Genomic DNA, 144,179 nt, shown 5'->3' on the forward strand with positions numbered 1-144,179 from the left:
CTTCCAAGGCCAGCTTGCGATTCCTCTGGCTCCATGTACTTAACAATAAATTGAGTTGCTGTTGGGTGAGAAGCAGAGGCAAGCAGGATTATTGAGAGTTATGCAATTAATTAGAAAAGGGGCAATAAAAACTGTTTGGTCTTTTTCAGTCATTAGTCCTTTAGTGTCTAAGATTATACATTATTAGTAAAGGTAAAGATAAAGGGACCCCTGACCATTAGGTCCAGTCGTGACTAACTCTGGGGTTGTGGCGCTCATCTCGCATTATTGGCCAAGGGAGCCGGCGTATAGCTTCCAGGTCATGAGCCGGCGTATAGCTTCCAGGTCATGTGGCCAGCATGACAAAGCCACTTCTGGCGAACCAGAGCAGCACACGGAAACGCCGTTTACCTTCCCGCTGTAGCGGTTCCTATTTATCTACTCGCATTTTGACGTGCTTTCGAACTGCTAGGTTGGCAGGAGCTGGGACCGAGCAACGGGAGCTCACCCCGTCACAGGGATTCGAACCGCTGACCTTCTGATCAGCAAGCCCTAGGCTCAGTGGTTTAACACACAGCACCACTGTGTGGTGTATTAGTAGGACTACTTAAATATCCTGTACCTAAATGGAATATGTATCTAAACATCACACTCTAATATTTAGGTGCATGTCTCCACATTGATCTGCATGCTGTTTTTTTTTAAAAAAAACTGGCACCCCCTCTTAATCTGCCCAGTTTTCTCTTATTTGTGGATCACATGTGAAGCGAGCTCCACAAAAGAGACACCACAACTGAACAAGGCCTTTTCCTTCAGAGTCAGCTGGAGAAAGGTCTTACTTTTTGGTCCAAGGGTGTTGTTCAGAGGCAGAGGAGGATGCCATCTTTAAGTTTAACAATTTAAGGTGTTAAACTTTTGAATTTTGCTCAGAGGTGGGCCAGAAGCCAGTGGAGCTCCTTTCGGCACTGCTGAGAAGTGATATCAGCGACTGGTCCCAGTCTGCAGTGTAATGGCTAGCTGCAATTTCTGGGCAGCAGTCTTCAAAGGCAGCCACATGTGAGATGCATGGCTGTAGTCCTTTTCTGTCTCCTTCACTATCAGATGACTTTCTTTTTTTATAATTATTTTTATTAGTTTTCCAGAAAGAAATACAAAATAAAAAAACAAGAAAAAAATAAAAAATACAACAGACACAAATAACATAGAATAAAAAACAAAAATTTCATACATCATTTACTATTATAATTCTTATATCAGTGACTTCCTCCTTTCCCCATCCACGTTTCCACTAGTAACCATTTCAGCGCTCATGTTTTCAATATTCTTTACGTTTTCTAATGCCAAACCTGTTATCAACCCAATTCTTATTTTGGATCTATACATTTATACATTAACTCTTATACTCTAAAAATCCCAAATCTTACTCCTTATTTCTTTAAACTATTGCTTCTATAGCTTCTTTGTACTTCCACAACCTTTATTGTCCATTTTTTAACTTATAATTCTTTTCCAAATAAATCTTAAATTTCGTCCAAACTTCTTCCACCATCTTCTTTCCCTTTTCGTGGATTCTCCCAGTCAGTTCAGACAGTTCCATATAGTCCATCAACTTCAACTGCCATTCATCGATCGTCGGTAGATCTTCTGTTTTCCAAGTCCTTGCTAATACAATTCTAGCAGCTGTTGTGGCATACAGAAAAAAAGTAATGTCTTTCTTTGGCAACTCTTTCCCTATAATTCCGAGTATGACTTACTCAGATGACTTTCTTAATTTAAAATAAATTGTTTCCCTGCTGGGTTAGGGCTAACAGCATAGGTGCCAAGTTCTCCCCCTTTTTAAGGGAAATTCCATTATGCTGAATAGGCTTCCACGCGAGAAAAGGGAAAACTTGGCAGCTATGGCCAACAGCATGCTAGTGATGATGTTGGGGAGGCGGGGCGGAATTACTCCAAAGAAATTGGCCTCTGCATACAAATGTGTGAATAGCTTATACTGGCGAATGACTTCCCGCTCTGTCCAGTCATGCAATATTTTTTATGGAGCCGCCATTACAATGTGAGCAAAGCACACACCTGGAAAGGCCATTTAATTTGTGTTACTATGTTCTTCCTTTCATATATATATATATATATATATATATATATATATATATATATATGCTCTGTTCAAGAACAGATTGACTCCAGTAGTAATTTGTCATGTCACCTTCAATAAAATTTCAAACGGAAACATGGAAGATTAATGGGGAAGCAAGAGCGCCACATCTTTTATGCATTTTAGATGGCAAAATATAAATCAAAATCGTGACCTGTTTGTAGGGTGATGCCAAAAAAAGAGAAGTAATACACAACTGCTGTAATAAAGTTGGATGTGCCCCTGTCAGTTCCGCTGGCAGTACTTGTAGAGTTTAACTCTCTCTCTCTCATTTTAATTGTGCAGTGATTTATCTCATTTATATCTACAGTAACTGCAGTAGATTGAAAAATGAAGAAGAAGAAGAAGACAAAGACAACAACTTTTTCTGATAGAAAGGAAGCAGCAGCCTGCTGATCAGAAGTATCTATTTCCCACAGTAATTGGTTTAAGCCAGCAAGGACATTCTTGTGTTGTCACTCATTCGCTGTGCTAAAGCTGGTTTTTCTAAGCAGATGCAATAGGTTCTTTTAAAACTCATGACGAAGCAGCGTAAATTGTCTGGCGATGCTTCAGTAAAGCCCCACGGAAATCAGTGTCAGTATTTTTTACCCACCCTCTCCTTAAATGGCCTGGAATAAGAGTTAGCGGGAACTAATTTGAGTAGCCTAGCCTCATTGGCCACAACCTCCCAGCAATCTTTGAAAAATGTTCCCAAAACGGATTCATACAGTAAGGACGAGATAGCATAAATGTACTGGACATGTTGTCTGTTGAAAGACGGGGTACTTGTTACATGTTTTCTATGCACAGGGTCAATCTAACTGAAAGAAAATATTTGTTTCCAGGGTCATTAAACAGTCATGTAGAAACCATCTTGTGTGTGGGAATGCCTTATTATTTTCTAGGTGGGCTATTCTTGTGGGAAATCTGCCCACATTTTCTCATGCTGGGCTTGAAGGTCAGCCATTGTTCTACACTCCTTTAAATCAAGAAGTGTTTGATGAGATCGTGCAGTCACAGGAGAACTCATTTGTCCAACAAATCCAGCCATGACCTCCTTTCTAATGTTTTCCTGTCTTCCTCTCTCTCTCTCTCTCTCTTTCTCTCTTTCTTTCTTTCTCTCTCTCTTTCTTTCTTTCTTTCTTTCTCTCTTTCTTTCTCTCTTTCTCTTTCTCTCTCTCTCTCTCTCTCTCTCTCTCTCTCTCTCTCTCTCTCTCTCTGTGTGTGTGTGTGTATCTCCGAACCACTGAACTTGTAACTCCTTATAAGATTTCAAAACATTTGCTATTGGACTATGTCTTGTGGTTTGCGTCTCTGGGCAAGACGTTGCATTTTTGCAAATGTTGGCACAGAATACAGACCCAAGTGACTAAATTCTGATCCTAATCCAAAACTAAGTGTGAAATAATCTCAACTTCTTTCTGCTATGCATTCAATTTGAATATGTGTGTGATCTTTTTTTCTTAATTTGCTCTGTTTGTCATATAATGACCGCTCCACACATCAATGGGGGGCGACTTTTGCGTGGTCGCGCCCAGCCCCCTGATTCCAGAGGCGACTCCCTGGTAGTTTGGGGCTGGCACCGCCTTCCCAGGTAGGATGCTAGGGGTCTCTGCCTACCTAAGTCTAGCGTCCAATCCTGCCTGGGGAGGTGTTGCCAGAGGATGGCCAGGTAAGGGGAGGAACTGTTCGGCTCACAAAATAGAATTTGAATCTTACCTCCAAGCACCAGTTGGTTCCAGAGCTTCTCTCACCCTCCACACCCTCATTCAAGTTCTTTTGCAGGTTGAAGGGTCGGAAAGGAATTTTCCTGCATTGGCAGGTTTCGCCTTTCCTGTAGCAATACGTCACAACTTTGGCAGTGTCAGGCCTTGGACGGAATTCTTTGGCGATTTTCCTAGAGGGAGGGGCGTGAGGCGGCGTGAGGAGTGAGGTTGCCTTTGCGGCAACAAGATTGGGGTATTGGGGGAAGCCTTGACCATGCCAATAGGCGCCATCACTTCCCCCTTCCAGCGGCGGTGAACAGGGGGCGGGCTCTCTCTGCTTGAACATATGTTCTCTAGAGCCAGCCCTAACCCCGACGCCTCCCAGAACCCCGACTGGGGACTGGGAAGGATAACGCCCAGTGCCTGAGCCAAGGTCTCCCTACATCTGAATCTTAATAAAGTTGTGGCCAATTTGAATCCCATAGCACGTTGTTCTGCATCTTTATTCCGCTCAGTGGGTCGCCTGGGGGTTTGGGGGACTCCGCCTGTCCACGCAATATTTGCTCTCTGATTTGGAGTGATATTGTATTATTGTTGCTGTAGCTAAAACATACTTCTTTGGCATTAAACACTGCACATTTAAAAGCTGTGGTTTTTAAAGTTCTCATTTTAAATGCTTAGGTTCGAGGAGCCTCATGGCTGCCAACAAGAGGAAGTTGAGGGGCAAGGAAGACCTTACTTCTGAGTCATAAGAACATGAGACTAATGGCCTATCTAATCCAGTGGCCTGTTCTCACAGTGGGAAGCCTGTAAACTGAAACTGAGTGCAGCAGCACTTCCGACTCCTGTGGTTTCATGCACCCAAGCCCAGTGCTAAGCAGGGTCACTCCCCCTCAAATCAGCATTGTGCAGTGCTTCAAAGGCTCCTAACATCCAGCTGGTAGCTGAACGTTCTGTGAGGTTCACACAGAGAGCTTTGGGTAAACATCACCCTTTCAGTCAAGCCCTTGTTGGCATCTCTCTGCCCTGGGAGACAATGGCAGAGTGTACCTTTGGAGGTAACCACTGGAGAGTTACAGTGCCTGCTATGGCCGTAGAGACTGATAGTGAGACATGTTTTGTTGCAGCTGGAGCAGATGAAGGAATCCAGTTGTGCTGCTGCAGATGCATCATGGCATTCCTTCTCTCTGTGCTCCTCCCAGTGGTCATTCCTCCTCTGGTCAGTGCTGTGGGTACACAACCTGACTGTCAACAGATGCTGCAGTCTGCAAGTGATTCCCACATGGCAGAGTTGAGGTCACCAGCCTTCATGTCACATTTGCAGACATCTTTGTAACACAGAGTTGGTCTGCCAACAGGCCTGGTGCCTGAAGCCAGCTCCCCATAGAGCATGTCCTTGGGGATCCTGCCCTCTTTCATTCTGTGGACATGAGCAAGCCAGCATAGGCATAGATGTAGTCAAGCCCTACCCTTACCTATGTGATGTCAGGTGAAACATGGTTGTGTGTGGCTTGCAGGCCAAATGGGGAAGCCATTGTAAGTAGGTGATCCTGAAGTCTCTCCCTCCCCCCCCCCCATCTCAGGTGTACAACTAGGGTGGAGGGAACCAACATCTGAAGGAGAAAACCAGTCTTGCATGCATCGTAGTAAACAGTAGGGACGTGGGTGGCGCTGTGGTCTAAACCACTGAGCCTCTTGGGCTTGCCAATCAGAAGGTTGGCGGTTCGAATCACCGCGACAGGGTGAGCTCCCGTTGCTCAGTCCCAGCTCCTGCCAACCTAGCAGTTCGAAAGAATGTCAAACAGCAAGTAGATACCGTAAATAGGGACCTGCTCCGGTGGGAAGGTAAATGGCGTTTCTGTGTGCTGCTCTGGTTTCGCCAGAAGTGGCTTAGTCATGTTGGCGACATGACCTGGAAGCTGTCTGCAGACAAACGTCGGCTCCCTTGGCCTGTAAAGTGAGATGAGCGCCGCAACCCCAGAGTCGCCTGTGACTGGACTTAACTGTCAGGGGTCCTTTAGTTTTACCTTTTTACTTTAAACTGTGGATGTGGAGTGAGTAGCCAGCCCTCCCTGACTTGTCAATTTATTGTACGCAGTGATGATTTCATGATTATTAGTTTTAGGAAGCTGATTTTATTATTGTGATTTTTTTATTTTTATGCTGAGTCTTTAATTAATTAATTTTAATTAAGAGGAGGCTATAATAATACTAAATAAATATCACACAATTGGTCAGTGCAACTGGCTGTTAGCTAGGTACAGTTGTGGGCAATATTCTGACATTGCAGGGGGTTGGTCTAGATGACTACCGGGATCCCTTCCAACTCTAGAATTCTAAGGTTCCCTATCCTGTCAACGAAACTCAGGAGGGTGCACATGGCCTCTCCGTCTTTGATGACCATGCCAACCCTATGAGCACAAGGAAAGCCTGTGAACACCATGGCTGAGTGTCAAAATGAACCATGCCTTCATTCCATGCACACACTTTGGAACTCCCTGCCTATTGAGATCAAGCAGGTATCTTCACTGTGCTCTTTTCGGTGCCTGCTAAGAGCATTCCTGCTTAGACAAGCCTACCCAGATTCTTAGAAAATTGAGGTAATTTTAATCTGTTTAAGTAGTTTAACTTTCATGTGTTTTAAGTAGGGTTGTGTTTTTTCCTTGATTTTACTGTTTTATCTTCTGTAAACTGCTTTAAGGGTGTGCTTTTTAGCACTCAAGCAATGGATAAATTGAATGAAATAAATACATACACAAAACAGCACTAGTCCTACTCTAGCACCTATGGCACCTTCTCTGGCTTGAAAAGGAGAAGAGAGAACTGACCTAGCTGGCCATTTCTCTGCTTGATATGCAGCCTTGCTGCTAATTCACCCAAACATTTATTTAGCACTCCATGTCAGTTAGTAGTGGCCTGCTGAAGTGGCTTCCCAACACCAACAAACTGAACCACACATGGATCCATACTGTACTCACAAGCTTGTCTAAGGTGTAATAAGAAAAACTGCTCCTCTTTCCATTATGGGGTATCCAGGAGCCCGTATAGAGTCCTTCTAAGGTTCTCTATCAGTAGAAGAAAGTACAGTAACAGAGGCCAACCAGAGTAAATTGAGAAGCAAAGCAGCTAGTAAGCCTGATCTTTATTCAAGGAACGGTTGCAACATGGTCCTCACGCACCACACACAGGAGGGAGGAGAACCCTGAACAATGGTGCACAAGCCCTTACATAGACCTTTGAAACTGTCCACCCTGTAGCCCAAGACCACCCCCCTAAAACATCATACATACATCACAGAAGGAGGCGGTCTACAGCAGAAATCCTGTCTGCCAGGATAACTAATAATGGTCACTGATTGCATTACCTGGACAGTCTGGCCATTCTTTGGTGATGGTTAATACTTTAGTTCCTGAATCCATGTCACGGGCTCACCCTATTCATACACAAATACACCCTTTAAGACAGGACTTGCAAGCAAAAAGACAATGGGAAGGCTTTCCCCATTTGCCTCCCTTACTGCAGAGGAATATCTGAGGTCATTGGAAGAGTCAAAACAACAACAATTTATGATTTTTAACCCACCCATCTGGCTAGCTTCCAACAGAAGTATTAAAATACAATAATTTATTAAGCTTTCCTAAACAGGGCTGCCTTCAGGATTGCTTTCCCATACAATTTCAGACACATGGTTCATATATTTAGATATGTGTGCATTTATGAATATTAATTCTATATTTGAGACCATAAAATTATTATAACAAAGGGGTGCCTCTTTCTTCATTCCAACATTTTAAGCTACTTAGGACAGCTCCGTGAGCACAATATAAAATAATTTCTCTTTAAATGCTCCTTGGAAGGGGGTTAAACGTCATGACCTGTACATCTTCCTTTCCTTGGTTGTTTCTCCCATTGTCAAATTTCAGATTGTAAGCTCCTGGGGGCATCTCCTTGTCTTTTCTGCTGTGGTTGTTTGCTTTGTAAAGCAGCAAACAGATTGATACTGCTACATCATTATCAATTGTTGCTGTTGTTGCTATTTTTATTGGGAAGAGGGAGATCTTTTGTTAGGAAAAGGACTAATTACAATGAGGTAATTAAAAAAATAATCCTCCCTCCTGCATTCACTGCCTGAATTTGATTAGTTCCTTTTCAAAAGAACTTATTTTTTGGTGGGGGGGGTATTTAATCTTTGATCATAAAAAGATCAATCCACAAATGTACAAACACCCTTAAAAGAAGCATTTGCCAACTGTTACAAACAACATGATGCGCTGTGTTCTTTAAAGGCTTCCAGAAGAAGGCAGAAATGGTGCTGTGAAAAGATAGATGGGTCTAGCTAGGAAATTTTAAGGAGAGATTTGAAAAGAGCAGCTGCTGCTTTTTCCTGATTAGTTCTGTAGCTCACCATCAAACTGGTTTCAAAAGAAGATAAGAACTAGGATATTATTTTTTTGGAAAAAAATAGAGGTGTCTAATGAGAAACAGACAAACAGCTGCTGCTAGTAACATCATTGCTTTCACTTGTGCCCTGATTATGCAGAGAGAATGATAGGGACTTGTGCCTTCCTCCCTGCTCCACAAGACTTTTCTGAGCTCCTTCTAATTTTGCAGGTTTGGGAATAGATGTTTTCCCTGTACTAGCTAATGCTTCCAAAGCTGATAAGTAGGAGATGCTTGCTGCTTGATATATTTAGCACCATCCTGCTCATCCTTTTACGGTGTACTGCAAATATTTAGCAGAGAGAGAAAATAAAGCAAAAACTAAGTTGCAGAAACTTTTGTAAAACTCCATGGACATTGAAGGTGGCTTAGATCATTTGATTCTTGCAATGTTATGGCTGAGCAAGCGGCATCTTAAAAAGCAATAATAAATTACAGTGGTACCTCGGTTTAAGTACACAATTGGTTCTGGAAGTCTGTACTTAACTTGAAGTGAACTTTCTCATTGAAAATAATGGAAAGTGGATTAATCTGTTCCAGACTGTCCGTGGAGTACTTAAACTGAAGCATACTTAACCTGAAGCAAACTTTCCCATTGAAAGTAATGGAAAGTGAATTAATCCGTTCCAGACAGGTCCGCGAAGTACTCAACCTGAAGCGTACTTAACCCGAAGCATGAGTGTAATTGGTTCTGGAAGTCCGTACTTAACCTGAAGCGAACTTTCCCATGGAAAGTAATGGAAAGTTGATTAATCCGTTCCAGATGGGTACGCGGAGTACTTAAACTGAAAGTACTCAAACTGAAGCGTACTTAAACCGAGGTATGACTGTACTGTGCATCAAATATTCAGGGACATTCAAAGTATGGTAGGGCTGCTATTAAATGTCTGATAGCACACAACACCACTTTCATAATCTCTTTCTGTTTTCAAATAGGCTTATACTATGTAGAATGAACCAATTTGGCCCCATAAGCAAGTGGAACCCCTTGGTTGACAAAAAGGACTCATTGTACAACTCAAGTGAAGAAAATAGCCAGACACGTCTGTGTCTGTCTGGAGTGGGGATGTGTTTCAGCAGAAACATCCAGCTCGTCTTGGACCCCACATATGACATAATTACAGTCTATCCTGGTCCAATGCAATTGCAAGGGAAGAGATTGTTAGGAATCTCAGGTGAGATACCCATGCAGTGGAAGTTTTCCCCAGTACCAGTCACCACACAGAAGCAGAGAAAGGTTCACATAGTTTACTGTTGCAGAAGATCAGGCTCAGAAAATAGTTTGGGGCATAGAGATATATCGCTTGTAGGCGTTTGCAGATACAGATTTATATAGATACTTACAAGTACAAAGTATCTCCGTTGCTCTAAATACCGGTAAGTTCAGCAATCTAAGACGTAACACTGGACAAGTAACACTGGCCAACAGACTGGCATTACTGAGCCGACATGCATTAATTACAGATATAGTGTGGGCACTGGACCATTACCATAGCAACTGGCTTGGCTTACCCTACACCTGTGATTAGCTCATCCTTGAGGTGATTTAAACTCATGAAGGAAATTAACTCCTTCTCGTGTCCATTTACTCTAACAGAAATCCAGAGAAATGGGGGTGGGGTGGGTGTTTGAGCACCAAAAATACATTACATACAGTATTTTGAACATATGTATAGTACTTTTAAAAAATCAACCTGAGTTCTGAACTTGCAGATATGATGACATCAGTCAAGAACTACCCAAATAATTATTGGTCCCTGCTTCATCCTGCCTCTGGCATTCTAAAATCTGGATGAGATGGGTTAAGGATCCTATTCACTTACCCAGGCTTAACCATGATAGAAGCTAATGAAGCTTGCTTCTGATATGTTTGATAGGACTGCACTTCAAGTCACTCAAATACATGTGGTGGTAGAGGATCCTGGCTCAAAATAGGGAGTTGGATGCACTGACATTCAGATCTCCTTGAACTGTACTGTTCTATGATTCTGTGACAATGGCCATTTTGCATCCTCTGCAGATAATGAGCAAAGTTTGTCACTGATGTTAATGGTGGGACATTTCATCCTGCCATCTGCTACAGCTGCTATGCATGTGTTTGTGGTCATGATATCATTAACTATTCCATCACACATTGGCACCGTGTCCTGGCATGCGTCACTGGAGGCTGGCTGGATGCTGCTGTAGATCAGCACTGCTGGTCCCACCCTTATTCACAACAGCCCAGCAGCCTAGTGTCAAATGAAATTGTGGATGAGAAAGTAGGGAGCTCTGCTTATACACACAGTATCTTTGAAACACCTGCCTATGACCTGTGTTATTGGGAGAAATTCAGAATGTATTTAGTGATGGAGGAAAAATGTATTCAGACTGCATATTGATATGAACCAACCTAATTCACCAGTTCCAGATTTATATGTGGATTGGAACAGTTAGATTATGCACTTCTCCAAGTCTTGTGATGCAGATATAGTGGGTTTACCTGGGGAATCTGATGTGCTGACTGGCTGCTGCAGTGCGTGTTGCTACAGATGCCATGTACTGTGTCCATCTCCCATTTGCTGGCTTTCTTGTGCTGTCAGTTGTGTGCTACTCCCCATGGACCCTTTCCGGTGTAATGTTGCAGTTCATATACACCTGATAAGGGCCCTGGGAACTCTCCCCTGCATCTCAGCTGGTGGGCTCAGTTCCCAGAGTGATGCTGATTGAGCTGGCTCTATGTGTTTCAATGACTTATTTCCACTAAGACCAGTTCTGCCAGTGTTTTCCTCTCCCAGAGTGTCCTGAACCAGCTCTGGATCTAAACTATCACAATTTAATCTTGCTTCTTGTTCTTAGCGTGACAGACAGATTCAGTCCCTTGGTTACAAGGCTTTGGGTGGTTTTACTCACTTTTTTCCCCTGGAGAGCACATTTTAATTTGCAGCTCTGTTGCTTACCAGATTAGGTGTGTCAGCCATGACTGTATGATGCTGTTCCTGTTCATTGGATGGGGGCACATATGCCTCACTCTACCCACTTGGGGCACATGGGACGTGGGTGGCGCTGTGGGTTAAACCACAGAGCCTAGGGCTTGCCGATCAGAAGGTTGGCGGTTTGAATCCCCATGATGGCACGGGCTCCCATTGCTCTGTCCCAGCTCCTGTCAACCTAGCAGTTCGAAAGCACGTCAAAGTGCAAGTAGATAAATAGGTACCACTCCGGCGGGAAGGTAAACAGCGTTTCCGTGCGCTGCTCTGGTTCACCAGAAGTGACTTAGTCATGCTGGCCACATGACCCGGAAGCTGTACGCCAGCTCCCTCGGCCAGTAAAGTGAGATGAGTGCCGCAACCCCAGAGTCATCCGCGACTGGACCTAATGGTCAGGGGTCCCTTTACCTTTACCCGCTTGGGGCAGATGTCTCAAGGGGCATCCTCTGGGGGGAGATGGGAGAAGATCAAGATTTCCATTGTCCCAAGGGGCCAATCAGATAGGGAAGTTTTGTTCCTGACCTCTTCCTCCTTCCTGCTAGTTTTAATCGGCCATGATGGTGAGGGGTCAAGAGCACAGGTGGTCACCCGGAATGAATCAAGTACCTTGTCCACATCCTTGAGCCTCACTAACTGAAATTCATCCAACCTATTAGGACTAGATAGTGTTCTAGACTCCTCTTGTGATGCACCTTGATCCAAGTGATTGGCTTTGCCAAGTCACAACAAGCCACTGTTGGTTCTACCACTTCCTTTGGGCCAGAGTGTGAAAGCCCCTGTCATGCCTAGAAAAAGCTCTGCTGGACAGCCAGTGAGGATGCAATGGAGGCAGGAAAGTATGGCTTCTTTGTCACCTTCAATGCCACTGAGTAGGCTCAATAATGAGCACTCACCAGTATTTGATTGCGTTTGTCTGGTCTTTCCCTCCACTTGTGTTCAAGCCACGTCTCAACTTGTTTTATTGCCTAGGGCTCTGGCATACATCAAAGAGTCAAACAGGCTGTAGGGAGAGGGTGAAGCAGTCAATTAATCACTCTATGTATCCATCATAGACTCACAAAATTGTAGAGTTGGAAGGGACCCCTAGTGTCATCTACTCCAACCCACTGCAATGCAGGTATAATGAGTCAATATTGTTTTGTTTTGTTTTTTAAAAATTAAGTAGTCCTTGGTTTTTCCTTTCACAGAGGAAGGATGGGATGTGGTGCTACATAAATAAAATCATGAGTTATTTAGTATTTTTGAGACGCAAACCGAACATTCACATATGCTGATGCTTTAAGCTGATAACTTTTCATCTCCCTTTGCTTGGATATAAATCAAGAACAATGCCAGTAAAGTTGCAGTCATGTCAAATTGGTGCTTGCCATGTTTTATCTACAGACTGTACAGGAGCATCTGCTGGCAGATGTTCACTTGCATCCTTGTTTCGGTGTTATTGCCTTTTTCCTCCCACCTCTTTCTTTATTTCCCTGGCACTCGAACAACATTTCCTGTGATTCTGAAGATTTGGTAGGCTGCCTAGGTGATGACCTACTGCAAGAAAAAAGTTGGGCATCTTATCAGTGAAAAGTGCCTCGTTTCCTATGTAAGGAGCAGCACGATATTTATGTATAAAGTAAAAACAATGGGAAACACAGGCAAGCCAATTCTGGCAGTGGTTTTACAGCTGAGATGGTGGCAGTGGTAGGGAGCAGAGGTAACAGTTGGCTGTTCTATTATTTATTCCATATAACACTCTCTGTGGAATATCCTAACAGTATACCCAGGATTGGAGAAAGATATTATCGCTTGGAGAGACAGCGGAAATGGCCATATCATTTTGAGAACACTTTCTTTCCCCTCTCCCTCTTCACCACCTTATTATTGCTAAGTAATAATATCTCTATTGCACTGCTGCTTCTGTGGCATTATGTTCTTCCGCAAAATGGGATATTCTGTGAAGAGCAAGAGCGGCTTTAAAAAAATAATAATAATCTCATTTGGGGGGTTAAAAATAAGTTGGTGCTATGTACATCAGTGGGGGGACAAAGGGGAGTATGCATGAAAACTTGCCGGCTTCTTATCTTCATGTGTGTTCTTGGCAGAAGTGATGTTCCACATAATCAGGACAAGTAGGGGGGCCTGGAAACAATATAAACACCACAAAGCCACAAAGGAGCAGTGTCAAGGCTAGACAAAAGCCTTTTTGCTAGCAGGATCCATCTACGTTTATAGCACTCATGTAGCACGGGAGCCAAGGGACAGGATGTCGAAGGAGGAAGTAGTTGGTTCCAATTGAGTCTCTGCAAAGAACTTTAGGCATAATGACATGTTGCAAGCAAGGGCTTGAATTGAATTATCTATACGTGTGTGTGTAAGTAAAGATGAAAAATAGCTTTCCGGCAATTCCTGCAGCCCAACTGGTGCCAAGTGTATCGTTCTGCTTTCCTTTGGACCACATCTGTGAGGCTGGGTTGTAAGGTGTCTTTGTTGTCTGGGCAGCCCAGGACCTCCATACACACTGCCCAGGCTTGCGATCCAGGGCGTTCAGTTCGGTGCTGCTAATTTCTTCTTCTTTGGCGATCACTCGTAGCTGAGTAAGATTGTCTTCCATAAACACGGTTTTAACAATGAGTCTGTAAGTGACTGTGGAGGCCAATTCTGGATCCACACGTCCTTCCACAGTGGTTTCCGGGTGGGAGTTGATCACGGTGTGGATTTGCCAAGTGTGCCTTCCTCCTAGCACGTTTCTCCCTTGCATCCTGAGTTCGAGTGTAACACGGGAGGAAGCAGATCCGGGTTACCAATTTCTGCAGCCACAGCAGGCCCTGCAATTCTCCAGCAGTTTGACTTCACCCCCGGAGATGCACTCCATTTTCTCTCGAGACAGGCGGATGCCAAGAACAATTTATAATGATGACAATGTTTATAAACCATGTTTATAAAATTGTAGTTTAAATTGTTGTAACCTACCCTGGGCTCTGAGGGTGAAGGGCAGGTAATAAATAATAATAATAATAATAATAATAATAATAATAATAATAATAACAACAACAACAACAACAACAACAACAACAACAACAACAACAACAACAACAACATAGACTGCTCCAACCCATGGCAGCCAACAATGTGGAGCAGAAGAGGGGGGGTGCGGAATGCAATGTTGTCATGATGACAAAACTGAGTGTTGCTTCATACTACAGGAAATAAGGAAAAACTCAGTCAAGGTTTGCAGCTCTCAGCAACCTCCTAAGAAGCAGCAGATGGAGAAGTAGAACAGGGATTGGAAGGTAGAAAGTTTTTGTAGATAAGCTAGTGATACAATCTAAACTGAGGCCAGCTTTACTAAATCCCTTTGTAGAGGACCGTAAGAATCTACTCTTCGAGCACCTAGTATTCGTTTTTATGTCTGCAACTAGAAATCTTTTAGCACAATATTGCAAAACAGCTACTAATGTAACTCTGGAGGCATGGTGGGACAAACTAAGGAGTGAAGCCTTATGGAGGAAAGGAATCCTTATGGAGAAACAAATCAAACATGTTAGAGCACTAAGGGACACAAAGGCCAAAGATGATTTTGAAACTATGGTACATGTTTATCCAATACATTATAAAGGACAACATTGTCTCCTCATCACCCATGGCTCACTTCAGGACAATCTATTACAATGGAGATTGGAAGACATTTAACTGATATAATAAGCTGTAAACCAGGCATCCCCAAACTGCGGCCCTCCAGATGTTTTGGCCTACAACTCCAATGATTCCTAGCTAACAGGAGCAGTGGTCGGGGAAGATGGGAATTGTAGTCCAAAACATCTGGAGGGCCGAAGTTTGGGGATGCCTGCTCTAAACTATGTTGTTGCTGTTGCTGTTGTGGTTGTGGTTGTCCCATTCCCCCCCCCCCCACTGCAGACCAGGACTAAAGGCGGCTTACATGGATCAAAACAACACAGATAAAATACAGAAGGCTAAAACATAAAAGATAATAGTTTAAATGCAATTAAACATTATACAAACCTGCTTAATATTTGACTGCATCATTTGCATTGCGAATACACAGAATGTTTCTCAGGGGAGGAGAATTGGTTATTATAACTATTTTTAGAAACTGAAAAAAATAATATTTTAAAAAACAGGGAAGTGTGACAATCAGGGGCAGGTGAAACAACCAAGCTGTGTGCATTGCCTTACTAGTTCCTCTTCTATCAAGGGCACCCACCTGCTTTGTTAATAAGCAGGGGCTCCAGTTTCTCAAAGTGGAGAAAGGAGCACCGTTAGGTTTTGTTTGTTTCAGGTAAATGGGAGTGTGGGCCATTCGGATTGCTTGGGTGTCACAAGTATTCTGTAGACTTGGAGCTATTCTTCAGCGAATGCCAAACAAGATGCAGGCGATAACTTGTGAGGGCACCTGCAGAATTTGCCTCCCCTAATCTGCACACAGGGAGACACAGTAGACAAGGGCTGCCATGATCCAGGGCAAATGTCCCTGTCAGACTTCAGGTATTTTGAGCAGAGGAGAGATTCGTGTTTTACTTCGTATACATTTGTCATCCCGGTTGTCATATGGAGAATATAGAAAAGAAATCATATCCTTTGGGATGCAGAAAGCAAGGTGGTCCGCTGTCTGTCATTGATAATGGAGGCGCCTTCTCCGGTCCAGACGTGTTTCTGAATATTTCTCACATAGAAATGATGCCTTTTACTCTGTTTCTTGCACTGCTTGATTGATGGGACCCATTTCCTGCATTCTCAGCCTCCCTCTTCCAGATATGAATGACATGGGTAAACGGAGCAGAAATAATGTTGCACATATTGCTATATTAACAGGACCTCAGAGCCAGTGTCTGCACACAGTGGCATTTGGATCCCCGCAATGTGTTTATCCTTATGAGTTCATGCTCTTCAATTATATGCCCATCCTTAAGGTATCTGTCCATTGCCACCTGCTTTTCTGTTTTTTCCCTGTTGCAGGGACTGCCATTTGCCTGCACTCTCATCACCCAGAGTTGCCACATTTCCCTATTTCCAGCTCACACTGTGATTTGAGCTCCATTACTGAACCTACTGATAGAGAACTATTGGTATGGCTGCAAAAGTTCATAATTTGGTCAACGGGGGACAATGAAACTGTGGAAAATAAGGCCTAGTTCTCAGAGACATGGCTCAGAGAGGTACCTGGCATGCAGAAGGGGGCCGAATGAACATTGTACATTCTTGTATATATGCTTGTAAATAAATCTTTAGATTGCTTTTTGAATATATTATTTACATGTTAATTAATGAGGGTCTGGCGAATATATATTCAACTTATTCCAGCTGAAGAAGAATTTTTGAAACAGGGCCCTGTCCTGGTGTATAAATCTGGCGTGTAGACGTCACCTGGTGTATAAACCTCAAGAAATAAATCTACCCAAAGAGACTTTTTGAAAAATTTGAGTCATTTGAACCATTAATCCAGCACCATTTTACCTTTGCAGCCAGAGTTCTTGTCCTCCTACAAATTTTCATGGCTTCAAAGAAGCCACTCTAAGCTACAGGACCATTTAAATAGTGCAATCTGGAATTTTGGGGATGTTCCACTGCTGCAGCTGAACACCCAGAATGTTACAGGTGTACCAAATCTCACCAGAAAATCGCTGAGTAAATTGGAGCAGGTGACACTGTGTGAATAATAATAATAATAATAATAATAATAATAATAATAATAATAATATATTATTTATACCCCGCCCATCTGGCTGGGTTTCCCCAGCCACTCTGGGCGGCTTCCAACCGAATAGTAAAAACAGTACAGCATCAAACATTAAAAACTTCCCTAAAGAGGGTCGCCTTCAGTTGTCTTCTAAAAGTAAAATAGTTGCTTGTTGCCTTGACATCTGCTGGGAGAGCATTCCACAGGGCAGGTGCCACTATCGAGAAGGCCCTCTGTCTGGTTCCCTGTAACCTCACTTCTTGCAATGAGGGAACCGCTAGAAGGCCCTCGGTGCTGGATCTCAGTGTCCGGGCTGAATGGTGGGGTATAGGGAAGTGAAGCCTTGAGAAGCCAGATGTGGCTTGAAAAGGGGTAAACTGGCACCGAATGGTATAGTTGCAATACTAAGAGTAATTCTATCCATTCTGCTAAGAATAGGAGCCCACCTTCTCCCAACCACAATGTTAAATGGAAACTATTTTTTATTTTTTATGAATTATTTTTTATTTTATAAGCTTAAAAATACAAAAAGGAAAAAAAACACACACCAAAAACACAAACCTGAAGAGTATAGAAAACCAAAACAACAACAATAAAAAAGAGGGGGGGGGAGAAAAGAAAAGAAGAAGAAAAGAAAAAGACTCTAATTATCTATCATATGTTCTTACATTGTTGACTTCCTCCAGTACTTCCCAACTGTGTTACAATGTATATCATCTTTAGTACTTTCTACATCTTGTTTCCAATCTTATTTATAGGTTATATAAACATATTCTTCTCTGCTTAACTTCACTGTCAAATAATATCTCTTATTACTTCCTTAACATACCAATCAATTTTACCTTGACATTTATATCTAATGCTAACTCAACAAAATAATTATAACACATATTAGAATTTTAATATCTGTAAATTCTCGACCAATCCTCCTCTACAACCTCCATATACTTCCAGATCTTATAATAATTATTTCCAATCTTACATTTATTTTTTAAATAAACTTTAAATTTCTTCCAGTCTTCTTCCACCGACTCTTCCCTCTGGTCACGAAGTCTCCCGGCCAGCTCGGCCAGCTCCATGAATTCTATCATCTTCAACTGCCAATCGTCCACAGTAGGCAAATCTTCAGTCTTCCAATTTTTTGCTAATAAAATTATCGCTGCTGTTGTGGCATACAGAAAAATAATCATATCTTTTTTGGATATTTCATCTCTAACTATCCCCAGTCAAAAAAGCCTCTGGTTTCTTCATAAATGTGTTTTTCAACACTTTTTTTCATTTCATTATAAATCTTATCCCAGAAGCTCTTCACTTGGGGACAGGTCCACCACATATGGTAAAAGGTTCCTTCAGCATTCTTACATTTCCAACACTTATTATCTTGTTTATGATCAATCTTGGCTAGTTTTACCGGTGTAAGATACCATCTATACATCATTCTCATAATGTTTTCTCTTAGAGCATTACACACAGTAAACTTCACATTTTTCTTCCATAACCTTATGGTTAAAGGTTAGGTAAAGGTAAAGGGACCCCTGACCATTAGGTCCAGTCATGACCGACTCTGGGGTTGCACACTCATCTCGCATTATTGGCCGAGGGAGCCGGTGTATAGCTTCCAGGTCATGTGGCCAGCATGACAAAGCCGCTTCTGGCAAACCAGAGCAGCACATGGAAAGGCCGTTTACCTTCCCGCTGTAGCGGTTCCTATTTATCTACTTGCATTTTGACGTGCTTTCGAACTGCTAGGTTGGCAGGAGCTGGGACCAAGCAACGGGAGCTCACCCCGTCACAGGGATTCGAACTGCTTTCTGGGTCCCTTTGGGGAACTCATTTTTGGAGTGGGATTGCCTTTACAGGGTGCTGTGAGCACAACCTAAGTTCAGAGTCATGGGGTGTGCAGTTCAAGAGATGGAGTGGTGCCCAACATAGTATTCAATCCAAATCAATGTCTACGGTAGCACCCATCAAACAAGCATTGGATTGGGCTGACCAGGGAGTGTTGGAGTAGATAAACCAGGCTTCCTCAAACTCGGCCCTCCAGATGTTTTGAGACTACAATTCCCATCATCCCTGACCACTGGTCCTGCTACCTAGGTTGTAGGCCAAAAACATCTGGAGGGCTGAGGTTGAGGGAGCCTGACGTAAACAGACCAGAAGCTAGTGGGGGCATTAAGTTGTCCCATGTTCAAGTTTTTTGGAGGGGAATACATCCATTATTTATATTTCATTCTGTAAATCAAATCCCACAAAAGTCTCAAAATGACATACAAGAATTTAAAAAATCTAATACAGAGAACAATGTTTTCTTAACCCCCCCCCCGATACAATACAGATGAAGACTGGTGTTCTACTTCAAGTCTGCGGTTTTGAGCTCATTCCCCTCCCTCATCAATCCTTCCCCATATCTCTTTTCATGGTTTTGCCCCTTTAAGCAACCCCATAACACAAATGGAAGAGAGAGGGTGGGATAGATAGTTTGTCATTTGGGGGGAGGGAGTTGTGTTTTTTTAAGGAGATGTGCAGGTTGCATCCTACAAACACTTTAAAAAAAGAAAGTGCTACAGTTCAGGTAGTAGAATACACACACACACACACACACACACACACACACACACACGTGCACCTGTTAGCTATCGAATGCCCATTTAGCAGGGGAGAGGACCATCTATTTTGTGCTTGCTCTATTGCTTCCGTTGCCACAGTAAATGATGCACTCAACAGCTGTTTCTAAATGGAGTGAAAGAGAGACCTTCCCAACTATTCAAAAGTTAAAGTGAATGAAATAATGTCTACCGGGGACAGGCTGAAAGAAGTACAATGGAACTTTTGAAGGAAGCTGGAGAAATGAATATTGAAACTGATGTCTCTCATTCTGATGTTTTCTCTTGTGGTATGTGTGGGTTGTTTTTTTTTTTTTTAAAAAAGGGTTGCTGTCACCTGGATTCAAATAGCTGAGAAACTTCTTATATTGTTCTACCCAATAGTAATTACAAATTTCCTCTCTGGGGAAACACAAAGAAGTGCTCTCGGCAGATGCTGAAAGATGCTTACTCTTAAAATCAAGGTTGTTTTTTTTAAAATTGTAGATGCTCTCTGAGTCAGGTGGTGGAGCCAATTGCTTGCTGATTTTGCGGGATCAAAATCAGCAGGATTTGGCTGCTGTAGGGGAAGAGCATGAAATGAAAGCTGTCTATTAATGGAAGATTTACAGCTTAAAAAGAGTTTTTACCATAGTTTTTCAATAAAGAGAGGGCAGCTGGGATGACGGCTCAAAATGGCCAGGGTAGCGTGTGTATGTTTTTGCCTTGTTTGATTGGCAATTATATGGAGGCTTATCAAGATTCTCTTGAAGATTTTCCCAATGCCTAAAACCCTTTCAGAAGTATGCAAGACCTTACTCTTTTTGAAAGGTATTTGGTTGTGCATTTTTTCCTGCTTACTCATAGTTGTTGTTTGTTTGTTTTTTAAAAAATTCATAGTGTACCTTTTAGATTCATCAAGTGTTTGAGCAATTATGAACAACAAACTCTGAGGGCTGCTTTTCTGTAGCCTAAAAGGCACTAGGGGGAAGTAACTGCAGCCTTGAGGATTGAGCATGCTCAGTAGTCAAGGAATGCTGAGGATGGGGTGGGGTGAAGGGTGATGGTGATGATGATGATGATGATGATGATGATAATAATAATAATTTATACTCTACCCATATGGCTGGGTTTCCCCATGCACTCTGGGCGGCTTCCAACAAAATATTAAAAATACAATAAAACATTAAAAATGTCCCTAAACAGGGCTGCCTTCAGATATCTTCTAAAAGTCAGATAGTTGTTTATTTCCTTGACATCTGATGGGAGGGTGTTCCACAGGGTGGGTGCCACTACCGAGAAGGCCCTCTGCCCGGTTCCCTGTAACCTCACTTCTCGCAGTGAGGAAACTGCCAGAAGGCCCTCGGAGCTGGACCTCAGTGTCTGGGCTGAACGATGGAGGTGGAGACACTCATTCAGGTATACTGGGTTGAGGCTGTTTAGGGCTTTAAATGTCAGCACAAACACTATGAATTGTGCTCAGAAACGTACTGGGAGCCAATGTAGGTCAATAGACAATATAATGTAGACCAGGCACGTCCAACAGGCGTCTGTGGTAGATCACTGGTAGATCACTGGCTCCCCCAAACAAGCTCAACAACATTGGCTCCCCTAAAAAAAGTTCAACAGTGAATTGGCCTGCACCCCCCCCCCAAAAAAGCAGGGCTTTCCTTCTTTAAAAAAGCACAACAACTTTGACCTGAACTCCCCAAACGGGGGTAGATCACTGCCAGTTTTTAACTCTATGAGGTAGATCACAGTGTCTAGGGATTTGGCCACCCCTGAAGTAGACAATAGAAAACCATCATGAAGGAGGAATGTGTATCTTGGAAGGGGCATGACTATCTTCCTCGAACCCTGAAGAGGAGCACTCCATGCTGCAACTTTTTGTTGCAGGCCCCACCTGATTATTATTATATTTTTTTAAAGTATTGAATTTATTTTTCTTGCTGGCAGCTCTGGCTCTTCTCATTAAGCTAAGGGACAGTGAGCATTTTCACTTCAAAACAAATGAACAAACCTGGCTTGCCTCTCTTCTTGCACATAGGCACCTACCATTTCTCACTTGTAGTGCCTTAATTGCTTTTAATCCATGCCTGGTTTGAAAAATACCTGGAAATTGTCAAGGCAAGACTGTGGGGCTTTGCAGATCTGTGAAGAAAATGTGACAATAGCCGCAATTGTTCTTTCTTCTCCCTCGCCACAGCTTTCTAAAAGCCCCTTGATGGTGTGGATGGAAAGAAATATTTTAAGCATGAGGCTGTCTTCCGACTCTTTATCAGATCTCAGATCATGCAAGGAAGAAGAAAGGCCCTCTTCCTTTCTCTGCGAACCCTCTGTAGCTAGATGGCTTCCAACCCAGGATTTTTGGCTCCACTCCAGAGGTCTCTGACCTTATTACTGCACTAGCTGCTATTGAAGTTGGCAATATCAGTCAATGTGGCAGCTCAGAGGGGGGTTCCCGCCAATGTCTTCTCAGAGTTTTGTGTGGAAAACTTTCTACAGGACTCCTGAGATCAATTCTGTTAGTAGAAAAGCTTTGCAGACTTCTAACAGTGATAAGAAGGTGGACCTTCAGGCGAAGAGTGGGCGAGTCGTTCCGTATCTCGAGGCCAAGTTTTGTAAAAACAATTTTATTTCTGCAAAGGGGCGAGGGGCAAAATCTATAGATTCCCCTTCCTTTGGCTTCATGCAGCTCTGTTTAAATTTTAGCTAGCTCAAGACGTTTTTTCCCCCTGTAGCTGCATTCCATGCACCTGAAGGATTCAAAGTTATTCAGTGAGGTGTTTTTCTGAAGTATCTCTGCTCCTATTGAGTTTGCATAATTTTGAAGGAGGCAGGGGGGAAGAGCAGAGTGTTCATGAGGTGTCCTTAAGTACTGCTTTTTAGCTGGTGATATTCTTCTTTTCTCCTTTGCTCTTGAGAACCAAGTAGCACAAAAAAGTCTGCATGTTGAGAGGAGAGAGGCTCTATGGTTATGTACTCATTCCCATTTGTTCTGCATTCAGGGCGCTCCACTGGTTTGCCACACGTACTGGAAAACCTGGGTGTATGGCAATCCATATCAGAAGTGGTGGTTTGTTTGCTTTGAGAATTTCATTAAAAAATCTCAAAAACTTCTTTTTGAGGGGAGATTTTGCAAATGATAGCTCAACCACTTTGCAAAAAAAAAAAGCACAACAACTTTTGTGCCCAGATTTTCAATGTTTGAAATATGGAAACCCTAGCCACACAGTACGTTGGCCACAAGCCACATCTATCCTGTATCTGCCTGGTTGTTGTTGTTTTTGTGAAATGTTGTGTTTAAATGTGCCCTTCCCCAATGCTTTTATTCTGGAAAAAAAGGTGCCAGTACTTGGTACCCCTTAGTGTTGGGATTTTCCATTCCACCTTTAGTTGCAGACATGGGATTATTATGTGTCACATGTCTGTTTACATTCCAGCACAGTTTGCTGGCGTGAGCGGAACTTCCGCTGTATTGCTTCTGCTTTAGACTCTCTCTCCGAGGAGACGGCATGGAGAGATGACATGTTTCTTTGTCTTGATTTATGTTTAATAAATCCGTAGTTAATAGTATGTCTTCGCAAGCCTCAGCCTCATCTGTTGTGCAGTTACACTGCTAAGTATAATGTGCCCAGGTCTGGGAGGCTTGGGTCACTTATTAATGTCGGAGCCAGGGGTTGATGGATCTAGCAGCACGGCTGGAAGGAGACGATCCAGCTGGGGGCTAACCAGCTGGCCTTTCGACCCCAGAAGCCGATAGGGGGGGAAAGCCATGGCCTTCCCTAAAGCAGCTTCAATCCAAATTGAGGAAAAAGAACAACTTAAGCTGACGATGTGTACATAGGGTTGCCACCTTTTTTCTGGAAAAATACAGAACAAGAATTGGAAGTGATCCCCCCCCCCTCCCGGCAGCCTGGTGCTGATATAACTTCAAAACAACCCATTGCAGTCTAACAGGATGGCCCCTCTGGAATCTCTCTCTCCCTCTCTCTCTCTCTCTCTCTCTCTCTCTCTCTCTCTCTCTCTCTCTCTCACACACACACACACACACACACACTTGTAAACCTACTGTGCTTTGCTTAAACCTTTCACGCAGATGCAGTCCTGTACAGCAATACATGCAGACCGGGGCAACAAAATAAATAAAAAGGGCAGGCATATTCTGATGAGGGGGGGGGGGAGTTTTGTTCCACATTTTAAATTTCTGAGAGAGAGAGAAAAATATTAGGGGGCAGTGGGGGAGGGCAATCCTTGTGGGGAGCTACTTTTTCGCCACCCTCCCCTTTCAAATATCATGCAGATAACTATTGTTCAGAACTGGGGCTTTGGGGCTACAATGACACAAAACCACTTCTTTCTAGAGCCCCAGAACCTGTTGCTCTGAAATAAGGAACTTGCTCCTGTGTAAGTGTGTGCAGGATTAAAGCCTAATTTATCCATCCCTAAGATGAATACAAGATAGGAGGACACAAGAGAAGACAAAAGGTTCTATTTGAAGTGGGGCATTTTAGAAAGGGAACTTTCAGGCAGTAAATTTGACTGTACTTTTCAAAGTAGAGTGCATTCTCTTATCTAGAAACTACTACCGGTACACTGGGGACAGTAAGAAACTGGGGGAAATGCCAGATAATTTGGTATGGAGATTATTTGGCCCAATCTCTAAGCAATTTGTGCCTTTTTACTTAGAGGATGAGAGAAAATGGATTATTACTATTATTATCAATTATAATAATAACTCCTAAGTTTTACTTTGGTATTCCTTTAAATCTTCTGAACTTGGAATTATGTCTCAGAAAAAAAAGGAATACAACAAAAAAATCATCTCTATGTAAATAGAGCTTTTTTATATATACAAAAGATCGGAGGATGGGGATTTTTAATAAGCAACCTTTTATCCTGCAAAAATATGCATTACTTCCTATTATGATAAACAGTTGGTATATTTGAGAAGAAAATGGCTATACATATACATTACAATTACATATTCATTTGACTTTATATTACATAAACACAACTCAATTTGGATAAATGTCTGAAGCCAGAAGAATAAATTAGGATGGGAGCCTCAGCGCTTTCTTTGCCCTTCCCTATTGTGCTGGCAAGATTTGCATTTTATAGTTGCACATTACAAATATGCATATTTCATTATGGTTTTGGATTAAAAGGTTATCATCTCCATTACCCTAGTAGTAAACAAACACAGGCTTTCAGGGTGAATTTTTCTAGGGCTCAGCTGCCTGCTTATTAGGCTCCCATCAGTGGGTTTCCTTGCTTTCTCCTTGTAGAGAGCATCCCCGGAAGTAGAGAAGTGAAGTGCTGGCGTCCTCTGAGAATGAGAACCAGAGTTAGGCGGCAGGCAAGTCGGAGCCAAAAATTCAGTACTGTGGTTAAAGGAGAAAGGAAAATCTGGCTTGGCATGTTCATTCTAAGTAGAAGGCCCCAATATGGGATCTGGAATGAAACAGCAGCTCAGCCTGAGTTGCCTGGGGTTAGGCTGCCTCTGGCCGCTACACTTACTCTGAGAGACAATATTATTGGCTATCCAAGACTCAGATCTGTATCCAGATTTAAAAGCTGTCATCTTTGGCCTGAGGCAGCAGCGAAAAAAGCCAATGCAATTCTGGGCTGCATCAATAGGAGTATAGCATCTAGATCTAGGGAAGTAATAGTACCACTGTATTCTGCTCTGGTCAGACCTCACCTGGAGTACTGTGTCCAGTTCTGGGCACCACAGTTCAAGAAGGATAATGACAAGCTGGAACGTGTCCAGAAGAGGGCAACCAAAATGGTCAAAGGCCTGGAAACAATGCCTTATGAGGAACGGCTTAGGGAGCTGGGTATGTTTAGCCTGGAGAAGAGAAGGTTAAGGGGTGATATGATATCCATGTTCAAATATATAAAAGGATGTCATATAGAGGAGGGAGGAAGGTTGTTTTCTGCTGCTCCAGAGAAGCGGACACGGAGCAATGGATTCAAACTACAAGAAAGAAGATTCCACCTAAACATTAGGAAGAACTTCCTGACAGTAAGAGCTGTTCGGCAGTGGAATTTGCTACCAAGGAGTGTGGTGGAGACCGTGGAGTCTCCTTCTTTGGAGGTCTTTAAGCAGAGGCTTGACAGGCATATGTCAAGAATGCTTTGATGGTGTTTCCTGCTTGGCAGGGGGTTGGACTGGATGGCCCTCGTGGTCTCTTCCAACTCTATGATTCTATGATTCTAGGTGGCACACCGAAGTGTTTGGGCTTCTGTACCAGTTTTAGACTGAAAGGGGTATGATGTAATGCTTCTCCATAGGGGGGGAAATCCATACAAATATACCCTCTGCACACAGAAAACTAGGACATTAGAGCCAATAACCTAGGGAATCTTCTCCCTGGATTGGCAGAGGGGAAAGAAAGGAGGAGAGAAAGAGGAGAGCCGTGGGTTTATGGAGTAATGAACGCATATCTAATTAAGAGAAAGGTAATGTTGAAGCAAAACTGACAGCAAATAAAGCACAATAAAGGTATGGTTTTATTCTTGCATGTTAGAATCTTGGGAGACTTGTCCCTGGATACTGCAGCAGACTAACAATTCATGTCTGTCCAGTTCATTTCTGAATATAAGGTACTACTTATACTGTCAGACCAAAGATAATGCCTACCCTATCTGGCAGCTACTCTCCAAAGTCTTGATAAGATGCGCTTTCCAGCTTTGCAACCTGACAATTTCTAACTAGAGACGCTGGGACTAGAACCACCAATCTTTTTCATTAGCGCTGCTGACTATGACACACACACACACACACACACACACACACACACACACACACACACGTTCCTGCTGGATATGTTGTAATGCTACTGTTAGCCATTTTACAAAACAAAACAAAAAACCTGTTCTTAACCTGAGGTACCACTTTAGCTAATGGGGCCTCCTGCTGCCGCCGTGCCGCCGCCGCCGCATAATTTCTGTTCTCATCCTGAAGCAAAGTTCTTAACCTGAGGTATTATTTCTGGGTTAGCAGAGTCTGTAACCTGAAGCGTCTGTAACCCGAGGTACCACAGTACTTTGATTTGTTTCAGTAGAGAGCATATTCTTATTTATTCATGGGGGAGTTTCAGCCAAAGTCGAAGCAGTTGGCTACTGATGAAAACTGTGTTTAAGCAGGAAACTGGTGTCTACCTCCAAGTTTCACCTGCTCCCTCCACTGTACCTAGTCTGGACTATTTTATTGAATGACTTGTAAAGGTGGTTTTACATGGGAGCATCTCTGTGTGTGTGTGTGTGTGCGCGCATTTATTTAAAACTTTTCTATGCCTCTTTATATTTTAAGAAATATCCAAAGCAATGTTCAAAAATAGTCAAACAAATAATAAAACTCTCTCTCTCTCTCTCTCTCTCTCTCTCTCTCTCTCTCTCTCTCTCTCTCTCTCTCTCCAGATGTTCAATACAAAACATTGTAGGCAGCATTACGTACTAAATCAGTATTAGTGGTTGGGTGATACCTGGATGAATAAATAGGTTTTTAACCAGAAACAGCTTGCTAGGTGGGGTGGAGCCATTATGATAGCTTCATGGCAGGTGCATCACTGCTACCTACCTACTAGGAGGGAGTGAGGCAACGGTTAGCTCAGTGGAATCGCACTGGCAGGAGTGCCAGGTCGGCTTTGCATTTTCACCAGCAAGCCGCTTCTGTTTTAACATATGCTGAAAACATAATGTAGTCGGCATATGCCTAATTTCTAAATAAAACTCCTACTCACTTAATTTGCTGGCTCACAAAGGAGGCTGTTTATTGCTTGGAGTAACAGTGGGCAGGGTGGAAATGATAAGAAACATCTAAGAGTGGATAATTTTCTACAGTAACATAATAGTAAGAGATTCACATGGAAGATGGAGCAAGCTTGTTTTTCCTGGTCTGGGGTACAGGACTCAAACAAATGGATTCAAGTTACAAGAAAGGAGCTTCCAATTAAACATCAGAAAGAACTTTCTGACAACAAGAGCTGCTCCACAGTGGAACGGGCGCATCCAGGAGGTCCAGAGGCTGGATGTCCATCTGCCATGGAAGCTTAAGTGGTACTAGATGAGCCTTGCAGTCTCTTCCAAATCTGCAATGCTATCGATTCTATGATTCCTATCCTAATCAAGGATTTGGCCTCCTAACTTCCTCTAGCCCATCTAGTTGTGAAACATAATTTTTAAGTTCCCTAGCTCATTAGCTTTTTTGGAATAACATTTAACATTACCAGGACTGTGAGCCATTCAACTTTACAGGTTGTTGTTTTTTTACATCAGCCTGATGGTTAGGCATCTAATGGTCAAAAATGTACGGTGATCTTGAATACTACATTAGATGCAGAGATCAGATTGGTGATTTAAGCAATTCTGTAGGAACGGAGGCACCAACCTGCTCCCCTGCGGCTGGAGGAGAATCTGTGGGTTTCAGGCTTAGCTTGCCAAGCCTTCACCCTTCCAGAGATTTGTGTACATTTCAGAAGCGCTTTAGATGATTGACTGTTCAAAGGACTGATATCCCAGAATGAACCAAGCACACCGATGGTCTGTCCATATGGCTGTTTGTTTAACACACTGGGTTATTTGCCTTTAATGTACTCCCAAGACCACCCATAGCTCAGCACAAAATGTCATTTTTATTTCTTTAACAAGGAAAAGAAATTGCATAACCTACGTTATCCAATCACCTTGGAAACAGGCATATTTCCCTGTAATACAATGAGATATGAAGCATAGGGCTAGAGGAAATAAAGCATATCTAAGCAGAGATGTTGGTGTGGAACATACCTACCAAAGTAAAATAAAAAAATTCCTTCAGTAGCACCTTAAAGACCAACTAAGTTTTTATTTTGGTATGAGCTTTCGTGTGCATGCACACTTCTTCAGATACAGTGAAATGGAAGTTTCCAGGCACTTATGTAGAGAAGGGGTGGGGAGGGGTGGGGATGGGGAGGGGGGATCACTCAGAAGGGTGGTGGAAATGGGTGATTGACTGACTGATAGCTGTTGATGACCGCAAACGACTGCAAATGGTTTTGCATGAAAAAGCAAGGGTTGAGATGGCTGAAGATCGCTTATCATGTATAATGAGATAAGAACCCGATATCTCTGTTCAAACCAGGTCCCTCCATGGTTTTGAGCTTGGTGATAAGTTGCAATTCAGCAACTTCTCTTTCCAGTCTATTTCTGAAATTCTTTTGTAGTAAGACAGCTACTTTGAGATCTTGTATAGATCAACAGTTTTGTATAGATCTTGTATAGATCAACATCAACAGCTATCAGTCAGTCAATCACCCATTTCCACCACCCTTCTGAGTGATCCCCCCTCCCCATCCCCACCCCTCCCCACCCCTTCTCTACATAAGTGCCTGGAAACTTCCATTTCACTGTATCTGAAGAAGTGTGCATGCACACGAAAGCTCATACCAAAATAAAAACTTAGTTGGTCTTTAAGGTGCTACTGAAGGAATTTTTTTATTTTACTTCGATCCAGACCAACACGGCTACCTACCTGTAACCATACCTACCAAAAAAAGCTGTTTTGTCACATTCAAATGAGATGTGCATGTATGCAAACTTCTCTGTCTGTTTTCCCAATCAGTGCTCACTGCATTTTTTACTTCCTCAGCAAGCATCCAAATAGATGTAAGTTTAAGGAAGGAGTGTTGGTAGCTCTTGAGTCCCCATAAATAACTGGTGTGAAAAGCTTTTGCAAGCTGCGTTTATCCTTTGCAAACTTCCAAATCTGAAGTTCTGAAACACTATGGAGATGGTTCATCATCAAGAGGGAATGTAAGAGATGTATCTACAGGTTTGAACCAGCCATTAGACGGGCAGCTGGTTGTAAAAATGATGGGTCTCTTTCTTAGTCCAGTGGGCCATTTTGGTGTCATTGTTGCAAAGCTCACATAGACCTTAGTCTTCTAAAATGAGAAGTGCCAAGGTTCAAGTCATCACAAATGTAACATGATCCCTTCCCCTTCCATTCTAATGCTTCCCGGAGGGTGAGTGGCTAGTGAGGTAAGTCTGTTGGTTTTCATTAACACCATTGATGGAGAACCTCCAGCCTTCTAGAAGTTGTTGGACTCAAACTCCCATCAGCCCCAGCCAGAACAATCATCCCTCAGTAATAATACTCCCTCCTCTCTAGCCTGATAATGGAAATGGGTGGGTGGGATCACACTGAAGATCTCACCTACTGTTGGGGGGGGGGTTAGTGGTTCATTGAACACATTTATTTTCCAACATTTTTGCACCACGGCCCCCAGAATTCCTTGGCTCTTTTGCAGATTTCCTCTACACTTTCATCTTATGAATAAGGAAAGGGAACATAATTATTTCCACTCTGCCCTATGAGTAATGGCTGCATGTGTTTTCTACCACAATGACCTTTTCAGTATGTTGCACTTTGATTTGCCGTCTGCTGTTTCTATTCAACAACACTTGCGTCCTCACCTAACTGGGAGGAGTGCAGTGACAAGCCAATCAAATGACAGAATACTGAAAAGGTCAAAGCACTAGTAAAGCATGCTAATGAAATTTGCCCAGTAAAACTAAGCAAGGACATTGTAATAACTGCAATGTTCAGACCAAAGCTTTTGAAGAGAGCATGAGATATCCGAGTATGAGCCTTAAAGCCTGGATGATGTTGTATTTGTTCATTTGAACATTCTACACCACCATTTCAAGGGTTAAGGTGTCCCACAAAATCAAAACAATAAAATATACAGTTTAACAATAACAACATCATTTTTAAAATAAAAAAGTGGCATACAATGTTTGTTTATTTATTATTATGGTTCTCGACCAGCATACACATATATACATAAAACAATCCAAAATACAATCTAAAATATAAGCAATAAATATAAACCACTTTAACCATTATAAAAATTATTAGATGAAAGAAGGTATCACTACTGGCATACAATGTGATAAAACCATAATGAAAATCACAGTTCTCTGCCTTCCAAAAACATTTATGACCAATAACCTTTATACTGGAAGGAAATTCCATGCCTTATTAAACGTAGGGCTGCCTCTGAACAAGGTTTGGAAAATTCAGCTGGAACAAAACACACTGGCCAGGTTGCTCACTGGGGCAAGATGGCTTGAGCATGTAATACCAATCCTGGCCCGACTGCACAGGCTGACAATTAGTTTCCGGGCCCAACTCAAATTGCAATACCTCAAGGACCACCTCTCCTTGCATGAACAGACCTAGACCCTGCAATCATTATCCGAGGCCCTTCTTAATGGGCCTCCTCTGCAAGAGGTCCAGAGGGTAGCAACATGAGAGCGGGCCTTTTCTGTGGTGGCTCCTCACTTGTGGAATGCCCTCCCCAGGGATGCTTACCTGGTGCCTTCAATATATATATATATATATATATATATATATATAGAGAGAGAGAGAGAGAGAGAGAGAGAGAGAGAGAGAGAGAGAGTAAACCACACTGTGATCCTCGGCAGTATGGAAATTTAATAAATAAATAAACAAATAATAAAATTTTACGAATGCTGGGGGAATTAATTCCTTGTGAATTCCAGTATAAATTGACTTGACACACCTCCTGAATTTTCTAGTGCAGTTCTTGACTCAAATAAGACAATATACTGTATTTTTAAAACAAACAAACAAACAAACAAAAAACCCCATACAATCAACTTTCAACTTGTGCACATTTAACTTGCCTGATTGCAGCTTTACGCGCTTGGCAGTTGGCCAGCACGCAATCGCACAAATTAAATGCATGCAAGGCAGATAGCATAAAAGCGCTTTCTGTGTTGGGTTTGCAGACTTGCTTACCAGGCTCTGGGAAGGACTTGCGTGGGCTCTGGAGGAAAGGAAGAAGAGCAGCATAGACAAGAAGCAAACATAAGAAGAGCCTGCTGGATCTGGCCAATAGCCCATCTAGTCATGTATCCTATTCTCACAGTGGCCAACCAGATGCTCATAAGAAGCCTGCAAGCATGACCTGAGCACAGCCACACTCTCCCCTCCTTCCAGCAACTGGTATTCAGAAACATGCATCTCACATTGGAGATAAGAGCATAGTCATCTGGTTTAGTAGCCACGGAGCAGAGCAGAGCAATTGTGTGGGTTATGTGCAAAGCTGCAATAATAAGCACATATCTAAACTATTCGAATAGTACACCAGAAAGTGCTGAAATAAAGAGAGGGTCGATGAAAGCCTCAGAAGCCCATAGTGCCCGACTAGCCGTAGCAGAGCTTGTTCATTGGGCAAAGGTTCTTGCTCCGCAAATAGTGAGCCCTTCTGTCTTGCAGACCTAAGCACAATGTGATCCAGTTGCTAGAAATTGAATTTAGATAAATTCATGCCTGAAATAAGACGCAATTTCCTAGCAATGGGGGCAATTAAGCAGTAGGATATATTGCCAACGAGATGGCTGACATACTTTATCTTTGAATCATTATAATTAGATTACGCAGCTTTATGAAAGATGCACTTCAGTCGAGCTGGGCTGGATTACACAGGCTATTCATGCAGGCAGCCAGACTAAGAAATCGCAGTATGGAATTGCTGTAGAGAGTCAGCAATAGGCTTATGAAACTGCGAAGATGAACAAACCTCCTGCTTTGAGATGCTAGGCACTGCTATTGAACAACAGCCATTCATTTCAGGGGTGTAAGGAACCATTGAAATGGAGGTCATCCAGTGAAGGGTTGGATGCCTGATGTTGTGGGCCAAATGTAGACCTCCAGACCCTGCCACCCAAGGGGTGCCTCTGTGTGTGTGTGCCACCCTGTCATCACCATCATGGCGGTGGGGAGACCATGTGTACAAATTCAACAGTAGTGTTGTTAAAAAGGGGAGGAAGTCTTTAAACCTGTCCTCCTCCTCCTCCTCCTCCTCCTCCTCCTCCTCCTCCTCCTCCTCCTCCTCCTCCTCCTCCTCCTCCTCCTCTTCTTCTTCTTCTTCTTCTTCTTCTTCTTCTTCTTCTTCTTCTTCTTCTTCTTCTTCTTCTTCTTCTTCTTCTTCTTCTTCTTCTTCTTCTTTATTATCTTTATTATCATCTTCTTCTTTTGTTGCTATTTTGTAAATGTTGTTAATATTGTTTTTATAGACATGAATGCTATAGTACTTTGTGAATCCTATAATATGATTTTTGGTGTACTTGTGATGTTTAGCTTATTTTTTAAAGTTGTTTTGTTAAGAGTGTTACATAGATGGCTATTGTTTTGTTTGTGATTTGTGATTGTTTTACTGATGATTTGTTAAGTACGCACTTCTGGGTCTGTGGAGTACTTAAACCGAAAGTACTCAAACCGGAGCGTTCTCAAACCGAGGTATGACTGTATTCTACAATTTATGCTGTAATTGTGATGTTTCATTAGGTTATTTTTATATTATATTATATTATATTATATTTTATAAATATGTTATATTTATATTATTTTAATATATTCCATTATGTTATTTTGTTTGTAAACTGCTTTGGGATTCATTTGAATAAAAAGCAGCATAGAACTAGAATCAATCAATCATCAGAGAAGCAGTAAGGAGTGGTTGCTATGGCTTCTGGGCTCTGGCAAGATCTTGGGGGAACCATGTGAAATCTTGCCAGTACTTGGAAGCTGCACGACCCTGATAAGTAAGGCATTGGTGGGAGCGGCAAGTGGGGAGCTGCATGCAGGGTGACAACTTCCTGTTTCCCCTCAGGCGGTGAAACAGGATGGGCCACCCTGCTTGTAACTCACCTTGGCTCACCTGGGCAAAAAGAACAGAGATTTTTAAGGAAATGTTGTTGCTCAGTAGTAGAGCACACAAGTTGCACACAAAAGATCTATAGATGAATACATCTGTCAAATTCAGTTTCTCTCTTTTTCCAAACTGAAGCTCAGTTCGCCACATTTCTGCATTCGGTTTTAAGTTCACCAAAAAAAAAAAAAAACCATACACAGTTTCAGAATGCTCCTAATATTTGCATTGTGTATGCAATGCTCCCTAATATAATAAAGTGCATTTTCGTATGATATTTTCACAAATATGTGCACTTGTGTGTTCAGCTTTTGCATGCATCTTTTGCTCAATGGACTACATTGCAAAATTCAGAGAAGTGCAACTTCCAAAAGACAGTTGTGTTTTATTTCTTACATTGGTTCCGGAATGGTGTATTAAGTTCACTTCAAAATGTGATTTCTCCTCCATCTCTAAAAGGGCCCCTGTTCAATCCCTGCCTTAAACCCCAGAAAGCAGCTGCCTCTTAGAATTGACAATGCTGAGCTGGATGGATCAATGGTTCGACTTTGTATAACACAGTTTCTTATGCTCATATCAGTCACATTCACATAACAGACTATGCCGGAGTTAGGCCATTATTCCTCACTTCTTCCCATTGTGGATAGTAAGGAGTTTTTGAAGACTGAAATACATTTCATGGCTGTTTGTGATCATAACCAGAAAATGTATGGTTTGAATTATTTGCCCCTCACTAGAACATTTTTTTCCTAGTTTTCCCCTGGGAACTATAGTATTTATTTTCCGTTTGTTTAATATTTAAAACCAAAGTACTAGTCCATTCATTTATTGATAGGCAAATAATAATTAAGGATGGATGAAATACAATACTAACTAAAGTGCATAAATAAAATTTGGATATGGGAGGGGGAAAATCATGAGGATACACTTCAAATAGCAGGATTCCTTACTAATTTTTCACAGAATTCATGGCTACCTTTCCCAACCTTGAAAATAACCTTTTTTTCCTGTCACAAACTAGCCGTCACAAATTGATTTGGTTCTATGTGGTGTATGCAACCTATAATATTTGCAAAATACTGGTGCCTTGAAAAGAAATGTCCTGCATTACCTTGTCATTATGCTACAAAGATTTTGTTGGGGGGTGGGGAAGAGATCTGCCATTTACCATAAATTGGATTGGGTATGGATGTACAAAACATGTGCAATGTTTTGTCACAGTCCAAACTCCTGTATAGAGGAAGCTTCATTCAATTCATGGACATTTCAATATTTGCATCTCAATGTTTTTATTTTTTGCAAAATATTGTTATCAACTGGTTCATAGATAAAATAACCATATAAACTTAAAAAGCATGTACAAATTAATGAGAACTATCAAATACTTTTATCTTAAATTTTATAGAACAGAACACTGTGCTTATTTGGGTAAAAATCCCATGCCACCATCTCTTCAGCCCTGGTTAGTTAGGATTTTGAAAAGTCCTACAGTATATGGTGAAACCAACTTCATTACAGTTAGAGAAGGCAAATTAAAAGACATGAAAATGGGAGTTTTTCATATTTCATTAGGATAATAAATTACAAGATCAAATTAATCCACACGTTTTTTGGTAGACAATAGTATAACATTATAAAATATAGTCAATCATCTTATTGTAACATGCTTCAATAAATTCTGAGTAAATGAAAAGTAAATAAAAAGCAAAATGTTGTAAAGTTGTGGCCTTCTACACCCATTAACCTTATGCAATGTGTCCTGCGTCTTTATTTATACCGGGGGGGGGGGGGGTTGGGGCCTCGCCACACAAAAAGCAAAATGTTGTCTGCTTTGCTTCATTACTTTTTTTTTAATCTAGGAGGGCTAGAGACTTACTTTGAAAAATAAATATTGCTCAGAGTCTGGGCCCCTTGTTGGTTATGGGCCCAGGACTTCAGTCTCTCCCCCACACATCGTGGCACCGAGTGTCCCCATATATCATTGCTGGAGAGGAGGCAGGTGGCCTTCTGAGAATCCTAACTCTTGAGAGGACTCTTTGATTGGCTCATAGAATAATTATGCTAGTGACTTTACCACCTCAGTATCACACATGTGTGTTAAACAGCCCCCAATGCAAAACAACAACAACAACCCCACAACCCACAAAAGCAGGCTTCCTCAACCTAGGCCCTCCAGATGTTTTGAGACTACAATTCCCATCATCCCTGACCATTGGTCCTGCTAGCTAGGGATCATGAGAGTTGTAGGCCAAAAACATCTGGAGGGCCAAGGTTGAGGAAGCCTACTCAAAAGTGGCAGAGAACAACACAAATTTTCAAGTGATTTCTCTGATGTTGTAGCTTCTGGGTCTTCAACCTGGATGCTGCTTCACAGCCATGCCTCCCCAGGTGAAAATGAGGTGATTATTGTCACTGTGTGCAGACTGTACAACCTGGAAAATAAATGTGACAAGAGGAAGTTGCTGAGACTCCAGAGCTTCTCTCCCTTAAGGTACTGCTGGGTTTGCCTCCCTGAGCCCTCTGCTTCCACCTGTTGATGGACACTGTGCACTTTTGCAACGATCATCATGATCCCTTGAACCTGATCAGCATTCCACCCAGATAGAGCTTAGCAATGCATCTCCAGCCCGTTCTGTTTCCTCATATTTTCTTTCTTCCTTTTTTTTTTTTTTTTTGCAGCGCTATCCACTTCAGGGTCTTGCTAATTTCCATTCTACATCAATCCCAACAAATCACTCCATTCCCTTTGGGCATCTTATATTATTACTGGTGTTCAATCTTTTCCTCCTTAAACTGCTTGCCAATGTATTCAGACAGTTCCCCGCATATCCAGCCGTTCTGGCTCAGCTCCACACTGCATTCTGGGCTTGGCAAAACATGTTGCAAAGTAGCTCTTTATCCACCCCCATGGATTCCAATTTACAGCCTCCCTCAGTCGATAGCAAATAAGAGAGATTTCTTTTGCTAAAGAAACTGTGGACAGAAATGAAGTGGTATTGCGGTCCCTGCTTTGTGTACATAGTACCATTGCAAGTTTGTTTTTCCTGTTAATGCTGTTCCTCTCACCTTGGTTATCTTTAACTTTCCAGACTTCAACCATCCTGCATCTTGGCTATTGAGTTCTTCTTTGCCAGAACAAGCTCCTTAAAGTAGAACCCCACCCCAGTTAAATTTATCTGAGGTCAAGGCATTCAAATATAACTGTTATTTTAGTGTTTTCTACCTTATTACTCCTCCCTTCAAGGTGCAATGTGTGTTTTTGTTTGGGGGAGTGTACCTTCTTGTAGTATGTGTTGTGTGTGGGTGCCTATTCATTGGGGTACCGATGGCCTAGTTATGCATAAGTGGGGGCTTTTTAGCCTCTCACCAGTATGTTAATCTTGTTCCTCACTTCCCCTGCTCGAAACCCATGATTGGAACCCATGATTCTTCCCTATCCTATAGTTATTGTTATCTCTCGTCTTCCAAGGTTGGGGCTGTATCCAATGAAGCCATTCCATCAGCACAAGGACATTGGCCTGCTAGGACTCCCTCTCCTCCTCACTCTGCCTCTCCTGTCATATCTGCTCCAGAGGGTTGGAGAGAAACCCAGAGCAGATTGGAGTCTGGAGAGAAGTCTCATTGTGCAGGAAGAAGACCTAGCACCAATTGGATGACTTTGTTGGCTACAGTCCATTCTTTCCACATGGAAGAGAGTCCCACCCCCCTGAATTTTAAGGGACTTCTATCATTTTCCTGTATAGCAAATTGGCCATCTGAATCCACCCTTATACCAATACTAACTTAGCATTAAGACTCGCTGGCTCTTCTGATTATTTGTACACTATTTATATTGTAAACTGGCCAGTAATCCTCTGATGAAGGGTGGCACAGAAATTTAATAATAATAATAATAATAATAATAATTGCAGGCAATATATCTGTGTGTCATTGTGTTGGAAATTTTTGACATCCACCTGTCCCAGGAGACAATGGAGGAGTGCACTTTTGAGGGTGAAGTCAAGCCCTTGTATTTCCATGAATTGGAAACACAAAGAATATATGTTGTCATTATGAAGAGTTCGGTGGAATTCAACAATTATCTCCTTGATGCCTTATTTATGCATTGGGGGTGGGGGCGGGGGACTTCACTCTGCTTAAAAGTATTGTGAGACATTTTAGGCTGTGTGCCATTTAAGGGGCTAATTGTATATGGGTGTATAAAATGATTATGTTGTATAATGGAATGTGAGCTTATTTTTCGACTATAGATATAAGGTGGTGGTATTGCCTTACTTTGGAACGAAGTACAGTCAGTTTTGGCTGACTGCCAAGCTTGATGGTTAACTCATGACCTTGCATGTTCAGAACCATGGGGATGTCAGGGACTAGTATTGGACATGGACTACCGTAGTGTATTTATTATCTCTGAATCCAAATGAACTACTGCACTTGGCAGAATAATCATCAATGTGTGGTTGAGGGTAGTGGAACCATGCATTGATCATTGTATATGGAGTCTGTACCCTGCAAACTATGGGATGCCAACAAACTGCTTAGAGAAAGGCTATGCGCATTTAGCTTATGTACACGAGTTTTCCGAAGAAGTTCAGATGCATAGAAGTCTGGGTACATCTCCAGACTTCAGCCTAAATTCCTGTCCACATGGTGGGTCTGAACAGATATCTTCTTCTTGTTCTTTGGCGATCACTCGTAGCCGAGTAAGATTGTCTTCCATAAACACGATTTTAACAATGGGTCCGTAAGTGACTGTGGAGGCCAATTCTGGATCCACACTTCTGTCTTCTGTTCAGTTTGCCTCTTCCATAAATGTCAGGAAGCATCCTTCTTTGCAGCTGACAAAGACTGATATCTATGTTCTGTCCCTCAGTCCTCTCTCAGCCTAAATCAATTTATGAAGTCAAAATTGTAATTGCGGCTAGGGCAGAGGAATAAAGGGATTTCTCCCGCTTTCATTTTTAATGGCACTCATATTCTTTATATAGAGCAGGGAGGGAGAAAGTCTGCAGGAGAAGAGCGTTGAAGCTTCAGTGCCCATCTTCTGCACTCTATGTAATGAAATGCTCATAGCCCATCATTAAGTGTATTTCCAATCTATCCACAGGCGTCTCATTCAGAAACACTTGCTGCATGGAGGGGAAGACTGAAGAGGCTATCCTGAAATTGGAGTTCTTCACTTTAGTGCAACAAAACAGTGGTTCCAGTGCAGCATTTCAGTGGAGGAGGGGTGGTGGTCCATTCAACTATCTCAGATACATGGCATCCCCCAAAGTAGCTCACAACTGGTATTCCTAGGGATGAGTCTCATGGTGATCTGTTGTAGAACCTAACCTTTCACTTCTTTGTCCCAGTTCAAATACTTATGAAAGCCAAAGTCTTGTTCCCATAGTGTCCAGTAAGATGAAGAAGGGCTTTTTCACTGGTGGCACCAGAGTTGTGGAATGCCCTCCCTGCTGAAATACAAGAGGCTCCAGCATTGACATTCTGCCAGGTCAATAGCGCTGTTTGGGCAAGCATTCATTCTGAGCTCAGACTTCCTGATCTAATCCTTTTAATTACTCAAAGCAATTGAGCTTTTAAACAGGCTTGTTTTATTGTAAATTGCAATCATGAATTGATCAAATTGCTTTATTTTGTATTTTAGAGTTCCCTGGGAGGAGGGATTGATCGTCAGACCACTCTAAGAATCATAGCTCTGTGAGGGGAATTCGTGTATCCTAACAACTCTCAGCTCCAAGAATTCTTTGGGGGAAGTCAGGCCTGTTTACAGTGGTATCATTGTGTGTTAAATGTGGTATAAGTGTAGCCTAAGGGTGCTGGCCTGGATGCCTGTCCCCACCCAATTCAGAACCCTACATTACCAGGATTTCTGATCACTCAGTGGCTTCTAAATGCATTCAGTTGAAAGCACTCAAAGACTCAAAATTTTAATGTGTTGTAAACCACTTTGAATTTTGTTATTAAAAATATAAAGCAGTCTAGAAATGAATTTAAGTTAATTTTAATTTTTGCTGTTTGTTGAGAACTAACTGCCAGTCTGTCCCAAAAGTTCCCACTGGTCACGAGTGGGTCTGCGACATGGCAGCGTTAAATATCCATATTGATTTTTAATTTGTATTTTTGTTGCTTCTCTTATTTCTTATATTTAATTTTATTGTTTTAGACCTGGAATTTGAAGAAATGCACATTGCAATACAATACAACATATTTAAGAAATAAAAGAAGTACGGTAATAAAGAATCCAATTTAAAATCATGTAGCATAGTGCTACAAAAAGCAGAAAAATCATTGAGTTGTCCACTAAGATCCACAGGATTTTCAAGTGGTCAGTGGGGGGAATGTTTGGGAACAATTGGTCTACAGTGGTACCTCAGTTTACAAACACAATTGGTTCCGGAAGTCTGTACTTAACCTGAAGCGTACTTAACCTGAAGTGAACTTTCCCATTGAAAGTAATGGAAAGTGGATTAATCCGTTCCAGACGGGTCCGCGGAGTACTCAACCTGAAGCGTACTTAACCCGAGGTAAGAGTGTAATTGGTTCCGGAAATCCGTACTTAACCTGAAGCGTACTTAACCTGAAGTGAACTTTCCCATTGAAAGTAATGGAAAGTGGATTAATCTGTTCCAGACAGGTCCGTGGAGTACTTAAACTGAAAATACTCAAACCGAGGCGTACTTAAACCGAGGTATGACGGTATTCTGTTTCCTTCTGCTTTCTACTTATGGTGTAGTCAACGAGAAAATATCCGTTGCTTCTAGTACATGGCCTAGGGATTCATATCTGAGGTGGCTAATTCATAGAAATTATTCTGATAGCATTCTGTTATTTTGGCTGACATGTACGGAACTTATGTCTAGATCTCCCTGCCTCTCTGCAGGAAGAAAGTTGGACAATATCAAGTCGTTGATACTGATCTTTACACTGAGGCAGCCCTATTGAAGCCTTATCAATAGGAGTACGCTGGTATATGTATTTACTGAACTGCTTTCAAATGTTGATGGGTTGTTCAGCCTTTTGTGCAAAAGGACTGTTGTTGCAGCCCACGTTCTGATGTTTCTGCTGCCCTCTCAGCCGATTTCCAACTGGGGAAAAACGGTTGGCAGCCAATGAAATCTCCAATAACACTGTGTCAGTTCTGAATCAAAGACTGCTGCAAACTAAGTTGATTGTGATTTAATTAGCAATGCCGCAATAATGCTGCCACCTGAACCCAGGGTTGCTAATTTATATAAATAGCTATGTTCATGTTTTTAAACACCAACTATAAATGTGCAAGAGTTAGATCCTAGATGAGGGGTGGGTGAGTTTTATAAAAAAAAGCCACAGTATTTTGGTCTGCAGTTTGTTTGTTTGTTTTGAAAAGCAGTTTCAAACTCCTGCCTGTTGTTTTTAAATAGGAAAGGAGAGGCAACCATGTAAAGACAGAAGAGATTTGAGTAATATAAGCCAGCTGTCTTTGAGATTCAGTGCCCCCGCCTGCAGAAAAACCTCTGGGTCTGTGGTTGGAGGCTTAGATTTTTGGGTTTTTGTTTTGTTTTGTTCAATTCCTTCCATTCTTCTAAATAAATAAATCTGAGCAGGTTTGCATCAGCAGTTCCAATTTGCCACAAAGGGAAGCTGCACACATGAGAGATCCCTATGCAGCCAGCCAGCTTTTTATTTTGAAATCTGGAATTGATGGAAGGGGTGGGCGGTGGTGGAGGGAGGGGGGGGGGATGAATAATACTAAAAGGTCCAGGGAAGCACAAGAGGGATTTGCATACATCAGACTTCTCTGTGCAAATCAAGGCAAAATGCTTTGACTCGAGGTTTTGGATGTGCGGCACAAGTAAAGAGCAATTACGCCGGGCCACACATGGCCACACGTACAAAATCCATCCTCCTTGCCCTGGTGGTGATTCTGATAAGGATGCAGAGGCAAGATAGTAAACTGTGCTCTGCCTGAACAAAGCCAAGCTTGCCATTCTTCAGGCACTTGGACATAGCAAAGCTACCTTGCACCTTCAGTCTGCTTAGCTCAAAATTGTCTGCTACTCTGAGGTCTCAGGTAGAGGCTTTTCTCAGCTCTGACACAAGCATACACTCTATCTCTGACTTAGAGGCCACCTCCCACTTAACTCAGGCATGTCACAGAATCATAGAATTGCAGGGTTGGAAAGGACCCCAAGGTTTTGGGTCTACCTATCTCCATTCATTCTAATAAGAGTTGTGCTAGAGCTGCCAACACAAAACTATATTAAATTGAATACAGGACGTGGGTGTGCCATATTTCCTGGATTTCATCCCCTGCCCCTGGTACCTTTCAAAACTGCTGGTATTTAGCTCCTGAAATATAGGAGGGTAATAAAGGCTCATTTATTCTGCCAGGTTTTTTTGGGGGGGGGTGATGAGAGTGGCTGAGCTGCTGTTTTATGACATTCACATTTGTTTGTTTTTATGTGCTGCTGTTTTATGACTTGCTGTTTTATGACTGATTGCAATTGTTCTTTTATTACAAATCTTATTTTGTATTTTGAACTGTTTTTACTGTTGGTTGTTTTTGATGGGTGCCTACCTATAGACATATTTAGTAGCTCAGCTGCCTTACCCCATTGTCCTTCCCCTACACTTCTCCCTCTACACCTCACCCACCCTCTCACCTATCCCACCCCAGCTCACCCCAAGCCCCACAGCCTCCTAAAGGAGGGGGGAGCCATCACACAACGGCTAGGTAAACAGCACAGTAAAGGTAAAGGGTAAAGGGACCCCTGACCATTAGGTCCAGTCGTGGACGACTCTGGGGTTGCGGCGCTCATCTCGCTTTATTGGCCGAGGGAGCCGGCATACAGCTTCCAGGTCATGTGGCCAGCATGACTAAGCCGCTTCTGGCGAACCAGAGCAGCGAACAGAAACGCCGCTTACCTTCCCGCACTTTGACGTGCTTTTGAACTCCTAGGTTGGCAGGAGCAGGGACCAAGCAACAGGAGCTCACCCCGTTGCGGGGGTTCAAACTGCCTCTTCTCCATTATGTTACAGGCGCATTTAATGCAGGGGGTGAGGTGCTCCAAAAAGCATCTTGATGAAGTGTTGCGCTGGTAAGAACGACGCGACGATGACAGGATGATGTACAGGAAGGCCACCACGAGACACGCCCAGGAGCCCCCTTTTATTGGCAATTTTACATACTGTCAATGATTAACCCTTCAAGCACAGTCCTCCAATCAAAGACGGACACATACAACCAAAGGTGGTGCTGTAATACCTTATATGGAACTGCTCATGAATACGACACCTCTGTTGACACCCCCAAATTCCCCACACGACTCCATTGTGTACATGACTGTTTTCCATGCTCCTGCCTCCACACCTCTATCACATGCTCCTCTTCAAACACCCCTCCTAAGCCCATCTTGTGACCCTCAGTATTTTTCCACCACCCCATTGTTCTTCCCTGCCGTGTCCTGTCTTGAGCAGTCTTATCCTCTCCTGCTACACGTGTCTGTTATTCTGACATTCAGCGCGGTGTGCCAGCACTATTCCTAACCTTGGCAGAATCGACGTGGTTTGCCAGCACCGATCCAAACCATCCCTACAATGAAGGACCTCCCCTTCTGTTAAAGAAGGCATGAGGCATGTTTAATGGAGGGCAGTGCCTCCCCTCATTTGATGAAACAGCTTGCTTGAGTCTTCCTGCTGTGGTGACACCTTGCATTTCTATGTGTATAGGAAGATATCAGTACATATACTAGGGATGGGAATACCCATCTGGAAAGCGCAGTCGGCAGCAGTGTCTGGGCGGAATTCGGGCAAGTATCTGTGAAAATCCGGCCGTATGGCAGCCCAAGTTGGAAGTGCTGTTTTTGCTGATCTTCCATAAAAATAGCCCAAAAAGCAAACTTAAAAAATCTATAGAACTTTTCTGTCTGGATTTCCACCGTTTGAAATATGGCAACCCTAGGGATTGGCAGTGATTACAAAATTCACCCTGTTCCTGTATCTGTAGAGCTTGGAAGCATGCTGGTAAGTTTCAGATGCACTCATCATCATCATCACCACCACCACCACCAAATAATTTATTATTTTTACCCCGCCCATCTGGCTGGGTTTCCCCAGCTACTCTGGGCAGCTCCCAACAGAATATTAAAAACATGATAAAACATCAAACATTAAAAACTTCCCTAAACAGGGCTGCTTTCAGATGTCTTCTAAAAGTCAGGTAGTTGTTTATTTCTAATTCAATTCATTATTTGGGACAGTTAAATTTGAAGCCCTGTTTCACCCTCATTGACTATAATGGGGAATCAAAACATGTCTGCAACTTTTTCCTTTTCCCACATAAATTGATGGTATTTGCCAGCAAAGGAGTCCTTCTATAGTGGATTGCATTTACAAAATGCCATCTAGGAGGTTTCATGTGTTCAGGGAATCTTTAAATTTATTTGTTTTTAAATAAAAAAGTATTTCAAAAAAAAAAATCCTGCCAGAACTGGATGCCAATTGCAGACACATTTAAGCATAGGTTGGATGGATATGCATCATGGATGCTTTAGTTGAGATTCCTGCACTGCAGGGAGTTGGACAAGATGACCCTTGGGGTCCCTTCCAACATCTATAATTCTATTATTCTTTATTTCAGACTGTGACAGTGAGAACTCTAGTTGCACTGTAATTTATATCTGACCACAGCCTGCCATAATCCAAAGGATAAGAACAAGTAACAATTGCAAGTGTCAAGAAAGCATATAGTTCCCTCTCCCGAAGGCTCACACCTTAAGAGGAGAAAAGGCAAATAGAACAGCAAGGAAATAGTAGATGAACATTATACTACCCTTTTCACTAACACTGTGGCATTCTTTGGGGAGGGGGCAACATGCAAGCTATGACAGGCCCTTTTATTGTGGTCTTCTATCTCCTTATAACTCTGCTCATTTCAGTTGTCACCAGTGCTTTTTTCCCCTAGGGGTACTCTCATTTTGACTCAAGAAAATCACCATGTTATAGTCCAAATCAGGAAAAATAAATACAGTAAATGGACAAGAGTACAAAGATTCACAAAATGTTTAGGGGTATGCGTACCCCTGCGTACACCCAGGAAAAAAAGCACTGGTTGTCACACAGATGGCTGGAGTAGAAGCAGCAGTTTACCCAGAACCACAGGTGTGTTGTTGGAGCCCATGGCTGTTTTGGGAGTGCACTGCTTCCCCTCTTCAGCCTCCAGGGTCCCCTATGGTTGAGAGCTATGGATGCCTTATTGCAGATATTGGTATTGTGCAGTTTGAAGCTTTGTTGTTGTTTAGTCGTTTAGTTGTGACCCCATGGACCAGAGCACGCCAGGCACTCCTGTCTTGCACTGCCTCCCATAGTTTGGTCAAACTCATGTTCGTAGCTTCCAGAACATTGTCCAACCATCTTGTCCTCTGTCTTCCCCTTCTCCTTGTGCCCTCAATCTTTCCCAGCATCAGGGTCTTTTCCAGGGAGTCTTCTCTTCTCATGAGGTGGCCAAAGTATTGGAGCCTCAGCTTCAGGATCTGTCCTTCCAGTGAGCACTCAGGGCTGATTTCCTTCACAATGGATAGATTTGATCTTCTTGCAGTCCATGGGACTCTCAAGTAGTTTGAAACTACAGGATGCATAAAAACTGACTTCTTTTGGAATTAAGCATTGTCCAGACCCATTAGATATTATTCAAAACTTTGATTGCAGAACTTTCTTCACAACTAAACAGACATCAAACGATTCATCCAAACAGTTCCATAAGACATAAGGCATTGGCTCAGCATCTTACATAATATGAAATAATTCCAACAGACCTAGAAGCAGAGGTCTCTCTCTCTCCCCACAGCCTGCATTCCAACCTGCATCCTGCCTTTGGCCATTTACCTGGAGAGCTTCATTTACATCCTTGCTCTCACAGTCTGAGAACAACAGCAGCAGCCACCCTTTCTAGTTGGCAAATTTGCAATTGAAAATCCCTTTAAGGTGATCTAAGGTTAAAATACCATGTCAGAGCTACCTGAGAACAAAAACAAGTTAATTATCAACCCATCAAGTGAGCCCTTTCTGCTCTTAATTTAGCTTCCATCGAATCTTCCAGTTAAACCCTTTTAACAATACACACAGGCATTCCCATTTCAGTGTGAATTAAATAATTATACTTAATATGCCTGCCTCCCATTGAATTCAGATTCAGAGTGAAAGGGAGTTCAGCTGTAACTCAAGTCCTGGTCCTTAGCTCTTCAGCTTTCTCCTCTCCTCAGGCACCGCTTCCTGAGTGACCTCAAATACAGTGTGGCATCCATCCATACCTGCTGCCAGATTGCTCTGGGCCATCCAACTTGACCTGTAATCATCTGTGGCTATATGAATCCGACTTGGCCAATGCCCACATACTTCTGAGTTGGCCCAGTTTGGCTCAGGACTTGTTCAAATCTGCTACATAACCCTAGTAAGATGGCATCATTTTGTGTTCTGCCCTGTAATTTGTTGCATCCAGCCCTGTTTCTGTTCTGCTGCAGTTTGTCTTCTGCCAAAATCTAAGTTATTTATCTAGCTGTACACCATGGCAAAATTATGTAATTTACATAAATAATTTCACAAATTACGATGTTGTTATCTTATTCCATCCCATCCATTTCAAAGCAAAGGAAATGCAATTCAAATAGGGGGAAATACAACCAGTTGCATATTGTTGCTGGACTGAAAGCAACAGCAATAGGGAATACTGATCATATTCACTGGATTGATCTCCAATCTGGACATGGCAAGAATAAGAGAATATTGGCAATTTCTGCTCCCATTTTTGTTGGAATTCTCCAACGTTCCTGCAATCTATGAACCCCCCCCCCCCAGTTTTTACCCTATTATATAAATTATTTAAAATAAAAAAAATTCCTTCAGTAGCACCTTAAAGACCAACTAAGTTTTTATTTTGGTATGAGCTTTCGTGTGCATGCACACTTCTTCAGAAGACTCATACCAAAATAAAAACTTAGTTGGTCTTTAAGGTGCTACTGAAGGAATTTTTTTTATTTTACTTCGACCCAGACCAACACGGCTACCTACCTGTAACCAGATAAATTATTTGTTCAGCAAGAGTGTTAACCTTGAATTTGAAAGAAGAACCCATTGCAAAAACATAATAAATGAAGAGGATAAAGTAACTGCCTGGTTGTTGCTCCTGCAGGCGGGGGGTGGGGGGGGTGGGCATCTGGAGAGATATAGACCTGAAAGGGAAGTCTCAAGCAACAATTTGTAAAAGTTACATTCATTTCTTCTGATCTCAGTCTGGGAGTGAAACTTATAAATTGCCGTCGTCTTCCAGGCAAAGCAAAATAAAATTGGTATAAGGGATACTGCATTGTTGATGAAGATGCACATGGTAGCATTAACATTGATGCAGCAGACTTAACACAAGATTAGAGGGATATATTAATAGGTATTCCAGCTCTTTTGGGTAGCCCTGGGGGGGGGGAACCGCTGCCCCCCCAAAGCTGCAGAAACATTAAAAGGAATAGAAAAAAATTCTCTTTCAGCCTGTGATAGTGGTGCATGAAGCTCTCCCTATGGTGAAGGAACAGATCAGAATATATGGTGGAACATAAACGGTCACACTGCAGTGAGTTGCTAGCAACTCTTGGAGCCCTTTTCTGCAGATGTATTTACAACCTCTAATCTTCTCCTGGCTGCAGTCCCTGTCCAAACTCTATTTCAATGCACTATGTATGCAGGGCTCATTTTAGTGCGTTTTCTTTTCTAGCAGCTTTGCCGAAGACCAGCAGTTATATATGTGTGTGTCATTTTGGGAATTCAGCCCTGGAGCTGAACTATTTCTCAAACAAGCACCAGGACCAAGATTTCTGGGAAGAAACTGGATTTGATGTGCTCTTTATACTATACATTTACTGAGCTGCCAGTTCCACTCAGCGGTTAAAATCGTGACTCCTCAGAATCCACCACAGGCATCAAAGATTGTCCACTCTTTTGTACAGCCTGAATTCAGACTGTCCCTCACTGCGTGTGAGGCCCTATAAACCCCGTACATTGAAAGGAAAGGCTGTTCAACAGCCACTTCATTATATTCTTGTGATAAATTGGAAAGGGGAGAGAAGACTTTCACAACGGACAGATTAGTAAGGGTTCCTCAGAAAAGAACTCTGATAGGGTGCTACCAATAAGATGAAGCTCCTGGGACACGAAAAACTGGAGTGGGTGGGTCCAAGACCTACAGGCAAAGTTCTCTTCCATCTAGCCCAACTCTAAGAAAAATAAATAAAAAGAAAAGAGCCTTGGTTTTACTTCCCCCCACCAAGCCCAAGTCTTGAAGAACCTTGTGAACTATTCTCGGAAAACAAGGGGGGGAGATATTGTCGGCAAATTCATTTAAAACCTAGGGATAGGACAAGAATCCAATGAACCTGTTTTGCCTAAATGAACTGATCCAGTCCCTCCAAACAAATATGTAGATCAGAGCAGGGGCTTAAGAATTCACATACAGTGGACCCCCTGGATATGAATTTAATTCATTCCAGGGGACTGTGTGCACCCCGAAAAATCCGTATCCAGAGGCACCGCTTCTGCGCTTGCACGAAGTGCGCTTCTGCGCATGCGCAAGCAGCGACATCCAGAAAAATACTTCCAGGTTTGCCGCTTTCGCAACCCAAAGTTTACGTTGCTTGAGAGCAATGTAACCCAAGGTTCTACTGTATTGTCGGATGACTAGCTACATTACAAATGTCCATTTCTGAGGTGGTCTGAGGACTGCTTCCTCAGTATTTTTACAAGAAGTAAATAAACTGACTAAGTGAGTGGATACCTGGTGTGGGGCTTCTGTCACTGATCACATTGAAAACCATGAACAAGTTCTCCCAGGAGTGATAGGACTTGATGGAACGCCATCCACACTCAAGGGGAGTTGCATGGAGCCATGGGGGCAGCCATGTTTCCCCCCCTACAATTGCCTCTCAGATTGGCAACATGTCATCGAGTCCCACTGCTCCTGGGGGGGCGGAGCTCACAGCATTCACACCTTTATTTATATAATATATATTTTAGCCCATCCTTTATTTGAAGATCTCAGGCTGGGTTAGACCTCCATTAAAACAACAGGAAAAAGAACAGGTAAAACATTTATTGTGGATGGGATATTGTGCTGTGGTTGTCACCGGGTTAGAGTTGACAAGAGTTTGGTACATAAGGGCAAGTTGCCACCGAGTTTGGGAGCACTTTGATGAAGCTGAAAGGTCCCAAGCAGCGTCATATGAGAGAAAGGCCTAGAGCGAACATTAGTTTGGAAGGAAGAGCTGCCACCCAGTGGAAACCTTGCAAAATAAACAACAAAACAACAACAACCCACAGTCGTGCAGAAGAGTTGCACACAACAATCTAATCTGTCTGAAAAGCTCAGGGATCAACAACCAATTACTGCACAGAATTCTTAGGCACACACATTTCTTCGAGTCAGTATCCATCCCAAGCCATTCCTAGCCTATCAGTTATGGAGAATGCATGTCTGAACTTTCAGCCTCGGGGATGTATGGAGTTCTTTGAGCCCTTTCTGCCTCCACTCTACCTCTGAATGCCAGTCGTTGGGAATCACCAGTGGGGATAGCTCTGTGGCACTCAGATCCTGCTTGCAGGCTTCCCATAGGCATCTGGTTGGCTACAGTGAGTAAAGGGTGCTGGACTACATGGGCCAGTGGCCTGATCCAGCAGCCTCTTCCTATATTTCTGTTTCCTTATGGGTAGGATCGCTGGTAGAAAAACTGAATGCTACCTGGACTTGCTATATTGGCATTCTGCCTCTACAGTGGTACCTCTAGTTACAAACTTAATTCGTTCCGGAGGTCCATTCTTAACCTGAAACTGTTCTTAACTAGAGGCGTGCTTTCACTAATGGGGCCTCTTGCTGCTGCGCCGCCAGCACACGATTTCTGTTCTCATCCTAGGGAAAAGTTCTCAACTCGAGGTAACTCTTCCAGGTTAGCGGAGTTTGTAACCTGAAGCATTTGTAACCTGAGGCGTTTGTAACTCGAGGTACCACTGTATTAAAACATAAGGTGTGTTTTTTGTTTTTTGTTTTTAAAAAGATCTACTACTTTGCTATGGATCGTGTGTTTGCCATTGAACATTGAAACAGCTGGGAGTGATAGCAGTTGAATAACGAATGCCTTCTTACTGTGGCCAATGTTGTCAGCACCATGCTCAAGGTCCTTTGACTTTCCCTTACAATGATCAGTTCTTCCCATTCATAGCTGGGCCTCGTTAGTTTTGCTCGTTATTACCAGCAAAAGATGAAGCAGACCGCATGTGTGTGGTTCACATGATGTGTGTGGTTCACATGATGCAATGTGAAAACGTTCCTTCGCACAGAAAATTAGCACGTCAAGGCAGAGGCTTGCATAGCTGCCAAGTTATCCCTTTTTTTAAGGGAAATTCCATTATGCTGAATAGGCTTCCTCGCGAGAAAAGGGAAAACTTGGCAGCTATGGGCTTGTACAGAGTCCTTCGCTCTGCTATTTAGTTATTTATCAGCGGGGATTTTTGGAGGAAGGAGATGGAGGAGCAACAACTCAAGTGAGGCTGCAATTAAAACAATATAGTACAGATACAAGGTTTGCTACCATATTAGCTGTTTGGGAGAACTAGAGCTAAGTATGGCCTGAATCCATGCTCTTCTGGGATGTAATCAAATGCTCTAGCAAATTTCTCTTAACCAATATACTTCCAAGGCATGCAGCTTTTCTGTAAAACATTTGCTTGTTAAAGATATCCATAAACTGCTCTCCGAGAGGCTCAAAGGGGGCAATGACAAAACAAAAATACATCATTCAGACTAGATAAAAAAGTGACCAATTAACCGAATAGAATTTAATGGAATCCATTAAATGCTAAGTGAAATTTTAAAAGCCTGCTGAACTTTAGTTAGTTAGTAAGTAAGTAAGTAAGTAAGTAAGTAAGTAAGTAAGTAAGTAAGTAAGTACTGTAAGTAAATAGCATTCGTTAAGGGGTGAAAATTTATTTACCTTTTCAGGCAGGACATTTCAGAGTCTTTGAGCAACAGAATTGTCAGAGCATTGCCAACTTAATTTGATGTAGCAGTAGAATAGTAAGCAGGTCCTACAAACTCAACTGCAGTTGGTTTTCAGGCTCTGAGTTGTCCCTTTAGGTATATCTGCATCTCAGGCAACCTTAACCCGTCAGGGGTGGGGAGTGTAACTGGAGCCCTGCTTCTTCATTACTCTTCCACACAGGGCACACATCTCGACACATTCCAGCACATGGTTTCCAAAATTGTTCAATAATGTTAACAATCTCACATCTTTTTAGATCTTTGCTGACTTCTTCGCTTTACTCGGCATCTAATTATGCTGATGGCACGGTATTTCCTTCTGATCTTACCACCATCCAAGATGCTTAGTAATAATAATAATAATAATATATTATTTATACCCCGCCCATCTGGCCGGGTTCCCCCAGCCACTCTGGGCGGCTTCCAACAAAACAGAAATTCTAAAATACAGAAATCCATCAAACATTAAAATACAGAAATCCATCAAACATTAAAATACAGAAATCCATCAAACATTAAAAGCTTCCCTAAACAGGGCTGCCTTGAGATGCCTTCTAAAGGTCTGGTAATTGTTGTTCTCTTTGACCTCTAGTGGGAGGGCATTCCACAGGGTCTTGCATAGCAGTCAGTGAAACCTAGTATAACGGTCCACACATTGTGGGTTTGTCCACACTTCACTTTAACCCCACTCTTTCCAGGCACAGACAGGTCCATGCTTAAAAGCTCTGTGTCTGAGCATTTGTGGCAACTTTCCTCCTCCCTAGGGGCACCCCACCTGTGTCACTGTTCCAGGACAGTGGGATCTTGCCTGATAACTCAATGTGTGGATAGGCGGGCCTCAAGTTGCTGTACTTTCTCTTCCAGCAAGGCAACCAGCTTGCACTTGCTTCAGGTGTAGTTTTGCACATTTTCAGGCAGGTAGACAAACATGGCACAGGTGTTGCCGGTCACTGCAGTAGCTCCCTCCTCACCACTGTCTCTTGGTCCTGCATGCACCGTGAGATAGCATTCCAGGCCTCCCCCTCAAATGTCCTTGCAAACACCCCTGTTTACAAGTCCTGCTCACCAGCTCCTAGAGGCTGCAGTCATCTAAAATAGAATTGCTGCTGGCTGCTTCCCCAACTCAGTAAGTTATGCTTGAGACTTCTGCCAATGCTACTATAATGCATGTTCTTTTCTAAAAGTACTATTTTGCTGCTTTAAGTTGCTTTATTTTCTTCACATTTCTTAATACCATCTTCACTATGAAGATGATAATATCCTTTAAATGAAGCATTCTAAGTAAATCATCTGATTGATTTTAGTTGCGATCTTGAGTCTGTGGTCTTTATCGCTGGTTATGTTTTACTCTCTGTCTCACTGGGGTTGCTAATGAGCAAATATGAACCCTGGTTGGAGGACCCAATTAATATTGGTGCATTAGCCAGGAACTGGCTGGGTATACATCCACTATAATTGGATCCCCAATTTAACAAACAAAAAGCCAATATACATCTGTTCTGATTAGGAGGCAAGCAAGAGCCATACAAGCATAAGCACACTTGCCAATATCATTCCATCTAAAAACAAAAACAAATATGAAGATTCTTCCAAAGGCAAAGCTTATAAGGTGTTCTGAGGAGTGCCATAGGTAGGGTTGCCAGACTCAATAGTGGACAGGACTTCTGTGCCTTTAATTGCCCTGCTCTCTTTTGAGTCTGGAAACCTTAAAGAGAAACCAGCAGACCTTTTGTTTAATTTCCAAGCAAAGGGTCTGCTGGTTTCTCTTTAAGGTTTCCAGACTCAAAAGAGAGCAGGGCAATTAAAGGCACAGAAGTCCTGTCCACTATTGAGTCTGGCAACCCTAGCCATTGGACTAGACTTCTGCGGGCAGGTTCAGCAAAGATCTAATTCGTCATCAGAGTATTCCAAAATGCAAAATTCAATGGAAATTTGAAGGTCTCTTGTCCAGTTGATCATCTGAAGAATCCTGAAGAAAGACAAAACAATGCCAGTAAGGCAAGGAGCATTTCATGGGTGAGGGAAGGGTCAGAGTCAGTTTATTATATTTCTATCAGATGTAGCATATGGTGGGGGGGGGGGCGGCGGTTGCTGCCTCTTACTGGAAGGGTGAGGTCAGAGTTGCATGCCTGCATCAAATTGACTCTGTGAGCAGCCTCAGGCTTGCTGCTGCCTCACTCCTCCCCCTCTGTGACATCACTTCCAGGAAGCTAACACAGCAGCTCTGCCCTGCTGGGTGAGCCGCTTTTGATTTCCAGCTGTAGAACACAGTGCAAAACTAGTTTATATAAAGCTAAAAGTGTTCCTCAATAGCCATTAATTCTAACTAAACCTGCCTCTATTGCCTGTAAGTCTCCCTTGCATGCAACATTTTTATGTTTCCTCCTGGCCAACAAATTTTAAGAGATGGCTAAAATAAATATCGGGGAAAACATCACTAACTGCTTTGATAACAGTCCTTACCAATATTGTGAAATCAAATGGTTGGGTTTCTGCCTGGAACTATGGCTTGTTTAAATGAGGACTAGGAGGGCCATAGTGACGGAAGCAGAATGAATAGAACCACACCTTGTTTCGTGTACTGGAAAAGTGCCTTGTGCATGTGAATGAGAGGGCCTTCTGTGTGGTGCTGCTCTTTCCTCCTGAAGGATGTGTGCTTGGCACTTTATATTCCTTTCAGTGCCAGGTAAACCACCACCTGATCACCCAGCCATGTTAAATTGTTGACTGGCTTTATTCCCACCAAATTCGTTATACTGTCATTTAACATGTTCCATTGATTAAACAGTGTACTGGAGGTTTTCAGTTTCTTCCGTTTCCTGCCTTGAAAGCCATTTTTGGTTGAAGGCGTGGCTTTATAATTTTTAATAAATAAATAAATGGTTTGAGTGGAGTGGGGAGAGAGATCACATAGGGCAAAAGAAGAAACACTTTAAAAAGCAGTAGCTTCATCTTCGTACAGGCACTGTACTGTTTGCAGCTTGGCTTAGCTTGCCTCATCCTGTTAAATAAATATTGTGACAGTTTTAATCCTAGCAAGCGGGGATGTAACCAGAACTTGGATTCTCACTGAGGGCAAACAGTAATGGGTGCACTTTGAGTATTTCAAATAAGCCTCTAATTTAGATCTACAAAGTCAGCACTGTTTGTTAAATAAATACCCAAGTCATCTGGTACAAGGCCCTGGTTAAGGAAGATGTAGCAAACTAACTGATATTTAATTCCACCGTTGGCTGAGCACACTCCTGCACGCCGGGAAGAGGTTTTAAAATTTCATTTAAAGCAACAGCTACAGCAGCTAACAAATAAAAACAACACACACGCACACACACACACAGATCCCTCTTTAACTAAGGCAATCCCTTCTCCGGGATTTTGAAGGCAATCAAAAGAGACAGCTCCAGCACGGCGAGGGAATTAGGTATCATTTAATTGCCAAAAGGAAAATGACAAATGCTGGTTCATAACTAACACGCTATAGCCACTTTGTAAAATGTTAATTGGAATACCTTGCACTTCTCCAAGGCCTTTAATGAATTAATGGCAATGCCACTCTCTATTTATGGGCCAGTTAAATTCCAAGGCAAATCCATTTACCTCTTGTATATTATTATTAAACTTCATATGTCTGTTACATAATCAATAAGCAGCCCTTTCATTAATCTAAATGAAGGCCTTCCAGGAGGCCATAAAGTAAAAGCTGGAGCCCCTCTCCAAAAGGGCTTGCTACACTTTGGGTTTTGTGGAGCTGCCGAGTTCCTCCTTTATCTAGGAACTTGCAGTGCACAATTACGGCATTTTTTTTTTAAAAAAGAACACACACACACACAAGTTTTATTGCAGGGAAATATTTGTCAGCATCTTTAAAAACCCATCTCCAGATGGCTGGGCTGCTGTAGAAACACACTGTTTTATTGTTTACTATGCTCCACATCTCTCTCAATTTGATCTGGTTGCATGCACCTTTCCCAATGCTGGCAGTCAAGAGGGTGATTTAGTTTCTCTGTAAGCTCTTTTCAGAACTTTGCCAGGGATTGGGGGGGGGGAGAGCTTACTGATGGTGAAATCAGTGCTTCGGCAGCCTTAGGTTAAGTTTAGATCCAAACAATTGTAAGTTGAAAATTTTTTGTGATGGGTCTGACTTTTGGAATTCTGAACGTTCAGCCCCAATGTTGGAGGATGTGGCAAAAGTAGGTTAGCAGGTGAGGGGGGTGGCTAAACTATCTTCCCTCTTTCAAATTTTTTTTGGGGGGGAGTTAATTTTGAGTGCGGGGGTGCAAAACTCACTGGTACTTTCCAATATTCTTGCTGTTGTTGACTACCAAGTTTAAATCTCCGTAAGTGACACAGGAGCCAATGCTACATGAATCTAGCTGTAGTTAAAATAATTTGTGTTTCTTAGTGTAAAGGGAGAGGGCTGGGAATTTAATTGGATTGGTTTAGAGTGATTGTTTGATGCATGGTGGTTGGGAAGTGAGTTTTCTTTTGACTAATTTGTCTTTTATGTTATTTAAAAATGTTGAATTTATGCTTTTCAGTTGATTTTCATTTGTAATATTTTACTTGTTTAGCTGTTTGCTATGTTTATTGCGGATTTTCCTTGCGGTTTTGAAGCCAGCTTTTAAGTGCAAGGTTTATTTTGAGACAAAAGAGGACACTCCGTTTAGTTGTTAATTATGCTTTTTAGAATTAAGGAATTCCCTGGTATTTTATTTTATGTTATCTGCTGTTTGTTTAAGATGTTTTAGCCAATGTTGCAAACTGCTTAGGGTTTTATTTAAATATAAGCAGTAACAAATTGTCCAAATAAATAAATGTAGCATTGTTCCGAGGGATTTATTTTAAGGGTCATGTTAGAAGGCAACCGGTGAAAGGGCCCCATTTCCTGCCACAATGACTCTTCCAATGATGCTGTGTTATGTTGTTATACGACTGCAGCATTATGGAGATTTAAATACAGTGGCCAGCAGCAGCAAGGGGCTTCAAGTAGTGGATTTTGCATTCCTGTCTTCAGAATTCATGCCTCCAAAACTATCCAACATTTTCCCCCTCATAGCGTCTCAATAGAGCCATGAAAGTTCAGGGGGAGGATTTTCTCTCAGCCCTATAAAATTGCTGCTAGAATAGTTTTGAAAATGACATATCCTCCAATATTCCTCTGGTGAAAATAGGGACATCCTGTTCTAGACATCAGTATCACTGCTTGAGCATCTCCTCCTGGAAAGTACAAATTATTATGTCCTCCATCACAGAGAGAATGTGTTGTGGTGAGGTCACCCAAACTGCCCTGCTGTTGCTGGGACGGGTACGGTTGGATGGCCTCAACTCCCGATTGGTCGACCCTCGGTTTCTGGGGAAGGAATTTGGCTCAGGGAGCTTGTGATTGGCAGCCGAGGGGCTATTTATATCCCTGCATGTGTTGTTGAGCATCCTGTTTTCGCTGCGTGCACAGGATCACCCTCCCTCCCTATATTTAGGGACTTATTATTGACCTTGCTATGCCTGTCATGGGGTCGTCTGCTTTGGAGCAGGGGCCTGGTAGGAATTTTGCCATAGGCTGATTGGCCGGTGTCTTTTGGTTTTTGCCTACTGCGTAGAGAAATTGTCACAACTTTGTAAGGTTGGCGGTTAGGCATTGGTTCAATTGGTTGGTGGAGGGGATGTGTTTGGCTGTGCCTGCCCCTTCAAGTTGCTGCTGCAAGGGTATTCTGTTAAAGGAATCCAGGGGCTCGCTTTGCTCTTGTCCGGACCCCTATCAAGGGGCTAGGGCCACACCAGAGCCCCTGGGAGCATTTGGGTTGAGGTTAGAGACTGGTGTCTAGCTCAGACTTCCCCCAGATTGTTTTCCCTTACTGACGTCTGCTGGAATCCAGGCCGCAGTGCTGCCCTGCCAAGGTCAGGTGCAGCTAGTTGGGAACCAATGGCTAAGCAACCACTCACATGCTGTAATCAATAAAGTTGTGGCCAAAATTATGTCGAGAACCTTAAACCATAATTCTGTGTCTATTGTGGATTACAGTGGTGCCTCGCTAGACGAATTTAATTCGTTCCACGGGTCTTTTCTTATAATAAAAAATTCGTCTAGCGAATCCCATAGGAATGCATTGAAATTTTTTTGAATTTTTTTTTGCCCATAGGAACGCATTAATTGAATTTCAATGCATTCCTATGGGAAACCGTGATTCGCTAGATGAATTTTTCGTAAAACGAATTCGTCTAGCGAGGCAACCTCCACTAGAAAAAACCTTTAGTTAAGCAGAGCATTCGTTAAGCGAGGCACCACTGTATTTCAAGGGCGGTTTGGGAACCTTAACACGCAAAAGGTATTTGAGGAAACACACATAACTTCAGTATCTTAATCACAGAAATCTCTGAATTACACACACACACACACACACACACACACACACACACACACACTTATATATTATAAAATCTATATACAGTGGTACCTCTACTTACGAATTTAACGCGTTCCGATCGCACATTCGTAAGTCGAAAAAAATTGTAAGTCGAATCCCAAAGGAATGCATTGGGAGAAAAAATTCGTAAGTCGAAGCAACCCTATCTAAAAATTCGTAAGTAGAAAAAATCCTATCTAAACTGCATCCAAGATGGCGGACGGAGCTCTGTTCGTAAGTAGAAACATTCGTAAGTAGAAGTACCACTGTATAAAAAAAAATGTAAACTGGCCATGTTTGCGTGTCTTCACTTTTCACCGAAACCACTTGACTGATTGCATTGAAATTTTGACACATCATGTGAATACGCGAATGATCTTATACAGTTTGCTTAGACAGATGTCACACCTGAGGCAGGTAAAAGCCAATTTTAAGGAACTCAACACAGCGCCATCTAGTGGCCAATGACTATAATACATGACTCAGACAGTTTCTTTTCCAAGGGTGGGGGCCAAGGAATGGAGATACAGGGGAGAGGGGCCAACACTCCCTGGGGTCAACATAGGGAGGGGTATCCTACTGTCCTCCACTGGGGTATGGGGGCCCTGACTGGGCCACAGCAATGCATGGCCAGGTCCTGCTAGTATATTATAAAAATAAACATTATTGTTTTTAAAAAACAAAACAAAAACAAAACCATGGGTGAAACGTCTTCATTACAAACAAACACTCTTGTTAACCAAACAAACAGTTGCTCTTCAATGTTATTGCTTCCACTTTCAACTGGAGCTTTTAAGCAACAAAACTTCCTACAGGACCCTCAGAGAACATTTATGCTACTACAGCACTGAAGGCCATAATGTGAGCACAGCTAATCCCCATTTTCAACCTAACCATTCCCTTCACATAAAAACAGGTGCTTAGTTGTTCATTCACATTTTTAGCATGACCGACTACAAATCTCAATGGGTAGCCAAACTTAATTCACAGTCGATTCAACTTGTAATTGGGTTTTCTAACAGAAAGAAAATACATGCAAATAAGCTCTGCACTACTTAGCTATCAAATATCGGACCAAATAATGAACACTTAGTATTTCTGAAAAATCCTCAGTTTAAGCTCCAATAAATTTCTAGGAAGGGCAGATTCCTAGTTATGAGTCAAGCAATGGAACACTTTATAAACACCCTGGTTCCGTGGAACAAAAGTGATCTAGTCAGCAAAATACTCTTGATAAATCTTGGCGTGCAAGACAGAACATGAGGAAGAAGGAAATTTCTTCAATACACTAGACACAAACCACTGTATGTCTTGATAAAGCCTCACAAATAAGCCCACAAAAATTGCAAGCCAACCAGCTTGCCTCTACATGGCAGCATAAGTAATCTGTGATGTATCAACAGCCTGAGAAAACATAGAACGACATTCTGATCCAAATTATGGAAACCTTCTTACCTGTTTGCACAAAGGGAAATTGTATTTGTCATATAGACTTTCTTCGAATCTGGGTCAATACTTAAAGAGGCTAAAACAAAAACACATTATAAATTCTACAAACTTGACAAAAATTAATATGTTTTGTATGAGTTTCATATGGATGTGGAAAGGATCAATGAGTGGCCTATAAATTGGTTAAATAAATAAGAAAAAAACAGTGTCTTAAAAAAAAACACAAGAAAAACCCGAACCAGGTCACATAGTTGTTTAGGGTTGCCATATGTCTGGAATTCCTGCCAACCTAGCTGTTCGAAAGCACGCCAAAGTGCAAGTAGATAAATAGGTACCGCTACAGCGGGAAGGTAAACGGTGTTTCTGTGTGCTGCTCTGGTTTTCCAGAAGCGGCTTTGTCATGCTGGCCACATGACCTGGAAGCTGTACGCTGGCTCCCTCGGCCAATAATGCGAGATGAGCGCCGCAACCCCAGAGTTGGTCACGACTGGACCAGGGGTCAGGGGTCCCTTTACCTTTACCTTTAATCTGCAAAATGATTCATTCTCTTGGGAGTCGATTCTTGGGGGAATATTTACATCTGGAATATTTTTGCAATTTCTGTCTGGATTTTCACTGTTTGGAATATTGCAACCCTATTGTTGTTGTTATTGTTACTTTAAAAAAGAGTGCCTCTGAGCACATTCTAAACCTTGGAATTTGTTTCTGTTCCAAAACAAAGCTGAGCTTCCAATTCTTCCATGCAAAAATACATTCCTGGTTACCTTTCTTTATTTCAGCAGTCTTAAGCTAATGAGAGATTTTACTTTCTTGGGCTCCTTGATCACCGCAGATGGTGACAGCAGTTACAAAATTAAAAGACGCCTGCTTCTTGGGAGAAAAGCAATGACAAACCTAGACAGCATCTTAAAAAGCAGAGACATCACCTTGCCGACAAAGGTCCACATAGTTAAAGCTATGGTTTTCCCAGTAGTGATGTATGGAAGTGAGAGCTGGACCATAAAGAAGGCTGATCGCCGAAGAATTGATGCTTTTGAATTATGGTGCTGGAGGAGACTCTTGAGAGTCCCATGGACTGTAAGAAGATCAAGCCTATCCATTCTGAAGGAAATCAACCCTGAGTGCTCACTGGAAGGACAGATCCTGAAGCTGAGGCTCCAATACTTTGGCCACCTCATGAGAAGAGAAGACTCCATGGAAAAGACCCTGATGTTGGGAAAGATTGAGGGCACTAGGAGAAGGGGACGACAGAGCACAAGATGGTTGGACAGTGTTCTCGAAGCTACGAACATGAGTTTGACCAAACTGCGGGAGGCAGTGGAAGACAGGAGTGCCTGGCGTGCTATGGTCCATGGGGTCACGAAGAGTCAGACACGACTAAACAACTAAACAACAACAACAAGAAGAAGCTAGTGAAGAAACTATTTTGGTACTGTTTTAATAATTCAAAGTACAAAACCATTCCTGACAATCAGCCAAAGATCTATAAGTGGCTCGAGTGGGGCTTTGGGAAAGAGGCTCTAGGCTCTGGCAGGGTCCTATAGCCATCCTCAGTTATTTCCAAAGCTGGGGAAAGGTTAAGTAGGCTTTGCTAAGGAGGCAGGATTTGGGTTGTTTAAGAGCAGATTCATGCTGTTACCAAAGTGGGAGAATATTACTGGGGTTAGTTTTGTTTTGCCTCGTGTCATATTCTAGAGTCATGCATAAAACAGCATGTGGGAGGGTATAATTCAATACAACATGATGCATTTTTTGTGCATTACTGTGAGAGACAAAAACCCTGTTCAAAGATGTGAAGGTATACAAGCCTATACTGTATCTGGGTGTCAGTCTCATTGAACTCAATGGGCTTTACTTCTAAGTAGATATACCCAGGAATGCACTGTATAGCACAAATCTAAAACAGGTTATTGGCAACAGTTTTCTGGGCAACACAACTAAACACTGAAATGCTAATATCCAACAGTAACAGATTTATAAATGAAAATGCGACTTCTTTGCTCTTGAAGGGAAGACTTCTGCCCAAGGGTCCCTATGCATGTGAAAGATTATATTCACAATTAACTGTGTATATTTTGAAATCTTGCCTATTGCTTATCTAACCACTATTCTTGTCATGCCCTGCAGTTTTGTTAAGCACTGTGCTTGGATTTTTTATTATTATTTTGTACTGGTATTTTATTTCGCTATAGATAAAGAGAGCACAAGTACATTCAAACTACTGTATATGCATGAAGGCTCTGCATTTGCTATCTCTATAGTACAGATTGTGCAGATAACTTAAGAAGAATCTGGTTCGATCAGGCCAAAGACTCATCTAGGGCAGCATTATCCCCTCACAGTAGCCAACCAAATGCTTCACTTATACATCATCACTTTGCACTTGCTCCCATTCAATGGGATTTGCCATTTTACTGCCAATTCACTCTGTCTGGAGAGATCCTTTTGGAGCTCCTCACAATCCCTAATTTGTTTTAACCATCCCAAACAATTTGGTATTATCAGCAAATTTGAATGCCTCATCCCAGACTTAGGTAATTAATGAATAAGTTAAAAAGTTCAGGGTCCCAAATACTTATCCAGGGCAGTGGGGTGTGTGTGGAGAGATGCGACTCTACTTTCTACATCCCTCCATTAGGAGAACTATCCATTTATTTCTACTCTGGCCTTTTTGTTGCTTAACCAAGTACTGGTCCACAGAAGGACTTCTCCTCTTACTCTGTGACTGCTAAACTTACTCAGCGGTCTTTAGTGACGGACTGCATCAAAAGCTTTTTCGAAAGCCTAAATATACAACAGTATTATGAGCAGAAAGTGGGAAAGGAACCAGCACAAGATGTCTGAACCTTTCAAGGGCCAAAAATGAAAAGTTATAATTTTAGAAATTATAAGCCATTTCCCATATTATTAGCCAACTTATTGACATTCTTCATCTGATCAATATAAATTTTATCTCCTCATTTCCTCGACCTGAATAAATGGGATTCATGCACACTAAACACCAGATTACACCAAAATATTCTGGTTTTCATTCACATGGCCATTTGAGTACACAGTTTATTTATTTATTTGTTTATTTATTATTACGGTCGAGGACCAGCTCTTAGAAGTAAAATAAAATAAAAATAAAATAAAATAAAAATAAAACGGATCCCTTTGAAAAACAGTTTCTGGGAGCATAACGTATAAAAGTTGCTTTGAACAAGATTTAAAAGAAAATTATTAATTATATAACAGTGCTAAAAGTTTAACCCTTAAAATAGTGGCTGCAGAAAGCTGAGAAACCTACACAGTAGAAATACATAATAGGGGATCATCCATAAAGATGTCTTCCTTTCTGATCTGTTCTTGTTTACTTTTCATTAGCAGTTCAGATTGTGTGTGCAAACTGGACACTTTACTATGCATTCAAAGGACTGCCGCTTTTAATATGGGGTGGGAAGAAGTTATTAGAGCCAGTGTGGTATAGTGATTAGGAGTGGTAGACTCGTAATCCGCTCCTCCACATGCAGCTGCTGGGTGACCTTGGGTTAGTCACACTTCTTGAAGTCTCTCAGCCCCACTCACCTCACAGAGTGCATGTTGTGGGAGAGGAAGGAAAAGGAGAATGTTAGCCGCTTTGAGACTCCTTCGGGTAGTGATAAAGCAGGATATCAAATCCAAACTCTTCTTCTCTTCTCCTAATTATTACTTAACAGTTTTAAGGAAAGGAAGATTTGGGGAGCTGCAGATTCATAATTGCTCACATGTGGTGCAAAACTGACACACTCTCTTCCACACAACTGCTGAAGAAGCAAAACATCTTGTCCTGTCTAGAATGGGGAAACCCTCGTTCAATGATCATTTTAAAAGAGCATGCTCAAAGCCCAGTGTCCAGTAAGCTGCAACTATGCCAAAAGCCCCACACCTCATTAAAATGTAAGAAGGAAGGTTGAAATAATTAATTAATCAGTGCAATTAAGGGGTTGATTAATGGCTCAATTCCAGATTAAAAGCAGAGCTCTGATTAATCAGAACCAGCCACCTGGGCTCCCTTGCTGCCACTGCCACAGTCTAATGCATCTCTTCTAGGAATGAGTGGATGTCCCCTGTTCTGTTTCATTATTGTCCTTTGAGTTGACTCTGCCTCACATTCCGCTCTGCATTTAATTCAGAGAATTTCTAAAATCAGCTTCAGAGTTGGCACATAGGCAGTTTGCTACAATTTTCAGTTTGCACCTTGTGGGGGCCTGACAGCTTAGCTAGACACATACTCACATTGATCGAGTCACATTACAAAAGGGAATCTGGATGCCATTTTCAGTAAGAAAAACAAAAGATGTGAACTGAAAACTGCAGCAAACTTCAGATGGGCAGCAGTCTGAACGAAGTCAGGAAATATATATACAGTGGTACCTTGGTTTAAGAACAGCTTTGTTTATGAACAACTTGGATTAAGAATGCTGCAAACCCGGAAGTAGGTGTTTTGGTTTGTGAACTTTGTCTTGGAATAAGAACATGTTTCGCTTCCTGTTGAGTGTTGTAAATTGAGTCCCCGCTGCTATGGGAAACCATGCCTCGGTTTAAGAATGCTTTGGTTTAAGAACGGACTTCTGGAATGGATTAAGTTTGTAAACCAAGGTACCACTGTATATTTAAAAAGGTTATCACAGTGGATTTCTAATGCAATGTTTACTCTGCAAACAAAACCATATATTTCCAACCAACAAAATCTGAGACCGGGTGGGGGAGGGATTCAAATGTGAAGGATTTTGTAAGCATCCTTAGTTCCTCCATTGCCTGTTTCCTTCTTCACTATTACAAAGTTGGTTGAGAAAGAGCATGCTAGCTGCATGTGCTTGTTCTGCAGCATTCAGATGACCAACTGACCATGAACGATGCTCTGTGTATGCAGAGACGATGCTCTGTCGCTTCTCTCTCAATAATAGGGCAAACTCATGTTAGTCAGGTTCAGAACTGAGTTTGGAAGATGGCACTAATTTCCTGAAAACTGAATAGCTCAAGCTGTCCCATTCTAAGAAAATTTGGACCTGTCCTCCTCTTCCGATGTCATCAGGAGCACAATAAGGTCTGATCCATCTTGCAGCGTCCTTTGCTTCCAAATCCTTTCTCACCCATGCACCTATCTGCCTGTCCATAGGTGCCAAGTTCCGGATTAAAAAATCCGGGATCAGCAGCGCCGCGGCACCGGACGTCGCTTCTACGCACTTCTGGACATGCGTAGAAGCAACTTCCGATGCCGCTGTGCCCATTTCCAAAATGTCCGCAGAACCAGAAGTCGCTTCTATGCCGGCGCAGCACCAGAAGAACATGGCCGGCGGCAGGAGCTCCGTAATCCAGGGGAATATGGGGTATTTTGCCATTCGGGACACCTGCGGGAAACGGTAAGAAAATACGGGGGTTTGCTGGGGAAACGGGGTACTTGGCAGCTATGTGCCTGTCTCACTCCAAACCTCATTCCTCTTACCAAGCTTGTTCTGGCACTGGGATGGAGGAAAGGAGAGAGTGTGCCACTTATTCATCTTTGGATTAAAATAAAAGTTAGAGAATAACTTTTTTGCCATGAATGCTCACTTCATATTCAACCTAAGTATTAAGAGTCATTGAAGTTTGCATTTCCAAGCTGGGAAATACAAGTTTCAGTAGCATTAGTCATCAGTCTGCCGTAGGTAACAGGAAAAGCACATGAGAGATGAGGCAGACCTTTCATTGTTGTGAGCCACACTTGAGCACCATTTGTATGGAAAAGTGAGATACGACTGAGCTGATAAATGAAAGAATAGTTGGAGAAATTTGTCAAGATGCCTCCCAGCTTTTCCATCTGGGAGATGCCCTTTAGAGGAATGATCTGCACCCATTTAAAAAGAGCAGAAGAAGTCCCATTAATTTGATGGTGGATTTGCTAATGGTGGAGAGTATCAATAACTGGGGGCCTTTCTTTTCAAACTTTAGTACCTTTCTTTGTTGAGTACAGCAAGTTTCTCTCCAAGGAGAATGTAAAGAACAGAGAATGACATTTAGGACAGGCAACACAAAAGCTTTGCATGCCTCATTTTCCATCACATTCCATTTCCCCCCCTTTATGTGTGATCAACCATCTTCTGCACTTGCAGAATATCCTTTTTTTACCTTCTGCTAACAAATTTCAGGTATGTACTGCAAGAACACCCTGCCCTCTATTTTCCAATTATAGTGCTTGAACTGTCTGTAAAACAAATAGCTCTCTGGACCTTGGGAGCATGATGTGATACCCTCTTTTTGCTGCCTTTTCCTCTCCCATAACTGAGAGCTCCCCACCACCAGCTCACTTTTCCTTTTCTTTTTTGACAGAGGGCTTTGCACATTTGTTTCTCTTTCTAGAGACTCGAGAGAAACTTCTGGCTGTGATTACAAGTGAAAATGAATTTGCAGTCGTCACCCTCCTCATTTATCCACACCAATTTTGGCAGATGATACAAGTGAAAATGAATTTGCCATTTTCACCTCCTTTACTTGTCCACACCAATAAACCATCATGTAATTTGGCACAGATTGTTGCGACTGGCAGTGACTGCTTAGAAGACGATTGCAGCAGATGAAGATCATGTGGTTCGTTCAGCAAACTCTGCCTGTGGGTTTAGGTGTGTTTATGGAGCGGGATGTGTTTCCAGTGTGATCTCACCATTAACAAAAAAATATCAGAGAACTGCATGTCAGAATGTCTGCTCAGCAACAGTTGTGGGCTAGGGACCTAATCCTGGAACAAGGTTAAGGGCTTCCCATGCAGGTGATCACAGAATTGGCAGTTGTCTGATTATATGCACTTACATTGCCTACAGTACTCTTTACTCCATGGGTCAGAACCCCTCCCAAGCCTCTCTATCCAACCCTTGGGGCTCTCCTTAGGACTCACCCCTTTCTTCCAGGTCACATCCTTCACTGGCCCTGCCCTTCTCCTTTCCCCAGTGCTATTGCCTAGCTGGAACTGTGAAGATGCCTTTTGCTTACTTGAATGGAGAGATGCACATGTTTGTATCAAAATCCCAGGTCGGAATGTAGCCTACAGTACAAAGGTCAGTGTCACATCCGTTTCTGCACCCACTTCTGCTGCCATGTGGTCCTCAGGAAGTTCACCAGGAGGGAATGCAACCTTCAGGCCGAAAATGGGACAACTTAATGCCTCCACGAGCTTCTTGTCTGTTTACGTCAGGCTTCTCCAAACTGCGGCCCTCCAGATGTTTTGGCCTACAACTCCCATGATCCCAAGCTAACAGGAGCAGTGGTCGGGGAAGATGGGAATTGCAGTCCAAAACATCTGGAGGGCTGAAGTTTGGGGGTGCCTGAGTTAGAGTAACAAAATGAGTAGTTTTTTTTTTAATGCTTTGCTGTTGTATCAACAGCCTATTGTCAAAGACGCAGCAAGTTAAGAGTTACTTCAGGCTTAAGCAGTACTGGGTGCAGGTCACTATATCACATATGGAGAAAATAATGTAGTTGTTGGGGGCAAATTTCAAAATCTAGGAAGGGTTATTTATAAATCATCCTCATTGTGCTTGGAGTTTTATAAACTGGGAGCTTAGTGGAGGATGATTTAGTATGGGTGAGGAAGTTGGGCATATAATTTAATAAAGGGAGATGTTGACAGATTTCAAATATTTACTAAGATGTTAGAAATAAGAAGGAAAACAATTATTTGCTGCAACTCATTCTTGATAGATGAAGGGACATGAAAGGCTATAGAATAAAGAAAGATGGATTTAGGACACACATTCCTTCTTAGCTGTTAAAAATTGAGACAAGAAAACTATGGAAATCATGGAATTTTCTATGGAGGTTTTAAAGAAAAAGATAAATAACCATTTGCAAGAATAATTTTGATGAGCTGTGTGTATTCTGTGTTAAATCACTAAATCAAAATGCCACACCAAGGTCTTAAGCATTCTTTGGCAGCCTGCATAAATTATGTTAATTAGACACAGTAGTTTATTTTGCAGAATCGACTCTGCTTCCTCTAGTCATAGCTCCTTGACTACTGGAAAAATTATTTGCTCTTTCTCCCACCCAGTCCTCTAATAATCACAGACATCTTCTAATCTATCCACACAACTTTAAATGCTAGAAACTAGGTGTGAGCAGTGACCACAAGATTCACCTTCTATCTATAATTGTAGCATTTGGAAGCAGCTAAAGCTGTTTGGGATCTGCTTCATGTAACTGCATTTAGATTCATTATTTGGGTCTAAATCTGATCTACAAAATCCAAAGCTCTGTTGCATCTCCATTGAATATAATAGAATTTTTAAAACTTCCTTTTAACATAAGTGGATGGAATTTGCAGGCAAAGAAAAGAAAAATCTCATCCTTGGGCTAGGGCTTATTGTTCATCATGTTTTTTTCTTGCTGCACCTGTCCATCAAATAAAAGGTCATGGGCGGAAGGTCATGATGAATGCATTCAACCTTTTTTGGGGGGAGGGTAGAATATGACTCTTAAGGAGCTTAAGGAGTTCCTGGTTTGCCTTGAGATGCCTTGTTAATGGTGCAATCCAACTCAAGAAGTTGAGATCATGATCTAAATCACTCTGATTTGCCTCATTATTCAGGCTGCACAGGGAGCCAATGCACTCCCCCATTAGAAGCTGTCTTCTAAACAAACAAACAAACAAAAATTCTTAAGATTATGAATGAATCCAGTACCAATTATTGCATAAATGCAATGTGTTCATAGCATCACAATCCATACACAAATCTGACTTTAAATGCTATGAACCCACCGGAGTTAGGCAGGTGATTCATTGAATCCCTTCAGATTCTGGGCTCTAAGACTTGAAACAGCAAGACCTTCCCTGATTAGAGTCCCCAGTCATGTGGCCAAGCTGTCCTTTGAAAAAAGCAAAGCCTCCAAAATAACCTCCTTTCCAAGCCTGCTGTTCATTTGGCTAGCTTGCCTGCTATTGCTTGGCTAAGGATTACAGGTTGAGCAGCATTCTAAAGAGCCAACATCACATTCCTGCCAAGGAACAAGACTCCCAACCAGTGAAAACTCCCAGAAGCCCATCAGCGCTTGTTGCTAAGCACGAGGGGAAGCCTGGTTAGCAAAGTCATCTCTATGCTTCTTTGAGAGTGCCTTCGATTTTCCACTCCAGCAGCTCCCTCTGCTTCTGGACACCCTCCTCCTGGTACAGAAGGCTTTTTCCGAACAACCATGCATGAGGCCAAGTCTATCTAAGCAAACAATGGCCTTTATCAAGCTGCCGGTGCTTGCTCACACTGATATCAACAGACACTGTTTCTGAGCTGATTTTGAACACATGGAATAAATGTTGCTCTTTGAATTACATCTGCTGCTTTGAGATCTGCTTGTGTGAGCTGGAAGGTCCACCCGCCCAGCTGAACACAAATGTCCCACAGGCATAGGTAGGTTGCTTTTGGAAAATACTAAAAGTTATCGGATGCTCCAGATGAATCAGCTCTTGGATAACCTGCAATTTGGATATCTAAAATTACAAGAGTATATCAGTATTAAATGCTTTGGCTGTTAGGGCCTTGATCCTAGAGTTGCTTCCAAGCTTGTGAAGCTTCTTGGCAGTGCAAATGGCAACTTTCTTGTTCTTGTACAACTCATCATCTCATGCAAAATGAGGAGGAGGGGCTGATGGCTTACTAATGGAGTGGAAGGTGAAAAGGGTGCTTAGTTGATGCAATATGTAGGAGGAGGAAGATGTGGGAAGTTATCATGGGGGTGGTCTGCATCTGATAGACAAAAGGTAGGGGGAGGCATGGACATGGGATGCGTGAAAATGGTAAAAGCAGGGTTGCAGTATAAGTGGCTTCACAAATGGGATTGTGAATCTGAAAAAAGAGCTTAGTAGATACATAGGGTGGGGTGGGGGAGCTCTAGCAGGCAGCAGAACCATGGGCACATAGGAACCCTAGTGTTCCTATCAGAGGCGGAGCAACCTGCTCCAGTACCTGAAGCGATGCTTGTCCCAGGGGGCTTGGTGCACATCCCGGGGTGTGTGGCGTGCGTCCCGGGGGGTGCCGCCGATCAGGGGTCAGCATTTTGTTTCCCCCCTTTGGAATGGCACCTGGGGCGTGCCGCCCTCCGCCCCTGCCTCGAAACACCCCTGGTTCCTATTACTATGTAGTATTGTTGTGTCATAGACCCTGATTGGCTCCTCATAGCTCGGGGAAAGGAAGCTGGGAAAATGACTTCAAAGCAGCACCAGAAAGAAATAATAGCAGGAAATGAAAACTGTATACATATGGGGAACATTCTAACCCTTCCCCAACCTCTGTTTCATGCCAAAAAAAATGTTTTTAGGTTAATATATGCTTCACTGATAACTTTTACGTTCCGTTCTGAACAATTACGTAGCACCACTGGAAATCGCTTCTATCTATCAGTCGACTCAATCATGCTGCACAGCTCCCACAAGGCTGTACCAATCTAATACAAATAGAAGTTAAGATGTTTTCCAGGAAACAGGGGGGAGGAATGAACTTATTTCTCTTGAGCTTGCCAAGAGAAGCTGGCTCTGCCTGGATCCTTTCTCCCAGTGCTTTTCCCCCCTAGAAAAATAGGTGCCGGTACTCACCATGCAACTGTTACAGTAAATGCCACACTTTTTTAAAGCACTGCTTTCTGCTCACATGAGGAAATCTTACGTATGTGAATGCCCAGGTTCTGCCTTCCACAGCCCACTTACAGGGCCTCCTTTTCCTTTGCAGTGGCATAAGAGCATCCAGCCCTGCCCCCTCGCCCTGCCCTCCATTTCCCCATGAGTGCTGGAATGGAAGACGGAGATTGTTTCCTTAGCGATCTTTTTGTGAGCTACTTTCCTCCTTTCCTCCCTAAAAAAAGCTCAACAGCTTTGACCTGAACCCCAGCTTTGACCTGGGAGGGGGTAGATCGCTCCCAGTTTTTTATTCTGTCAGTAGATCGCAGTCTTTTGGGAGTTGGATGCCCCTGGAATAATAGGTTCCATCCTTTCCTTGATGGCTGTATTACCTCTGATGCTGTGTTCTGCCTCTGACATGGTTCCTATCGCTGCTTGTATCATCCTCTTTTGCGGCACAGTCTCAGAAACAGGAGCGTAAGAGTACATAGTGCAACTAGTTATTGCTCACTCGTGGGTTTTTGTTTTTGTTTTAAAACCCAAACATCTCCAATGAGGATTAGGACTGCAGATCCAGACTCCTAATGGATAAATCTCCACACATAGAACTTTCATTATGGAGAAAGGGGGAAAGAATATTCACCTATTTCTGCTGCATTCCCCTTTAAAAAAAAACCACTTGGGAGTCTCTCGAGAACAGCAAAGGAGGTGGTACAAAGGGTGGCAAAAGGGAGAAGAGAGAAAGCTTCCCTTTTCCTCCATTGGGAGCCTCCACTGAATCTCAGTCCTTTCCGCAGAAAGGGCAATTATGCATCCAACACACAATTTCATGGATTACGCCGTGGTGGGTAGATGCCATGTCCTGTGCATTCAACAAGAATTAGAGCCATTATTTATTTTGTTCGTTGCCCTTATCCTATCTCTAAGGAGCTCAAAGCATCCTACATGGTTCTCCCCTGCCCTTTCATCCTCACAACAACCCGGTGATATGTAGGTTAGACTGGGAGATGATGACTGGCCCAACGCCACACAGTAAGCATCATGGCTGGAGTGAGAATTTGAGTCTTGGTCTCCCAGGTCCTAGTCCAACACTCTAACAGCTCATAACTTGACACACCCCGTCTTGAATTTAATAAGTGAATAAAAATAAACAAATTGAATTTTCATCACAGAAACAGTTTGATGGCTGTTTAGAGAAATCATTCTCGTGGATGGAGTCAGGTAGAATAGATTTAGGAGTGGGAAACAGGGATCGATGCATGTGACTGCCAGAAGGCGCCAATATCCTTGAGCTTAATCCAGTCCACTAGCAGTCCACTAAAGAAAGTAGTGCTGCACACAGATAATCCAAAATAATCTGGCTGGCCCGGGCTATTTATAGAAATCGATAATAATTGCTGAATCTGAAGGACCAGCTGGCCATATGCTTTTCATTGACCTTTGAATCCCATGTTCAAGGCCAGAACTGTGTCCACCGGGTGGCACAGATTTCCATGTAGGCGCATGGCTCTGTAAACATAGAGTACACACTGTGCCCTGTGATTAACCCATCATTGCCTTTCAAGTGAAGCCCGGCATTAGTGCCAATAATTTTCTCATGCTGCAGAGATGGGCTTCTCACATCTGGCACGCTTTGCATTCTCTCCCTTGTGCCTGAGCAAGGGGGTGAATGTCAGCGACTGCACCGTTGGTTAGATCTGCACAAACACCGCTAATAACAGGTTTCCTGTTTGGGTAAATGAATAATAGGAATTAGGGGCCATGACACAGACTGCAGCGGCAGACTGTGGGGGTGGGTCTCAACAGCTGGCATCTCATGTGGCGACGACATGCACCAGCTCCCAGGGAGTCAAGCAATCACCTTGACTCCTTGCCCGCCAATCTCCCCAAAGACTCTTTCACTCTAAAGTTGCCACTCATTCCTTTCATCATCCGCTGCTTGATTTCAAACAGAAGGACTGGAGTGTGGAATACAAGATGTAGCTTATCAAAGCATCTCTGAGTCTTGCTTCCTTTCATTTGGACTCTTTTTGTTACTGGATATATTTCTTCATCCCAAGGGGGACCTGTGCTTGCGATAACTTAGAGGAAACATGGAGCTGTGCAGTTTTTATGACGTGATCACGATCGTGTCTCACAAATTAAAAGCAGGATCTGATGAGGTCAGTGCCTGGGCAAAAGTCCCACCACCCCCCAGCACAACAATTGCTGCCAGATTGTGTCTGAATCCTGCTGCAGCACTTGGCGTATTAATATTTGTGACCTCTATTACTTATATGATTGTTTGCATTTCTGGAAGAGATGTTAGTTATTAACATTAAAAGAAATCCAGAGCAGCTGGGGAATCCCATCCAGATGGACGGGGTATTATTATTAATAATAATAATAATAATAATAATAATAATAATAATAATAATTACCTGCCAACCTAGCAGTTCGAAAGCACGTCAAAGTGCAAGTAGATAAATAGGAACCGCTACAGCGGGAAGGGAAACGGCGTTTCCATGTGCCAGAAGCGGCTTTGTCATGCTGGCCACATGACCTGGAAGCTATACGCCGGCTCCCTCGGCCAATAATGCGAGATGAGCGCGCAACCCCAGAGTCGGTCACGACTGGACCTAATGGTCAGGGGTCCCTTTACCTTTACCTTTAAAGTGCTTTGTCATTTTTTAAAAAGATGTACAGTACAATTCCAAATATGTTTATTCAGAAGTAAAACCCAATGAATTCCATGGAACCTATTCCTTAGCAAGTAGGATTGCAACCTCAGTCTCAAACCAGAAACAAGCCAAGTGAAACAGATTTCTCTTAGATAGCATATCAGACGAAATAGGCCAGTGGCCAATTCAGAATAAGTTAGAGCAGGCATCCCCAAACTTCGGCCCTCCAGATGTTTTGGACTACAATTCCCATCTTCCCCGACCACTGGTCCTGTTAGCTAGGGATCATGGGAGTTGTAGGCCAAAACATCTGGAGGGCCGCAGTTTGGGGATGCCTGAGTTAGAGGAAGTATGTGCCGCCATAGGGCAGAGAAAGACGTTGTTCTCTAGTTTCTGATGACTGATTCATGCTTTTGAAATGAGGGGATTATGTTTGCACCATTTTATAAATACCGGGGGCTGCAATCTTTAATCAGCCTAAATGGCAGATTAGTCAGCTAGCACTGTAGTTGGAAAGGGCAGATTTTAATTGTCAGGGTTACAAATTAATGATGCCCTTGTTCATCATTTGAGGCTATCTTGGTTCTGGTATGCTATTGTAACAGCGAAGGGGAAAATTATTAAAGCTGGCCTTTACTTCTAACAATGAGTGATAGTTTTTGTTTATTAAACTGTAAATGATCTCAAACTTCATTCAGGATCTCAAAGGGCATCTGTTTGTGGGGTTTGGTAATGAGCAAATTCATTTACATCCAATTAATCAATTGATTGATTGATTGGGCAATCAGTTAAAAGGCAGGTGATTGATCGACCAAAATGCTTTAATTCATTGACAACCTTCATTCATAGCCACTCATCTCCTATTTTAGCCTTTCGTGACCCTAGCTATATTTCTGTCTCATAACAATACTCTTGATGAAATGTCTGGATGCTAATTTTACACGATGCCTTGTAATTTTAGGAGGAGATGAATTGTGCCTGCTGCTTTGCGCAAGTTTCCTCACAAATGCAAGTCTCTGCCCTGAGGGAATTACAACCCCTACTTCAAGACAAGAGATACCATAAAGCAACTGAGGAAATGGGTGCAGGGGGTGTGGAGTATAGGAAGCTGCCTTAGCAACTGAATCAGACCATTGATCCATCTAGCTGACCTTTTTATTCATATTTTTATTCTTCTTTTTTCCAGTCTTGCTGTATGGCTTTGGAAGCTGAGTTAATCAATGCATAGTTGATACGGTTTCTTTATGCAGAAGTAGGTGTGTGTCTTTGCTGGGCTTTCCCTTAACTCTCACCAGCTTCCCAAAACTCAGGCTCCTGCACCAAGCTTTCATGTTGTTGGCATCTGTCCGTCTCGAAAGACAATGGAGTGCACCTCTAGGGGTAAAGTAAACCTCTGTGTTAGCAGCACTGCAATGAGCTCCCTGGGACACAACCCTGGGCAGTGCTTATGGAGGTCCTGGGCCGCCCTGACAACAAGACTTCCCCTCTTGCCCTCAACGATGTGGTCCAAAGGAAAGCAGAGCGGCATGTTTGGCACCAGCGTGGGTGCAGGAATTGCCAGAAGGAGACGTGCAAGGCACCATCCAACAATCTTAAGGAATCCACTCCGAATTTGTGTAGGGTTTACTCCTTAGCCTTTTCTTTTGAAGATATCCTGCAAGGCAGCGGAGGTTTAGGATCAGAGTTACCTTCTCCTAGATGGGCTACCTTCCCAGGTTGACGAACCCCATCTGCCCCTCACTTCCCTCCACAGCACATGCAGAAACCACCTTCTTGACCATTGGACCCACTACTGGTCTCTTCTGCTCAATCTAGTGTCTTCACATACAATTCCAATTCAAGCAAAAAATAAATAAATAAATCCTTCCAGTAGCACCTTAGAGACCAACTAAGTTTGTCATTGGTATGTTTGTCATTCCGTGTGCATGCACACTTCTTCAGGTACACTGAAACAGAAGTCACCAGACCCTTATGTATAGTCAGAGGGTGGGGGTTTTACTCAGAAGGGTGGTGGGAATGGGTGATTGGCTGATAGGAGTGGTAAACCTGTTGACGACTGTTAACGACTGCAAATGGTCTTGCAGGAAAAAGCAAGGGGTGAGATGGCTAAAGAAAGCTTTATCATGTATAATGAGATAAGAATCCAATGTCTTTATTCAGACCAGGTCTCTCCATGGTTTTAGGTAATGAGTTGCAATTCAGCAACTTCTCTTTCCAGTCTGTTTCTGAAATTTTTCTCTACTAAGACAGCTACTTTGAGATCTTGAATAGAATGTCCTGGGAGATTGAAGTGTTCTCCTACTGGTTTCTCTGTCTTGTGATTCCTGATGCCAGATTTATGTCCATTTATCCTTTGGCGTGGAGTTTGGCCTGTTTGTCCAATATAGAGAGCTGAGGGGCACTGTTGGCATTTGATGGCATACACAATGTTAGAAGATGAGCAATTAAATAGTCCTGAGATGGTATGTTGATGTTGTTGGGGCCAGTAATGGTGTTGTCCGGGTGTATGTGGCAGCAAAGTTGGCACCTGGGTTTATTGCAGGCTCTGGTACCAGTGTCCATGTTAAGTCTGGTGGTGGTATTATTGTGGGTGAGGAGTTGTTTAAGATTTGGTGGCTGTCTGTAGGCAATGAAAGGTCTTCCTCCCAGAGCTTGAGAAAGAGAACTGTCATTGTCTAGGAGAGGTTTTAGATCTCTGGTGATGCGCTGTACTGTTTTAACTTGGGAGCTGTATGTGATGACTGGTGGTGTTCTGCTATTTTCTTTTTTGGGTCTGTCTTGCAGCAAGTTCTCTCTGGGTATCAGTCTGGCTCTGTTGGTCTGTTGTTTAACTTCATCGGGTGGATATTTTAGTTCTAAAAAGGTTCCAATTCACTAATTCTAAAGTCCTGATTCACTGAGGGCTTGAGGCCCATTGGCTACCCTCACCTGGTTTAACCAGCCATGAAGTCATTCCTAGGATGTGACCACTATCACATGCTGACAGCTTCCAGGAGCCACAGGTGAGAGTTTAGTGCAGGGTGGGGACCAAAGGTGGACAAACTATCCCAGAAGGAACACAACATGTCCACCACCCCTCCTCTAACACAGCATACACTCATTCAGTAGGAGAAGGGTAGCTTTAAACTGTTGTACTAAAAACCCAAATCAGCTCTATGGCTAAAGTGTTGGGGGAAAGCAAGACTAAGGAGAAAACTTGTGGGGAAGTTCCAGGGCAGCATTGAGAAATTTGCATCACTATTGCCTATGGTCTCCCTTTATAGTCTCTAAATAAACAAAGAGCCATAAGTAAGACCTGTCCCCTTCTCTCCTCCCGGGACTTCCAGTCAGATTGATGGCTGTGTTTAGTCCACTGTTTCTTCCCCTGCTCAGTAACTCTCAGGGTTGTTGTTGTTTTAGTTCAAGTTGTTAGTAAACCCATAAATATCTCCCATCACCAGAAGCCACTTTGCTTTGCCTTGGCCTAGGAAAGTTGCTGTGGCCCATGTCTCCTCGTGCAATGCAACACTTTTATTGGTCCTGAGGGATGGGCAGGCAATTCAGCCGCCGTAAATTCCTGTCACGTCAAGCTAACGTCTTCACATCATTCAAACACAAAGTCTACTTACTCCAAAGAAAGATGGGAGGTGAAATGAGTCCGCAGGTACCCGAATGAGAAGACTTGCTGAATAATTAGGGGAGGGAGCAGAGAGACCTGTCAGTCTTTGAGGAGGGAAACACAGTGAGATTTGTGAACACAAAGACAATTGCACCTCAGAGGCCACTCAGGTTCTTCAAACGGAAAGCCTTATGTGCGAGCTTCTTTTAGAAAGTGCAACTAGCACCAGTGTGCTCAGTGGAGAACTAGTGAGACCCATTACATAATTTTACATGACAAAAGTCATAAAGAATGAAGAGGGGGCATGCAGAATATAGGGGACATGTGCTAAGGACAGAGAGCTATGATTGGCTGCCCTCAAGGTGATGGATGGTCCTGAGGTGATGGTCAAAATGGCACCCCATCCTCATTCAAAATTTTGTGGAATGCTCTCTCCTGGGAGGCTCACCTGGCACCTTCATTTAGGCACCCAGCGAAAATTTTTCTCTAAGATCAGGTCTTTGCATTCTATGGCCTTTTAAATGTGTTTGCCGGAGGGGAGTTATTGGTTTGTTTTTGTTTTTTGATGATGTCTTTTGCCTTCTCATTTTGTACTTTTATGTGGTGAACCGCCCTCTGATCTTTGGTTGAAGGGTGGTATGCACTGGTCGAGCAACATTAATGGAAGCCAAGGGATTGTTATCGTTCATTAAACCACAACAATGAATAATTCCTCTAATCAAGGACCAGAGGATGGAGTTAGCAGCCTTAGGGAAAACTCCTTGTAGGAACGGTGGGGTATTAATTTAATAAATAAATGAACGAATTATTTGTTCAGTAAAAAGAAGAAAAAAAGATATTGTCCTGGGAATTTCAAATTCATTTCAAATAATTCACATGAATTTCACAGAGGTCAATTAGAGGATGAACGAGTGCAAGCAGCTGACAGTAAACAACTTTGGCGCCTGCATTTACAGACTTTGGGTGCCTTGTCCACATGTACAGTATGCAGAAGCTCATTTGCCATACTGACCCAGTGAACACATTCAGAGGCCGATGATGCAACTGGGGAGCTGCAGAATGTTTTTGACTTGAATTTCAGCTGGCCAATATGAGCTGATCAAATTCATTTTAAGGATCAAATAACTGCAAACTTTGGTGCCATCACTAGTCCCAGGGAACATGAAACTCACTGCAAATGATTGATGCAAGTTTACCTCTGGGGTTGCAATTTTGCCTTAAGATAAGGATTCTACCTCATTAAAAGTCCTGCATTTTCCAGTGCTTCTATATTATTATTTTCTGAGGATGAGATGATTTTATATCCTATGCCTATGTAGTTCCCCACCCCACCAACAAAATAAAATTAATGTGTCATTGAATAGAGTTGCCAACATCTTATTGACAGTCTCATGGACCTTTAACACTGTATGTTGAGCAGAAAAGTAATGATGTTGAAAACCTCACCTGCTGAATTTCTTCCTATTAGGCAGCTGTTAAAGGCACTGGGACCTTGCTGGATAAAATGATGGCAGTTCTGTTTCTGAGCTGCCTCGTAAGACTCTGTCTTGCCTCCAGATATGGTTTCACTCACCACAAGGACTTGCTTTGGAATAGGATTGCCAACTTCCCAACAGGCCCCTGTAGATGTGTCTTAACAGCTGGCACTTGATTTACAGGAATAAACAATGCAAAGCTTCTCATGATGTAGAGATGGCTGATGTGATCACTAGCTAATTGCTACCAACCAAGCTGCTGTTAAGCACATAGCTGCAGAGGCCTGTTGGGAAGTTGGCAAACCTGTTTCAGGACTGTTGCTAGAAGCAAAACGGAATGTAAAGTCTGCACAAACAAGCCACAACAGCCTACATTCTTGTACCACGCTCTGCCTCCCTGCCCTTCCCAGTCATGGTTCACCTCTCTGCTCCTTTCATGCCACACAAAAATGGCACTTGCAATAATAACATGCTTGATTTCTTCCGAAGTACCGAGACATGGCGATTCACATGGGAGAGCTGAGTGAGTTGCTTGCCTCACTACTGACATCTGTCCAAGAGGGGAAATTAGAGTTCAAATAAAAAATGAGCTTGTTAGAAAAGGGGCAGGAACGAGCGCTTTTAGGCAAACTCCAGAATGCTAGAGGGCGGGCCTTGGGGTTTCTTCATGGATGGAAACCGGAATTTGGGTGCACTGAGAGTGTGACCCAGAACTACTCATTTGTATAAAAGGGTAGAAAGGCCTCTGAGGTTGGGCTCACAATATATGTGCAGCTTATGCGTGGAGAGTAATTTATTTCCCTCTCGGACTTCCTGACTGCAGTTAAAAGAGTTCATATAGCCGTAAAGCCAAATGATGGCATAGTAACCTTTGACGCTATGCAACCAAAGGCAAGCAGTGAATATCTCTCATGAGAACTGGGAGAAAATGTGTTTCACAAATAAAATATACTATGTATTCATTTTCTCCCTCCCTTGGTGTGAACAGGTCATTGCTTTCTGACTGCTTCCTGGAGTTCTGCTTATTCTCTCTCCAGTAAATGCAACTTCTCTGACACATTGTGACTCCTTCCAAGCCAAAATAAGAGCAGAAAGCAGACCACAAAACTAGGAAAGATGCCCATAACATCTTGCTTGAAGTGACCCTGAAGAAGAGTTCTGGAGAATTTGGAATCCCACTCACTGTGTTTGTGACATTTTGATTGGACCTAATACAGTTACTGCCCAATGGTGGATTTTCCCTTATGGACTAACACAGTTACCTTTGATCAGTGCTGATCCCATAAACGTTGACCTTTCTGACAACATGTGCATTGTTAAAGTTCTAAGTTTAATAGACATAACATGCTGTATTTGAATGAATTGTATTTGGAATGCTGTAAAGAGAAGTTTGGGTTAAACTAGAGGTTCCACTAAGGGTAAAAGGGTAAAAGTGATGCTTTTCCATTTCCAATGTGGTAAACTACCTGATCACTTCACCCAGAAACCCAAGCTGCCGGTCTCAGAGCAGGAGAAGAAATTTGAGAAGTCAGAGATGGCTAGTAGCAGAAGCACCAAAAAAGCTCTGCCATGATCTTTATCTGGGACCAAATAATGTTTACTGAAGTGCATAAAGGACTGACCAACTTTTCTTGAGTGCAAGGCATTATTTTGTATTGTGTTCCTTTTAAAACGTATTGTAACTAGTTTTAAGACTGTTCCGCAGTAAAACTTTGAAGTCCTTCTTGAGCTGGAAAGCTCATTTATTTCTACACAAGGTCCAGGTCAAGGATTCTGCTGAACAACTCTTTAACATGTGTTTGGCAAATTGCCTTTACCAGTACAGTATTACTGTACTGATGCATAGGTCAAAGGCACAAAGAAAATAGTACTTTAATGCATTTTCATTCAACATAGGACTCTGCCACTATGGATTCTGTCTCAGTCCCTGTGGCATTATCTTCTCTAATGTGAAGATGATGATTGATGTGTTAAAGCAGGGGTGTCAAACTCAAATTCATTGGGGGCCGCATCAGCAGTTTGGTCACCCTCAAAGGGCCGGTTGTATCTGTAGGACTATGTGTCCACTCTTTATTATCATAAATTATTGTCACTGCATTCAATTATTACTGTTTTTTGTAATAATGTAAGTAATAACTAGCTCTGAAAGCAGAAACATAGTCAGAATAATGGCAAGTAGATATTCAAATGTACAATTATTGTACAATTTATTGAAAAATGATTTTTGGTAACTGCACTGGGTGGTGGAGGCTCGCTAGGGTTTCATGCAGGACCTTTGCAGAGCTACTAGTACCTGGAGATGCTGGGGTCCTTCTGCATGCAGGACAGATGTTCTGCCAGTGAGCCACCACCCTTCACCAAAGGGACTGGCTGAGGTTGACTCACTGGAGCTGCTCTCCTGGTTCCAGGGTTTAAGGGTCAGAAGTATAAAGCAGCATCCTATGTTTCTGAGGAGAGGGAGAGGGAGGGGAGGGGAGGGGAGGGAGGGAGGAAGAAAAGAGGGAGTTGGAGGGAGAGAGGAAGGAAGGAAAGAGGGGAGAGAAAGAAGAGTAGGAAATAAGGAAGGGAATAAAGAAGGAAAGAAAAAGAAAGAGGGAGAGAAGACGGAAAGGGAGAAAGAAGGAAGGAAGTAGAGGGAAAGAAAGAATAAGAATGAGGGAGAGGAAGAAAGATGGGAAGGACAGAAGGAAGAAAGGAAGGAAGTAAGGAAGAAAGAAAGAAAGAAAAGAGGGAGCAGGAGGGAGAGAGGAAGGAAAGAGGTGAGAGAAAGAAGAGTAGGAAAGAAGGAATAAAGAAGGAAAGAAAAAGAAAGAGGGAGAGAAGACAGAGATGAAGAAGGAAGGAAGGAGAGGGAAAGAAAGAATAAGAACGAGAGAGAGGAAGAAAGAAAGGGAAGGGGGGGTCGCCGCCTTGATTCAGCACCAGAAAAGAGTGCGAAGGGACCCAGGGGCAAAAAGCATTTCCCGTGCAGCGTGAGGCAGCGGGTGTCCGTTTTAGGAGAAGTGCGTAAAGCCTCAGAGTTGCACATTCGTGAGGCTGAGCCGCGGCAGGAGGAGGAGGAGGCAGCTTGCTGGGTCGGTGCCCGGCAGCACCGTGCGGAGAGTCCCGAGCCTCTGGGACGCAGCAGTGCTCTGTAGCACTTTGAATCCTCCTCCTCCTCCACGCGGCGCTGCTGGGTGCTTTGTCTGTGCTTCAGCAGCAGCAGCAGCCGTTTCCAGGCGCCGAGCCATGGCAGGAGGAGGAGGATTCAAAGTGCTACAGAGCACTGCTGCGTCCCAGAGGCTCGGGACTCTCCGTGCGGCGTTGCTCTGGCCACCTTTCTACCCCCCCGGCCCCAGCTGTTTGTCAGCGCTTTGTCAGCGTGGCGCTTCAGCAGCAAGGTCCCGCTGCTGGGTCCCGCTGGCTGGGGCGCTCGGCGGGCCACATGACGAGGTCTGGCGGGCCGGATTTGGCCCCCGGGCCTTGTGTTTGACACCCGTGTGTTAAAGGTATAGTGAGGTCCCTTGGATCACTAGACACTTCCTAAATAGGTGTAAATTCTGAGCTTGTCTTGGATGTGGTCTCCTTCAAGTACAGGTGGTGACCATTTTGTGCACATCCAACTGACGTGTGACTGCAATGAGCACATCTTTTTTGACCCCAGAAGGCAGTGGTGCTGTGACATGCGCAATGACCTGGAATGCAAGCCAGGGGAAATGGGGAGTTGCCTGTATAGCAATGTGATAAGATTAAAGAGCAATAATGCTTGATAGGTAATTTACAAATAGAAATGTTTCATTAACTAGAGAGCAGATTCAATCACACAATGGTACACTTTCACTCTGTCATAGGCCACCAAATGTACCAGTTTGGTTTAACATGCATGCCTGACCTAAGACCCCTACACACTGAAAGCAGGAACACATATTACTGCCCCAATAGCATCATGAGCACACAAAGGCTAGCTCCGTTGATAGAGCACGAGATGCTTAATCACAGGGTTGTCGGATTCAGCCCCACATTGGGTGAAAGATTCCTGCATTGCAGCGAGCTGGACTTACTTAGATGATCCTCGTGGTTCCTTCCAACTCTGCAATTCAATTCCATTCCATTCCAAATCATGGTGAATGTGCAATAAAAAGGGAGTCTGGAGTCTCCCCACAATACATTACAGTACAAGAAAATAGGGATGCTTCCAGAAAAAGTAGCCTTTAGCTCAATACTCAACCCCGCCCCCTTGTAGATTGCAGTACAGCATGCACAATGCATTTGTGTGTTCTCTCCAGCTCCATGAGAAGGCTATGTCTGGTAGGGATGAGCAAAGACAAAGCGAAATGATGCAGATGATCGGGTCATTTATTGGCTGAGCCAAGAATTTAACCTAGATGTCCTAAGTCCAATATCCCTCCTCTCCACTGTTTCTGTCTGCATTCTTCATCTGCAGAGTATGCTTCCTCCCCATTCTTTTATATTCCGGACATTAAAGGAAGGTGTCACTTTGCGGGATTTAATGGTCTTTAATTATTGCATTGCTGTGAACAGTTCATCTTCTCCAGTGAGTTATTTTTACCCAACCTCATCACCATTATGCTGAAGTTAGGCATGAAATATTTTTCTTCTCTCGGCACGCCCGTGGGAATTTCGCAGCAGTTTTTCATGACGCATTGCTGAACCATAAGCAGGGTTGTCCTTGGCTGGTTGTCAGCTGCAGCCTAAGACACATCCCGGTGATGATTATGCGACGGCAGGGTCTCCGATCTCACCCCTTCCCGCCCTGTGTTGCCCAAGCACAACAACCCCTTGACACACTCTGTGATGCTCGCTTTGACCTGTGTCATCCTTGCTTCACATCAGCACAGGATCCAGTCGCCGCAGCCAATAAAGAGCTGTAAAGAAATCCATGCACCGCAAACAGACAAACTTGTCCGTCTGAAAAAATCCTTCTGGGTCAGGGTAAAGCTATCAATATCCGTAGGATATCTACAGTGGTGGCTGCTGCCTGTTGGCACTGGGAGGGTAGAAGGCAGACAGTAAGTAGAGCTGGAACCCACGAGAGACACATACAACTACAGTGGTACCTCAAGTTACAAACGCCTAGGGTTACAAACTCCGCTAACCTGGAAGAGTTACCTTGAGTTGAGAACTTTTCCCCAGGATGAGAATGGAAATTGTGTGCCAGCAGCGCAACGGCAGCAAGAGGCCCCATTAGCAAAAACACGCCTCTAGTTAAGAACAGTTTCAGGTTAAGAATGGACCTCCGGAACGAATTAAGTTTGTAACTAGAGGTACCACTGTAATTTGAGTTTTGTCCATAGCTGCTTCCCTGCTGAACTCTACAAGAATAACATGGAGACTAGAGAAAAGGAAGTTGACAGCCAGTACAGGCAGGTGGGGGTTGGCTGATGGCAAATGGAAGATGCTGGGCTTTGCCTTGATGGACTAGTCTCCACTGGGTATTTATGATTCTGGCATGACATTTACCTTGTCTTGCTTCTCCCCAATTTCCTTTCTCTACAGAAGAAACCAAACAATGGGAAAAGTGTAAATTTTGCAGGCCTTAGAAAAATGGAGTTTGGCCCCATTGGTCTTTTAGTCTGCCATCATCCCCCCCCTTTACTTTTTTTTTTAACTGAAATGATAAAGGAAATCACAGTAGATTTTCTCCTTTCTGTCACCTTCCACTGCTGATGCTTCTGCTCACAGAGGAAACATTTTATTATGTGCTCAGCAGGTGGCAGCAATGAAATTAGGCTTCTGTTGCTTTTGTTTTGAAACCTCGTGCAGCAAGAATGATCCTATGTAGCCAAACCATATCATAATGCCATTATACAAATCTCTAGTGTAACCGCACTTGGAATACTGTGCCCTGTTCTGGTCGCCTCACCTCAGGAAAGAGCTGGAAAAGGTTCTGAGAAAGGCAACCAGAATAAAGGGTTGGAACAACTTTCTTATAAGGAAATCTATAAACAATTGGTTTTTTTAGTTTAGAAAGAAGGTGAGTAAGGAGGGGACATAACAGAGAAGTGTAAAAATAGGCATGGCATGGACAGAGGCAAGTTTTTCTTCCTCTCTCATAATGATATACTTCATTTTTAAAATATATATATATAATTTTTATTAAATTTTCTGTTTTACAATTTAAAATACTCATTTAAACATCCTTAAAATATCAATGACTTGCATTCTCCTCTTTCCTTGATTCATTTTGCATATCATAAATCCCTGCATATTTTACAAAAACTAAACCATTCAATATTCCATTATTGCATCCATCAAAACTTATTTACACTGTTGAATTTATCTCAAAGCTGCCAACGTTTTCAGGTGTACACAATTCCCACCCATATATTCAGTAAACATTTTCCAGTCTTCTCTAAACATATGTTCTTCTTATTCTCTTATTCTGAATGTTAAATCTGCAAACTGTGCATATTCTGCCGGCTTAAATTGCCATTCTTCTTTAGTTGGGACCTTGCTTGTTTTCCATTTTTGGATAATACTAGATTTCAGAGCTATCTAAATGAAGCTGGATGACGGAAGAGTCAGGGGAGACCAAAGAAATGACTATTTTCCCTCCCACAAAGTGCATAACTGATCCATGCTCCCACAACATGTAGTGATGATCACCATCTTGGATTGACCACAAAGAGGATTTGACAAATCCATGGAGGATAAAGCTATCAATGACCTCCTTTTGAATACAATCCAAGTTCCTGGGAATCTCAGGTGGGAAGAGCATCATTGCACTCAGGTCCTGCTTGTGGGCTTCTCATAGGCATCTGCTTGGCCACTGTGAGAACCGGATGCTCGACTAGATAGGCCAGCAGGGCTTTTCTTACATTCTTAACCAAATGGGTTTTGGACCCAGGTGGCACTGTGGTTAAACCACTGAGCCTAGGGCTTGCTGATCAGAAAGTCGGCGGTTCGAATCCCTGTGACGGGGTGAGCTCCCGTTGCTTGGTCCCAGCTCCTGCCAACCTAGCAGTTCGAAAGCACGTCAAAATGCAAGTAGATAAATAGGAACCGCTACAGTGGGAAGGTAAATGGCATTTCCGTGCACTGCTCTGGTTCCCCAGAAGCAGCATTGTCATGCTGGCGACATGACCTGAAATCTGTACGCCGGCTCCCTCGGCCAATAATGCGAGATGAGCGCGCAACCCCAGAGTCGGTCACGACTGGACCTAATGGTCAGGGGTCCATTTACCTTTATACTGGAGCCAGACTTCAGGGGGAGGGGGGGAAGAGTGTTCAATAGGGACAGAAAACGAATTGCAATACGTTCACTTCAGTGTGATATCAACAGTGTATCAACAGAGAGGAGGGATTTGTAATACAAGCATTCCAATCTGGTTCCATAGTTTGTTGCTTTCTACTATTTGCCTCCCCACCCTCATCCTTTTGATAAGTGGGATCACCATTTTGGCTTCTTCAGTACTGGAATTAGGAATGCAGGAAGGTGCTTTATGCCAGGCCAGATTATTTACCCATCTATCCCACTGCAGTCTACAATGACTGGCAGTGGCCCTGCAACTGAGACAGACCTTTCCCATAGCCTGTTGCGTGGCGATATCCCAACCCTCCCCAAATAAATAAAGACACAAGACCCGGTGAGTAAGGTTAATGGGCATAAAAAGGCCACAACTTTATTGATTATGGATTTAGAGAGGTATTGACTTAGGCATTGGATCTAACTGACCATACCCAACTCCAGCCCGTTGTGCTGACAGTCTGTGAAGGGTTAACCACCGTTGGGTGAGCCCTGCGATGCAGATCAGCTAGGAACTCACCCTGGGGCCACCAGTAGGGGGAGTGCCTTAGGCCCTCACCTACCACGGCTTCAGACATGGCCATGCCCCCGGACTCCTTAAGGGAGTACCCCTCAGCATTTTGGGAGCGGTGATGGCAGCAAACCCCCCCCCCACCTGAGACCTTTCTGAGATAATCCAATGCCTAGCCGCCCAAACCAAAGTTGTGACGAGTTGCTATGAGTTAGGCGAAAACCACAAGGCTAGAGCCAATTTGCCAGGTGGGAAAATACCTACCAGGCCCCTCAATGGCAACCAACCGAGGTCCACAGCAATGTCAAAAAACCTACCTAGAGGGAGGGTGGGTGGGAGAAACCGGAGCAGCTGGGGGCAGGAACAAAGAGGCTGAGCCCTGGCCGCACACTCACTTAAAGGCAGCAAGCCACGCCCCCAGGACGTCCGGATTGGACACGCCGGGGAGTGCCGCGCCTGGGGCCCAGCCTATGGCTGGAGGGATGGCAACCATCCCCCCCCCCCCAGCACGTGAAGGGCTCGTGGGTGCCCGCCATCTCCCTTCCTGCTATTCCGGAAGGGACTATACCTGAATGCTGTTAACAGGAGATGCTGCCGGTGTTGGCAGCTCTTCCTGATGTCTTCCGTTCATGAAGTTAAACTTATTACAAAATATTCCATTTTTCACCATCTCATTCTGCCTTCCAGGAACGTATGTTCCATGGCTCTTCCATCAGGGCTCGCAGAGCACTCTGGTGCCGGCCTCCATCTCCTTTTTCAGCAAACACATTTGGAGCCGCCAGGAAGAGAAGTATTGGATGGAGAATCATGCTGCCTTTAGGGGAGCTATTGCCAGTAAATGTATTTTTTTGTGTGGGGTGGGGAAGAGGGCTGGATAGGTAATCTCATGGTTATTTCTGCCAGACAGCTGAGGGAGTGCAGCACTGGAAACAACCCTATCCCTCTTTAGCGATCAGTATTGGTCATGGAGCGCTGGAGATCCTTGTTTTTGTAAATGTATATGGTGCCCTGAAGGTGTTTCCCTGTTTCTCTTCTACAGTATCTCAGATTGAGTCCTTAGTTCCGGGCCATAAGCCCGGGAAAGTGTTGCTTGTGTGGGTTTCTTCGTTCCCACACAGGCCATGAATGATAAGTGCTATGGGATGGGGCCTGTTGGCCACCCAGTGCTGTAAATTTATTATATGGCAATAAAATATGAAATAGCAAAGGCACCTTAGGAAACAAGTTTGCTTTAGAGAAACTCCTTTCCTTTGTCTCATAATGATTGGGCTTTGTATGTGGACTCCATTTATAACGTGTATCAATGGCTGCTTAATAGCAGCCCACAACAAGGTATGGGCACATAGAGCATATTTTCTAGATGGATGTAAGCATGCCAGGAGCTAACCATTGGTCCTGGCTGTGAATAATAATCAACAGCAAATTAAACTCTGCTGCCAAATAGCAATTTATTAATGGTTGGTGTGCAAATATCAGGCGTGGGAAAACATTTCTGGCTCCATGGGCCATTCTTAACCTGAAACTGTTCTTAACCTGAGGTACCATTTTAGCTAATGGGGCCTCCCGCTACTGCCGCGCCGTGCAATTTCTGTTCTCATCCTGAAACAAAGTTCTTAACCCGAGGTACTATTTCTGGGTTAGTAGAGTCTGTAACCTGAAGCGCTTGTAACCTGAAGGATCTATAACCCGAGGTACCACTGTAACTGAATTGGGAAGGGGTTTGTATTGAAAGCCCCACTAAAAGAAGTCTCTCCCCCCACCCCACCCCCGAATTTGTTTTAGCATCTGATTCGGAATTAGGAAAGGGTTTGCACTGCTGCACTGTGCAGGATATAATCCTCTGCTGGTTTGGCTATGTGCCTCTTTCCTACTGGGATTTAATCCCACCATTCTACACATCAGTTCACATCACAGGTGGGCACGGTTTGGGGGAAATGTGCAGCAATATGTTATGATTAAATACTGTAATACAATTCAGGGTAACTCCGTGCAATTTAGTATGGGGTGGAACATCTTCCCAATGTGAGGCAAGGCTAAAATACTTGGGGCGTTTACTTAAAAAAAAAAAGGAAAAAAAGACAACCATGGGGGAGACATGGTCAAAGTTTATAAATGCAAGGGAAACTGTGGTGACACCTTTAAAAATATGTCAGGTCCAGGATAAATTTCATTTCTAGCATCTGGTGCTCTCTTTCACCACCACCACCCTTTTTTGCCTTAAAGGGGGGATTAGACAGATGTACAGTGGTACCTCTGGTTAAGAACTTAATTCGTTCCGGAGGTCCGTTCTTAACCTGAAACTGTTCTTAACCTGAGGTACCACTTTAGCTAATGGGGCCTCCTGCTGCCGCTGTGCTGCCACCACACAATTTTTGTTCTTATCCTGAGGTAAAGTTCTTAACCCGAAGTACTACTTCCGGGTTAGCAGAGTCTGTAACCTGAAGTGTCTGTACCCCGGGGTGTCTGTAACCCAAGGTACCACTGTATAGCTGCCTCTATCTGAGGCAGTAGCCATGATGACTGTATGGAATGCCATATTCAGAAGCACTATGCCACTGGTTGCCAATTGCTGGGTGGGGTGGTAGCAACAGGTATCCAGGTGAAAGACACACAAACACACACACACACACACAAAGCACCAAGTAAAGCAGTTTTGCTCACTTCCAAAATGTGTTGCCCCTCTAATCTGGGAACCCGCAGTGTCAAGCTGGCTAGACCTTAATTATTCCGCACATGTCTATCAGATATATCACAGTAGTTTATCCCTAAGATAACTTCTGTATGAGTTCACACAGCGAACGTCAGGTCTGAGTCATTCCTATAATTCAGGATAGACCCTCCACACAATTTCATCCCGAGGGGATCCACAGTAGAGCTTTGGTATTCATATGAAAGGCCCAAACTGAGTAAAGCTGATTGCCTGAAATGTTCTTGCAGCATACTCATAGTGCTGATGACCTACTGCACGATCACTTTCTGAGGTTTTGAATCCGATCTCCAACCAAGTTCACTCAGAGCTACACCTCGTTCATGCCAATAGGACTTATTTCCAAGCAAGTATTCATACAAATGCAGCCTTTACCTCCATCCCCTCTCAGTTTGCTTCCAGAGCAAACTTAGTGAAGCTTATGAAAAGAGCAAGCTACATTTTTAATGCCGCCCGCACCTTCCCTAAAGAACCTGCAGCTATCAAGTCAATCATACGTGAAGATCAGAATCTAGCTTCCTCTCCCTTAACTGTGTCATCTCTGAAAGGATATAATGATGATTAAATGATATCCTTTTTTGCTCAAAACATAAGCAAATGTGATTCAAAAAACACATAGGGACCAGATGCATCCAGTTAGAAGGGGTTATTTTTGAAGTTAAATAATTACTTTTCTGATTATGATGCCATTTCAAATGCATTTCCGAGGACAGATTCATATATTTATATTTAAAGCTTTGCATATATATGTATGCTGAAAATAAAAGTGGCTCTTGCATATACATATGCATGTATTTATATTGTGTATTTATATATCCTGGTGCACTAGAGATTAAGGGCTTGAAATCGATCCTCCTTCTGAGGCCTACTTTTTCCTGGCCATTGCAATTTTCGTGTGTTGGTGTTTTCAAACAAGCAGCAACACCCCCCCCCTCCATCCCCATCCCAATATGCAAATTGTCTTGAATAAGTCGAGCAAGACTTAAATGTGTACGCAGTGTAGAACATTTGCAATATGATAATGTTACAGCCTCAGTTGAACATTTTACAGCTAAAACGAAAGAGAGAAGGTGTTTGAGAACCTTCTCTCTCTTTCTCTCTCTCCTCTCTCTCTCTCCCTCCCTCTCCCTCTTCAGTGATTTACCTGACTTGTTCAGATTTCCATATTTCAGTTAGCCAAATGGCTCAGCTTCTATGAAATTTTTTTTATCGCACTCAATAAAAATTGGAATCCTATGCCCACTTTCCTGGAAGTTAGCCCCATTGAATTCTATGGGGCTTACTTCTAGGTAAACATAGAGAGGATTGCCCATAGTAGTGTATATGCATTTACCCTGAAACAAGCTTTCCTTGTACCAAAACCAACCTTGGAGTCTGGACAAAAGCCACCCATTTCATAGACTACTCTTGGGGGGAGGAGACTGATGTGCATTAAATATGTTTTGTACTTCTGTCTGCAAGTTGCCTTGAGCTTTTTAAAAAAAGAAACTAAGTGGCAGCACAGGTACCGGGAATTAAGGGCCATCCCTACTAAACGGGGACACTTGCAGCATCTGCAGTGATGTCATTCATTAACTCTGGGTTTGCCAGATTGCTGTTTGAGGGGTCATGCTCCAAAATGATTGGCCTTACCACAGGGGCGTAGGAAGAGGGGGGGGCAATGGGAGCACGCTGCCCCTGGCAGTGCGATCCCAGTAGGGTGCCATCGCGGCTGCCCCTGCCCCCACAGGCAGTGGTCCCCGCCCCCAGAACCCGCACCACGCCCATGTAGGCAGCGCACCATGCCCCAGAACACGCACCATGCCCATGCGGGTGGCACGCTCCGCCCCCGGGATGCACGCCAGCTCTGCCCCCACCTGCTCTCCACCCCCCGGTGCTGGAGCATGAAGCTCTGCCACTGCCTTGCCACTGTCAGATAATTAGCATCACCACATCCATACTGTTGCTGTATGCAACCTTTGAAGGCATAGCAGGCCTGTCTTCCCCTGAGGGTTTTTTTTTTTAAGGTGGTAATCTTAAAGCTGACAAGCAGTCTGAATCTTCTATGAAATACCAGATAGCAACTGGAGGAGGAGGAGGAGGAGGAGGAGAAGAGGAGGAGGAGTTTGGATTTGATATCCCGCTTTATCACTACCCAAAGGAGTCTCAAAGCAGCTAACATTCTCCTTTCCCTTCCTCCCCCACAACAAACACTCTGTGAGGTGGGTGGGGCTGAGAGACTTCAGAGAAGTGTGACTAGCCCAAGGTCACCCAGCAACTGCATGTAGAGGAGCGGGGAAGCGAACCCGGTTCCCCAGATTACGAGTCTACCGCTCTTAACCACTACACCACACTGGAGCTGAAGCAGTCTTAATTCTTCAGAAACAGACTAATTGTGCACTACTCTGATGACTGTCGTGAAAATGGGGAAAAAATCCCTTCCCGTGGTTTTCCCCGGCGCTGAGGGTGATGAAACAGTCATTGAGACGGCTAGAGCGCCGGTGGCGGAAAACTCATTTTGAATCAGACCGGACACGGGCTAGAGCTCAACTTCGAGCCTACCAAGTGGCAATGGCGACGGCGAAGAGGACCTTCTTCACCGTCTCCATCGCATCTGCAGAAAACAGCAGCAGGAGACTCTTCCAGGTGGTTCGCAATTTAGCGGAACCACCTGCTCCATCCGGGCCCAGTATGGGACACATGATCTCCTGCAATGATTTTGCAAAGTTTTTTGCAGATAAAGTCGCTCAGATTCAGGAAGAGGTAGACTCCACCGTGGGAGCAGGGCCGGGGCGGGGGAGTGCTAGAGTCCTGTCTAGTCAAGTTTTGTGGGATCAATTTCAATCTGTTACCTCCGAGGATGTGGACAGGCTGCTTGGACGAGTGAAACCAACCACCTGTCTCCTTGATCCTTGCCCATCCTGGCTTATAAAAGCTAGCCGGGAAGGGCTGGGCGATGGGCTTCGCGGGTTGGTAAATGCTTCTCTCCATGAGGGAGCCTTCCCAGACCCGCTGAAAGAGGCGGTTATTAAACCGCTTCTAAAAAAACCATCTTTAGATCCGGCCAATATGGCCAACTATCGCCCAGTCTCAAATCTTCCATTCTTGGGCAAGGTGATTGAGCGAGTGGTTGCTGAACAACTCCAGGCACGCCTGGAAGAAGCGGACCATTTGGATCCCTTCCAGTCAGGATTCAGGCCTCATCATGGGACTGAAACTGCCTTGGTCGCACTGGTCGATGATCTCCGGCGGGCTAGGGACAAAGGTAAGAGCTGTTTCCTTGTTCTGCTGGATCTCTCAGCGGCTTTTGACACCATCGACCATAACATCCTTCTGGACCGTCTAGAGGGCTTGGGAGCTGGGGGCACTGTCATGCAGTGGTTCCGCTCCTTCCTCCTGGGCCGTGTTCAGAAAGTGGTGGTGGGGGATGAGTGTTCAGACCCCTGGGCTCTCACTTGTGGGGTGCCTCAGGGTTCTGTCCTCTCCCCCATGCTTTTTAACATCTATATGCAGCCGCTGGGAGAGATCATCAGGGGGTTTGGGCTGGGTGTCCATCAGTATGCTGATGATACCCAGCTCTACCTCTCTTTTAAATCAGAACCAGTGAAGGCGGTGAAGGTCCTGTGTGAGTGCTTGGAGGCGGTTGGAGGATGGATGGCGGCTAACAGATTGAAATTGAATCCTGACAAGACAGAAGTACTGTTTGTGGGGGACAGGAGGCGGACGGGTGTGGAGGACTCCCTGGTCCTGAATGGGGTAACTGTGCCCCTGAAAGACCAGGTGTGCAGCCTGGGAGTCATTTTAGACTCACAGCTGTCCATGGAGGCACAGGTCAACTCGGTGTCCAAGGCAGCTGTTTATCAGCTCCATCTGGTACGCAGGCTGAGTCCCTACCTGCCCACTGACTGTCTCTCCAGAGTGGTGCATGCTCTAGTTATCTCCCGCTTGGACTACTGCAATGCGCTCTACGTGGGGCTACCTTTGAAGGTGACCCGGAAACTACAACTAATCCAGAATGCGGCAGCTAGACTGGTGACTGGGAGCGGCCGCCGAGACCACATAACACCGGTCCTGAAAGACCTACATTGGCTCCCAGTACGTTTCCGAGCACAATTCAAAGTGTTGGTGTTGACCTTTAAAGCCCTGAACGGCCTCGGTCCGGTATACCTGAAGGAGCGTCTCCACCCCCATCGTTCTGCCCGGACACTGAGGTCCAGCTCTGGGGGCCTTCTGGCGGTTCCCTCACTACGAGAAGCAAAGTTACAGGGAACCAGGCAGAGGGCCTTCTCGGTAGTGGCTCCCACCCTGTGGAATGCCCTCCCACTAGAGGTCAAAGAGAACAACAACTACCAGACCTTTAGAAGGCATCTCAAGGCAGCCCTGTTTAGGGAAGCTTTTAATGTTTGATGGATCTCTGTATTTTAATGTTTGATGGATTTCTGTGTTTTAGAATTTCTGTTTTGTTGGAAGCCGCCCAGAGTGGCTGGGGGAACCCGGCCAGATGGGCGGGGTATAAATAATAAATTATTATTATTATTATTATTATTATTATTATTATTATTATTATTATTCCCCAATAGCATTTGGTGCACTTTGATAGTCCATGAAACTGCTACTTGCTGTTGTTAATGTGGTTTTTTTTTTAAAAAAAAGAAAAATAGAAGTCCTCTTCATTTGTGTGAATCACAGCACAAAAATGGGGGTTTGTGGGGACTGCAGTGAAAGGAGAAGATGATGCTTTCTTTTCCCTTACTTTTAAAAAAAAGCAATTGAAGGCTCTTGTCAAGTAATGCAATGACTCATGATTTTGGCCTACATTGTTGGACTGGGACAATTTCTCAAGCCATTATAGATGGAATAGTAATGTAATAAATATGCACTGTGCTAGTAGCATGAAAAGCTCTTTGCCTAGAGACCAAGACTATAACTCCACAGAAATGGTTATTTAGCGAGGAATTAGCAGTGCCCCCTTTTAAAATAAAAGCAACTCACCTATGTTAATGAAATGCAGACCTTATTCAACACCAGCACTTTGGATTTAGCTGAGAACTAGACTGGTAGCTGGTTGGATTCTGTTGAGGTGAGACATGTTCCCAGTAATTGGTCCTAGACAGTATCACAGCTGGTTAATTTGTGCAAAATGGCATTTCTGGACCATCTTCAAGGGCAGCTCCATGTGCAATATTTTGCAGTAGCCCGGTTTGGAGGATATAACACAGATCTCTTAGCCAATATTATCCCAGTAGGCCCCCAATAAATCCAGTGCTTTTTGCTCAGCATACAAATTATGTTTGGACATGAATGTATGATGTTAATTTAGGCAGGCCATAGCATCCCCTAACAAAAAAACAGCACAGATATTTTTCTGTTTCAGCCTAGAAAATCAACCATCAGAAGTGTGTCTTTATCCTAATCACAGTCTTGCATATGAAGACCTTTTGACACAATTCAGCATATAAACATGATTTGAGATGTCTACGGGAATGATTTCTCTAGATATCAAGAGAAATATTCCTCTCCCAAGTATTCAATAGGAGCAACAAATTGTATCAGCCTGCTGGGGCTCTCTTTCTTCTTCTTTTTAACAGCATGAAGAAAAACTAAACAAAAAAGAATGGAATAATACAGATTTGAAAAGCCCCAAAAATCTATTCAAGAAGTGCTTGGCCCAAGACATTTTACAATGTTCAAAACACAATGACAAATATCACTTACAGTATACTCAATGGGATCGCTGATCCACAAGCCCGGGGATCAAAAAGAGCACAGGTGAAGCACGAAGAGTTTGGGAGTTGTAAGTTAGGCTCACTGCTGTCCTTTGTTATTGTCAGTCAAGTTTGCTGTGAGTAGATTTACTTGAGGTGGGGTGTGGAAGGACATCTACTTCCTGAATAAGCTTATTGCCCTGCAGTGTTTAGGATCCACATTAGAAGGCACCTGATCCCCTGTTTTTGTGTGTGCTGGCAGTCCCATTGGGCCCCCCAAAGTTGATGGGCATTGCCATTCAAATGGTGTGCATGTGCCACATCTTGTGATTGATTATATGAGGTGGGGCTTACCTGAGCCCTGACAACATTTTTTTTTCTTCAAGTTGACACTCCTGCTATCAAACAAACCAGCGGCAGCCTAAGGCAATACAAATGGCAGCCAATAAGGTGGCAGAGAAAGGGAAACTGTGCTACCCTAGCCATTCCTAGATTTTTGACCACTGGATGAGATGACCACATGCAATGATGGGGCAACACAGGCTAGCTCCACTTGCTGCCACATGAGCCAGCCATGGCGACTGCTATTGTGTGTTGCCATCATATATCCTCCCCCCCATGTCTGCATGTTCAGCTGATGTCAGAAAGTTTTCAATGTCCATACAGGTGCAGTGGTATAGTGGCAAATTCAGAAGTCTATGATAATCATAGCCATGCCTCCTCACAGTCTCAACCACTCATAGCAATACCCCCATCTGATATTACACCCTTCTAATATTATACAATAAAATAATAATAATAATAATAATAATTTCTGGGTGGCTTCCAACAGAAGAATAAAATATTCGATTACAGATTAAAAGCCTCCCTAAACAGGGCTGCCTTCAGATGTCTTCTAAAAATCTGGTAGCTGTTTTTCTCTTTGACATCTGATGGGAGGGCGTTCCACAGGGTGGGCGCCACTACTGAGAAGGCCCTCTGCCTGGTTCCCTGCAACTTGGCTTCTCGGAATGAGGGAACCGCCAGAAGGCCCTCGGCACTGGACTTCAGTGTCTGGGCAGAACGATGGGGGTGGAGATGCTCCTTCAGGTATACTGGACCGAGGCCATTTAGGGCTTTAAAGGTCAGCACCAACACTTTGAATTGTGCTCGGAAACGTACTGGGAGCCAATGTAGATCTTTCAAGACCGGTGTTATGTGGTCTCGGCGGCTGCTCCCAGTCACCAGTCTAGCTGCTGCATTCTGGATTTGTTGTAGTTTCTGGGTCACCTTCAAAGGTAGCCCCACGTAGAGCTCATTGCAGTGGTCCAAGTGAGGGATAACTACAGCATGCACCACTCTGGTGAGACAGTCTGCAGACAGGTAGGGTCTCAGCCTGCGTACCAGATGGAGCTGGTAGACAGCTGCCCTGGACACAGAATTGACCTGCACCTCCATGGACAGCTGTGAGTCCAAAATGACTCCCAGGCTGCACACCTGATCCTTCAGGGGCACAGTTACCCCATTCAGGACCAGGGAGTCCTCCACACCTGCCCGCCTCCTGTCCCCCACAAACAGTACTTCTGTCTTGTCAGCATTCAACCTCAATCTGTTAGCTGCCATCCATCCTCCAACTGCCTCCAGGCACTCACATAGGACCTTCACTGCCTTCACTGGTTCTGATTTGAAAGATAGGTAGAGCTGGGTATCATCCGCATACTGATGAACACCCAGCCCAAACCCCCTGATGATTTCTCCCAGCAGCTGCATGTAGATGTTAAAAAGCATGGGGGAGAGGACAGAACCCTGAGGCACCCCACAAGTGAGAGCCCAGGGGTCTGAACACTCATCCCCCACCACCACTTTCTGAACACAGCCCAGGAGGAAGGAGCGGAACCACTGTATGACAGTGCCCCCAGGACTAATTATAATTATACAATAAGTTATAATTAGGATTGCATTGCAATAATTATAATTAGGATTGCACTGCAATGATCAATGCAGATCTCCATGTGTTGCCTTTCAACTAGATCTAGTATTATCTGTATATGCACATGGGCAAATGACTTGGAGTGGTCCAGTGCCTTCTTTCACAATGACTTAAGTTCCATTGTATGTAACAGAACACCGTTCTCTTAAAAGTGAAGCACCATGTGTTTTCAGTGTTCCTAAGTGCTTCGCTTTGGAGCACACAGAATTCCCCCTCCTCAGTGTCCTTCCCTTGTGCCGTCTCCTGAGCGACGCTAGAAGTCAATCCTCACTGACTGACTGCTGGCTCCAGTCAGCACAAAAAGGGAGAAGATGACTTCTCGGCGGCCAAAACAATCCCCTTTCACACTGATTGCGTGGCTCTAGAATCAGGGACCCTCCTGCAGAAGTAGTAATGAGTCTTTGACCCTCCCACATCCCTAGATACTCCTCTGTGCTGGTTCCTTTCCATGTGGAGGAGCTGTACCTGTGTAGAACTATTTTATGATATCAGTTGGACACTGAATGGGGGAAGTGTGCTGGTATATGGGGCAAGCCTGTACAGAGGTAGGTGGGTCTAGGCTGCACTGGCCCTCTCTGTGTACTGTGTCCAGTTCTGGGCACCACAGTTCAAGAAGGATACTGACAAGCTGGAACGTGTCCAGAAGAGGGCAACGAAAATGGTCAAAGGTCTGGAAGTTTGAAAGGTTGTTTTCTGCTGCTCCAGAGAAGTGGACACGGAGCAATGGATTCAAACTACAAGAAAGAAGATTCCACCTAAACATTAGGAAGAACTTCCTGACAGTAAGAGCTGTTCGACAGTGGAATTTGCTGCCAAGGAGTGTGGTGGAGTCTCCTTCTTTGGAGGTCTTTAAGCAGAGGCTTGACAGGCATATGTCAAGAATGCTTTGATGGTGTTTCCTGCTTGGCAGGGGGTTGGACTGGATGGCCCTTGTGGTCTCTTCGAACTCTACGATTCTATGATTCTATGTGTTTTCTTTCAATGTGTGGAGGGCCTCATTTACCCCCCCCCCTTAAGCTCTTTTATGATGCAGGCGAAATACAGCTGGCAACTCTGCCCTTTACTTCCAGGGAGGTAGAGGGTTGGGCACATACCATGGAAACCACCCGGTCAGTATCTGCCTCCTTACCTCCAGATTATTGGCAAATTCTGCATGGATTTCCCCTTTTTGCCAGTTGTGTGCACTGAATTGTTAGCCCTTGGATACTAAAAGGGGAAATAGCTAAATAAGAACTCCATTTAATTATATTTTTATCTGAATTTGTCTTGGTATTTATGAGCACCACAAGGGCTTTTATTAAAGCAAGAGGCTAATGAACAAGGTCTGAGTGGATCAATTAACCCAAGGCTGGCAAGCCTTGAAATACATTGGAGAGGTGCACACATAGTCACACATGGATAACAAAGAAACTAACAAAGTGGTCTGCATGAAGCAATTTAGCATTTTTAAAACAAATATAATTTGTTTGATTTGCTCCCCCCCCCCCAGTAATGGCAAGATCGCTTTGGAAATAAAATGTTTTGCCTAGCATTTTAAAATAACCAATATGCTCTCATTCTCATTTATTGGATTTTAATTAACATTTCATTCAGCATTTCTAATCCATCCATCTAGCCTCTAGTATTAGTGCCCATCACCAGACTATGAGTACACACCATCAACAATACATTTGGGGACTTGCGTTATCACTATGAGCTCTACTTATTGATCAAATATTCAAAGTGGATTTTAAAAACATACAGCCAAAGCCAGGGAAATCACGTATGCAGTTATTATGAGAAAGCAGCTTTGAATTACACAAGTCAGGCGCACTCTTAAGGCACCCCTGCTATGTATGTATGTATGATGTTTTGTGTGTGTGTGTGTGTGTACATATATGTCACCCAGAGTGGCTGGGCAACCCAGTTAGATGGATGGAATATTATTATTATTATTATTATTATTATTATTATTATTAGGCAGCAGTGAAAATCCCATCACGGCATTGAGGCCACCTGAGTCTCAAGCACAGCAAAGGATCCAGAAGTAGGTACCCCCAAGCTGTGGATCCGCTCCTTCAGAGGGAGTGTAACCTTGTCAAGAGCGGGCCACCTCCCAACCATCCAAGGCAGGGAACCACCTATAACAGCACCTCAGTCTTACCCAGATTGAGTTTCAGTTTGTTGGCTCTCATCCTGTCCATTACCAAGACAACACATCGTCCAGCACATCCACTCCCACACTTGCAGATGTAAAGGAGAAGTAGAGTTTTGTGTCATCAGCATATTGCTGATAACGTACTCCAAAACTCCGGATGACCCCACTCAGCAGTTTCTTGTAGGTGTTAAGCAGCACAGGAGATGGAATTGAATCCTGTGGGACCCCACACTGAAGGTTCCATGGGGCCAAAGAGCACTCCCCAAGCATCACCCTCTGGGAATGACCATCCAAGCAGGACTGGAACCACCGTAAAGCGGTCCACCACCACCCCCACTTGGACAGCCGCTCCTGAAGGATATAATGGACAATGGTATTGAAAGCCACTGAGGAAAAGTAACAAGGAGACATTTCCCCTGTCTCTCTCCTGACAGAGGGTCATCATACAAGGCAACCAAAGCAGTGTTTGTGCCAAATCTGGACCTAAACCCCAATTGAAACTGATCTAGAAAATCAGTCCCGTCCCCCCCACCGGTAAATATAGCACAAATTTAGTGCTGCATTATGTGAGGGATTCAGCTGGTGAAGCTTTTCTACTAGGACACCATCAACAAGTTACAGGAAAAACTTGTTTGCTGCTTGTCACACCGGTGAAAAAGGCACAGGATCCTTTTGGGAGGGGGATGTTGGCTATGCTACCTGGATTACACAGTAGAGAGAGCAATACTATTTGATTTTCTGCACTGCCTGCACCTGGCAAGATACTTTTAATAACGGCACCTCCCCTGCCTTTCATTAATCCTTTATTTGCACACTGCCTTTTACTCTAAATTATCTTTATGAGCTTCGGTCCTGATTCTGAGAGGTGCTTAAGACATACAACTCAGAGATCGAGTCTATTTTCTGCAAAATTGCCATTTCTTTCAGCAAGCATGGGTCTTACGATAATGAATGCACATCAATATGCTACAACATTGTACAAACAACAACACTGTTTAGGCCAGGGAACAATTTGAATATTTTGGAGTGAATTAGAAGTGTTTTAGAAACTGCCCTTCATGTATTTATAAGGGGAAAACGCCTTTTAGAAGATGGGAGTCTCTGTAGGACACATTGCCAGTGTTTTTTACATTGCTCTTGTTGCAAGTTTGAAGCAGTTGGGCTGTTTTTCTAAATTAAATTAAGGGGAGTAGGGATGAGCCATGGATTTGGGAGCTAGCTTGTCACATCTGAGCATGCTCCATCCACTCCTATGGGAGCAGTGTATTCATGAAGATGCAAGCAATGACCCAATTATTGAAACAGCACCTGGATGCTATATCCTCCTGGACTTGTTTCCATCTTGTACTCAGAGTGTTTTGTTCAGGGGTTCCTGCACTCTCATGCCTTTATGCTAAGAATGAATTTATAAATGAGAACATATTTCCTGCTGGTTTTCTCTAGCCTTTGAGATGCTGGCATTTATTTTCTAGTGGATTCCAACAGTTTCCTTCCCGTTCCATCCATTTTTCTTTAAGAAATAAAAATTTCTTTCCAACCTTAGCGGAACTGTTGAAACAGTCATTTCAATCATTATTCTGCTGACTAGCAATGAAGGCTAGCAATTCCAGGCAGTTAAATGGGATTAAAGCAGCCTGAGTGCAGGATTGCAGCCAAATGGGGAAATGCAATGCTCAGAAAACTCAAGTGAAAAATTTGTTGGGAGAACATATTTCAAACTGAGACCCAAATCTGCGTTTGAAACCATGGAGGGTTTGGGCTGAGGGAGCAACTGGGGCGTGCAATTAGGTTAGGGAGGCAGGGTAAAGGACAGAAGTAGCTCACAGGGTAAAACAGAGCTACTATGCTAACTTCTTGGTAGGCAGGTTGCTGCTGCTTACGGGGAGAGGGGGAGGCAGAAGCAGCAAGACAGGTAGGGTGCAAACACGCTGGCAGAGCCAACCTGGTGCTCCTGCCAGTGCATTTGCACTGTTCTGACCTCCCCTCCACCTCTCCAGGTGAGCAACAGTGACCCAACCCCCAGGAAGATAGCATAGCAGATCCTCCCCACCAGGTAAGCCGCTTCTGGGAAAAGGTTAAGCATACTGAGAGGAAGAGTAGCTGAGTGCTGAAGCACACAAATGCAGCCTCAATCCCTGGCATCTCCAGTTGAAAAAAATCAAAGAGAAAGTGTAAGGAAATATTTCTGCCAGAGACCTTGAAGAGGTGCAATACTGGACTTGATAGACAAGCATTTTGAGTGCCGGCCTACCCATGAGGAGGACTGAGGCACTGAGGCAGCCACCTCTGGCGGGAGAATTCAAGCGTCGCCGCCACCATGGAAACACACATTTGGGAAGGGTTTCTAGGACCCTGCCAGAGCCCTCACACTTCCTTCTGCAAACTGGACACCTCCTTATCTACCTTTGAGAAGGCAGCGCAAGGACAGGGGGCGGGCACAAAATTTTGGGCTCACAAAGGGCATCATAGTATCGAAATCTGCCACTGTCTGTACTTCGCCTCTGAGACAAGTCTTTGCAGGTTTCCCTGATTTCCACAGGTGAGACTGCTGCTATTCAACCCCTTTTTAACTTTTTCCCAGAAAAAAGAGAGGAGCTTCTTAAGACAAGGTCACTTCCAGCAAAGGCTTTTAATGCCCCTTTTATATCTTCCAGGGAAAGTCACCGTATATGGTTTTCAAGCTATGGCGAGAATACGATTGTTTATGATGCTGTCCCTTTTCTGCTCCCATTTTCTGCCTCTTATTGCAATGCCTGTAATGATAGACGAGAGACACTGCAGAATATTAATGCTGGAGGCATTGTGATAGGTACAGCCAGGGCTTTTTCCCTCAAGGGGTACTCAAGGGTATGCAGTACCGGCCCATCTCATTCATTCTCACAGCAGGCACAGGGACTGCTATATCACTCTTTCTTTCCCATTTGAAAAAAAAAATGGGGCTGAGAGGATAAGACTCAAACTGGCATTGAAGTTTGGCACAAATTTGGAAATTTGGCAAAATTCCAGAACTTGAATTGCAATATTTAATTTCCATTGACATTCTCTTTCAGAATACTGTACCTTCAAGATAGTGAAGGTTCCACACCACAGCTTGGGACATATCATCTGTTTACCACAATGCTCCACAACCTCGTGGGCTGTTGCTGCAACACTCCCATCTGAAGCCCATACAGAAGTGTGGCACTGGCATTAAATCATAGGGACTCAACACATGCTGAAGATCCCGGCATCTTAGTTTAAAGTACAGTGGTACCTCTACTTACGAATTTAATGCATTCCGGACGCACATTCGTAAGTCGAAAAAAATTGTAAGTCGAATCCCATAGGAATGCATTGGGAGAAAAAATTCGTAAGTCGAAGCAACCCTATCTAAAAATTCGTAAGTAGAAAAAATCCTATCTAAACCGCATCCAAGATGGTGGACGGAGCTCCATTCGTAAGTAGAAACATTCGTAAGTAGAGTTATTCGTAAGTAGAGGTACCACTGTATTGGGAGAAGGTGATGCAAAAGTCTCCTGCCTGAGATCCTGGGGAGTTGCTGTCAGTTAGAGTAAACAAGCTAAACCAATGTTTTGACTCCATACACGTCAACTTCATATGGTCTTTCCAAATGACAGAGTGCTCAGGGACACAGATCCCCGCCATCACACTGTAGAGCAGCTTTAATTAGCAAACATGCCATTGTTGACTCAAGAATTCCAGGAAATGCTAAATGAATGACGCTCCACTCATCCATTATGTCTTCATGCGACAGAGAATTCACATGAATTCAGTAGCTTCACCTCTGCCGCCACCTCAGCTGCCCCTCTCACTCCAACATACCATCCAGATGGCCCCCCTGCTTTCCAGGAGAAGGGTCATTTTTGTCCCCATATCCATGTAAAACCATCTTTGACAGTGTCAACTGAAATCCGAAATGTTTTGATTACAACAAGGAGGCAAGTCAACTGGAGGGGGGAGCATGTGCACCCAACCCCCTTGCTTAGGATAAGCAATTGCTTCAGGAATGGGAAGTGCCTGACCCACTTACATTGCCGCCTGAAGATTTCGCCGCTCCATCGTCTGCATCTAGTATCTTGGCAATGCCGATAATGGATAGTTTGTGCGCAGTAAATGTAAGTAAACAGAGTGACATCTCATCTGCTGTGTGTGCACTCCAATGAAACTGCCTTGCGAAAAGCACTCTCCGGATTCAGCCAATTGTGCTCTGTGCAGCGCAAACATCAGGGAGATGAAATACTCTGAGCACTGCATTTGGTGAGCTCTTTGGCGGTCGCAGCCAAGTCACAACATGGAGTTTCAGGTGACTGTCAGGGAATCTGTGTGCATGTATTGGGGGTGGAGTGTTTGTGTGTGGGTGAAGGGGAGAGGGGTATAATGATTGCCCTCCTCAGGCTTGTCATGAACTGACGAGAGAGTAAATGCAATTAAGTAATAGATAACAATAAGGTTAGGCTTGGAGGCAAGATTAATTAAGAGCAATGGGCAGAAGGCTCAACTCCCGAGGAGTTACTTTTTTAAAAAAGAAAAGAAAATAGACTTTAGTTTCCACTAGGCCATTTCCTCTCACTGCAGTTTGTTTTGCAATGACAGCACAGCGGTGATAAAATGTATAGTAGTTTAGCTTCCTGGTCTACAAAAGTGGCAGTTGTCTGCTGACAATAGTGGGGCTTGGAAGAGATAAGGAGTTAGTAGGATAGATAGCTTTTTGCAGGTCAGGTGACCAGAACTCTGTGGGTTGTTTTTTTTTTAAGGCATTGGATGCTCTTTATAAATCCTTGCTCAAGATGCTGAAGCAAGCAAAGCCCAATGAGTATCTGGCAATTTATCTACAGGGCAATTAATCCCAGAGCTGTCACATGACCTTGGGACACAGAGATAGCTCTCTCCTCAGCTGCAGGGGGAGGAACCAACGCAAGATGAAAGAGTGGCCATTTGCTATATGCAAATGACTGTGCACTGGCTCCCTAATGTTTTCTGTATCCTCTGGAAGCTTGTGCTGAAGGGGTTATTTGCCCCTAGATATATACAGCTTCAGTCATCTCTCCTCATCCACCTTCTACAGTAATTTCTTTGTCCTTTAAATTGAACCTGTGCAGGTTGAGCTGCTCCTTGCCTTGCCTTGCCTTGCCTTCCTCTCCCTCTCTCACCTTCACCCTTCTGCCAAACCTCCTCTCCTCTGTGTATCAACCTAGCACTGGTGCCATTCTCAGAATCTACTTCTTCAGAAAAGCGCTTCCTGCCTCACTCTGAATTCCCTGTTTCTGTATCCAAAGCACTAGCCCATCTCAGCTACTCTGTTAATCAAGTCCTTCCTGAGAGCCAGTGTGGTGTAGTGGTTAAGAGTGGTAGACTCGTAATCTGGGGAACCGGGTTTATGTCTCCGCTCCTCCACATGCAGCTGCTGGGTGACCTTGGGCTAGTCACACTTCTCTGAAGTCTCTCAGCCCCACTCACCTCACAGAGTGTTTGTTGTGGGGGAGGAAGGGAAAGGAGAATGTTAGCCGCTTTGAGACTCCTTCGAGTAGTGATAAAGTGGGATATCAAATCCATCCTCCTCCTCTTCTTCTTCTTCTCCTTCCTTCCTTCCTTCCTTCCTTCCTTCTTTCCTTTGGTCCTGCCTGTATCGTAAGCTCGACTGAGCAAGGAATTCTATCGCTTGTAGAACATGTGGCATGGTAACACAGCCTCGTCAGTTGTCACTGTAACCGCTTTGCTTTGATGTAATTATCGTTGTCTGTTCTCCTTTGCATTTTGCTTCCCTCTGACCTTACTCCTCTCCACCCCTCCATGTGTACATATGTGCCTGCCAATTTAGGATTGCACTTCATGAATCTGATTTAATTTTTTTGGGGGGGGGGTTATCAGTCCTTAAGGTGCCAGAAGAGTCTTTTGTAGTTTTTGCCTCAGCAGACCAACTTGGTTGTCCCTCCAGAAACTGCTGTGGCCACTTCTACTACTACTACCACTACTAAGAAAAATAACAGCAGCAAGAAATAGCCCTGCTGAATCAGCCCAATGGGCTTTGCATTTTTTAGTGCAAAAAGTTTGATCTGATGTGTAGAGATCTTTCCTATTCAACTTAATTCAAGAGGGTTCTGGAAGCTTCTCTGTGTGAAAGAAACAAGCAGAAGGTTTGTGATGTTTGGGTTATAACTTCAGAGAAGCTGAGTACAGCTGGTTTAAACTGGTTCTCTTATTTCTTTGTCAAGAAGATCATGCTGACTATAAAAGCAAGGCCAGAAGGAGCCTGGGTTTCACTTTCTCTTTCTATCTCTTTTCCTTCTGTTTTTGTGTTCTGACATAGTATGCTTAGTGTTAAGGTTTAGACTTATTATAAGTTATTGTAAGTTTAAGTTAAGTCTGCTGCAACTGGATTTCTTATGGGCTGTGCCAATCCTGAATGTATTGGATTTGTGACCATTACGCTCATTTGCCTTCAGTAGCAGTAAATCTCTGCTGGGTGAAATAGAATTGCCTCTGGTCTATCTTTTTGGAATCTTGCAATGTGTTTTAAATTTTTACTCTGCTAACTATACACTGGAATCTCTGGATCAATATTGAATAGAATTTCATGACATCCAGTCTAGCACACTGTTCTCATGGTGACCAATCAGATGCCCATGAGAAACCCTCAAGCAGGCCCTAAGCACAACAACCCTCTCCCCGGCTGCAAATCACAGCAACTAGTATTCAGAGGCATACTGCTTCCAACAGTGGTGGTGAAACATAGCTTTTGATAGACTTATTTTCCATGATGATGATGATAAGAATCAGTGCTATTTTTTTAAAACTCACCATGAACACCTCCCTCATTCTCTTAGAATGGCAATGGCGCCACCTGAGAGGTGCCGGGATTGAGTTCTGGCAAGTTCCGACTGAAAAAGAAGCCCCAATAAGAATCTAGTAATAATAACAACTAACAACAATATGTAGTCATTTTTTGTTGTTGTTGTTGTTTAGTCGTTTAGTCGTGTCCGACTCTTCGTGACCCCATGGACCATAGCACGCCAGGCGCTCCTATCTTCCACTGCCTCCCGCAGTTTGGTCAAACTCATGTTTGTAGCTTCGAGAACACTGTCCAACCATCTCGTCCTCTGTCGTCCCCGTCTCCTTGTGCCCTCAATCTTTCCCAGCATCAGGGTCTTTTCCAGGGAGTCTTCTCTTCTCATGAGGTGGCCAAAGTATTGGAGCCTCAGCTTCAGGATCTGTCCTTCCAGGGAGCACTCAGGGCTGATTTCCTTCAGAATGGAGAGGTTTGATCTTCTTGCAGTCCATGGGACTCTCAAGAGTCTCCTCCAGCACCATAATTCAAAAGCATCAATTCTTCGGCGATCAGCCTTCTTTATGGTCATGTAGTCATTTTATGATAACTTATTCATCACATGTCAGTTTTGCTACCTTTCATCTCAACACCTTTTCAGGTGTGGATTTCAATGGGAGGCAGGCATGCTCTTTAGACTGAAGCATTATTTTCCTAGCTTACTTTGAGACATATTAGGGGGGGAAAGCTATTGCTACTTCTCTTTCAGCCAGTGAGTCAATGGTGCACACACCACACCACAAACCCACCCCACCCCCTGTGATACAATCTGTTGGGTAGTGGGTATTCAGTGATTTCAACCTGGTGCAGATAAGAAGCCGGGGGCAAGCTGGAGTACAACATCTCTTTATTTCAAAGAACAGGTAAGAGCCAGAACACAGGAATAGGGAAAACTGGGGCTTATATAATAACAGAGGACTAGCAGGGAAAATATACATTTTGGCGGGAACCAATGGCATGGAATCCCTCCCGCAGAAACCAATCCGGCAGAGGATCCAAATCCTGCACCCTGAACCAGCAAATGATAGACGTTCCCGCTGGATCTTGTACATTCAAATAAACTCTGTAATACAATACAATAAACTCTATATTACAATACATACTTGGCTGTGCTATTACTTTAATACACAACACAATCCCATTTTATTAAATGGGAATAACAACACTTTCCTAATTCAGATGTGCTGTGAGCAGAAATGAGTCATGTCTGATCACTGGCAGATGGAGTGGTGGGAAGCGACTGTGTTTTTTTGGTAAAGAATCCTGATGATATCATTGAATGGCCAGTTCTCCTTCCTCCAGAGCACCATTGCAAGGAGGGAAATCCAGACTTCATCAGATAGGCAGATGTTAGAAAAAAAAAACTTGCCTTGGCAAAGTAGGAGGAACAGCTCAGAAAGGGGAAGGCTGTATATTTTCTTCCTACTTCCAGACAGACGCAACAGATTTTCATGGCAGAAGAAATATCACAATCCCAAACTGAATCAGATCCTTCTATCTAGGAAGATGCATATTTAGAAAGCGCAGCATCACAGGGAAGTTGGACCAAGTCAAGGACTCAGCCCTACACTAGGAAAATATTCTTGGCAGAACTATAGGATGAAGAATTAGGTTGTGGTATCTTTCCCCCCATTGTTCACAGGAAGAACTTTCTTGGGGAGAGGACTTCTTAGTGATGTGTCTCCAACCACCCACCATGAATAAACATTTGGTCGTTGTCCTTGTTGTTTAATTTATTTACCCATGCTTCACCAACAGGTTCCAGGGTGGGTTACAGCAATTTAAAATTCAGAATTAAAAACAGTTAAAACATATCACAACCACAAGAATAGGACACACCTCAGGTGTCAAAGGCCAGAGCTGAGATGTGAAGGCGGTTTTGTGTTCTCAATGCCAATTATTTTACTACTTAACTATGATGCTTCCTCCAGGCAGCTCTTGGAAAAGCCAAAGTCTTTAGGCTGTGAGGCTCAAAAAGACCACTCTTTAAAGCTCTAGAGAGCCACCGACAGTTGGTGCAGGCAGGCAATAAGACTGGTCTGATTTAACAGCTGACAGTCCAATTCTTGGTTCATTTTTATTTAAAACATCACAATGTTTCCCCTCATTGCCCAGAATCTCCATCATGTACAAAATCAGAAATACATGCTGGATTAACCTGTGTACCTCAAGCAATGGAGCTACATAATACCTTTGGGGAAGTGTTGTGGTTCAGTAGCAGGCTTCACGCTTTACATGTTACAAGTTCCAGGTCCAGTGCCTACTAGCTCCAGGTAGAATATAAGAAGTCCCCTGTCTGAAAACCTGGATTGCCATTGCCAGTCTGTGCAGAGCAAGGGTGTGGGACATGTGATTAGGGTAGCCATATGTCCTAGTTTACAGAGGGCAGCCCTCTATTTTGAGCAACTGTCAGGGGATGTTCCTCCATCTGAAGGTGTTCACTGCTTGAACAATGCAGTCCAAGTCCGGCTTACAGATCAACAGCAGACAGAGCAGGCAGACAAGATCCACCCCCCCCCGTGTCTTCCTCACTATAGTGAGGTTTTAAAATTTGCAGTAATTTGTCTCTATACGTTTAAATCGCCATATGCAATTTTCAGACAAAGCGACAGACACTTTTGTCCTCTTTTCTGGCGATGCAAATCCTCACTTTTTCCTCTTCTTTTTGGCAACACGTAACTAGACAATACAGCGCTAGCTGGAGCGGGGGGGGGGGGTCTGCCTTAGTATAAAGGCGCTTCCCATGTTCCCATCTGTCTATCCTACCCTGCAAAATCCCTATTTTGCCATCTCTGCATGGCAGCTGGTGAGATATCTCTCGAGATGCCCCCACCCACCCTGTTTCTTTTCCAGATGGCGGCAGACTGGAGATGGGGGCTTGGGTTGACGCGCTGGATGCCAAAAGCAGCGCTCTTGACGGTATCATTTGGGGCCTTTGCTGCCGCGCGTACCTTTTCATATTGAGAGTTTCCAGGCTGCCCATCTGGCAGTGGCACCACCGCAGAGACACCTTTCACTGTGTCACACGGAGCAGCTAAGTACTTTTGTCACATGCAGCCTTGTGTGGACTCGGCTGCTCATTAGGACAAAACATGGAGGGAAGGATGCAGCAAAGAGCCTCTTCCCGCCTCCTTCCCGATGCAAACCCTTCCAGGCGAAACTGAGTCGTGCTGGTGGCGGTGGGGGGAAGAGAGAGAATTTCTAGTGCTCCTGTTCACTGGGTGTGACAGAAGCACAAGAGATGAAAGAGCATCCACCTGGAAGCACAGCAGGGGCCCACTTGGTACCTTGTAAAGCCTTTACCTTCCAGCTCATTAGGTGAGTGTTTTGTGCCTGGGAAGTGCCCTAAGAAAACGCAGCCAGCCAGCCAGCCAGCCAGCCAGGGGAAGGACTTTGCCTCCAGATTATCCCCAGGATTGCATGGAGTTCGTCGAAAATGCAGGGGGGGGGGAGCGAAAAAAAGGAAAGAAATGATAACTTAATATCTGAGAGGTAAGTGTTAGTAATTAGTCTGAAACACTTTGATCATTAATGCATGCAATCAAATTATCATCAAGAACGTTTCACAGCCAGCCCCTCCTTCCCCTCCCCTCCACCTTCCTCTCCCTCCCTCCTTCCCTGCCCTTCCCTTGCCATTTACAAAAAGAAAAGAAAAAAAAAGCGTCTGGCAGACTGTAAAGGTAACCATGTTAGCAAGGATGTTTGCAAAGGAAGATGCTGCTCCCTAGTGTCCGACGGGTTTGAAGCCGGAGCCAGAAACTGCAGCGCAGAGAAGGGGAGACTTCGTAAAGAAAGGCTGAGCAATAAACTAATGGTCCTGGGCAATCTTCCACCTAGCCCTTTTGTTATCTGCTCAGATATTGATTGCACTCCCGATGGATATAGCTCAGGTTTTCCTGCTTTGGGTCCTTAAGTGAAATTAAAAGTGTGCAGTTCATTACAACCCCCCCCTCCTCTCTCCCTTCTCCTCCACCCCCTCTCTCTGATCTTTTGGCTGGTCGCCGATCACTGGAAGCCAATTACACCCACGGGATTAACAAGCCTTTTACTTTCTCCTTTCACATTCCCATGCACTCAGTATCCTCCGGCAGATGGAAGGATAAACCGCAGATGCAGTGGTAAAGGGAATGTGCACAGCAGAAGCAGAGGCCTTCTTAAACTTACCTGCCTGTCCACTTATTCATAGCAGGTGTCCCTGGCTACTAGACTCTTATTACTGCCCCCAAACTTTCCTAACTTGTCACTTTCAGCTTGCTCCATCCCTCTCTTGGCATTATTTTGTCATCCTTTTGTTGGGTCTCATCTGCCTGCTTTCTTAGAGATGAATTTTCTCTTTTCCGCTGAGCCCTGGAACTGGCACCTGACTTTGGGAAACTCAAATGCTTCTTAGGAAATTCTGTGTGGCGTCCTTGTCTCCTTTTGAAGCTGCAAGACACTCCGAGGTGCCACCCAGAGTTTTTTTTTTAAAAAAAAAGAATATGCCAGTTCTCAGCATGAGTTAAAAGGAAACCTATCCCTGTAGAAAGTGCATATTCTTGGCAAGCCGTAGCAATAGGTGTTTTACTGCAACTGCTGGAAGAAGAAGAAGAAAAACTAACTCAGTGAGAAGATCATTGAAGTGCTGAGCGGAATTAGGAATGAACAATATGGGGTGCGCTGCAGGCAAATATTATGCTGCCTCTGGAAAGTGCTCTTCTTCCAGGGAATGTTTAAAGGGAGGCATTTAGCATGAGCTGCCCTTACTCTGAATGGGCTTTGCAACATTTCATGTGGATTTCAAACTTTTTTTAATAGGAAAGGAGGAGAGTGATTATTTGCAGGGCAGTCGACTTGATGGCCCATCATGCCCACGTGAGGGTGTGAACCAATAAATGACCAAGAGGTACATATGGGTGAAAACTGATTGCCGTTTTATTGACCAACAGACATAGGTCAATGGCATTGGGTTAGGAACTGTTGATCAAAAAGGACTTTATACCTGAAGCTTACCAGGTATGCCTGGTGGGGGCATCTGGAAAGTTTCCTCTACACGAGGAAAGGTGGAAGGAGGCCAGATGAGATGGTGGCCAGTACTTTTAGAGGAAGCCACCACCCCAACCCTCCCCAGTATCTTGCCAAGTTGTGTGAGATGCAGGGTCCCCCCAGCTCTCATGGGAGGATTGTCTTTCCTTATCAGCCATGACAGTTGTCACCTCACAAAGCAGCTGACAGCTTCAATGGGTTCACCAGGACATGAAACCCAGCGTGTGTGCAGCACAAGAGAAGGTCTGTACTTTTTAATAAGGTGTCACCTTTTCTATCAGAAAAACAGGAAGTTGAGGGACAAACAGAAATGAAGGTAGGGTGTTGAATCATGGAATGCAGTTTGGGCCAGTCCTTCTCCTTGCCCAAGTTGTGGTAGCAGATAGGGTGGATTGGATGACAACAAGAACAACAAGAACAAGAACAAGAACAACAAATTATTTATACCCTGCCCATCCAGCTGGGTTTCCCCAGCCACTATGGGCGACTTCCAACAGATTAAAAACAGAATAAAACATTAAAAACTTTTCCTAAACATATAGCACCCCTGTCTTCATTGCATCTAGTGCACAGCAGGCGCTTAACAACTGCTGCTGCAACAAACAATACCTGCTATTGCTGGTGACCATTTCCTTGACATTACTTTGCAAACGAAAATAAGAGGTGGGAAAGGGCAGAAAGGTACCTCTGAGGCATGCACACTTCAAGATTCCAGTTCTGAAATTGTTTGCTCATATGCAAATAACTGCTTTAGGACTTGGGCATATATGAAGGGATTTTTGATGCTCTGTATTCAACAGCAGGGCCCTCGTGCCTTATTGCAACTCACTTTTGCAAGTCCAAAGTATGGGATGGGGTGTTGATGATTAAGAAACAAAAGCCCCAAACCTCAGAAACTAGGAGTACACCTCTCAGGGTCCCTCCCCTTAACTGGCTTTGTTCTTTTGTGTTTTGTTCTGTGCCCTCCATGCCTCACCTAAAAAGCCTTGTCCCCTTTTGAATCAGGCACTGGCCCTTTCCAGTTCAACTCCAGTTTGAAATGGAATTCACTCCCATGCCTGTTACTGTATCCATTCCTCCCTTCCAGCTCCCCTGCCCCATTTCTAACCAAAAGAAACCCCACACCCATTCATTTGAGAAGGGGAGAGGAGAGTACTGTAATAAGTAAATAGAGATAGGAGATGCATTTCCAATCCTTCATTTCCTGGGAATGATGTCACTTCCTGCCATGGGGACAAGGGATTTGCAAGTATCTCCAACTATTGGTTCAGTTGGGGAGACAGAGAAAACCTATTTTTCAAAACAAAACACCCTATCCTCCCCAGCAGGAAAGTATGTTCTTGCACACGCTTGAATTTTATCATTTCCTGTAAGGTGAGACTGAAAAGGCCTCTCCTGCATCTAGTAAGTCCTCCACAGCATCAGTTATGTGTCTGCACCTTTCTCAAGGTTTTGTTACTTTGGGAAGGGGTGGAGAGAGACTGGCAGCCAAGGGCCTCCTCCATTTGTTGAGGGATGGTGAGCTCTCTTTGAGAATACTCATTAAAACCCTGATGTTTCAAGATGAAAAGGCACATGGTTTTCAAAGTGAGTTGAGGGGGGAGTCTGCCTATCATTAGTGAGCCGGGGACAGTTAAATGCAGTTTCGTTAATTTTTTTCTGTGCCTTTTTAAGTATTGCCAAGTATCTGTAGAGGAAAACATCTCTCCATCTAGACGGAATGAGGGGTGCTAGTTTATGCATCTGTTTGTATTCCTGTCTTGCCCCATTCCTTGGGTTCTAGGTGTGTTGTGGCTATCAAAACTTACAACTGATTTTCCCGCCCCACAAAATGCCCTATGGGGGACCCATGGGGACATGGAGAAAGGTCACATCAAGTAGCCCCACCCCCTGCCGATGTTTACTTCTCTTGACATTTGCGCAGACAGAATGAACGTCTGTAGTGAGGATATTTTAACACACATAGCTGCACACGGGAAGTCTTGGGATGCAGAGATGCATAATAGACCCTCATGACAGATGTTTGCACTGTGTGTCCAAATGTCAGAGAGGATCTAGATCAGGCATCCCCAAACTTCGGCCCTCCAGATGTTTTGGACTACAATTCCCATCTTCCCCGACCACTGGTCCTGTTAGCTAGGGATCATGGGAGTTGTAAGCCAAAACATCTGGAGGGCCGCAGTTTGGAGATGCCTGATCTAGATGGAGCATCAAACAGCAATTTATTGTGGTCCCATTCCTTGTTTCCATGTTTTTGAATATTAGGGAGGTGGGATGTCTGAGTAGGGCTTCTGAATTGTAGTTAGGAAGATAGGACGCTGCTTTATACTGAGTCCTCACACTATTGGTCCATCCAGGTTATTATTGTCCACCCTGACTGGCAGTGGCTCTCCAGGGTTTCAGACAGGGATATTTCCTTATGCTACTTGGAAATACCGGGGATTGAACCTGGATTCTTTGGCATGCGAAACAGATGCTCTACCACTAAGCTACAAGCTTTCCCCCTATATAGGACTCGTGTAGTTATAATGTATGTGCCTTCACATGTATGTACCTTGTTATATCAAGACGGATAATGCATTTGACCTGGAAATCTATTTAGCAGAAAAATGAGACCATCTAGTATTTATCTTTTCAACTGAAAATGAAAAACACCAGTACTATAAAAAGGAGACGCAGTGTGATCTAAACCAATAAGATATAATTTTATGCCAAGATATGAGGAAGGACCTATATCTTTATCACGTTTCTCTCACTTGAGAGATGAAAATCATATGGATGCTGGTTAGAAATTCACTCTATCCACTATATCTTTCAGAAATACATTGTAAAGCTGTTCAACAGTTTCTGAAGTGAATTACAGGCTCAGAGGGAGCCCTGCCTCTTTCCCTGTGTAAATTCAAACACTTTGGGTACACAGATGCATCTATACAGATCTTGCTTTATACTGACTGGGTGGGTTTCAGGGGCCCCTATTTTAATTCTGGGTGCTACATAGATCCCAGAATAGAAGGGGAAGAAATGGAGGCAGTGAGAGATTTTACTTTCCTGGGCTCCTTGATCACTGCAGATGGTGACAGCAGTCACGAAATTAAAAGACGCCTGCTTCTTGGGAGAAAAGCAATGACAAACCTAGACAACATCTTAAAAAGCAGAGACATCACCTTGCCGACAAAGGTCCGTATAGTTAAAGCTATGGTTTTCCCAGTAGTGATGTATGGAAGTGAGAGCTGGACCATAAAGAAGGCTGATCACCGAAGAATTGATGCTTTTGAACTATGGTGCTGGAGGAGACTCTTGAGAGTCCCATGGACTGCAAGAAGATCAAACCTCTCCATTCTGAAGGAAATCAGCCCTGAGTGCCCACTGGAAGAACAGATCCTGAAGCTGAGGCTCCAATACTTTGGCCACCTCATGAGAAGAGAAGTCTCCCTGGAAAAGACCCTAATGTTGGGAAAGATGGAGGGCACAAGGAGAAGGGGACGACAGAGGACGAGATGGCTGGACAGTGTTCTTGAAGCTACAAACATGAGTTTGACCAAACTGCGGGAGGCAGTGGAAGACAGGAGTGCCTGGCGTGCTCTGGTCCATGGGGTCATGAAGAGTCGGACACGACTAAACGACTAAACAACAACAACAACAACAACAACAACAACAACAACAACATAGATCCCAGAAGGCAGTGCTCTGCTGGCTTGTCCTATTCACTTCTCTCTTTGCTAGAGAAACTGAGAAAACACCTTAACTGCTGGGCAGAGCAACCCTATTGATAAGAAGCTGGCAGATTTTAACATTGGCTTAAAAACCTAAAAAAACCAAACTCTGTACAGAAGGCGGGGTACTGACAGCTGAGGTGGCCTGAGCCTTGCAGAGGGAAAACAAGGCTTCAAATTAAGAGTTTTGGCTCACACCACCCTTTTTTGCAAGTAGAAAGGTAAAGGGACGCCTGACCATTAGGTCCAGTCATGGATGACTCTGGGGTTGTGGTGCTCATCTTGCTTTATTGGCCGAGGGAGCCGGTGTACAGCTTCCGGGTCATCTGGCCAGCATGACAAAGCTGCTTATGGCGAACCACACCAGCACATGGAAACACCGTTTACCTTCCCGCCGGAGCAGTACCTATCTGTCTACTTGCACTTTGACGTGCTTTTGAACTCCTAGGTTGGCAGGAGCTGGACCGAGCAACAGGAGCTCACCCCGTCGCGGGGATTTGAACCACCGACCTTCTGATCGGCAAGCCCTAGGCTCTGTGGTTTAACCCACAGCGTCACCTGCTGTATAAGTTACACAAAAAACAAGTATAAGTTACACTAAAAACGAAAAGCCCAGCGCTACTTTGCTTCAACTGCATGCTGGTGGACAGAGCTGCTCTTGGGACCACTCTGCGCTGTGAGACCCAGTGAGGCTCCTCCTCCATAGACTTCATATGAGTTCAGGGCTGTCTTAAGTATATTTGGTGCCCTGGCGCGACAGATCCCTCCGGCGCCCCTACCCTGCCCCGTTTCCCAGCGCGGCGGGCGGGCGGAGCTCCGCGGGCGGGCGCAGCTGCGCAGCACCCCCCCCTGGCGGGTAGGCGCCCTGGCACCCTGCGCCACCCAGCCTGGCCGTAGGGCCGGCCCTGTATGAGTTTTCCCCACACTTAGAGGTTTCCCCAAAAAATGGCCCTGGATTGGTAGCTTCACATCATGCCCTGTATTTGACTTCCTTTATGCAACAGTGCACGGCAATGGGCTCTGAACCATTCCATATGTTAAAGAGAACGAACATATTTTGCTGGTCCTGGACTTTTGTGTCGGCCAGAATGCACCTATCTATCATACCATGCACTTCACTGTATCTGGTGATACAGTTTCATTTCAAATAATGAATACAAAATGGCATTATGGGAAATACACTGACCGGATAGCATACAAAAATGTGTATTTTAGGAAAGTAATGTCTACAAAATGTTTACAAATAAGAATACGAGGAATTTAAATGCATTTCTTAATGCTTTTTAAAAAATCCACCAGAAATGGACACATGCAAAACTGACACCCATCCTTAATTGTATGCAGCGCGATTATGAGGAAACAAGGGAAGTGCAACACATAATAACTTCTCAGGAGACAGGAAGCGTGTGGAGCTTCCATATTCTTTTAAGGTTGCTTTCTAAAGACTACAGAAAACAGCTGGTAGTTTCTGTCCTCAAGCCACAGGAATATATGGTCGCTTCTTGTAAAGCGTAGGGGCAGGGACCCTAAATATATATACATAAATACACAATCAGCATTGCAGACTGACAATAATCCTGGAGAGAGTTGCGGATATTGTGGGGAGGAAATAATGTACTCCAGACAATAAAGGAAGACAGCAGAGGAAGGCTTATCTGCCAGGACCCCTATTGCCTATTTAAACAATAATCCCCTTCAAAAATGTTGCTTTCTCTGCATATGTTTAAAATGCACCATATTCAGTGTGTTCATGCGGCTTTTAATAGCCTGGATAATTTCCATACAGCTAATTCCATAAATATATCTGATATTTTTGCCATTGCCATTGTAGCAGGGGCCATTCGCTAAAAGGAAGCGCTGCATGGCGGGTTCATCTCACCCAGGGACATTTTGTTCAGCAAACAAGCTGCTTTTCAGCCAACAGAATTATTACTGAATTTAATAGAAAAAATTCCTTCCAGGAGCACCTTAGAGACCAACTAAGTTTGTCATTGGTATGAGCTTTTGTGTGCATGCACACTTCTTCAGATACACTGAAACAGAAGTCACCAGACCCTTATGTATAGTGAGAGGGTGGGGAGGGGTATTACTCAGAAGGGTGGTGGGAATGGGTGATTGGCTGATAGGTGTGGTAAACCTGTTGACGACTGTTAACGACTGCAATTGGTCTTACAGGAAAAAGCAAGGGGTGAGATGCCTAAAAATAGCTTTATCATGTATAATGAGATAAGAATCCAATGTCTTTATTCAGACCAGGTCTCTCCATGGTTTTAAGTTTGGTAATAAGTTGCAATTCAGCAACTTCTCTTTCCAGTCTGTTTCTGAAAATCTTTTGTAATAAGACTTTAAGATCTTGTATAGAATGTCCTGGGAGGTTGAAGTGGTCTCCTACTGGTTTCTCTGTCTTGTGATTCCTGATGTCAGATTTATGTCCATTTATCCTTTGGTGTAGGGTTTGGCCTGTTTGTTCAATATAGAGTTGAAGGGCACTCTTGACATTTGATGGCATATGCAATGTTAGAAGATGAGCAATTAAATAGACCTGAGATGGTATGTTTGATGTTGTTGGGGCCAGTAATGGTGTTGTCCAGGTGTATGTGGCAGCAAAGCTGGCATCGGCATCTGGTTTTATTGCAGGCTCTGGTACCGATGTCCATGTTAAGTCTGGTTGTGGTATTATTGTGGGTGAGGAGTTGTTTAAGATTGGGTGACTGTCTGTAGGCAATGAAAGGTCTTCCTCCCAGAGCTTGAGAAAGAGAACTGTCATTGTCTAGGAGAGGTTGTAGATCTCTGATGATGCGCTGCACTGTTTTAACTTGGGAGCTGTATGTGATTACTAGTGGTGTTCTGTTATTTTCTTTTTTGGGTCAGTTCTCTCTGGGTATCAGTCTGGCTCTGTTGATCTGTTGTTTAACTTCATCGGGCGAAAGCTCATACCAATGACAAACTTAGTTGGTCTCTAAGATGCTATTGGAAGGCATTTTTTTATTTTGTTTGTCCTGAATAGGGACTCCCTGGACTAGAGATTCGGGCAAATCCTTCCTAAAAACCTTTCAGTACTCCTATACATCTCAAATAGACATCTCAAAAGTGTTAAACTGGATTGTTGACCTTCTTTGCTATTTTATTCTTTGTGATTAGAGAATAAAAGTGAAGAGAGCCACCAAAAGTTCAAAAACAGCAACAGGGTCATTAATGGTTCTAAAATCAAGACTCTGTAACTATTGTTATTTTGGCTCTCTTTTTTTAATAAATGATCTCTTAGTTGTCTTCTAGCAGGTGGAATGTTAAAAGTGAAAGTTCTGCAGCTCTTAAAAAGGCAGCAACAAAAACAGCAGCATCTCTCAGCAAATAAAGGCGGGCCTTTATTAATCGTTGCATGGATACATGCTCATTATGTACATTTCCCCATCCCTTAGTTGATTTATAAGCATAATATCATCGATGATCATTGCAGGAAGTATACCGTGAAAGATAAGCACTGAAGACCTCTAATTGTTTTCCTCTCTCGCTCGCTCTTTTTGGTAGTGCTTTAAAATAATGGCCCTAATCATTATTAATTCCTTTGGTGTTCACTCGAATTACATCAATCACAGCTAACTCATTTGGTATTAATGTGGATGTCAGCGACACTTCTGCGGGGATTCTTTTTACTAAAACTCTGTGTTCATTAGCTGTACGGAATCTTATCCCCCCCCCCCCCCGGTGCAACTAGAAGATCTAAAAAGGGCAAAATTTGCAAAGGCTGCTGGTGGGATTGTAGAATCACAGTGATTTTTTGGGGTGGAGAATGTCATCCATTCCTTTCAGTATGAGCCATGTTGGACACTATCTTTTTTCAGACCAACTGAATGTCACCAAATACGTAGTGACAAACTGGTGAATTCTCCAGAACTCAGGCAAAATGTTACATGCCAGGTAGAGTAAATACTCTGTGTCCCTCCACCTCTATTGTCACTACTTTGTGACATTTTGGTTGCTCTGAATAGGTATTGGGGATTTTAGAGCCACCTATGCTTTTCATGCAACACTATTCCTAGCCTTGTTACTGCCTTCATAGACTATTTCTTCTCTGCTTCGTGTGCTTATCTAAAGCCCAAAGCATCCCATCTCCAGGAAAGTCTACCCTTGTCCAGTGCTGATTTGATCACCTCAACATGGCTAGAAAATCTCTATTGGAAACCACAAGACCTTTGATAGTTTCCCAGCATTCTGTGAGGTAAGGAAAAGCAGGGGGCAGGGCTAATAATAATATTCATACCCTGCCCATTTGGCTGGGTTTCTCTAGCCACTCGGCGGCTTCCAGTACATATAAAAACATAATAAAGCATCATTTAAAAACTTCCTACAGGTCTGCCTTGAGGTGTCTTCTAAAAGTTGTTTAGTCCACAGGAAGGGGGCCACTGCTGAGAAGGCCCTCTGCCTGTTTCCCTGTAACTTCACTTCTTGCAATGAGGAAATAGCCAGAAAACCCTCAAGTCTGCCTTATACATAATACGGTTCCTTGCAGAGAAAGTCAGCAGTGCACCTGAAATGTCCTGAAATCACCGCTGCCCCGTTCCATATACAGTATATTCAGCCAATCAGCACTCTTTTTCATATTCATTCCGCCGCCGCTGCCCTCCCAAATCTGCATTCTTAAATGAATATTTCAGAGATAGTTCTGTGCATCATTCTACAAATTTACAAATCATGACATCTTCCTTCCAGAACCTATGGAGCGCTCAACATATCCCTTTCTTTTCTCGCCTTGAATGAAGCACATTTTGTAAACCTTACCCCCCAAAAGGCAACCCGCATCAGCAGGTGGCGATATAGGTGTCAAGCTGCTATGGGTGCTGATGGAAAGATGTGGGGTAGGAGGACAAGACTTTAAGTAGCCATTTTAAATTACTTCAAAATTCCCAAAGTGTTCATTGCAGCTAGCAGGAACTGTAAACCTCAATTAGTCTGTCGTTGCTCATTGAAATGTCTCCTTTCAGCGACAAAGATACTGTAACCGTGATGTTGTAACAGATGCCAAGCAAGGTTTCCAGCTGAGAGAGGCTGCCATTTATTTCTTACTGCTTGGCTGCCATTTGATTCAATGGGTAGAGATTCCTTATTGAAAATCTTGACTGCTGCGAAGTGTGGGTTTCATATCCTCACAGTGGCAAGGCCACCCTTTAAAAAGAGAACTCCGATGGATGTATATGTATGTATACAGTGATACCTCGGGTTAAGAGCTTAATGCGTTCTGGAGTTCCGTTCTTAACCTGAAACTGTTCTTAACCTGAGGTACTACTTTAGCTAATGGGGCCTCCCGCCGCCGCACAATTTCTGTTCTCATCCTGAAGCAAAGTTCTTAACTCGAGGTACTATGTCTGGGTTAGCGGAGTCTGTAACCAGAACCGTCTGTAACCTGAAGAGTCTGTAACCCGAGGTACCACTGTACTTCTATACTTTCCCCTTCTTGTATCCCCTCCACCATACAATCCTCCTCAGTCCCTGCCACACCCCAAATGAGCATAAACAGTTAGCTGTAGAATGGTCCATCAGAGGCTCATTGTTCCATCTGTTCTGGCTGTTGCTGTAATAGATGATTTTCTCTCATCACTTCAGGTAATTACCTAACAAAGGCAAGATGAGAGGTGATAAATCTATCTTGCATTTGCTATCACTTTAGCAGACTGCATGAACTCATCCTGAAAAGTACTTGATAATCTGATAACAAATACATTTTGAATTGCCCAGCACAATATCTGAATGAATATATTTTATGCCCCCAGGGATGGATTCTGGTTTTGGTCCATGTCAGTTTTAGATATGTTCATTCATAAGTCAATTCTGCCCATTTCTGCATTAATCATATATATATGATTCTTGTTATTCCAAATACTGCAACCCTCAGCTAAAAAAAGGTTTTTTTATAAAATGCATTTTTAAATACAAACTTTTAAAATATAAACGGTTTTTAGCTGAGGGATGCACTGCAATATTTGGAAGAACAAGAAAGCTGAAGGATAACTGGATTCTGATCTGCACGTTATCAGGGAGGTATGGATCAAGTCAGCTCATAATTGGGAGTAATAAAGAATGAATCCCTCAAGGATCCCAATATGCCTCAGTGTATTATAAGTTAGACCTGCAGGAAGACTGAAGGTTCAGATTGGTTGGGTATGGACACATGACAGACTTTAGCTCTATAAATGTCCTAAAAGCAAGGAATCTGTTTCATCTGGTTGCGCTGAAATGGCTGGTCATGTTCTGTCCCAACCATGGAATCCCTGGGGAAGGAGTGTGCACATACAATCTCCTGTCCTCAGTTTTCCATCTGAAAAATTGTACTAGCAATGACTTTCCTCACAGGTGTGATAAAGAAAGGAAATTACTTTGTGGCTGATTTGGTAAGTAGATTAGCCAACTAAAACTTTAATTGCAGATTCAAATCCCCTGCAATTAATCCAGGGAGAGGTGAGATTGAGGGAACTTCATTTTGCAATTCCCTCCATGTGCCAAATCTAATGAGGGCAGAGAGACTACTAAAACATGCCTCCTTTTAATCTAAAGTTAGGTGGTCATTTGGTACTGAAACTAATAAGAATGTGTTTTAGTCATAAGCACAAGTATTGTTCTGCAGTTGGCTCCTGAGACATGGATTTTCTTAGTTTTGGAAACCACGTTGGCTCTGTAAAGGGAATATTCTTTCATTCATATTACTAGTGTGACTAGGAAAATATTGCAGTTATTTCCTTCTTACAAGGAATATTAGCTTCCATTTTGTCATTAAGAAAAAAAAATACATCTTTCTTTGAATGCCTCTAAAGCCATACAATTCATCCGTGTGTGTGTGTGTGTGTTTTAGGGGGGAAAGGTGAATAATGCTCTTGTCCTGGAAATGTAGAATTATCCAATGCCTGCTGACTGGAAATAATGGTCATGATCCAACACAAGAGTTTGATGTGCATAAACCCATTAATCTCAATGGGCCTCAGAGCTCATATCTCCAAAAATATCCCATACCCCGAAAATAAGCCATACCCCGAAAATAAGCCACATGGATAGGCAGTTTAACCTTGTAGGTTAAACTGTACCATACTTAATAAAAAAATAAATAAGACATCCCCTGAAAATAAGCCACCGTGGTTTTTTGTTTTTTTTGAGGAAAAATAAATATAAGACCGGTGTCTTATTTTTGGAGAAACACGGTAGCTCTTTGCTGGATTGTGGCCATAGAGCTGTTCCACTCCAATGTTGAAATCAGCAGTTTTCTGTTTTGTTTTTTAAAAAACATTTTGTTCTTATTGTGGGGGTAGCTTCCTTAGTTGTATCTGAATGTAGCTGTGATTCAAGACTCACCTAAAGCAGAAAACTAATACCACTCAAACAGGGAGGGAGGGAGGAGGAAGGGGGGGTTAATAAGGATTTACTTGAATCATCCAGATAGAGTTACGACGTGGGCTGTCTGAGAACGGGCCTTCCCTCATAATGCTCTTACCTCCCATGGCCAGTAATTTCTTTTGCCGGTCGGCACTCAGCCGTGCGTGGTTATCCTCAGCAGGTGTGTGGAGGAATCAAGGGCAGCAAAGGATTAATATCTCCTTAAATTGCCTTTAGCTCCCTGAAGTAAAAAGAAAAGGCACGGGCCTAAGTGGCTGGAGATGCTGCTTGCTAATTCCGCCGTACTCCTTCAGCCCGGAGGAAGTGACGCGTTCTTTTGGCAGGGATAACAAACTTAACATGACTGGCAGGCGTCCCATGAAGCATCTGTGAATGTCTTTGATGAGGCAGATCAGGGATTATGGAGATTTGTGAGACTAAGCCCTGGCACTCCCATGGCCTTCACTCTCCTGGGTGCATCCAAGTCAATTTGCTCCTGAATAGCTCGTTATAATGAAAAGACTTTGCACGACCCACCCCCTTCTTCCCCACATTCAATCTGTCCGGTGAGCTGGTGGCCAACTTGCTTCTTCCTTTCCCCTACCTTTGCATGCATTAAAATTAATCACTTTTTTTTTATTTCTCGTGGACAGTGATTAATCCACCGAGCCCTTCTGCTTTCGGTTGAAATATATTAAACTAATGAGCGTGGAAAAAGAAGAAGAAAAGAACCCCCCTCCGTTTTTAATGGCAAACAATGGAGTTTAAATACGTTCCAACTCCTTTAACATTGTTCGGTAATTAGCAACAAAGGACCTCCTGTTTGAGTACAGGCAAATATTTAATACCTACTCTACTATTGTGGAATTCATTTACCAGCCTTGCTCCTCTGCCTGCTAGGCACATGAGTTATTAAGACAGTCAATGTTCCTTACACACACACATGCCCTACCCTAATCCTTCAGACACAACAGAGTTCGACATCTGTTGGAAGGGCTTCTGTCGGTCCATTTTCCTGAAGGAATGCATCCATTCATTTACTTGGCCTAGGGTTGCCAGACTCAATAGAGGACAGGACTTCTGTGCCTTTAATTGCCCTGCTCTCTTTTGAGTCCGGAAACCTTAAAGAGAAACCAGCAGACCCTTTGCTTGGAAATTAAACAAAGGGTCTGCTGGTTTCTCTTTAAGGCAGGCATCCCCAAACTTCAGCCCTCCAGATGTTTTGGACTACAATTCCCATCTTCCCTGACCACTGGTCCTGTTAGCTAGGGATCATGGGAGTTGTAGGCCAAAACATCTGGAGGGCCGCAGTTTGGGGATGTCTGCTTTAAGGTTTCCAGACTCAAAAGAGAGCAGGACAATTAAAGGCACAGAAGTCCTGTCCTCTATTGAGTCTGGCAACCCTAACTTGGCCTAGCATAAGAATGGGGACTGCATAGCTTCCGATTAATTGCAACCATCACCTTCCAAGGGAAACTTCCCAGAGAGACCAGCAAACTGCATGCATACACATTTAACACACACACACACAAACACCTTTAATCACTCAACCACTTTGCCGAGAAATAAAAAACAGCCCCCCAAACCCCCCTTACCCATAAGTCATGCTCAGTGGCTCCCATGATGCATTGGAAGTGCTGTCTCCTTGACTATGGCAAGCGAGGGAGCCATTATCAAAACAGATGGCCGTTGGTTGAGAAAGAATCATATTTTGACTTGCTCCTGTGGCCCTGCTCCTTTTTCAGACATTTATCTGGAACATGGCAGACACAGATTCCTGCTGATAGAACAGTTTAATGCCCAGTGTTGCTCTTTCTTCACAAAATAAAACCAACCAACAATATGAAAGAAAAGACTCAGAAGAATGAGTCTCAACAAGCCCATATGCCATAGACATTTGTTATTGTTGTTCTCCCTTTCAAGATCTCATTATTTTGGTCCCTGTGATACATAGGTTTGGTGGTTTCAGTTCCTGAATTTGGTGGTAATGTTTTGGTGGCACTTTATTTTTCTGATTTTTCTGCGTTGTTTTGTTTTTTGGTTTTTTTTAAGATCATTGTGAACAATTTGGATCCAGGATAGCTTAAGGACCTCCTGAGCTCTTATGTCTTGGACTACTGCAATGCGCTCTACGTGGGGCTACCTTTGAAGGTGACTCGGAAACTACAACTAATCCAGAATGCGGCAGCTAGACTGGTGACTGGGACGGCCGCCGAGACCACATAACACCGGTCTTGAAAGATCTACATTGGCTCCCAGTACGTTTCCGAGCACAATTCAAAGTGCTGGTGCTGACCTTTAAAGCCCTAAATGGCCTCGGTCCAGTATACCTGAAGGAGCATCTCCACCTCCACCATTCTGCCCGGACACTGAGGTCCAGCACTGAGGGCCTTCTGGCGGTTCCCTCATTGCGAGAAGCCAAGTTGCAGGGAACTAGGCAGAGGGCCTTCTCGGTGGTGGCGCCTACCCTGTGGAACGCCCTCCCAACAAATGTCAAAGAGGAAAACAAGTACCAGACTTTTAGAAGACATTTGAAGGCAGCACTGTTCAGGGAGGCTTTTAATGTTTAATAGATTATTGTGTTTTATTTTTCTGTTGGAAGCCGCCCAGAGTGGCTGGGGAAACCCAGCCAGATGGGCGGGGTATAAATAAATAAATAATTATTATTATTGTTGTTGTTGTTGCTATTGTTATTGTTATTGCTATGTCCGAGTCTGATCACCAGGATCATCCAAAGGAGTACTGTTAGTTGTTCCTTGTGTTCTCAGCCAAAAGTTGGACATTTAGTGTTGCAAATGGGCCTATGCAGTTGGTTAAATTTCTGAAGTTGTTTAAGGATTGTTCTGTGCTGTTTCTAATGGTTAAAGAAAGAAGTTTTAATGTTGCTGTACACCACTCTGATGTTTTGTAAGAGGGTGGTATAAAAACACTCTTGTAAATTAACAAATATAAAATTTCGTATACGAAATCTAAGACTACGCTAAACTCATTTCTCCCCGTAGACAAAAACAATCCCAAGTGACTCTAGGTGAAGAAGAACCTGCAAAGTGAGTAACACGCCCACGTCCAATAATAGCGTTCTGTTAAAAGCAACTTGCGTTCAAGGTCTGTGTAATTTCCCCTGCACTCTCACAAAGTGAAGAAAGATGAATACATTGAGCAGTTCTTACTGGAATGCCTCCTAGGACTTTTAATGTCCTTGCAAAGCCGAGAGGTGCTTGGGGTTTAAGACCTTATCTGAAAGACCCATACAGGGGGAACAGAAAGGAACTCAGTTTATCTCTTGGGCCTTGGAATAAAGAAGGATCAAGCCAATCCTGCTGGGATGTGAACCTCCCTTTGAAAGGAGCCTAAAGCATTTGAAATCGGATGCTTAAATCATTAAGCCAGCCCCATTCCTTCCCAAGGACATTTTGTTGCTATCTTCCCTTACCCAGCATTCCAAGCCCCTTTCCTCTATAAATGATTTTGAGCTTTCTGGAGAATTATTACATTATCTCATGGGGCACATGAAGTGGTGTGCCAGGCCAGCCTTCGATGCTGGGCAACCTCCCTGGCTTTTCTTATCAACTGTGATAATGATGGAGGGAGAATTAAAAAACCCCAGGCCTGTAACTGTCACTTCATCTTGTCGGTTCTCAAGATCCAAGTCACTCGAGCGTCAAAAGATAGGGTGGTTTTTTTTTGTTCATTTCCTTTTTCACTCCTACCAGGAATTAAAAATAAACTGGGAGCAAAGAAAAAATCATTTGATTATCTAATCACACTTGAATTGTCTCTCATTATTATTATTATTTGATATGCACTGGGAGCAGTAAGCCGTTCAGCTTTTTTTTTTAATGCACACACATTGGAGTAGATTTTTTATTAACTGTTCTGCGGTCTACTGGCAACATGTCCAAAACACGGTTGCCTTTTCTGCTGTGACTGAGTTAAAGATGAAAGCTAGCTTTTAAACAAACTGCTTTTGCCTTGCAAGTTAGCAAAGCCTTTGAAAAGAAGACGCTCGGGACTTATTTTAATGACCCTCGCAGCGCATGGAAGTCATTGTTTTCAGTCAGACCATGCTGACTTGCATCCCCCAGAGCTCCCATGCACTGGGCCGAAGCAGTTGTGTGAATGTCGGCAAGGTGTACTCATGGATCAGCTCTGGCATGTCGTCATGGGAACAGCTTTTGCAGCGCTCACAGTGAAGCGCAAAGGGCCAATCCACGACCATCTCGTTACAGAGCAGCGCAACTGTAGGTCAGCCTGTGCTGACAGAAACCCACATCTGCCACATGCCAAGGTGCCACAGGAATAGGCCTTTCTCAGCCTAAGGGCCGCATTCCCTTTCTGACAACTTTTTGGAGGCCGCAAGCCAGAGGTGGGAGGGGCCCGAGGCAAAAAAATGGATGGAGAAAAGAGGAAGGGGAACAACCAAATTTCAAGCAGACTTCGCAAGAACACAAGTCAGACTTAAAAGTGCAGTCATTAGATGATGTTCCTGATTATTATGAGGAGCTCACATCCGTCTTGATGTACATTCTTGCCAATGCAGAAAAAATATCAATGATGTGGAGCAAGGCAACGGCAAATCATGACATAATGGTGTGAATATAAAGAGAGGGAAAGAAAGAAGTGATACTGATTTCTAAATAGGAAAAAAAATCTAGATGATTGGGGAAAGGGTTGTATCTTGGTGTCAGAGCACATTCTTTGCATGCAAAAGGTCTAAAGTTTGATATCCAGTGTCTCCAGGCAGGGCTGGGGAAAAAAAACCCCTGTCTGATGCCCTGGAAAGCTGCTGTCAGTCAGTGTCAACAATAGGGAGCTAGATGGACCAGTGGTTTGACTTGGTATAAAACAGCTTCCTATGGTCCCATGAAGTGGGTTATAGATGCAACTCAACTAGCCGTCACTCAGTGGATGAATCCAAGCAGTATCTACATACCCAGGCCCAACGTCTTCTGCTAAAGGATTCTGGTTTATCAGAGAGGAAGATGATTCCTCCTACCAATTAGGTTCAACTTGAATAAAGCACAGAGTGGCTTGGCAATATGGATAGATGGCAGGGCAAGCCCAAGAACTTTTAGCACCTGAGGCAAACCACAAAATGGCATTCTCCTTCCCACCAGGGAAGAAGGGCTGAGTGAATATCTACATCAGGAACAAGTGGGGAATAAAGATCAGTATTGGGATCTGGTGCCCCTGTGGATCCTGCTGTCCAAGGCAGTCACCTGACCTTGCCGCATGGGTCGGTCAGCCCCACCAGATAGAAGAGTAGATGCCATTGTATGAAAAAAAAAACATTAAAAGGATGGTGGGGGAAAGGTTCTGAGACTTGGGAAGTATGAGTCTAGACTGGGGAAAGGCCAGGATGATAGGCATGGTTACCTTTACACTGCAGGAAAGATACTTTTCTGTTCTAACTAGCCTCAGTACTATTTAGAGCTCTGCCTAGTACCTTTATGAGAGGTACTAGAAAACCAGGACACTTCATATATGCTATTGACAAAGATCAAGTGCTTATAGCTCAGAACAGTTACTGAATATGGTGGAGCTAGTTCCACTTCCACAAATCCAATATGGAATCCTTTCTGGCATCAATTAGTGCATAGATTACCATTCTCATTCTCCCTGTATGGACAGCCAGAAGGTCACATAAGCACCAATACAGAGTACATTCCTAGGTTAGGGAATTGATTCCTATAGATTGAACTGTTCAGCACTGCAGACATATGAAAATAAAAAGAATTAAAAGGGGACATTGACCATGCTCTTCTTATGCCCTGAAATTAAGGGTCTCAGGACCCAAACTGGTCTATATGTGTATCGGTGTTTCCATAGGTTGGTTAGAATCAAACAATCAAGACCAAAAGCATTGTCTCCAACAAAAATTAGTCCCATTTCAATCAATTGCACTCTTGCATGTCCTGCTAAGGAGGGCCTTTCAGACAGCTTGATCATTTATGCAAAGATCAACAATACCTGCACAGTGTTAAATGCACACGTCTGTCACGGAGCAAGAACACTGGTAAATAACGCAATAATGGAATGCATTGCCAAGACTTCAAGCATTAAAGAAATTCTTTAATCTTCCAAAATTCAGTTTCATTGGAGGGCTCCAAGTTCTAACATAATGAGAGAGGGAGAAAAAATTCTCTGCACTTTCTGCACACTATGAATATAAACAACCCACAATCCTCCCTCCATGACCCATTCATGGAATCCTGATCAGACATGCCGCTCATGTGGGTAGACCGCACACATGGGCAGAAGTTTGTGGGTATATCTGCAAGTCAGTTGGTGAGAAGACCACATTTAGTTACGTTGTTGGTCACAGCTAACTTTTGCTGGCATGCCCCCATCGGCCTGAGAATTATTTGCAAAACGATGGGGCACCTGCCATGCTCATTTTCTGCCCTAGTCTTGCATGTGCAGAGCTGTCATGCCAACACATCTCACCAGCACTAAAAATCCACTTCAGCGTGTTCATATTAATTTGTTTAACATTCGCTTACAGCCATTCTGAGGCATTAATTAAATGCCTTTTAAAAGTTCAATGACGTAAAATGTACTCGAGTGGGAACAAAATGATCTGACCTCAACCTCTTCAGACAAGGAAAATCAAATTCAGCGTCATCTGGAAAATTTGGGATTGCCTTTAGGCCATCAGTCGTTCCTTCATAACGTCACTTCAGGTGGAGATAAGTGAGCAGTAAGCCTACAGACTATGAAGTCCTACTGTCGTCTATTTCATGTCTGGCATTGCCTTCTTCAGGGAACAAGAGGAACTGGGGATCAACCCCACCCCAACCAATTCAAAAAGACCCACTCTGTTTTGAGACTCACTCAAATTCAGGCTGGGCTCAAAAGAGTAACATGGTTCTTTAGCCAGCCCCAGGTCATAAGAACATAAGACGAGCCTGTTGGATCAGGCCAATGACTTATCTAGCTCAGCATCCTGTTTTCACAGTGGCCAACCAGATGCCTGTGGGAAACCAGGGACCACAAGAGCACTCTCTTTGAGCACAAGAGCACTTTCCCTTCCTGATCTTTCCCTTGCTGTCCAAACAAATAACATGCTTCAGCCTTCTTAAGCAGAGCTTCCAGGAGCAGTTAGATGCTGGAAACAATGCTTGTAGTTCTTGGTCCTACCTTGCTGCTTCCTGCTCGTCTTAACCCTTGATTATCAGATTCCCTGACCCTTGGACCATCTAATCACATGGATTGCTGTTTGCCCAATCCTAGGACTGGACCTGACTTTAGATACTGACTCTGCCTCCAGGCAAGTACTGCTCAGCAAACAAGACTGAAATCAAGATATGCTACATCCTCAGCATTTCCCTGATCCACCAAGATAGTGACTCAATATCAAAAAAGTGTCGAACATGAAAAGACATAAGGAATAAGTTGTTTAGATGATGATGATAGAGGACAGCAATCAAAACCATTACTCAGGCTCAAACATAGTCCAGAGATGGTAATCATGTGGCCATCAAGTGGTTATCGAGACTAAAACTTTTATCATCTCTGAGCATTAGCCATCCTGACTGGGGCTAATGGGAATTGGAGTGCAACAACCATCTGGAGGGCCGCTTTCACAACCCCACCTTAGATGTTTTAAATAGCTGCATAAATAAAATGTTTCAGCCTGTGCCAAAAGAATTGCAATGTGAACACTGGAGAGTCTCTTTATGGAGAATATTGATTGATTGATTGATTGATTGATTGATTGCATGTATATCCCACCTTTTTCTCCAAGAAGTCTAAGGTATCTTACATGGTTCACCCTTCCTCATTTAATGCTCACAAATACCTTGCGAGGTAGATCAGGCTAAGAGGCAACAACTGGCCCAAGGTCCCCCAGTGAACTTATTGGCTGAGCGAGGATTTGAACCCTGGTCTTCCAGGACCTAGTCTGATACACTAACCACTGCACCACACTGCTTATTCCACAACTAAGATGCCACCCATGAAAAGCCTTGATGCACACATGGGTAGCGCTGTGGGTTAAACCACAGAGCCTAGGGCTTGCCGATCGGAAGGTCGGCAGTTCGAATCCCCGCAACAGGGTGAGCTCCCGTTGCTCGGACCCTGCTCCTGCCAATCTAGCACACAGTGCAAGTAGATAATAGGTACCACTTCAGCGGAAAGGTAAACAGCATTTCCGTGCGCTGCTCTGGTTTGCCAGAAGCAGTTTAATCATGCTGGCCACATGACCCGGAAGTTGTACGCCGGCTCCCTCGGCCAGTAAAGCGAGATGAACGCCGCAACCCCAGAGTCATCCTTGACTGGACCTAACGGTCAGAGGTCCCTTTACCTTTTTTACAATTGCCTGAAGTCAGCATGTGATAAACTGTAATGTAGAGAAAACCTTTGTAAAGGAAAGAGAGACAGTGCTGGCACGATGTCAAATAAATTAAGAGGAGCTTGTTACTGAGATAGAGATGGATGCTATTTCAGAAGCACTTCCTAAAATAATAAAACAATTTTTTTTGGGGGGGGGGGCAACATAAGGAATCACCATGCCTCCGAAAAAGTATCACTGGCTGTACCATATTTCTACATTGTAAAATGTCACATGGAAATTGTGCCAAGTCTTTATCAATAGGTATCCCTGTTGCATTGCTATTGGTTACATTCATCCTGCTGCTGCCTAGGAGATGGAAACTGTTATTTCTATTGGGAAAAGCTTTGGAACACATGCATATGGCAGCATATGGTCGCCTGCTTGCAAGTTTTAGTCTACTTGGCATCCTTGAGAATTGGCTTCTACTTGATTTAAGAAGTATTTGAGCTATTCCATTTGATTATAAATGGGCGATATCGTTACAGGGAGGTCAAAGTGTACAGTCATCTCTGGAGCTTTTGTTTAATTAAACCCCCCCACTAATGGTTGCTGTCAAATATTACTACTGTGGAATAGCTGCCATCAATGTTTAATGGGGCTTTTAATTTCCTTGCACTGTAAGTGATGTAGAGAAATGCAGCAATCACATTGTACGAAATGTTGTGTGCAGATTCGCAGAGGCAAAATTAAGACATCTGCATTGCTTTTGGTCAGCCGATCCTCAGAATAAAGCTGCGTGGTCATATTGCGGCAGGGGTTGATGTGTGTCAAGCATGGCAGGAAGAACGTAGATTGGGATCTACTGGTGGACCTCTGACTGTTATTTTGCAGTGGATTGGCAAGGCTGTGCTTTCTGATTCCCAAATCTTTAATAGTGGCAACAATGCAGAAGAGCTTTCTCCTACTAAAATTAGGTTGCTGAAGTGAAGAAAGCTTGCAGTGAATTTTTTGGGGGAAGGACTATGAGCTGAGTGCAACCCCCTTTTCTTAAAATCTAACTCTTATGTTTTTTGAGCTTGGCACTGGTTGATAGACAATGGGGTTCTAGTAAAAACATGTACACCCAACAAAGTAGATTTGACAAACCTGAAGTCTGCCCCCTACCTGGAGTCTTCTCTTGCCACCACAATGCTTGAATGCTGCTGCTGTACTTCTCCACTGATAAAGGGGAAATTGTAGGGGGCACAGGAAGACCTGCCTTGGCCACCTGCCCCGTTCCCTCTGTTGGCATGCTGACTCACGCCCCATCTCCCAAAGTAGCCAGTGGCAGCAACAGAGCAGGAAGGATTGCAAAGCCTGCCCTGCGGTAATATGCCTGGCTGCCTCTGCAGGCTGGCAATATCTTTATTTCTTGCTATTTCAGCTACTTGAATCCTTTGCTTAAATTTTAACCCTTGCCGGTTCCAAGAATGAGAAGAGAGCTCAGGCATACAGCCCATGCACCCCCAACTCATGACAATATAGTATACTGTAGAAAGATATATTGCAGCCTCACCCAACTCTGCTCTGGTCAGACCTCACCTGGAGTACTGTGTCCAGTTCTGGGCACCACAGTTCAAGAAAGATACTGACAAGCTGGAACGTGTCCAGAAGAGGGCAACCAAAATGGTCAAAGGCCTGGAAACGATGCCTTATGAGGAACGGCTTAGGGAGCTGGGTATGTTTAGCCTGGAGAAGAGAAGGTTAAGGGGTGATATGATAGCCATGTTCAAATATATGAAAGGATGTCATATGGAGGAGGGAGAAAGATTGTTTTCTGCTGCTCCAGAGAAGCGGACACGGAGCAATGGATTCAAACTTCAAGAAAGAAGATTCCACCTAAACATTAGGAAGAACTTCCTGACAGTAAGAGCTGTTCAGCAGTGGAATTTGCTACCAAGGAGTGTGGTGGAGTCTCCTTCTTTGGAGGTCTTTAAGCAGAGGCTTGACGGCCATATGTCAAGAATGCTTTGATGGTGTTTCCTACTTGGCAGGGGGTTGGACTGGATGGCCCTTGTGGTCTCTTCCAACTCTATGATTCTATGATTCTAACTGGAACACAGCATATATTTTGGTCTACAATTCCCATCATGTCTATGCTGTCTGAGGCTAATGGGCTTTGTAGTCCAAAACACCTGGAGGGCAGCAGCTTGGGGAAGGAGTGTGCATTCCTTCAGAGAGAGAGAGAGAGAGAGAGAGAGAGAGAGAGAGAGAGAGAGAGAGAGAGAGAGAGAGAGCGCTCAGTTGGTTGTGCATGAGACTCTTAATCTCAGGGTTGTGAGTTGGAGCCTCACGTTGGGCAAAAGATTCCTGCATTGCAGTGAGTTGGACTAGGTGACTCGTGTGGTCCCATCCAACTGTACAATTCTTATGTTTATCAGAGATAAGCAGCACTTATGCTATCTCGTTGATTTATTTCCATATTTATTTAGTTAGTTTTAGCTATGAAAAATTGGCCGTGAACGCTTCATCCTTTGTTAGGGCAACCCCATAAACTACCAATCAGGAAGTGGAGAAAAGACCTTCTGATTCTCCTGCCTGCCTGCAGCGTTGCCATGTTGGCACAAGCTTCAAATCTGCGCAGACTGAAAGCACACTGGGAAAGAAGGGCTGTTTGAAGAAATAAATGGTGATGAATAATTTTAAATAATAATTGCCATTGCTAATTTGGCAATCGTTTAGTGGACATTCATGAACAGTTAATAAGAATGACATTGCTTGAACAAGAGATTAGCTATTATCCAACTCAAACGCAACACTTGCCTTCGTCTCGCTGGAGGTCTGATGCTTGATTAGTTACTGCTTTGGACAGATCGTTTGAAAATGTAAAGCTCTTCTACAAGCAAAGTATTGTTATGATTTTGGGTGGGAGAGCAGGCTGTATGCCAAGACCCTTCTGACCCCTGGATTCTTTGACACTCCCCTGTGTTAAAATACAAGTCAAGCTATCTTCCTGGTGAGGCGATTGCCTGGGTGACGGGCCATTAAGTGGAACAAAGGAAAGGGGCTCTGTGCAAGATGGCAAATGGGTGGGGGTGGCCAACTCACGGATACCCTCCCCCAACTCATGGATAGTTAGAAGGACAAAGCTTTGTTTGTCACAGGCGCTGCCCAATAGGTATCCATGATACACATTCAGATTCCACATTCCGCTGTTGGAGACATAGGCCCAGATTCAACCACCCAGTGCACTAACAAAAGAGTGCAATGGGGCTTACTGTACCTCCTCTTTTCCCCCTGTGTACCCCCTGCAGCTTCCCCATATCCGTTCTGAAGGATCATGGTTGACACTGAATTCCTTCCATAGTTTGAGACTAGATGTACCCCTAGGCTCATTCAGGATAGGCGGTTCTCTGAGTTATGGAAATATGTGAAGTTGTAGTGTGATTTTGATACTAAGCATATAAACAAATTGCTAATAAATTTGAATCTCAACTTGAATCCTGAAGGGTTAGAACAGGGGTAGCCAATGCATATTTTAAAGAATCTTATCATCCAATCTGTGATTATTTTTACACTGGAAGGTGGGCCAGAAATCAAACAAATACATGCATAATTCTATATGCTCAATATATGAACAACATATAGGATCTTGGTGCAGCCATTGGATTTATTATCCTACCCATGTATAATACAGCTGCTGCACATCTGCAATCCGACTCAAGTTGGTGGTGGTTTCTAGTCCAGTCCATGCTGAGAGGTGGGGGAGAGAGATTGATGGTCAGTAAAAATTGCTGTTTGGTTCCAACCCATCTCTCACCATGATCTTTTACCCAATTATGGTAGATCTCACAGAGCAGACCTTTCTCAACCCTGAAGCCACTACCCAAAACAGAAGCACAAAAGCATCACAGGCAGCCCTGACTTCTGTTTTCGAAGCTATTTTCTGAGCGGCAATAAGGTCATAAAGATTTACAAAAGGTCCCTGAGCTCAAAAGACTGAAAATGATGGTTTAGAAGACACTCAGTCTTGGCGAGTTTTAGTTTTTCATGACTTTGGCATTCCTCTTTGTGAATGGACGGCTCTTGGGTCGCACTGTCGGGAAGTGAGAGCATTAACTTGGGGCTGAGCATATGCTGCAGAGTGTTTAACATCCTTGCTGTCTGTAGAGCATTTCCTAATTTCCTTAACAACCAGTCTAGTGAGTAAATATAGAGTAGCAGACTTTTCTAGCCACAGTGTTTACTTGGTGCTTTCCAATGGCGCTGAATGAGTCATTAAGAAGTGTTGTTTAAACAGAGGATTATGGGCTCTTCAAACAAATGCTAACCACTTGCTAGGCCACCACCAGGGAATCTCTTCAGCTAACATATTAGTTTGTACCCAAGCCTCCATTTCCTACAACACCAACAGAGTTTCTGACAAGGTTGACAATTTCGGGGGACAGAAGGGGTGGGGTGGGGGTGGGACTAGTTGAAGACAAAGCCCATTACAAGTTTTGCCCAAGATTTTCCTAGCAGTTATTGAGAATGCAGTTCTTGCAGTCTGTACATGCAGGATGCATTGCAGTGCATGCATGCAAGGATGTGGCTCCTGCAGTCCATGCATGAAGTTGCAGCTGCATTTGCAGTGGGTGCTGGGGGGTTGGCATGCAGCTCAATAAACCTTCTTCCCTCCCACCTCTCTATGGCTAGCACATGGCCATGTATGCATATGTGCATGTGCAACAGAGCAGTAGTAGGTGATGGGGATGAGAGCTGCTGCACACCTGATGGATGCACAGATCAAAAGTGTATAAACCAAGTTCTGAGATACTTGGCTGGGCATTAGTGGTGCACCCCTCTTAAAGGTAAAGGGACCCCTGACCATTAGGTCCAGACCGAGGGTGCCGGCATACAGCTTCCAGGTCATGTGGCCAGCATGACAAAGCCACTTCTGGTGAACCAGAGCAGCACATGGAAACACCGTTTACCTTCCCGCTGTAGTGGTACCTATTTATCTACTTGCACTTTGATGTGCTTTCAAACTGCTAGGTTGGCAGGAGCAGGGACCGAGCAACGGGGATTCGAACCGCCGACCTTCTGACTGGCAAGCCCTAGGCTCTATGGTTTAACCCACAGTGCCACCCACTGTATAAGTTACCCTAGTATTAAAGAGCAGGGCAAGACCAGTCATTTGTGCAATTCTCATTTCAAGGAAGAAGACTGTGCTTGCCAGTGCACATCCCTACAGGGGGGCAGGGGCGAGGCCAGGTCTCTTTGTGCCACTGCATATGGCACCACATGTATGGCAACAGGACTGAAGCCCAGCCCTTTTACTTCCCAGTTCTGGTTTGGCCAGGTCTGCCGATTGGCCAGCCACCTCCTCAGCTAACAAGCGATGCAGGGTAGAAACTGACCCAGATGGCTTCCCCTCCCTTTCTGTGACATCTGGTGTGACGGATTGGGCTGGTTTGCAATAGAACTCCAGGGTGTAAAGAGTTAAACCCCAACCTCCGAGATAAATGACGCATTCCATTCCTGAGGGGCGGGACTGCCATGAGTTTAAAAGGGATGGGAGGCAGTTAATTCGGTTGATTAGGAGAGGGTTGGGGGAGTTGAGAGGGAGTGAGGGAGCGTGTGGGTTGGAGTAGGAGATCTTAGAGTGTTCTGAGGAGTTTAATAGAATTATATTATCTAGCCATTGTTAAAATGAAACTAAGAATATGATCTAAGAGCCTGTACACATGAAACCATTACGCATTTAAAAGTCCTCTAATTTAAATAAAGCTTTCTAAAATGTTATATTAAAAGTGGATGTGCCTAGTTATTCCAGCTACGTATCCTAACTCCAAAGGGGTTGTGACTGTAGGGAGGTGGTTAGACTTAACCTGAGGAGCAGGAAAATAGTTTAAAACCTCAAGGTCAAGCCCAGGGAAAACAAGTGCCAGGAAGAGTGGCCACAAAGTAGCAACAGGCTGTGGAGGTGGACCTTAGGTTAAAAAGGGAATCCTTACAGTGAGCACAAGGTGGTTCCTGATACACTTGTCGGGAGTTAGAAAGGATAGTGAGCTGCGTTACGGCAAATCGATTACTAGCAGACCCCAAACTTAAACAGGCAGTTTATTTGGGGCGTAAGAAGGTTAGAAGTGGGTTGTTCGTGGAATAACCAATTTCCTTCAACACTCTGCTAGTGTTATTCAAAGGGAGGCACATTGCTTTGGTGGGATCCTCACATATTAGGTGGGATCATCGAAAGTTTAGTAACAATGCCGGGACAGGGTTTGTCGCATATTAATTGGTGGCAACGTCCTTGGGTTCGTTACATCTGGCAACAAAGGGGGCAGAACCACCTTCTGAGTCACTCTATGAGCTGCCCCCATTATCAACCTTTGGACCCTCTGACAGAACCAGCCATTCCTGACCTGTCCCAGGTGGCATTACATGGCCCACGACAGATAGTTTAGTAATGTATTTTTTTACAGCCAAGAAGGTGGGGGGGGGGCCCTGCAGCTTAGAGAAACCAGAGTGGACAGAATCGCTTATCCTTACCCCTGAGAAACTGTTGGGAAAAGTCAGTAAAATAGTCCCCCAACTTGACTCCATCCACAAATAGGATGGAGGATTTTGAGCACATTTCTAAATAGTAAAAAAAAAAAAATGTCAAAACACCCAACATGAAGCTACATTTTCAACATATTGACTCAAATCCTTGTTGCAGGCACAGAAGCATTCATGAGATGTTTACAAAATCCTAAGTCAATATTAAAGACTAAACAACATGAATAGATTTGGGATCTCAAACTAGACACTAAATAGCCATAATCCAGTCAATCACTGAAAAGCTCCCATTGATTTAAATAGATTCTAAGATTTTCATCCATCTGTGCACATCTTTGGGACTTTTTAATTAAGAACTGCATTGATCCTCTGGTATAAAGCCCATCCCGTGTCCATTCATTTCAATGGAGATGCTGAATGGAATTCTGAATTGCAGATCCAGAAAATATAAACCACCACCTGTACTGTAGAATAACAGCAAGGTAATGATTATTGTGAAATATTCAGTCAGTAGAGTCATTCATAATAGCTCCTTTGTTTATTCCTTACATATGCTGTGCTTCTTCTGGGTTGAAATAACAAGGTAATGATGTTGTGGGGTTTGAATTTTCTATGCCATCACACATCAAGTTGATGATTTCATTGAGGTTCTTGAAAAGAAGACTACACATTAATATAATTGTCGGCACCACAGAATGCTTGATGTTGATTCACAAATTTGCAAGCTGCTATCTAATTTCCGATGTAAGTGGTTTCAACATTGTGCCGAAGTTTCGGTGTTTGTGCGTATATTCCTCTCAACAGTTGAAACATTCTGCTTTGGTTATTCAATATTGGCTCTTCAATTCTGAGGTTCAGGATCTGTCACATATTTTAGCGGAGATAGAACACCAGGTAAAACTGTGGCTGGGGATGCCAAAGGGGTTTCCCCAGACCTGCTACAAGGTATGATGACTGGCCCCTCCACCCCACCTTTGGGCAACAGTCTAAAAAGTCTTATTACACCTGTCACACGGTTAATCCAGTTCCTACTTCCATTGATTTTCTCTCTCCTTCCTTTCTAAGGCTGTAATTCTATTCATACTTATCTGAGTCTCGTTAATTGGCTTGTACATCCCCCACAACCTCTCTCTCACTCACACAGCCTACGCCTGCTTGGGAAGAATTCCTAAGTGTTGGGGTGTGCGGATAAATGGAAAGGGAAGGAAGGAAGGGAAAGATCAGAAGCAAGCAGGCCAGGGGGTGGAGAGAGGTGGAAAAGAAAATGGGGAGAAAGAGAAGATGGAGTTGGGGGGAAAGACAAAAGGGGGCGGGGGATGGAGAGGGGACAAGCCAAGAAAGAAAACAAAGAGATAAATAACCAGAAAGATATTTCAAGAGGGGAAAAAGTCCCAACTAAAAAAGTGGGCAGAGGAACAAATAAATACCGTAGTTTTCCATGTATAAGACAAAAATAAGGCAAAAATTGGGTGTCGTCTTATGCACGGATAGTGAATGCATGCTGCGATTAATGGCGATTGGGTGGGTGATTGGTGGCTGTTGCAAGGTCTGCTGGTAATTGGCTGTGATTGCAGCAATTGAGCAGGCGATTGGTGGCTGTGGTGAGGTGAGGTGAGGTGGGCAGGTGATTGGCGGCTGTGGCAAGTGGGCGGGTGAGCTGTTGGTGGTGACGAGCAGGCAGACAATTGGCAGCTGCGGTGAGGTGTGTGATCGGCAGTGGCTGTGGCAAGAGATTGGCAGTGGCGAGCAGGCGGGTGAGCGATTGGCATAAGTGACCTTCCCCACCCCACCCCCCCAAAAAGCTAATCAACTTAATTTCTTAATTTTGGGTTAAAAAAAATAGGGGTCGTCTTATACGGTATATAAAACTAGGAAGGGAAAGCAAAGCTGGATCTCTCTGCCTCCCCTTGCCTGCCCCCACACTGTCCCTGAGTGTTTTTTTTCAGAACTCAACCTCTACAGCTGTGTGCATTAAGGTTGTGTAAAACTCCCCTCACTCTGGATACCAACCATCAGATTTGCCCAGGTCTGATCTGTGGCCGACCCAACCAAGATTCAGGCCCCGAAGCAATGCAGATGCCAGCCTCAATGTTTAATTGGGGCTTGTGAAACCCCAATGAAACACTTGGCCAGGAGCAGGGCAGGGGGAAAGAGGAGGTGCTGCATCTTCCTCCCCGCTTCCCAATGGCACTGCAGCGAGCAGGATTGAACTTACCAGCTGATGAGCAGAGAGTCTGATCATGCAGGATGCTGCTTTGCATCCTTGGGAGCTTTCGTGTGTATGCTTTCTTGAGCTCTGGCCATAGAAGCAAGGCAAGATGTAAGTGTATATAAGCAATGAAAGGTGATGATAATGAAGATGATTAAAATGGCTGGAGCAGATTAGTCTGTTGCGGCTGAATGATAATCGGTGCTAGTTCTACACAACCCAGGAGTGACTTGCCTGGTGGGATGAAGTGGGAGTGATAGCCTCCCCGCAGCAGTGTTGTTGCCACTTCCTAGAAGGAACAAAGTGGGGGTAAGGTTGGAGCTACACACAGACAGGAGCACCAGATTAGTTCTGGAAGTGCATCTGGAACCTTGCCAATGTCTCACTCTTCCCTCTCCTTAGAAGGCCTCTATAGGGAGGTCATTGCTCTCCCTCCACCCCATTAGTTGAGCTGCTTCTGATACAACCCCAGAATTTACAGCTGGCAGACAATCAAACAACCTAGAGATTGGTCTGAAGTCACATGATGCCATTCTTTTGGTCAGATGATAATGCTGACACCAAGGATGCTCTGACCTTTTCAAGTTAAGAGTTTCCACTACTGATGCTAAGTGAGTTTGACTCTGCAAACGATCCGGATGTGGGACCTCCTGCAAATGATGTGCTCCGAGCTCAGAAGAGAAAGAGCATAGGTGTAATAATGCAAAACTGAATTAGGAAGAAATACTTATCTTTATACAGAATGAGCCCTATAGCAGGAGAGAGGTGCACAAGAGAGTACCAGCAGTCAAAAGTATAAATGCCAAAACTCAAAGCACACATCTGTATAATCATGTTTAGGAAGACTGTACTCTTGCATCACTTGCCGTCCAAGTACTTTGATTTAAAATGATCTGTGAATCAGGCTTTTGAGATAAATGTTGGGAAATCATTTTTCATTTGTGCGGATGGGTTCATTTAACTAGGATCGTTGTAAAATATTATGTGTTTTACACCGTTAAGGGGAGGCTGTCAAATCACAGGGCACTGCTGAAATAGCGCCTGCAGAACAGTAGAGTCACTAGACAAAGTACGCCTCATTCTTAAGCAGATTAATAATTGTTTTGGAGCACATGAAGTGATATGATACATTATCTAGCGTATCTTTGACTCTAGACAGACTTTGTTCCATTCAGAACTTATGAGAGGGAAGGGAAGGGAAGGTGTGTGGGGGAATGTGTTGCACACAGACTCGGATTTGAAACTGGAATAAGAATTCTGTTCACCCAAATATGCTACTCAGAGAACAGCCTGAGGGTGGCTTTTAATTAGGCACATTGTTATCATTCACTAGGAAAGCTGGTTCTCTGGGGATATCAGGGCATCAACAATACTTTGGCAAGGCCTCCAGCACACTCCATATTCTAGAGATAAGATGACAAACACAGTGCTGAGGAATCATCAAGGCATGATATGGCCAGCTATTTCTGGAGGGATCTAAAGGGTTCTTGGCGAATGAAAGAATATTGTCCACAAAATAGATTGCTCCTCGCTTACACGGCTTAATTGGAGAAGGATAGAGTCTAAATAAATTTGATTTTCCTGTCTCAAGATCTCAACATATCATTCTTGGTCTTAGGGATGGGGGAGAAAGATGGTTCAGTTTGCATTTTAATGTGAATCCACTTCATTCACACTTCCCTGAAACAATATATGAACCAAAACAGCTATTCTTAAAAAATATTATGCTTCTCTGAATTTTGCGATGCAGTTCTCCAAACAAATAATGTATACAAAAATGTGTATATTAAGGGGAAAGTGTGCATATATTAGTCAAGAAAACATACAAAATTGCATTATATTGGGGAAAGTGATATACAAATGTGTAAATCAGGAAAAATTTGCACTGAAATGTTGGTGAATTTTCATGAATCCCCCCCCCTTTTTAATCACTCACTCATGCAGAAAACTGTATTTAAGAATGGATAAAATAAGAAACTGAGAGGAGCTGTTAGATTCATCTATCCCTACCCGGGGGGAAATAAATCAAATAACAATAATAATATGTATGATGGAATTCAATACATAATTACATTTGTGTAAGTCTACTGACTTACGTCCAGGAAAAAAAGCAGAGATATCACCTTGCCGACAAAGGTTTGTATAGTTAAAGCTATACGGTAGTAATGTATGGAAGTGAGAGCTGGACCATAAAGAAGGCTGATCACCGAAGAATTGATGCTTTTGAATTATGGTGCCGGAGGAGACTCTTAAGAGTCCCATGGACTGCAAGAAGATCAAACTTATCCATTCTGAAGGAAATCAGCCCTGAGTGCTCACTGGAAGGACAGATCGTGAAGCTGAGGCTCCAATAATTTGGCCACCTCATGAGAAGAGAAGACTCCCTGGAAAAGACCCTGATGTTGGAAAAGATTGAGGGCACAAGGAGAAGGGGACAACAGTGGACGAGATGGTTGGACAGTGTTCTCGAAGCTACAAACATGAGTCTGACCAAACTGCGTGAGGCAGTGGAAGGCAGGAGTGCCTGGCGTGCTCTGGTCCATGGGGTCACGAAGAGTCGGACACGACTAAACGACAACAAAGTCTACTGAGTTGGCTTTTTGCTTTCTCTCTCTCTCTTGTGTGTGCGCACAACCCATAAGGATCAACTTATGTTAGAAACTGAATCTTAATTAAGGGTCACTTAATGTAATTAGCATCTAATGCCTGCTCTTTGGGAAGTGTAATATCTGTGTAATGAACATGTGAAATGGCTGCTCACAGATCTTAGCCACAATACATTCCATGTTCTTCTGTGATATATTTCAGCATTTCAAAGGCATGGAATCTATTGTGATCTGGAAGACCCTGGAAATACTAATGCACCCATTTGCTCATGTGTTAATGCAATGTCAAGAAAGTGGATGTACAAGATAGCAGGTCGTACCACTAAGAATAAAGAGAAGGGGATAGCACCTGTCATTTTTGTTCAGTGGGGTGAACATGGAACTGTTGTTGTGAGACACCACTGAAAAGATGCCTTCTTCCAGAGAACTGATGACAGGACATTCTCAAGGGAAATGCCCATTTTTCACTTCCTTCCAAAGGAGGCCGAATTATCAGTCATAATTTGGGCCACAGCAGATGTATTTCCAGCCTGCAGGGAATATAACAACCCCACACAACAGTTTTGCTGTCATAGCACTTTTTACCCGTGGGGAGAAATTACTGCTTAGCTATACTTTACTAGAGCAGAGGGATCAAAGGCTACTTTGCGTAAATGAAAATAATATATAGCTATGTATCTTTGTTACCCATTACAATATTTTTTGTTTCTGATTTTCCATCCCTGCCAGATACTGAAAACCGACTGTCCTTTCCTCCGTTTATGTCTTAGTAAATGTTCTTACTGGCCTAGATTTTTCTGTAGAGCTGCATTCTGCCTTTGAAAATTGTTAACAGGCTTCACAACGGTGTATCCTTTGCATCATTAGTAACCACATTCACCCATAATATTCCCTCGGTTTGCTCTGCTGCTCGCTACCATTTGAAGATGTTGCTTTCTACCCCCCTCTGGTGGCTGCAAGATAAATAATAGTTTAAATCAGCCTCAGAGTCAACCTGCTGCCAGCTATTCACAGCTGACCTGTGCATATCCCACCAGGCAGCTTCAGAGCTTTGGAGCTTGGGCTGGTGGGGTCCAGAGGGAGAGGGCAAGGGAATGGGCAGCAGGTACAAGGGTCAACTCAAGGTGGGAGACATCTTGCCCAAAGCCCCTTCAAAACATTGACCCAGCCCCAGAGATGTTACAAGAGAGCACTGAACCCCAATAGACAACTCCAGGCATAAGGCACAGGTTAACCAAATGTGCATGCTAATACAAGCTACAGATTCAGGTCAAAGACACACGTGCCCAAAGTCTGGAACCTTCTTGAGCCACAGGGAGACAACAGAAATGGAAGAAGTACTTGAGTAGGGTTGTAGAAAGCTGGCTGAGTATTTAGCAAATGATCACCTAATTTATCAGATGTCAGAGAACTTAAGTTAGAGCTCTACACCAGGGAGGTTTCATTCCTTTCTAGCAGCCGGCTCTTGCATAATGAGGAGCCAGATTACTACTATGCAGTATTAGCCAATTCCAAGGGGAAGCTTCACAATAAGACAAGCTGTGCACAACCCTTCATAGTGTGGTGACAGCAGACAATGGGATTTAAAGGAGAGGATGGAGACAATAACCTTAATTGAGGCATCAAGGAGGGCTGGAAACACAGAGCAGGAAATCACAGCGTCCCCGTCCCCCCTCAAAACTGGTTCAGGCTGCTTTTCCTTTGTAAAATCAGATAATTACTGAGTCTTTGGACCATAGCTGCCAAGTTATCCCTTTTTTAAAGGGATTTTCCCTTATGCTGAATAGGCTTCCTTGCGAGAAAAGGGAAAACTTGGCAGCTATGCTTTGGACTGGGGAGGATCTAGATGTTGAGAAAATGCAAAGGAGGGAGGGAGGGAGGGAGGGAGGGAGGGAGGGAGGGAGGGAGGGAGAGAGAGAGAGAGAGAGAGAGAGAGAGAGAGAGAGAGAGAGAGAGAAAGCGGACAGCACCTTGTGTTGGAGGAGTGCTGCCTGTCAGTGCTGTGCTTGCAGAATTGCAAACTCGCAGCTACAGAAGCTGGGCTAATGAACGATGGCATCTTGCCTTCTGTCCACTTTGTATCTGGTGAATGAAAGACCAAGAAAGCACATCACAAGCTGGCAGAGCCCAGGCATGCAGTCATTCTGAGTAAAAATGATAAGGAAGCTATGGAACTGCCTTTCCAGCATCCTGTTTTTGATTCAGGCGAGCGTGAGGAATTCAGTCATGGCAAATTCCACTATGACTGACATGATCCTCAGTTCTATGATCCTCTACTTCCTGAATATGCCTCTGCAGTTTCTGCGCAAAAATCTGGGGGGGGGGAGGTTAAAAAAAGTTGGATCTATATGTTGTGCAGATTTTCTTTTTTAAAAGAAAAGGCATAGATCAGTGCAGAATGAGGACAGAATAGATTTATGGGTGCAGATATGCAAAAACAGAAATGATCAGAAATAGACTTGTAGTGCAATCCTAACCATGTCTGCTCAGCTCTAAGCCCTATAGAATTCAGTGGTGCTTAATACCAGGTAAGGTGGGTTAGGATAGCAGCCTAAATTGCCAAACCCCTTCTTCTTCTTTCATTTCCAGCATATTTTTTTCAATCTCAAGAAAGTAAAAAGTGACTTTTCTTGCCTTTGGCTTCCTGGCCTAGCAGACAGGCATCTGAAGCATTGTGATGTCTAATCAACCAACTAACTGGGTGCTTTGTGTCACAGGGAAAACTGACAACATTGCAACAATTAAAAATATCTTAGCTGCTACACTTAAGTTCCATCACAAGCTCTGTTCAAGCTTTTGAAAACAGATCATAAATTTTACAAGAGTGGAACAGCTGGAGCTGGCATCAGGGAGTACTGTTGTTTTGGCTCACAGATACAATAATGCCATGGCAATAAAGAAAAAAAAAAGCTAGATACATGCCAATTCTATAAGTGTCTTCTTAGTTATTTTTGCACAATTTCCCTCAAACTGTTTTATAAACTTGGGAGAGAAAATATTTGGGTGCTTTCACTCCCCCCCCCTTAGCAACACCATTTTCCCACTCAGTTTTTTCATGCACTTGAGAAATGTTTATGAACTTTTTTAAAAAAAGACAATAAAAAAACCTCTGATCTGCAGAAATGACTGATGCATTGTGCTCCTTAATACTTTACCAATCAGAAGAATTTTGCCTGAAACAAAATCCTGATGTAAAATCAAGAGTCCCTGCCCGCTCAGGTGACATGTCTGAGGAATTTTGAGGGAAGTGTCGAAGCTGACTGCCCCGGGGGCCTCCAGATGTTTTGGATTTACGACTCTGATCAACCTCCTCCTATGCTACTGTACCACTGTGATTGCCACCCCCCCTGCTTCCCGCAGATCCTCTCCTCTCAGATACATCTCCCCTCCCCAAATAGAAACAAACAAACAGCAACAAAACTGCCACACAATTAAAAACACTGAAAAATGCAGTAAAAGCTCTGTTTCAGCTTTGTAGTTGGTACTGTAGCCAGGAGATGTAGCTTGGCTGCATTTGCAGATGTCCTATATTTCCATCCCGCTAACCGTATTTCATGCCCGCTGAGTATGCCTAGTCCTTTTTGGGCAGACCCCCCTAGGTCCCCCCCCCTCTCTCCATGTACTGTATCTTTGCAAGCCTGGGATTCTGCAAAGCCTCTCATTTCCTCTGTCTCCTACATGGATGGTGATATTGTGGCTGCACACAGGTTGGCCCTTACCCCTGAACCTCAGAAACAGAAAAAACAGAGGCTGCTATTTGTGTGCATGTCGTTTCCATAAGACTAGTACAATTTCTCAAGGGAAGGACTTCACATCTCTTAAGCTGCCACTGAATTATTGCTCTTAAAGCCAAGTAAATCTGTAGGTACCTGGTAAGATTACACATCCATTGATGCCGAAATCCAGCATCGCCTGAACTCTGCAAGTGCAGATTTCTCCCAATTTTAGTGTTTGAGGACCGGGACATTCGCAAGGAAAATGCTTGTTTACAAAGCTATTGTACTACCAACCTTACTGTATGCTTGTGAAACATGGACCACTTATAAATGCCATCTCCAACTCCTCGAAAGATTCCATCAACGGTGTCTCCAAATTTTTTACACATCACTTGGGAAGACATGTGAACTCATATCAGTGTACTGGAAGAAGCAAAGATCACCAGTGTTGAAGCAATGATTCTACAACATCAAATTCGTTGGACTGGTCATGTTGTGCAGATGCCTGATAATCGTCTTCCAAAGCAACTACTCTATTACGAACTTAAAAATGGAAAGCGTAATGCTGGCGGTCAACAAAAGAGGTTTAAAGACTGTCTCAAGGCAATTTTTTAAAAAATGTAATATAAACACCAACAACTGGGAAACAGTTGCCTGCGAGCGCTCCAATTGGAGCCTTTACCAAAGGTGTCATGGGCTTTGAAGACACTTGAACTCAGGATGCAAGGGAGAAACGTGCTAAGATGAAGGCACGCTTGGCAAATCCAGACCGTGATCAACTCCCGCCTGGAAACCAATGTCCAATGTGTGGATCCAGAATTGGCCTCCACAGTCACTTATGGACTCATCGTTAAAACCGTGTTTATGGAAGACAATCTTACTCGGCTACGAGTGATCACCAAAGAAGAAGAAGAAGAAGACAAATCCAAAGAATCTGAATGAGGCAAGATTTTTTTTAGTAGCAAAATCTTGTGCTGGGGGTAAAGGGTGGGAGTCCACACAACCTGAACTAAAGCCCACAGGAAATAGTAATACAAGCTGCTAGTGAACCTGTGCTGTATGTACCATTTGCTTCTCATTTGCACTGGCTGCCCTGTTGGGAGTTTAGGTGAGCACTGAATAAATTTCCCACACAATAGACAATATTGATAAAACCTGGAGTTAGAGTTGTCTGCCGTTTGTGCCTGAAATGAAGGATAAAGCTGTGTGTCTAGTGCCTCATATAGTTTGGCCATA

The sequence above is a fragment of the Zootoca vivipara genome, chromosome 2 (assembly GCF_965207765.1).
Source record: "Zootoca vivipara chromosome 2, rZooViv2.hap1.1, whole genome shotgun sequence".
Classification (NCBI taxonomy): domain Eukaryota; kingdom Metazoa; phylum Chordata; class Lepidosauria; order Squamata; family Lacertidae; genus Zootoca; species Zootoca vivipara.